Below are 135349 nucleotides of genomic sequence, written 5' to 3'. Positions count from 1 at the left end.
TCTCAGTTATCAAATGATTAGGTCAGATGGTATCTCATTCGACTCATCTGTTTCCAAAATTAGCAAGGTAGTTTCTCATTGTTTAATTTTCTTCCGTTCTAGAAAGACGCAGGTTAATAAACGTGTGTTGTAATGCAACGAATTAATAACACATCAAACGTCCACGCAGCCTGCAAATACGAAAATTAGAAATACATAGTGACGGCGCGCGTCAGAATAGTAGGCTACAGAGTGTCCCAGAAGCTAAAATTATAGGCTGCTAAGTTGATAGTTTTCCAAGTTTTGCTTGCCACTGTAGAACTTGCCTATAATTCGTTACCGTACCTCAAGAGAATTGGGAAAAAAGGAATTAGGCGAACTGACGAATCCATCTGTACTCAGGGGCGCCGGAAGCGGGGGGCAGGGGGGGCGGCCGCCCCCCCTGCCCTCAATTTTTCTGCAGATGGAGGGGCAGGGGGGGCAATGGTGCCCTTTTAAATTCATGTAAGCTACTGTACCTTTTGCAATATAACAATTTCTGCTATTCGCTTTTTGTCTAATTAGGTAATCTTTTATTTTTGCCTCAAAACAATATATACGGCACAAAATTTTGCAACAGTAGGCTACAGGCCTTAAAACTCGTTTTTTTTCGGCAGGGATCGTGGCCTACCGGGAGCTCCTTCTCGGCGGCCAAATCTGCGTGCTTGGAGGCCAAAATACAAAATAAAAATAACGATAGCACAAGTAAATAGAATTAAACTTGAAACAATGCTAAAATGATCACTTAGCGTTGTTGAAGTCTGGGCCTGGGCGACGTCCTACAATAGATTCGTTGCACCACACAATAACTGCTTTATCGGGATTGTAATCCAGTAGTCTACTGCGGGACCATCTAACGACACTCGCACGAGTGTCTCCAATGTGGCTGATTTTAAAGAAGTTCGCCACTGCCCTAGAATTCTGTTTAGCAACGAAAAACAACGTTCGACATGTGTTGACGATGACGGCAAGGTAATAAAATAAGTATTTCAATGATGTGAAGGACATTACTAAAAGAAGCATAATTTTTGCAAATAATGTTTTCCCCTCGGATGTCAACTAACCTAGTTCTCCTTTTTAACAACGATTCAATGTCCGACAACATCGAATCGACGATATTGCCAGCAGATGTAAATTAGCACTTCGGATTAAAACTGTTAAAATAAACGTCGGGAATTACAAAGAAGACTTACAGCGCTGGTGATCGCAGATGGATATATTCCATCAATAACAAATATTCCTGCACAATGCAACAGTGGCGATTATGACGCGCTGACTTAATTTTGCGTCACTCTTTGATATACTACATATTTTCGACAGTTAATCCACGATCATTCTATTGCTAAATTAAATAATTGGCTAGAAGAGACCGGCGGCCAAACTTGGCCGATTGAGGAGGTAGCACCGCCAACCGGCGGTCATTCAAGCACTACTTAGCGGCCATGGCCGCAGGCTGCTTTAAGACTTGACAGTAGGTTACATCAGTATAACATAGCATGATGCCCTTCTTTGTACACCGGACACTTGTAGGCTATCATTACTCAATACATAGTGAGCTGATAGATTAGCATTGTCGCTATATCTTATTTTAAAACTTTCCAAAAAATTGGCCTTTTAGTAAACAAAAGTGCCCTTTTTTCGTAATCTTGCCCCCCCAGTCAAAAATCGTTCCGGCGCCCCTGTCTGTACTACAGTGGAATATTCTTTGAAAACACAAAAGAAGCTTTAAAGCTTCTTTGTGTGCTAGGCAAGGCCTATGAGAGGGGGTACGGAGGGTACGGCGTGCCCTTGAGGGCCCAGGCCTGTGTTTGTTGGGGGGCCCGAAATTGTGGTTTTATAGTTTACGCGCAAAAATATTTGGTTAAAACCATTCTAAACAACTGATTTCAAGCATAAAAGTTGTTATTCTTTAGTCTTGGGGGGGCCCGTAATCTAGCAAAAGAGCCCAGAAAGGTAATCGAGTGCTTTGCGAGCAAACTATGGGCCCAAAGTGGTAATTTAATGCTTTACTTGCAAAAATGTTCTGTTAAAAGCTAGGGATTGTAGATCATAGGGATGCGAAGCTTCATCCGCTTTTGGCTTATCCGCAACACTAGAAGGGTTACGTTTTTTTGTAATTTACAAAATATTTTACTTTTTATAGGTTATATAAGAAGAGTGAAGTTGGTTTTAAAGTAATTTAAGGTTTTTAGTTGAAAGCAAGCCAGCAGTAAAGCGTAAAAAAAATGTCAAATTGGCAATTGACCCTTCTAATGTTGAAGGAACCAGGGGCGCCGGAACGATTTTTGACTGGGGGGGCAAGATTGCGAAAAAAGGGCACTTTTGTTTACTAAAAGGCCTTTTTTTCAAGTTTTAAGATAGGATATGGCGATAATGCTAATCTATCAGCTCGCTATGTAGGCCTATTGAGTAATGATAGCCTACAAGTGTCCGGTATACAAAGAAGGGCATCATGCTATGTTATAATGATCTAACCTACTGTCAAGCCTTAAATAAAGCAGCCTGCGGCCATGGCCGCTAAGTAGTGTTTGAATGACCGCCGGTGCTACCCCCTCAATCGGCCAAGTTTGGCCGCCGGTCTCTTCTAGCCAATTATTTATTTTCGCAATAGAATGATCGTGGATTCACTATCGAAAATATGTAGTATCAAAGAGTAACGCAAAATTAGGTCGGCGCGTCATAATCGCCGCTGTTGCATTGTGCGGGAATATTTTTTATTGATGGAATATATCCATCTGCGATCACCAGCGCTGTAAGTCTTGTTTGTAATATGTTTATTTTAACAAAGTCTTAATCCAAAGTGCTAATTTACATCGGCTGGCAATATTGTCGTTTTTATGTCGATTCGATGTTGTCGGACATTGAATCGTTGTTAAAAAGGAGAACTAGGTTAGTTGACATCCGAGGAAAAAACATTTTTTGATCAGATTTTGCAAAAATTATGCTTCTTTTAGTACCGGTAATGTCCTTCACATCATTGAAATACTTATTTTATTACCTTGCCGTCATCGTCAACACATGTCGAACGTTGTTTTTCGTTGCTAAAAAGAATTCTAGGGGAGTGGCGAACTTCTTTATAATCAGCCACATTGGAGACACTCGTGCGAGTGTCGTTAGTATGGTCACGCAGTACTGGATTACAATCCCGATAAAGTAGTTATTGCGTGATGCAACGATTCTATTGTAGGACGTCGCCCAGGCCCAGACTTCAACAACGCTAAGTGATCATTTTAGCATTGTTGCAAGTTTAATTCTATTTACTTGTGCTATCGTTATTTTTATTTTAGCCTCCAAGCACGCAGATTTGGCCGCCGAGAAGGAGCTCCCGGTAGGCCACGATGGCTGCCGAAAAAAAAACGAGTTTTAAGGCCTGTAACCTGTGTTGCAAAATTTTGTGCCGTAAATATTATTTTTAAGGCAAAAATGAAAGATTATAATTAGGCTAAAAGCGAATAGCAGAAATTGTTATATTGCAAAATGTGCAGTAGCTTACATGACTTTAAAAGGGCACCATTGCCCCCCCTGCCCCTCCATCTGCAGAAAAATTGAGGGCAGGGGGCATCCGCCCCCCCTGCCCCCCCGCTTCCGGCGCCCCTGGAAGGAACAACGGAGTTGCGCGTCCCGTAATGTACCGTCCCTATTAAAAGCACCCTAAATTAAATCAAAAAAGTTAGTTATTCTCCTATCCGAGGGGGGGAAGGGGCATAGTGTAGCAAAAGCAGGTTTGAGAAAAACCCGGGCAAAAAGCCCGGAAGTTTTTTTTTTTTAAAAACTATTTGACAAAGGTAGTTTTACGCTTATTTCACTTCAAAATGAATTTCGAAGTTAGAGCAGGAGCCAGAGGGTAGGCACTTTAACGTAGGACAGGTTTCCTCGTGAATCAGCTGTTTGCAGTCATGTGACTCACGCCATTATGATTGTAACCTTATAAACTCAATTGATTACAGTCTTTAAGATCCTTCTTGCACTCAGTTCAGTTGCAGAAGAAAAAAGAACATTAGCAGAGGGTGGGAATCGAACCCACGCAATCGAAATGACTATTCCCTTGCCCTAACCCTAACCCATTAGGCCACGTTGCTGTGGCGATACATTCACTTAATTTTCTTTGTATCAAAAATCTTTGGAGAAGATCGGATCGAGAAGATCGGAATATCACGTGCTGAGTCACATGACTGACATCAGCTGATTCGCACGGAAAACTATCCTATGTTAAAGGGTCTACCGAGCCAGAGAATAGCCTATTTTCGGACCAGGACCGGAGCCGGAGTCAAAAGAAGTGACTTTTCTCATTCATCTCTGCTAGTGCTCGGCATGTGGTGAATGTAAAAGTTAATGAAGAAAGGTTAGAATTGGTCAGATGAACTTGATTATGTTTTAACAAGATGTTATGTTTGAGCCTTAGTAGAGAGCTTGGTTTGTACCAGATACATATAACACTCAGTAACGTTAACGGATTTAACATTAAACACACAAAAAAAACATGAACAAACTACTAAATCCAACGTTTTCGACACCACATAGTGTCCTCTTCAAAAATAATTATAAGCTACATCTAAAAGAAATAAAAAATGAATTTAAAAATTATACTTTAAAGATGTACAAGCGACACCTCTCAACAGCACCATCAACAACTGACACACGAATTCAATGCAGGATACACAAATTGGCGAGGGACAGATCACATGATATGCACAACACAAAATAGCCTAATAGTTTTATTGCAGCCTGATACTATGATTGCGCACAGATGTCCAATTCTGCAGTAAAATGTTGTGTGGTGTGCAATACGCCTAAGCAAACATCACACTTTTTGCCCAAGACAAAAGGGGCCCGAAGTGAGAGGAGGGCCCGGAATGACTCTTCGTACCCCTAGTGAAAATTTCTCTCAGAGGCCCTGGTGCTAGCAATACTGAAGAAAAGTGTGCGTTGACAAAGTAATGAAAAAAGACCTTGCCTAGCCTACAGGTTGCGATTTACGAATCAACTTCTGTATTTCTCTGGTGTTTTTTTCATTTACAGATCTTTATGATTTTTGAAAGGTACGCTCGTCTGTTTGGAACTCCATGTATTCTGACGGCTCTGCCTGAAATGTAGCCTCAAATATGTTTTATCTGTTTGAGGTACGTTTTTACACACAACGGTAGTCAAATAAAACCCAAAACCTTTATAGCAACTCAACATCTTTGAAGTTTGCACGCTTGATGATGCAGCAATGAAATAATGCTGAGCGATTTTTGTTTGAATACAAAATTTTGCTATGACCCGTATCAAAGCTTTTGGATAAACTGATCATTACGATATTTTGTTGTTGCTACCACTCTGCGAACATTTGTAAGTTAAACATAGTCTGATAACAATCTATTTGGACGTACAGCATCAAGGATTGTTCAAAACGACATTTTATTGGTCAAAATTTAAACATAATGCCAAGACAAAAATTTTGCGTCCCAACGAAATGTAGGTCGTCCTGAACAATAAGATCTTTCATGCAGCTTTCTATGCAAGTTTATAGCCAAACAAAATTGCTTCTTATTTGAAGTAAAATCAAGTTGAAAAGTTTGGCGACGAAACGAAATAAAATATTTATACGTTTTTTTCACCAGGCAATTTTTCACCAGACACCAAAGAAACACTGCAGCGTGTAGCCTAACGTTATTAATATTCCGAATGGTTTTCAAATTTGAGGAAATATGTGAGACGCTGTCAGTTCGGCAGAGTTTCTTTCAATAGCTTACCCAGAAAGCTCATGAAATATTCGGTAGCAATCAGCAATGGTTTAGCGATTGCGTAATCTATGCAGCACACATAAGATGCGTAAAAACAGGAAAAGAAAGCTGATGTACATATGATAAAAAAAATGGTATGGATTATGGATATATAGCCTAATACATGCAAAAAGATGTTAGTTATTGTTATTTGTCACTGTGTCAGCCTGCATTGTCGCTCACGGAAAGGCACAATAAGACCCTACTTTTCAAATGCTCGATTGGTATCCAGTCGCCAAATCAGCCTTTTTTACATTACTTCAACGTCTGAAAACATTAATTTATTAACAAAAACTAACATGCTGTCTGGTTAGCCGAAGTAATAAGTCATTCCTAAGGTCACAAAGACCTTTCATTCAAGAACAAAGGACGTTAATCAAATAGGGACGTCGGTTGTTTGATAGTCCATTGTAGGCTATAAAGGAATACTAGATAAAGCTGTTCCCCTCCCCATGGCATAAATGTTGGTTCCTTTTTACGTTGTTCCGGGATACCGCATTTTAAACAATAACTATTTTCAATAAACTGTCGGTACATTCTCCATAATACGCTAATACTGTGTTAGATTTTGTAACAGAAGAGACATCGTAACCTACAGAAAACAGGCATATCTCAGCAACAATATGATATTTAGCATTGTAACACAAAAATAAAACAAAGCGAACGTTTTCGACAAGACATAAAGTTCTTTTCAAGCCTTTAAGAAAAAATATACATTGCATCAGAAAACACTAGAGAAACACAGTAGCTATAACATCAAAAATATTGTTCAATCTATACATTGAAAGACTACCTATCCTGCTTACATACAAAATGACTGCGCAGCACAACGGATCAAGTAGAGAATTAAGTTCAGAGAAGAAGTATTCAGGCAGATTGCGCAAGATGTACTAAAGCACAAAACGAGATAATTGCATAAAACAAAAGCAACAATGGGTGAAACACACACGTGACAATTTAATCAAAGACTGTTAAGAGGAGGCTCCTCCGGCAAACAATTGCTTGTTAAGCCTTGGGTTGTAAGATTTCCTCGTGAAGATTTATGTCGAACTCGGGCATTTATTTTTGTGTTACAATGTTAAATGTTGCTGAGCTATGTCTGTTTATGGTTGAAAAAATAACTTCTCTACCCAAGTAAAGTATACAAAAAGTTTCAAGCCGAATAACTGAAAAAAATCAGTGGTGACATAATTGCCGAGCGTTAACATACTTATGTAAAAAGAGGATTTTACGTATGTCACTGCAACTTGCCATTCACTTGCATTACAGAACTCATTAATACCTTTACAAACTAGTAAATCAATCTTGTCAAACGTATAATACTGAATAGATAAGCATTCCGGTTGTGTGCCTGCCCCAGACCCGATGAGGTTGGTTTAATATCCACTCAATGCAAACGGCTGTTTTTTGACAAAATGCGTGATGAGTTGTATGAAGGTGGACCCTGAATTGATTTTCCTTCTTTCCACTTCATTCCAAATTGCTAACTATAACGACTTTGCATAAGCCTCAAGACGATAAAAGACAACTTGTCACATCACTTATGTAAGCAGCTATGTCACCAGAAGACAGCAACATGAAATCTTTATGGCCGAACAAAGAGTTGAATAAAAGAAGTTTCCAATAAATAATTCTGATTCAGCATACAGCAATCGAGTGTGGATTGTAGACGAAATTCAAAGCGGAAAACAACTATGTCCGCTTTATTTGTTGGTTAACGCAGAGGTTCTCAAACTGTGCGACGCAACGCCCTGGTGTCTTGCGGTAATAAAATGCTTGCAGAAATTATTATCCCCTGACTTGCATTAGAACTCGTTATTACGAAATTGTGGCAATTGATTATATTATGGTTCAACAATCACATTACGCAATTATAATTCACTTCGCCGCGAAACAAATGAAGACTGAAGACACAAACAAATACCGTAACAATTACTTCAACTGTTATTGTTGGGTGCATTGCAAGTTCAGCGAGATTTTGCACAAAACAAGTTTGAGAACCTCTGGTTTAACTCGTTTAGTGCAAACAGGAAACAGCTGATTTGAGCGCAGTATGCAGGAAATGTGTAATATGAGTAGCTTTCTGCGTTGAGCAAACGTTTGGTCTTTATTGCTAGTCAGCTTCTCTATGCTGGTGTCTCAATAATCAGTTCCGCTGTTATTGTGATGTCATCATCAACGAATTGAAAGGTATCCTTTCTGTTGTTGTTTGTTCTGAAACGCATCGTTAAATTTCATATCTTGATGAAAGTTTGAAGTAAATGTTATTTAATTGAAAGTCAATGGCTGATTTGGAAAATTATTTTCATTTTTTACTGAAAAAATTTTAGTTTTATTATTTAAGATAAAAAAAAGTATGGCTTTCATAGCTATGAATGAGTTGCTTGGTAACTTACACCTCGAGGTTGAGTTTTTTATCGCCGTTGTAAACTTCATTTGCTTCTTTGAGTGTTGTGAGCATGCACATATTCTTTGTTTCTGGACACCTCCAAGCCATGATGGAAGTCGCTAAAGATATTGTTCCCAAAATCACCTGAAAATGCGTATTGCAGATGCCTTAAAATAATGTTGTATTATACAAATCTTTTGTTGCTAATGCGTCATCAAAAAGATACCAACTGCGTTGCACAGCGCAACCATTATTATTATTAGTTTTTTCTTTGAGTTTATGTTATAACAATGATGTTATATTATAGTTTACTTGGAGAATTCCGCATTTTTGTCGAATTTTAACACAAAATATTTTTTTTTAATTTAAAAAGACTTAATTTGTTGTGCTGGCATGAGAAGTATTTACCGGAAGGGCCCACGAAACGACGTGTTGCAGCTCAATAAGGAATGGCGCAACGATACTTGCTGTTCTTCCACCGACGGTTGATATTCCCAAAGCTGTATTCCTTTGAAAAGAAATATTAGATTTAAAAAGCTTTATTTTGAAGGAAGTCCATATTTTGAATTTTGAAGTCCATATTTTGACGTCATAACATATTCTAATAATATTATTATAATATATTCTGAAAAGTTTTAAATAAATCAAGCAAGTCAATAAATAAATTTAGTTTCAACTTTTTGCATAATGGAAATAAAACTTTACCCGTGGTTTTGTTTTACCTTATTTCAGTAGGAAAAAGTTCAGCTGTGTACAGAAATAAGAGATTGAAAGTAGCACTGATGGTGAACTTTGCAACGAGAAGAATGCAAACTTCAATAATCCCAACAGCTGGAATTAAAAACAAGTTGTCAGACAAAATTTAAATTCTGATGTTCAGCAAGCAGAAGCGCCATTTTTACATAACTTCAAAGAATGGCAACGAAAGAGTAACGTAAAAAGAACACTTTGGTCCTTAGCGTGGTTGCAATTTCTTCAGCTTTGTGTGTTGTTGATCAAATGCCTCGTGCGCCAGTTTGAGGTTAAAGTTTGCAGCTTAACAACAGCACTTGGCTTCACGCTCTCAATTGAACAGATTTTGTTGGAAAAACGGGTAATTTATTTTCAAAATTATATCCAAAATATTTACGTTAAGGCTAAGCAAGCAATTCAAAAGGTCACATAAGTCAAGGATCGGTCAACTGAGTTTGTGGTCATCTAACCTATTGAACGTCCAAATATAATTTTCAAAAGTTCGGCAAGCAAAATATTGAATCCCGCAATAAGAAGTGATGCCACGATGGTCTTTCGACGTCCAAATTTATTAATGACCGGAACTACTAAAAGGCAAGCTATGGCTTCCACCAAACCACTTAATGCGTTGTTAAGAAAAGGGTCTCCTGACCAATGACCGACATTGAAAGAAAGACAGAAGAATATCAAGCTACAAAAGAAAAGGTTTCGTAATTAATACTTATTTCATGCATAAGTAAAAATTTTCATCACAAAACTTACTTTAAAATTAATCTTATTTGACTCAAAAAACTTGCTTCAATACAAATAAACTGAAATTTGTACAACGAGTGTGTTTTATGAGTGGTAAAGGAATCTAAATTATAAGCTACCCCACTTCGCCATAAAATCTCTTTTTTTAGCAGAAAAGTTTATCTATGAACCACAAACCGTGGAGTCTTTAACAATAAACACAATCGATTATGCTTGAAAAATTAAAGTAAATAAATAATTAAATACTTTTTATTTTCTAATGTGAGCCAACCGTGTTTTGTGCTGGACTCAGAACTAATTCAAGCTGAACTAAACAAAGGGTCAAAGAAGTTCGGCAATCGGTACCATTACTAATCCTGCTACTTGTTTGTTTGTTTATTTATTATCTTTATCCTGCATTGCGGGAAAGCGGACTTGAGCGCTATGCATCGGTGTACGCCTTCCGACGTACACCTGACCCACGCTGCAGCCGACGGCAATGTCTGTTTCCTGTTGTCTACTTTACTTATGACTTAAATTTGGTACTACCCATTACTCGAAATCGATCACTGGGTAGAGGCAGTTATCGTAAAGTTTCTTGCCCAGAGAAACAACAGCAAGTGCGGGTGGCTGGAGTCGAACATGCAGGCTCTCGACTGCGAGCCCAACGCGCTAACCACTCGGCCACTTATTTTAAAATTTTTTTTTTAACTTTTCAAATCTTTTATAAACAAACCAAACATAGACAAATAAATCCTAACAACAACACGGCATTTAACATAATATAATAACATGAAAATAAACTAATATGACAAACGTTTTCGGCCATACTCATGTTAGCCCTTATCAAGTAACCAACTGACTGATGTTCTATGGTACAAGAAAATCACCTCTTTGGCAAAATCGAATTATAAAACCCTAACATACGTGCTCACGGAAACTATATCTACAAAATTGGCATAGAAATAGTGCAAACCATTAAAAATTTTGTTAAGTAGCCTACTAAGATATACAAACCAATGTAGGCCTACAAAGATGTGACTTATGTATAAAAACCCTTTTGAGCTGTGTTTCTTACACGTCTAGAAATTGAACTACAGTGCAGCAAATTTAAGAACAACTATGACAATCACAAACATAGGTTTTTACTTTAAAATAAAAGTTAATTGAAATAAACAAAGGTGAAAACTTACCCGGACACGAAAAATAATACAGTGCTCATGATTAATAAAAGTAGTATCTTTGGGTACTTTAGTATTTTTGTTGGAGAGCATCGTTTTTGCCACTTGAAAAAAATCGAATAGAAATTTATTTATCAAACATTCAATGATGCTGAAAAAGTCTACGCTCTAAAACCAAAAATCAATTTAGAAGCTTTGCCGAAACCATATGGCTCAAAAATAAACGTGCAAAAACACAAAGTTTATATTATATGCATACATGTCATTGTCATATCAATTCAAGTAAGTGCTAATGGTTGATAAGGTGTCATAATAATTAATGTCGGTTGCGTAGCAGAGAAACATTGGTGGTATGACACAAGGAGCTTAGGTTCGACACCTACCAAAAGCACACGACGTGGCAAAACAAATATTTAATGGCATGCGTGAAGGTGGATACGAGCATTAGCTTTTTTGCTTTCCAGTAGTAGCAATCCAGAAGTTACTGCGGTTCAGAAATTACCAGAATTTCGAATTACTTTTATTAATTTTAATGAAAAAGTACCATTTTTTAATTACAGCAAAGGGCCAGATTGACAGGTAGCCACTTTTACATGAAAAAATTCTGCCACAATAACTGAAACCTCGAACTAATCAACCAATTAAAAGTTACGTTTTTCGTGACGTAACAAAGTACGAAAGTAGATTATTCAAAATAAATTAAGTGAATGTTTCGCCGTCGACAGCGTGGCTTAGCGGGTTAGAGGAAGAAAAAAAAAATAGGGAAGTAGTCGTTTTGGTAACGTGGGTTCGATTCCCAGCCTTGCCATAACTTGCTTTTTTGTGTAATTACCAAACAAAGTTCAAAGCCAGGATCAACTCTCTGGCTAAATGCAAGAAGTAGAAGGGTCACAATGACGTAGACACTTTCACGTCACAGACAACGTAGCTTCTGATTAGTTTGAGGTTTCAGTGGCTGTAGCAGAATTTATTCATGTTCAGGTGGCTACCAAATTACGCTCATTTAACAATAAAGTGTAAACGATCACATGAAAGAACCCCATGTTGTTCAGCGCAAGTAGCAGAGTTGCCCAATGTTCAAGTCAACCATCACTTGACTGGAGATTATTATCAAACTGGGCTTGCAAACCTTCACCTCCTCAGATTTATTTTATGTTTATTATTGTTGAATATTTATAATTATAATTGTTCAGTTTACGTTTTACAAACTAATTACATCTGAAAATTGAGAAGTAAATTACTTGGCTACGCAAGTAATTTTTAAACCACGGTAACTTCTGGACTGTTATACAGTTAAACAATAAACAGTAAAAAAGTCGTATTTGTTGAAGCTTTAACATAATCATATTCACCTCTGCATACTTATTGCTTACGCTTGCAGTTTTCCAGATGTTTTCATCGAGTTGCCGTCCATTTCGTTGAGCAATTATTCGGCAATTTTTCTTCGCTTTTTCAACCTTGCCATGAGCAAAAAGCAACCTTCAAATTAAGCTAATGTTACATGTTTCGCCAGTGTCCGAAAAACCAGGTCAATTATATCTTCCGGCTCTAGTGTTTGTTTAAGTTCGACTCCAAGTCAGGCAATTCCAAGCACTTTAAAAACTGCACAGACTGTGTTTTTTTAGTTTTAACGTCTGCAGACGTTGAATCAATGCTAAAAATGGCGAGAAAAAAACTTAGCTGTTGTTGAGCTAAAATAAATAAACCATGATATTATTACGACAAATGTTTGACTGATTTAGTACAAAACAAATTTTTCAGTTAAATTCTGTCACTGCTGATTTTTAAAGAGACAAGTGGTAACAAAAAATAGCGCCATTATAAAAAGACATAAATACCTGAGAAGTTTCTATCAACTATTACAATACTTTGTACTACAAAGTGCTGGAACAGGCCTTTTAATAAACATCCTTCATCATACCTGGGTGATTCTGGCACAAAAGGAGCAATCAGCAGAAATGGAATGTAAATGAGACCAAGGACCAATTGCAATGTTCTCCAGTGACGAAATAAATAGGCAAAAAATGACAAGCACATGTACCCGATTCCAGACACAATTCCGACTAGTAAGCCAATCCACGGCCTGTATTTTCTTCCCACAATCTCAACAGCTATAAAAACATTGATGAATAAATTGATTGCATCACAGATACATATAATTATAAAGTACATACTGTATTTTGTTGAAATAACGTAAAGTTTGCAGCAAAGCTACATAGGCTACCTACCAAAGTACTTTTTTTTATCTTATACTTTGCACAGGCCACCTATTGATTTGTTGCCAACTTGCCATGCAAACTCGCGTATCAAATGTAAAACGTTGGCGTTGCTAAAATTACTAAACATAGAACCACGAATAAATTAGCTTTGGATACAGTGATAGTTCAAACAACTAACTGTCTTTGAATATATAATTTGACCCAAATACTTCTTGAGGCTAAGTTTCATGCAGAAATTTTAGTAAAACATCTGGTTCAAGGAGCTAACTAAACACGGAAGAATTTTTTTGTCTTCGTTGTGTTCTTTTAAACAAAAAGCAATTAAATAATTGATAAAAAACATTTACACTAAAGAAGCATTCAAGAATTTCTTATTAGCTTGTCAGTGTCAAGCAATAAACTCCAAACGACCTACTGTAAGTTGCCATAGAAATTTGTATAGCAACTGCAGCTGCTCCAATCAAGCATCTTAGAATTACAAAGATAGTAAAATTGGGGCTGAAGGAACAGGCCACACCAAGAGCAACATTCAGTGCAGTTCCACATATCATTGTAGGTATCCTCCCGTATCTGAATGAAAATTTCGGTTAGATTAATTGCAAAACCATTCAATCCTAAGTGCAGAAGCGAGAAGAGAGTCGTGGAGGTAGTTTTCAGTCTAAAGTTCGAGATCGTTTTTAAGGTCATAGATTATTTTAGGTTTTCGAATCTTTTCAAGAGTTTCGAGAATGAAAAATACCCTTTTTCTTTGAATTCTATGTGTCCAAGTTTTGAATCTCCTAAACCCAAGTTTTAGATGTTCTATGCCCATACTTTCTATTTCTTATGTCCATGTTTTGGATTCCACATGCACATATTTTGAATCTCCCATAATCAGTTTTTTGTCTCTTATGTCCATTGTCCATGTCTTGGATTTCACATGCACATGTTTTGGACCTCATATGATCAGGTTTAGATGCTTTTATGCCCATTGCCCATGTGGGATGGCGCATCGGATGCGCTCTCTTTCAAATCATGCAATGCTGGTTCGAATCTCCATTTAATCTGGTTGTTGAAAAACATTGCTCACCTCTTACCCACTACCCAGTACCCAGGGTGACGATGACTTGGTATCATGAAAACAAGCATTGGATCTCTTATGCCTACACTTTTTATGACTCATGCACATGTTTTATGCACATGCAACATATTTTGGATCTTCGTTGGCCAGGTTTGGAAGTCCATGTTTTGGATGTCCATGTTTTGGATCTCTTATTCCATATTTTGGATCTTTTATGCCCATGTTGTAGATCTCCTATGCCTAAGTTTTGGATCTCTTATACCCATACTCTGTATCTCTTTTGCACATGCTTGGATCTCTTATGACCAAGTTTTAAATCTCCATTGAACATATTTTGGATTTTCTATGCTCAATTTTTGGATTTTTTATTTCCGTGGTTTTGGATTTGTTATGCCCATGTTTTGGATCTTTTATTTCTATGTTTTGAAGAACATATTCTACAATATACCAATATGAGCCATCTCGAGTTAGACACGACGACGATGAACGACGAAAAGGACTTCACGATTTTATGACGTTGACTGTGATTTGTTTTTGGTAAAGCTAATAGCACATGAGAAATCTCTTCAGCTTAAACTTTATGGCTTCGTCATGACTTATTCATTTCAAGGAGCAACCGCTGAGGTTGCCAGCTCAATGGCCGAGTGGTTTCGCCTTCGGCTCTAGTGCTGGTAAATCTGAAATCGATTTCAGGTTGGGTCAAACCGAAGACTTTAAGAATGATACTGATTGTGTTCTTTCTTTCATTACGCATTGAGAATAAGTCGAGTAATAATATGATGACATCGTAAACCTGATATAAAATTAAAAATGAGTGCTGTCGCTAAAACACCTAACAATTGTAGAGCGACAATAAATAAAACCATAACCTTGTCATTAACCGCTGAATTTTTGTGCGTGCTGCTGATTTCAGTTTGTGAAGATCTCTAATTTGTCTCTTCACATTTAATCTGATTGATTTCACTACGTTTATCAGAAACATTTTGCTGCAAGCCTGGGTCTACATTACATTGGTATATCAATACCTACAGAAACATTAATGAAATTCCAAAGCCAAATCACATTTCAAACATAAGCATATACTTTAACGTAGTATAAACCTAACAGTTTTCAAAGTAACCTTGCAGCTCACCGATCGGCAATGCTACCTCCAATTAAAGAGCCGAGAAGCATTCCCAAGCAAAACAAAGCGGTCGCAAGAGATCTCAGACCACTTCTGTCGCAAACCAAGTCCCACTGTAACGAAAGGCAAAAAATATTTATTGTATTTGCTTGGAAGATCAGGTGGCCATCCACCAGATTAGTGGACTAGGGGTTTTGTCTTCGGCTCTAAAAGACCTTAGTAGCTATAGAGCGACAATAAATAAAACCATAGCATTGTATTATTAATTGAGATTAGTTACGATGAGAATTAGTATCATATTGTTGGCATTAAATGAAGCATTGTCTTTTTAATCAGGATTATGAAATTTAGTATGTTTCTGACCTTCCCAGTCTAACTGGCAAAAGAAAAAAGCAAAATAAATAAATTGAGGCGGATGATATTTTTTGGCAATAGTCTTAAACATGCCTTTTCCACTATAGGCTATTACAAGTGCCCGACAGCCAGGGCCTCTGAGAGAAGTCAGCACTGGTCGTGAAACAATACGAAAAATGGGCCCCAAAGTCATTTTTTAGCAAAAATACAACTAATTTGTATCTTGCGTTGCATGTTCGTGTTAAGCTGAAGTTAGCCTACTTTCTTCAGCATTAAAAAATCTTCGTTCAAAGAAAAAATCAACAAAATCACTGGATTACACTTGCAGCAAAAATGAAATTGTGGCCAACTATTTTGTCTGGAAAGCTTTGTAAATACACAATACAGGCAACGAAAATAGTTCAACCAAGCGTTTAATTCAGGGGGGTCCAAACTTTTCCCCAGGCGAGCCAGATTTGATAATACTGTACTCGTGGGCGCAGGTCAACAGCTAGTAAGACAGTGTTTGCGGGACAACAGCCTCTGACAATTTTGCTTTGAGTAAAGGAAAATGCATACATAGCAATATTGTATTATGTAATGTCGTTTTCATGTAACTAAGCAATCGCCTTGCAGATTTAGTTATATTGTTGTATACAAATCACAGGATATGATAGGTTCGGATCTCCTGCTTTATTCATCCGAACTTAAAACATCCAGAAACTTTGTAACATAGGCTACAGCTGCGTTAATGCAGAAGATGAAGCTGACCAGGGGCGTAGCCAGCTTAAAATTTGGGAAGGGGCAAATAAGTATTTTTGCGCATGTAAGTTGTTGTTTCATATGACGTCATAAGTCCAAGCAGTTTTCATTTAGTCGATCCATGAGGACGTTGTTGCATTGGTGGGCTGTGAGGTATCCCCATTGAAGCTTGGTTACTGGCTACTCCAATATGGTCTGTGGACTATTTTGGGCAGTTTTGTTGAGTTGTCATCCCCAACCCAGCAATGAGTCATCGAAAGCAAAGCACCCATTGGGGGGTATGGGAGAGCTCCCCACATTTAAAAAAAAAAAAAATCTTAAAATTGCGCGTTCTGAGACTGCTTTCAGCCTAAATCAACAGTAAAACTTTGCCAAAAGATGCTGTGTCAAAGTGTAAAATTTTTATTGAAAACGTTTCGGGGGGAGGGAGGAATTGATCAAGATTCATTGTTCAGAGCTCAAACAAAAAGAAGTAAATAGCAATAAACCCTTTACATTTGCGACAAAATTTCAAGAGCGATTGTTGAATTTTCTGGCAAGAAAATGAATGAATGCTCGACTGTATCATTCATTATTATCATTCTCTCCAGGCAATAGTTGATTTTGCAAATGAAGCAACAATGATTCTAATTTTCTCGCCTGGCTTTTGTCTGTGAGAAAATACTGTCTTGATTAATTTTCTAGAAAATGCAAGTTGAATTTGTATAATTTCTCTGTGTCTGCAGGCCAAAAATAACACATTATACAACAACAGGCGCGGGCCATACAAAAACGTCTCGCGGGCCAGACTTTGGACACCCCTGAATTAATTCAACCCTTTCCGGACTTTTTGCAATACAAAGTTACAGATGACAGCATCAAATGATAAAATTTTGCGACGTTTGAATTGATGCATAGCATGTATATTGTATACTTTGTATAGTTAGGCTTTTCAATCGGTTTTGAGTAATACTGGAGCGTAAACAATTCTTTACAAATTTTAATGTGCTAAAACCACGTTTTGCACATTATTGTTTAGGACCGTGAATCTTGTTTAGGACCGTGATCCACATAATGCAAAGAAATTACAAATTTAAAACTCATAGTTATAGGCTACTTTAGCATTAACTCAGGAGTAGGCCTAACGTCGTTAGAGCTTCCATTGCAAAAGGGTAATGTAAAGCATTGAGTTTGACTGCACCATACCTTGATTACCTTCTCGAAGTAATTTTTTTTTACAAAGATAATAGGACAGCTTTCTTTAGATTTTTCAGAATTTTCTCTCTGACTGGGCTATAACTCTAAAGATACCACAAGTTTACAGTCGACAAATTACTCCATAAATGATATGACATCTGAACCACGCTGTAGGCAACACTATGAGCTCCAACTAGATTTAAGCAACAGTATTCATAAACAAAAAATAAACAGGAAGGGTTTACTTTCTTTAATCGTGCTTGGACTGACACCTTTCCCTTTCCCAGATATGTTGGATACAACATCACATGCCTGTCCAAAGCAGATTTTGAAGAGGTTCAGTTATTAAGCAAAAAGAGTTCACGCTTAGCTAAAGAAGCACCAGTATTCAGGTTGAAACCAGCAATATAATCGAAACCGTTCAGTGATAGAAAAATCATTTCAGCTTTAGATTTTACGTCTTAAAGTTTTCCAACATGGACTACCTTAACACAACAATTATTTGTTCTTGATGCGAAGCATCTGAAGTGACATCTACAATGATTGAGAAATGCTTGGAACTACGCACTTCATTCAAGAATTTGTTTATTATTGAGTTAGTACATTTTTATTTTAGTAGTAAAAATGGGCCCCTCTCAAAAGTGAAAAAACAAAAAACTACTCGTTTTTCCTTTACAATATTTTGCCAAGGAGAAAATTCGCCGACTCCGCCCCTCTCTCGAAGCCCCTGCCTACAGCATGATCGCTTGCCCTCAAAAATGGGGATGACACTTTCAGGACAAATTGATAGGTTAGAAAGCATTTTAGATTACCTCTGTTGTGATGGTTTCAGTGAAAAGTGTCTTGTTGTAGTGGTAACCATTTGAACATTGGATGACCGTGCGGTTAAAAACTCTGCTTGTGTTTCCAAAGCTAGCTTCTGGCATGCATAGCGTAGCGTTGTTCCCACATGGAGTGATTGAGTCGTTGTATATTGAACACGAACTATAACCCTAAATAGGAACAAACAATCAATTTTGATTAATCGACAAACAACGTCAAACTCCTTTGGTAATACATCAAGGTTCTCATGGACCGCTGCTTCTGGACTTGGTTAACTTGCGGTCGACTTCATTTCAACCGACCAAGTTTACATGTAAAACATTGGCATCAAAACATCAAGATGTCTGATTGCATGCATTGCAGGTTTGCTTTGTTTAGTCAGCAACTGCCTAAGAAAGAGCATGCGATGTCAAAATTCAACCACGTCGATACTTCCGGACGTTTATTCCCATCCTGGAGAAGCTGTCGATTTTACATTGTTTCAACGTCTAGTGTTACCTTGAAACGATGTAAAGTTCAGTTCAATTGGCTGCGTTTTGGTCAAACAATTTTCCGGAAAAAATTGAGTTGTATCAATCATAAAATAACTTGGCAAACTTTTTGATGGTAGTCAGCAAATCACGAAGTAGACAATAAGAATTTAATAACTTATATATTCTGGCTGAACAAATCCTGTTGTTTGTCGGCAGCTGACTGTAGCAAGAATTGACAGTGATAGACATCGTGTTTTGCCCATGAGGCTGGGCTCGTCAGTATCGCACCACTAATTTGGCGGTCGAATACCTTGTGGCAATAATTAGTGGTGCGATACTGACAAGCCTAGCCTCATGGGCAAAACACGGTGTCTATCGCTGTCAATTCTTGCCACAATCGCCTGCCGACAAACATATTGTTGCTTGGATGGTGTAAACCTAAACGACTAGCGTGGAAGCTACACCGTTATGGTTAGCAAATCGCAACTCGCTGGTCGCTGTACTAGTGAGTGCTCAGCCTTGTGCTGATAGCCTGGAAGAACGTTCCTTTCTTTACTAATCCTGTTGGTTACATCTTACTAAACCCGGTCATTTTTCATTAATTGAACACTTTGAGACGTTGCAAATGTAAAAAGAAATGACTTTACTAACAAGGTTAAAGTTGTCATAAGCCTCATGGGATTTCCACCCCGGCTGAAATGTCTGCTCCCTTGATAACGCTTTGCTGTGATCTACAGGTACAGATTTTCTCAATCGCTGGAGGTATAGCAAGGTTATAGTTGGCTTAGGCTGAATCCATTCCAACAAAAGTTAAACACGGTCAGTAAACACTGCTAACAATGTCGATTTTTTTTATGGAATCTTGCAAAGTTTGATCTTCAAATGGTCAAGAAAGTGGTAAAATTTCATAAAAAAAATAAGAGATACTGTTTGTTCGTTTGATGCATGTTTAATTTTCTAGGCTATATATAGGTTATCCCGCATGTGGATGTCACACTATGTTTAAGGTGCTACGCCTAGGGGTTGAACATTCATCACATTTTACTGTATTTTGTTGCAATTGGCTACAAGCTCATTTTTTTCGTATTTTTTGTTGGGGTACTTTAAATAGCAACAACAACAGTGCAATTTCAAAGCCTACTATTTGCAACTTTCCAAACACAGTAGACTACATTGCGAAATAACAGTTGAAATAGCTTTTAATCCAAACAGATGGGATTTCATGTCTTGCCCTGGTAGGCCAACATCTGTATAAGTAAATAAGATATTTAAAGATGTAAAGATGTACCTCATTTTCATTGATCCACGGAACCAGGTGTTTTTGAACTTCATCTTCAGTCACTGTACTGTTCGTCAGAAGCAAATCTATTTCAGGAAGTGCGCATCTTGTTGGCTCTTTGTAACCTTGCAAGGAAATACTATAAAGTTTGTTTTGGTCAAAAACCGAACTGCAACCTCGTTTGCAACTGAATGATTGATCCAACTGTACCTTTTAAAAATTGTTTCTGTTGCAACTTTTGTAGATAGGGGTTTAAAATTGTTTAAATTTAAAAATGAAAAAATTTGTTTTGAACGTCTCTACGAAGTGATTTGTACGAGTTACTATGGTGCATTGGTGCTGTGTTACTTTTAAAAAAATACAAAGATTTTTGTATTGCTTTCACCTTAGGCTGTATTCAGACGCGTTGACAAACTAGAGCGATAAGGAACATACAAAAATGTAATGAGACAAAGGAGTAGGTTAAATTAAGCAACACTTAGACCAAATGGGCGAGGCTGTCAATGATATGAAACTTTATCAATAAATAAAAGACTAAGCTGGACCTACGAAGTGTAAAGTCCAGCTCATCAACTCATGACAATTAGCCTCTTGCGACGTTACAAGGTTTATTGTTTGTCAGCAGATTTCAACACTCTTCGCCTATGTGCATTGGCGAAATATCGTTCTTGTTGAAATAAGATTAAAAACTCTATCGCGAGGATTGAAAGTCAATTACAGAGGCCAACACTTCTTGGATTTATTATTATCAATGCGATACGAGAGCATTGTGAAGTTAATGTAACTTAGAAGAACAACATAATGTTTTGTAATCCGTTTCTAGCTACTATACCGTGGTACATTTTAAATGAAGCGTAAATGGAACATAATGGTATTGTTTGCTTAATTTGTCGTCGTTGCATGCCTAACAGACGATGCAGTCTTTGATGAACTAGTTACATGTAGATGCTGAGCTCGTAAGTCGTGCGAGCGTTCCTGGTGCCTTATTGAAAATTTATCTTGTTGAAAATTGAATGAAACGTTATTCGCTGTCAGTCACGGGTTCGCTTCCCAAGAAAGCAACCGCGTAGACAAGGTTTTCAAGTCCTTCTTTCTGATGGTATGTCCTAGAAGCAGTCTTTGAAATATTGTATTCATAACTTCCATGTCTTGTTACTCAATGCTCTCGGTTGAACACTTTTACATTTGTGATATAGTCTGCGCATGAAAGCGTGGGCTTCGATGTTAGGCCAAGTATCCGCAGTGAAGGTCTTTCAGCCAGACAAAATGGGCCTGTGCAAATATCAAATGCACTTGCTTTCCGTATAGGAAATTTTTCAGGTCGCAGAATCATACCACTTGCAATCTTTTCTAACACTAGCGAAAATAATGACCACTGTTCAAGTGCTAACATACAAGTACAATTACGTCACACAGAAGGACAACGTGACTGGCATTGTTTTCATATGCAATGTATGGCTAGGACTGGGCAGTGTAAACAAGGATCTTCAGAATCACTGAGGAGTGCTTTAGTTCCCTTTAAAAGTCATTGAAGTGCTTTCTTTGTATGTTGTCCCAATCCATATAGTGAGTAAAACAAAAGGTTTGCATCGATTGGCACTCACCATCATATTTGCGCAAAAGCTTACAACGTTCAATATATGATATTAACACGCAACCTGGGAGACCTTACGATTCACGGTACAACAACGATGTATGTTGTTCACTGTTTCTGTCTAACATGCTTTTGAAATGAAATTCTACTTGATGCTGATGTTATTAAGTCTTGATTTGATCCAGGTCTGGTGACAATGAAGCCACGGGCCACAACTCAGCAATGAAAGATACTGAAGGATGCCTTTAAACGTCTGATTCAAAAGATACGTATTTCCTGTTGCAGCAAACAAGGTACCACGGCTAAAACCATAACAGAATAGGCGCAACTCTCAGTTGACCCTCCGAGTGCACATGCCAAATTTTGCGAATAAGTTCAATCCTTCTTTTGCTTTGCGCCCAAAGGATGAACAGTGTTTTTTAATATCAGCTCAAAGTGCTCACGTCACAAATATCTACTTTAATGAATGTAAGAAAGCACACAATAACACTACCATGATTTAAAATGGCTGGTTACAAGCTAGATCATTTTAACAACAATTACAACCACGTTGCAGTCAAACCATAAAGTCAAAACCGAGACCTATGCACTCTTACGTTTAAACGAATGGAGAATCTATATAATCATAACTACGACCCTAATATCGCGTTGTAAGATTATGTGTTCACTCAGCCACCAAATCCGATCTTTTTTATTGATTCAATGTCTACTGGCGTTATATCATTGAAACTTACTGATCCACTGACTGTGTTAGTGCAACATTAGTGTGCCACAAGATGGTGAAAATGACGCTAAACAATGGCAACACTTTTCTTTTTTTGACGAATAACAGATGAATGAATTACATTTTATAGCACAAATGCACAAACAAGACTAATAGGTGACGACATCAACATTTTGAAACAAGTTCTGTATCTTGTGTGTGACTTTTAGTATTTATTAAATCATTTACCATAGCGCCTCAGGCCGCTGAAGAGAACTTTCATCAATTTATTGCGCTTAACACAATGCTGTATCCCAGCTGGAATGATGTGGCATTTTTACATTGATTTAACGTCTGCAATTGTTGAATCAGTGCAAAAGTGACGGATTTTTCTCACCGGAAAGCCTTCTTGGCTACACAGAAGTTCTTCTACAACGCTTGGTTGCTAAGTTGTTATTCCATGTATTTACTGTAGATGCATGCCAGTCTTGAATACGAGTCGTATTTTTCCAGGTCACAAAATCCGTCATTTTACATTGAATTCAACGTCTGCAGACGTTAAATTCAATGTAGAAAGAAAAGAAAAGATTTTGTTGGCCTGCTTATATATAATCTCACAGTACACCGCATGTGCAAATAAAAACATTGCTCATCTTTTTAAAATTTACCTTGAAGAAGCCAACAATGCAAAGATAGTAACCTCTTCCTTGCAATAGAAATGGTAAAAAATAACGCTGCAAATGTGCTGGTATATCGTATCTTGTTATTGGTGCATATTTTTGTCCCATGTACGTTTATAAGCTTGCTTATTATTATTACATTTTTTGAAAGCTCATATGAGTTTTAATCAGCCTCCTATAAAGGCATGTTGTTTATTTTGATCGTTTTTCGATGGACGAGTCCATTCTGTTCTGTCGGTATTGTAATGGCGTTTTAAACGTTTCGGAAGTACTCGCCACGCGTTTGTGATGCATAGTTGAAAGATGGCACTTCATTCAAGGTTTGCCCAAACGCTTACACTCTTCAAAAAGCATGCTTAGAAAAGTAGCAAAATATTTGAATGAAACGTTTTTTTGGCCCTTGCGACTACCAAGGTTAGTACAATGGATTCCGTTTCAGAAAAGAGTTGAAACACTTACTTTCTAAAATAAAATCGAAAATACTTACCTAGAAAGATGACCGCCGCAATATTACAAGCAAAAGGGATCATGGACCATCCGCAGGCAATAACCAGAAATAACTGGTACTTTCCAAACAGCCCAATCTCACTTAGAATCACGTCAAAATCCACCATTGCTTCGTAGTTGCACAACTGCCAAGATCTGTTACTAGTTTGACGATTGAACAATCTCTTGTGGAAACGGATTAAATCTAACTTTTGACCTATCAAAGGCTTAAGTTAGCCTACTTTTAGTGCAAAGTGGTGACTGATTTAATTTGCTAAACACAAAGCGTATGGATAATTTGAGTAACTCATGTGATCTCATCATTATCCTCTGCATACAATTGTTGTGTGGTCTTGAAATGAGTGAGGGAGAGCATTTTGATGACCGGTTATGTCGTAAAAAACAATGTGATAAAGTCGGAGTGGAAAAATGTCGCAAAAATTAAATTTTAAACTACTGCACTTTGAAATCGTTTTTTACGATTATAAGCTTGAGAGTTAAATTATTAAACGAACTTTCAAACTCAAGCTGGTCTACATAAAATCCACAAAGTGTAGAAGCCCAAGTTGGGGCTATTTAAAAAAAATTGAGTTCAAGCTAAAACCAAAACGTCTGTCTGGTCTTACAATTCTGATAGAATACCTCTCAAGCCCATTAAGCCTCTGAAGCCCATTAAGTCAGCTGGCTTAAACAGTTTCGATAATTGCCGCAATAGGAAATCATAAATGCTCGCTCTTACAGCGCTGTATAGAAACACACATTTTTATTATCATCATTATTATAACATAATGTTTAAACTACTCTGCAAAAAAAAACCTAGATCTGCAAAAAAAAACTCATAAACATGATATGGTTGAAACACATTCGTCCCACCAATTTTATACCTTGGTTTACTTCAGCTAAGCCTTCAGATAGGCTACTATATATTTAAATACATAAATTGAGAACCCGTAGTCAACACGCTGAGCACAGAACTAAACTTATTGACTTGTGAATTCCCCCACGAGGAATGTTCTTACGTTCGCTTTGCGTAGTCGTCACACCCTTTTAAGTAAAACTAACCCATTTGTTGATGTTTTTCTCACTGACACTTTCAAGAACAGCGAAACAAACACAGGAAAGCAAGTTGCCCATAACAGGGTAAAAGCAAAAATTGAACCCTTGCTGTTTACACTTTGCGTTAAAAACATAGTGTTTGCATCAAAATTGTGATCAGGTCTATTTTAGTTGCAGTTCTCCGTTCTAGCTCAAACCTTTACTTACCCAACCCATTCAAGCTTCATATTTTTAGAAAGTAATTTGCATAGTTTTGAAATTACTGTGTTTATCTTATGCTGGTTAGAAAAGCTCACGTCATCGCAACGCACTACCTCCACTACCTGCCAGGAAACAGCTTGACAAGTTTTTATTCGGCTGTCATTATTCGCGTGTCCTGGTTTGTTGTATTATTCATGGAACGATTTCGCATTGGTTCCTTTCTTGTGCAAAGCATAGTTACGTCACAAAGCTGGTTGTACTTGTTTACTGTTCGGGAATGAAGCAGCCTTCTTTGCAAGCCATCTACTTTCGATAAAGTTAAACTTATAGTCGGTCTAATGTTTGTTTATATTAAGGCTGTCTGATTGCTTGATGAAAAAACACTTAGTGGTTATCAGCTGGTGAAAACCGGTTTTATTCAACGAAATGCGTTTCGTGCTTGCTCAACTCTTCTGTTTAAGCACCGAAGGCTTCGTGTTTCAACTTTGCACTAGTGCATGCTGAAGCCTTAGTTAACTGTCACATGGTAGCTACCATTGATCTGGGTGAGAAAAGGCAGAAAAAGCAATTAAATTCGTGAGTTCAAAAAGAGCCCAACTCCGTTTTTTTCTTCAAATTTTCCATTTTTTGTACTTTTCTAAACCTTTCAGTGTCTTCTGAATGATACATGAAAAAAAAAACTGTCAATATTTCCAGTGATTTAAGAAAGGGCCCACCTCCAGGAATATGGCTTCAACTTCTTCATAGTTTCTCTACAGAATCTTCAACAAGTTAAAGTTTCAGACATAATATTTCAAAGCGGTATACCTAAACATGTAATTATCATCGCAGTTCCACCACAAAAGTACATGACCAAAATAATTAAAACGCATTTATCTCAAACACAGCTTTGAGGAAATTGGGCTCTTCTTGAATTCTCTTATTCAATTTGCACAAGATGTTGAAAGATCTTAAAACACTAACAAAAAAAAAACAACTTAAAACCCAACAAACTACATGGTTGATTTGCATGTTAAACCTGAAACAAAATTAACATAAAGTCTTGAACTTCAGTGCGTAAAACTTAACAAACAAGGGCAAAGAGGTGAAAACACTGACGATATTGAAGTCTAGTATATTTTGAATCAAAATTCCAACCAGGTTGGTTGACCCAAGATTTGCTTAAAAAAACAAAACTATTTCATTTTTTCCTTTGCGCAAATCTCTAATTACGTCATTAATCATAGCCTTGGAAGTTAATAAAATTCTCAAGCATTTTTTTATGGATTAAACATTTTATAATAAAGGTAAATGACAAAATTTTCAACCTTAATCAACTCACTGATTAAATGCTTTTATATAAAAAAAAAATCATATGGTAATTTGATTTAATTTTTCTTTTTACAGATGAAATTATAATAATATTTGCTGATTTAAGGCGATAAGGCAAAACGTAAACAAATAAATTTGCTTGTGTTCGTATTGTCAACGACTTTTTGCGTAAAGTTTCAAACGCCGCTTTTTGTTTTTTTAAGAATATATATAATCACCATAAAAGTAAAGTGACTATACGTGTACTAGTTAATAATTGGTTATACGCAAAATCAGCCGGTTGTACAAAACGATTTTACAAAATCACCCGCTTTCATATTTTTATCAAATCCTAGCCGGAGAAATGCTTCCTTTTTATATTGATTCAACGTTTGATTTTTCTTGAGATTATAATCTACATATGCAATCGTTTTTTGCGAGGTACCCATACCGGACCAAATGCATCAGCTCACGAAAGGTGACATAACACCCTTAAAAGGATATCGCCACCGATAACTCAACAGTTGAAACAAAAACTGCACGAACTGATTCGGAATTTGCAACATAATTCTCTAAATAATAAAACTATGTAAAATGTACATAATTTTAATCAAAAATGTAAATTCATCGAAGTATCCAATTCCAAACAAAAAACATTCGTTATTCATTGCATGGGCAAGGATGAAATAAATTATCTTGTAAGAAGACGTAATGTCACCAATTAAACCCGACAAGTGGTATGAAACTAAAAAGTTCTTGCAAGTGAAAACACAGCTAAACGTTCTGCACTGGACACATTTTTATGAACATACTTTTTGTTTGAGTTGAAATGGACAGTAACAAATCATTGAATATTTGCATTAATGTCAAACCGAATTGCTTTTTGATGTTGTGTACTCAACACAATATCAACTCAACAGTAATAACATAAGAAATTGATAAGCCTACTGCGTATTGGAAAAAGATTAGAGTAGCTATTGCTAAGGTACTTTTAACTAAAGTAAGTAGTTATAAAATTTAGGCTTTTGCGGCTTCCTTACTGTTGTATACGGCCTCTTCTACTTATCTCCAGTGCTGAAATGTAGACGAATTTAAATTTTCTTTGTTGTGTTTCATTGAGAGAGTTCATATTAATCACCAATTTTCTCATTATTAATTTTTTATAGAATAATTTAAGGAACGGTTCTACCAAGTAACGTTATGGGGGTCGAATTCAACAATCACAATGATGTGTAGGTCTAAATTAGTTTGACCTCGTAAAACCTTTCTACCGGTTCAGCATGCTTTGCTAACTCTCCGTGCTTTCTGGGTAGCAGAATGAAATGTAAACTATCGTAAAAAAAATATTCCCACATTTTGAATATGGACCTTCTGATGATCCTCCTCGTGAAACAGGCTGTCAAGGGTTTAAGAGACTCAAAACTACAGGTATATTTGATTTAATTTGCTATACTTGGTTTTTTGCTTGGCATTGAGCACTTTTTGTCTGACAGACATAAAGTCTGTCTTGTAGTATTAATAGTTTTTATTGTTTATTGTCTCTTCCTATCTATTTTTTTTGAAATTTTCCTATGACAAACGTTAGAAGCTACTGTGAAGCCTACAAATAAGTTAGACGCTTCTTCGTATGGTTGACGCTCTTGATCTTACTATGTTTGTGTTTGCAAAGCTACAAAGAACCCGACTTGCCTTAATGTCCTCGAATGAACTTGGCATGCTCAAACAATACAAGCAATGCTTTGTACACAAAGGTTAAAGAATTTGCTACGGCAAGACACACAATGCTTCAAGTCAGTAAAACAACAGCTGTATTCAAATAGCGATAAATGTAATAATTAACAAGTCCATGCTGGAAGAAATTATTGCTAACATTTTGACTTGGCATTGATAAAACAAGTTTTAGAATAAACACTATCTCCATTTTGTAACGCTGTGATTTCGACAATTGTTTTTAAAAATGCGTGAAAGTAAAAAAAGTATGTGAAAGTTTTAATACAATTTAGCCAGTGCTTATTTATTTCATTTTTTATTTATTTGCAATCAGACACAAAGTCCGTAGATTTCAAATTTTTAACAGTCATCACACAAAATATCAGACTAACACAACAGCAAGCAGGCTACATCAAACAAGTGGTAGTGAACGTAAAATGTAGAATTAAAATAGTAATCAGAAAACAAAATATTGCGCAAAAGTAGATTAATTGATCTTTTGCAGTCTTCTACAAATGCATAGCAATTAATTTTTTTAATAGAGCATCAAAAGTTAAAACGTCGTTCTGTACCTGATACACTCTAGCACTATCGTATTTCGACAAATTGTGAATACTTCTGTACGAGTCGTTGTAAACAACTCGAATGCAATTTAAAGTACAAGTTTGATAATGACGACATAGCTAAGAACCATACATTGGCATACAGTATGATTGGTACATTACATTTTTAACTTCGGTCGAGCAATTTCCAAACTTGGACTTAAGCTGATTGGCAGCGACATAACGAGATCGCACTTGCCTGTTTATATTCGCGTCATCACTGATGATATCATCAATCAGTATACCTAAATATTTCACTTGTCTAACAAATTTAATTTTATGTATTGTACAGCCGTATGCATAGAGAAGTCAAAACTTTAAATTTGCGACAGTGATGAACCAATCCAACAGTTTTGTTACAATTGAAAATAATGTCTTGTCTAGAAGCATAGGATTCACAGACATCAATGAGTTTGTGGGTGCCTTTAGCACTTGGACTAAATACACACAAATTATCTGCAAACATTAGGTGATTCAAGTGAGATGAACCAGTATTACATCCGACATCTAGGGAATTCAATTCAGTCGATAAGTCATCTATATACAAAGAAAACAGGTAAGGACTTAAAACCAATCCCTGCCAACTCCATTGGTGACATGGAAGGGATCAGAAATTTGATTCCCCCTCTTTATTCTCATTATTTATTCTTTATACCAATGCTTCAATAATCGTACAAAACACATAGGGACATTCCATGAAACTAACTTGATAAGGTATTGTGATTAAGTCTATCAAATGCTTTGGATGCATCCAGAAATACACTAAACATAGGACTATTGCTGTGTATGTAATGAGATACTGTTTGTTTATAAAGATAAACACATAAATCTGTGCCATGTTTTGGCTTAAATCCAAACTGATTATCAGATGTATTTAAAAACGGTGAAATATGCTCAAGGATATAATGTTCAAATAATTTGAACACTACAATTGCCACTGCAATGGGTCTGTAATTTCCAGCATCCTGAATATTGCCTTTATTGTTTTTAGTACCGGTATGTTAAATACAATTTGGGTAGAGAGGTAACTTTTTTGAACCATAAACAGCCGTAACCCAGCGACAACAGTACATTTAACATAATAAGAACAAAGAACAATAAGCTAACGTTTCTGAACAATTAATTAATTTCACCTCTCAAATACTTGACCCGTTGTGCTGCGTAATTTTTAGTTGTCAGTTTGTGTGAGCTAGTTAAGCAAGTTTCTCATATGTTTAGATTTATCCATAGTTTGTTTGCGATATTGTATTATTCTTTAGTATTTCTTTTAAAAAATAATTTTCTTATAGGCTTGAAAAGGACCGTATGATTAGCCGAAAACGTCAGCTTATTGTTTTTTGTTTTTATTATGTTAAATGTAGTGTTGTTGCTGGGTTTCGTCTGTTTATGGTATGTTAAATGCCGGACATTTAAAAGTAAAATGGGAAGGAGCACTTGCAATTTCTATTTACTAAAACCCAACTATTTATATCTGTACCTAAATCTGGTAGTTACACATATTTTGATTGTAGGCGTAACACTACGTCTGCTTTGGTCACCTTTCCATCAAAAGTCTATTGTACTCGCTTGGACAAATAATTTGTTGCCTCTATTGACAAATACTTTATATATGATGCCACCTAAACACCAAAAAAAAATACATGAAAAAATACTTGACTATTATCTGAAGTATAAAATCTTACATAAGCAAAACTGAGTTTGTTTAGATGCGTCAATTTTCATGAAGCACATTTTTTATTGGACAATGTCGTTAGCTCACAAAACAAGGGATTTGTCGAGAAATGGATCCATTTCTCCATCAAGCGGATATGTGACCCAATGACAGGCGAACACACGATGGCTACTTGGAAACGCCATGGTCGTTTGCTTGATGTGAAAAACTTGTTATCATCAAAACTATAGAATTTGAAATTATTATCTTGTTAAATTATGAAGTTCGCCGAACCCAGTTATTCTGTTGGAAGAAAGGGGAAGGATGGCACAGGCAATGATGACCTAATTGATTATATCTGCTTCATGGCACAGCGACTGACATACAGCAGAAGGCTTTGTGTTCCAATGTGTCAAACAATTTTAAAGCAGTGGTTCTTAAACATTTTTCGTTGCGACTCCTTTAGAAAAGTTTGCTGGTTTTGTGACGCACCCAGCGATAGGAATTTCAGTAATTTTTGTGTACTTGTTTGTCTCCGATCTTCATTTGTTGCGCGGTGAAGTGAATAGGAAATGCGCAGTGTGATTGACTGTTAAATCATAATCAACTGCTGCAGTTTTGTAATAATAATAATTTCTCATGCACATGTCAAGGGATAATCAAATATAGTTATTACTATATTTGATTTAATTCACTCTGCTTTGCCTTTTTGCTTGGCATTGAGCACTTTTTGTAGTATTAATAGTTTTCATTGTTTTATCAAGGGATAATAATATCTGTAAGGATTTTTGTTATCGCGATTGAGTTCAAATACGAAGCTGGATCATTGTGCAATATCCTTGGAAAATTAAAACGACCCACCGGGGAGTTGCGATGCACAGTTTTAAGAACCTGGGATTTAAACCTTTGATTCTCGTTTCTGGGGCAGCTTAATGTAATCCCCATCTTGTCTCTGAAGTTCACAACCAAGATAGATGGTTGATAAAAAACAACAGAACTAGTTAAATAAAAATTTTGAAAACAAATGTGATGTTTTGGTTTTTGCTAACTAGCGACCTTTTAATATTTTAGTCCCAATCGCGGGGTGGCAGTGCACAGTTAAAAAGTTCCTTGCGTTGGGCCATCCATGAAAAGTAAAAAAAAATGTTAATTTTGATTTCTAAAATGATGTATATTCAATTATTCATGTTAAAAAAAAGAGCATATTTTGTGACAACGTCTACCATGAAAAAGTGAACAGCGTTTGGATTCTAAGACTGCCAAGTAGACAATAATGGCATCTCAATTTTCCACAAAACTGCTCTTTATCGATACGATCTTCAGAGATCTGCTTCGTCTAACTTGTAGCAATAACCGGTTTTATCTTCCCTTAAACCGGTGCGAACTGGTTGGGTATCATTACGGAGAATAAGTTACTAGAGCGTAGAGCTTAATTTAAGCCTGAGCTCGATTCAAAACCTTTAATTTTGTAATCAGCTGTTTGATTGGTGGATTCGTCAGCCACCAGAAGTGCTGCAATTGTTTTGGGAACTTGAATGCAAGATCTGTTTGTTGTACATTTGTGTGAAAAAGTGGCGCCGGCAAACAAAATTTAGCCAAACTTCACATGTTTGAGTATTGTCAAGCCGTGCAAGTACTTCACTTTACAAGTTATAGCAGTGTGGCCTACATTTAGAAGTTAGTTATACACTGATGGCAATGGCAGTTAGACTAGAGTCTGAACTCTAGTAACCATCCTATGTCATAGAGCTATTGTATTCTTACCCTTCATCGATTTTATTACACGATTTTCAAAACCTTTTGTACTATAAAACTAACGCTTCAATGATATCTTAAATGCTTCTTTTACAGCAATATCTCTCCATAGGTCCGACAATGTTCAGTTACTGACATGAAAACTGCAAGCAGCACTATCGTTTACTTAGGAAGAAATTATATGAATTCATTGGCGTTTCTCCCGTCTCACCGTCTCTAACAGAAATCACTCTATTTGAATTACAATAGGTTGCTTGACTTGTTGTCCAACGAGAAGTATTTAATATAGGTATAACCTAAAAGAACATGAAGCTTCTTGGCACTCAATTTAAATTTTTGCGTGTTTAAGCCTCACGTTGTGGCAAGCCATGCACCAACAACACCAGGCCCATCCAGATAATAGACCAGTCTTTCCCAAACTTTGTGCGCAGCACACTGGAATGCCGCGAGAGTTTTGCAGGTGTGCCACGAAACTTTTTGCAATTGTGGAAAATAACTTATTCGTATTATAAACAGGCATGAAGGAAACCTTTCAAGACTTAAATGCACACTACTTACTAGATAACTGATAATGTTATGGTATTCAATGACGGATCCAGGGGGGGCGATTCGTCACCGGGCAATTGCGGGGATCGCTCCGTCACTATAACACAGAAAGTAACATTATTTATAGTGCATTTGCAAGGGTGGGTTAATGTAGATCTACACATCATTGTGCTTTGTTGAAATTGCCCCCTCTCCACTAAGACTGCACACTGGAACCGCCCCTGGTGCTATTTTCCTGTTGGCCTGTCGATACAGTAAGTGTGATTGCACCATTTGCATCAAAATTTGAGCAAAAAGTGTTTTAAAGCAACTTTGTTTGGTAGTAAGTGTGCTGCAATTTTTTTTTGGTGCGTCGTAAGCTGAAAAAGTTTTAGAACCACTGTAATAAACTTACAAGATATCATCAAGAAACTGCAGATTTATTTTCTGTTAATTTGAAAAAAACTTAGACTATTGCCGATGCTTATTTGCAGCGACATTTGCTGTAGCCTGTTTACTCATCAGTCTTCGATAAAGACGTAATTGAAATCTTTCAGTTTTGTTTAAAACAATAAGTAGTAAGTCCAATAACCCATTTATCTTGTTCTTACTAATAAATTTCATTTTCACACGTGTAAGTGTAAAAAGGGTATTCTAAAGTTACTTGTATGTTTTGTGCACCTGCCTTTTAAATCTCGTTTCCCAAGACGAAAACAAGAGGTTTGTTAAGGGTGAAGTAGGTGGTCCAAGGAAATAGAATACACTCCAGTAAACAAAAGTTAAAGAATTATCACAACAAAAGCTCGTGTCAAAAACGTGCGAAGTTTGGACAGGCGACTTCTGCTCCAAGCAAAGCTTTGTCCGTTTGTGTGTTTAATTTCAATCATTGTGATGGCTATTCTCGTGTCGTTTCAATGCCATTAGACAACATTTTAATGTAGATCTGGAATTGTAATAAAAATTCTTGAATGGCGTGGAATCTTTTGTGAGTTTCTCTATTTACCAATCTAAACAAGAGATTCAGTAGAACTTGGCTCTCAATATCAAGCTATCGGTCAATTACAATACAGAGTAAGTCGGAAAACTACTTTTTTTTTGTCGACTATTTTTCAAGTGAAAGGCTGGAAAATGTAGAAACAGAAAAAAGTTCCAAATACACTCAATGAAGATGAATCGTTGTATTTGCTCTTTGTGAATGCCTCATCATCACTGCACTGATGAAACCTAGAAGGTTGAAAGAAGGTTTATCTGCAGCTATTCTTCAAACACAAATTAGTTTTTGAAATAATTCAACTGGAGAAGGGAGGAATATAGCGGAAAAGGACAATAATGCGGTTTGTGTAAATAAGAAGTTAATGTTAGCGGTAGTGATGAGCTCTTGCAGTACAGTCGTATCCAAGCTGACGCCAGGGGGTTAGATTTGGATAAATTAAAGTGAATCGAAAGGGTGTCCTGCCAAAGACACAACCGCACACTCTTGTGTGGTGTTGAACCGGCGCCCTTTCGAGTACCCTTCCAGGGCTCTCATGCAGCCGAGATTCATTGTCGAATTCCCCTCACCTCTGGCCGGTTCCACTTTGTGTTGAAACAAGAAAGAAGCCTGTAGTGAGAAAATGCCATTATCAAAGCTGTTCGAAACGCTTTTTTTTGGTCGAAACGAATCGAAATTTTTCGTGAAGAATTTAATGAGTAACAAATTCAAAACAACGAATTCAAAACGTTAAAAAATTTTGCAATGTTTTGAAATATTTTTCTACGAAGCATAAGCAGGAATAGTCTAAACATCGTTTTGCTGTCGCCACAAGACCTTAGCTGTTGTAGAGCGACAATAAATAAAACCATAACATTTAAACATTATTATTCAAATGACTCGAAGAGTGTCAGTTAAAGTTGTTTCTCCATCGTTGCCTCCAGTTTGATCTCGAAGTGTTCGAACATTAATGAGAGATTTGTTGGAACGCAGAACCCAAGTAAAACTAAAGCTATTATCAACCTCCTGCGGTAGCAGGATGATCTGATAAGATTATATAGTATGATGGGAATGTTTTGTTGCCTGTGCAATATTTGATTTCACAAAAATTGCTACAGACAGAGGGAGAGCGCATACATTTTACGTTTGTTACTTTCTAGAAATATTTCTAGATGGCAAATCAGCCATTTTTAACAGTTTGCGTGAAATCAAAGACTACATACTACAGGCAACAAAGCATTGCCGTCATGTAATCTTGTCCGATCATGAAAATAGCTATAGTTTTATTTCGGACGTTTTGAAACTCAGCGCTATTGACCCAATCAAAGAGCGAGAGCAGGAAATGCAGATCTGCCTGTTGGAGTAGCATAGGAACCAAAGCATTTTGAATTATGGAGTCAAGTAAAAAGCTAATTAGCAAATTGATTGTAAAATAATCGAACTCAATGGAATGCAAGCTAATGCAATAGTTACCACTCAATATGAAAACAATGTCTTTCTTCTTGATCTTAATGGCTTTTCTTTGAAATTCACAACAAATGATTTTTTAAAAGAACAGTTACAGTTTAGCTGTAGGCAGGAAGTGTATATAATGAAAAGTTATTGTTTCCAGTGAATCGATTTTGAATCGATTCTAACAAATGTTCTGTACTGTGCGCCTACAAACGTTGAATCAATGTAAAAAACGCCTGATTTGCTGTCTGGAGCTTTCATCTTGGCATTTATTTGTACGGTTTTTGTTTATTTAATGTTTTGCAGCGTCAAATAAACGTTAGGTGCAGTAAAGTTCAGGAAAGGTGAAGGAATTTAAAAATCAATTTAAAACTTCAACTTGTTAAGCAAACTCAACGTTTGGAGCCTAAAATACATCACGACTTTTCAAAATGCACGAAATATTTGACATGCTTTCAAACTCACATGCCTTGGGGTTCACTTACGTAAGGCACCACTTTTTGGTTTATTACTTTGGTTCAGCGGTTCTTGTTTGAAAGGACCCAGAGCAGATCAGTCTTTTTTACATTGATTCAACGTCTGCAGGTGTTGAATCAATGTAATGAACAACTGATTTGCTGTTTGGGAAAAGCATTCGGTTTCGTTTATCGTGTGTGTTGGCTTTTTGTTATTTTTACGTGGAAAATACTTTGTTCATAGATATCAAGTGCAATTAAGTAGTAAACGGTGACATAGATATAGAGAGACAATGTAACCATAACATTATCACTTCACAAGACACAGTGCCTAAACTAGCAATCAAGTTCAAAAAATCTGAACCACTGTGTTTCCACAAACTTCTGTAATCTTCTCAAGGTAAAGCCAGTTGATAATGTTGATGTCGGTTTATTAATTCTGACAATACGTTTTCTTCGCCGTGAATCAGTAGGTTTATATCAAAGTTTTTAAGTTTTGGTCTCTTTGTCTGACATGGTGTAAAAATTTCTTGGTTTTATTTTTACTATTTTTTCAGAGTCTTGTATGTGCCGTGAACCCAAAAAAGGGTGATTTCGGTAAAAACGTTATGGAAATATAAGCTTTCAATACATTTTTCTCAACACCTTAAAGAGGCTTTGTGGGACTACTTATTTCTCCATCAACAATTTATCACCAAAAACAAACGGTTTTGTTCTAATATTCTCGTCCTTGTCGAGGTGTTGAACTACCGCCCCATGTTCGATCACCGAAGTTTCATGTTAATTGTTTCATGTTTCAACCTTTTTGGTTTTCATCTTCTGCTACTTGCAGACTTCGAACGATTAATTTACCTTCTCAGATTTTTCCAATCGAAATGTGCAGTTTATCATCACTTGCTTTAATAAAGTTACCCCATAAATACATAAAATTTACCCCCAGAAGATAACGTTGTCATCGGTTGGGAATCCCTGCTCCGAACAAACTACAGCAGCTGTATGGAAAATAAGTTTTGAGGTAGCCTACTGCTTGTCTGGATGAGCCCAGTGAACTCAAAAATGCAATGAACATTTCTCGTTTAGTAATTTAGTAACTTTAGGCGGTAACGGCGGTAAGGTTCAGGTAAAGGTAACTGTTCAAGGCGGTAACGACAGTTTACCGCCTTGAACAGTTAAGCTCCGGTAGGCTTATACGCAGGGCATGGCGTACGTAGAAAATTTTCATTGGAAGGGGTAATTAATTTTTTTTGTATATTAAAGTACAGTAGGCTATATCCGGATATATTCAAGCAGGTGATTAGTCCGGGTCCATGATATAGCAGTTTTGCTTCAAGCAGTCCTACTAGGCTTATACAAAACCATACCTTAAGTTAGGCAAAAAAAAATTAGAAACTTTGATACAAACTGCTCAATTTTTTAATGGGAAGAACTGCCTCTTTTAGCAGGCGAAATATCAAAACTGTGCTTCCTAAATTGCTTGCTCAGTATTCTGACGTTATTTACTTAATGAGCTGTAATCATGTTTTGATCAACTTACGTCCAACTAGTTATGAAAGAATTTGAATGAGAAATAATCACATTGTAAAGAAGTTATGTTGAATGTATTGTCAGTCATCTTTCAAGAAGCAGATGAAATTTCACCCACAAAATTTCTTAGCATCTTTTCGAAATCTGCGTTTGTCCAGTGCAATGTTACTTTTTTCTTTCGCTGCCTTCAGTTCATGGGCATAACTTATATGATATCAACCGTAACGAGATCGCATTTTTTCGGGGATCAGTGATGGCGTTTTGGCGACCTTACAACAAACGCCTTGAACTTTATTTTTGGGCGTCTTTCAACGATTTTCTTTCTATGCGGTAAAGTTTTTTTGAATTCGATTTCAGTGAATCGAAGCCATTTTTTTTGCACAACTCTAAAGTGCCGACATGAAATATAGTCGGCTACTTGATCGTTTTTACAAATAAGTGTAGTGATTTTTGTCGTTGAACGAAGTCGATTTGTACAGTACTAGTCTTTACCAAAAGCCAATTTGATTGACAATTGGACCGTAGTGCTGGATGACATGCAGAATGTGTATAAGACAAAAAATACTTTTGAGTCTTAAATTTGCAGAAGGCTACGTTTAAACATTGTGAAGAAAAATTAGCTGTGTTGGAAAAAAGACAGATCACCTCGAAAGATTGATTTCTGAAAACAAATATTTAGGTCAAGTTTGTAACTGTGTCCAAAGAAAACAACATTTTCAGAATGCGTATGCGTTTCAAAGTAAATACAATGCAGTGTGTAGGTTTTCCGGTGATCAATCATACGTGTAATTGTAGTCTAAGCCAGTATCCGCAATAGCTTAATGCTTAGCAAGTTGTCAGTCAGTCAGCATTATCAAGTGCTAGGAGTTTGACACGAAGAGGAAGAGTTACAAACTTTTGGAATTTTTTACGATAGTCGGAAAGAGAGTACAGTCTAATCTGCCAAACAAACCAGTTCAGGTAAATTAGTGAATAGAGAGCTCGTTTCTGGCTCGTTAGTTGTGGGTTCGATACCTTGTCGTGTCATGCAAACAAAGTGGCGTGAAGTTTAGTATACTGCCATGTGAAGAGTGCCATGTGCCATGCCAGAGCCATGTGAAAAACACATTATAAAACTAGACTCATACTCAAGAAAGTGCTTTTGCAGGTTGCTGCTGTTATGTTGTTATTGCATTTTCAAAGCCTAATGTTTTCATTCATTTGAAGTCATCCCTGCAGTTTTCGTCCTCAAATCGCTGGAGGTTTCTTGCATCTTGTTTTTTATCTTGTAGAATCACGAGGAAACGATTTAAAACATTTTCTCCAATATTTTAGCCAGTTTTAATATATTGTAGAATGTAGATGACTACTTAGCTCGCTACTAAGTTCTAATTCCGTACTTTTGTCACTTCTTCATTATCTCAGTCTTATTATTTAACTTATTGGTTTGAAACGATGAGCGTCGCTATAATAGCATCTGGACTGGAAGCCAAACGCTGCCGTGCAAGATGAGACCTGAAAGAATTGCCATATTGGCAGTTTTAATGCAAAATTTAAGAAATTTGGGGTTAAAATTCTCAATATGGCAATCCTTTCAGGCCTTATCTTGCACGCAGGCAGCGTTTGGCTTCCAGTTCAGATACTATAGCGACGTCCACTGTTTGAAACATAGTTTTGCTTTTTACACGTCAGTTTTGATAACCGAGTTTTGTTGGGTGAGTCTACTTATCTCATACTTCGAAAAGGCTGACAGCGACAAATTTGTGCATTTTTTAGATTGTAGTGCAAACTTTCTTGTATCTTGAACTTGAAGCTTTGAACCAATAAACATTTTTGCTAAAAACGCAAGTCCTAGTGAAGTATGTTTTCTTGTCTGGATGATAATGGAATCATTTCGTTTGACCTTAAGTTTTATTGTCAGTGAGATATACAGTTTTTGGCAAATTGCTATAAAAATATACAAAAATGGTGCTGCACTTTAATGGCTGGTTGCAATGATTTTGCTTAAATGTCATTGAACGTCGATGCAACGTTTAAACAGAGGTGATTTTTGGAAATCACTTAAATTTTACAAAGGTTTTGCTGTAACCCATCAAAGTAAACCGGTTTTCAAAGAATAGTAAATTTCGATGTAAAAGTGGAGCATGTGAATGAGAGTGGCCATTAAGTTTCAAATGTTGCATTGTTTGAGAAAATATTGTAAAACAACTACAGTAACAATTTCATGCCTCGGTTAGCGCACAGGTTATGATTTCTTACCTCTAAGTCTTGCTGATGCATTAACGCACGTCACGTGGGACATGCGCTTCTATGTCACCTTATGAAAAATGTTCAAGTCAATGTGGACTTGGAGCTTTAAGAGTTTTACGACAGCATAAAAAAAAATTCGATCTGAATAAACTTTGCGCTTCATCAAAGTCAAAAATGCTTAAAAATCAACTCACAGCTTTATATCAGAATTATTGTGCATTTACTGTATGATATACTGTTTTGTAGGAATAGCTAAAACACAAAGTTTCATGCAAAAAAAGGCAAAGTCACACGACCGTGGTTCAATTCTCAGCGTGTGCGGCGAGGTGGGTCGCTTTGTCTATCCAGCGACACCTAGTGCATCTCAGCTTGCAAACCACTCATGAGCAGAGTTGATTTGCTGACAGTAGTAATTATGAGCAACAATACTTCAACTAAAGTGGCAACTTTACATCAATGTTGATCTCGTTGATGCAGTTCAAACATTTTGCAACAGCCATTCATGTTAACTTCCAGAACTAAGCCTTTGAAGGAACTTTCTTCTTTCTTGACTTGGCGCGAAAATAAGCATTTTCTCTAACCATTAATCTATGACCCCGTCCCCAAAACTCAAAGTACTCTCCACTAGACAAACACCTCCTGGGTGCCGTCTTCCTTCTACAAAATGAAACCGTAAAAATTTATTTTAGTTTGTTATTTTCATTGTTTGTTTTTGATTTCTTGTTGGTTCTGACTGACGCTCAAAACGTCATCTGTTTGAAACTTGACAAGAACATGTTTTTTTTTGTTTCGTTCCGAAAGAAAAGCAATTTCTTTTTGTTGTGAATTTTAAATAAAACGGTTTGTCGATTATCCAGCTTCAGTCTTATGAGTGTTCAATATAAAACCAATTTAGAATAGGCTGTTTTTGTTTTCGATTAAATTATTTGAGAATAATCTTCCACTGAAAAGAGTTTTTTGAACTACCCTAGGCCTAAGACATTTCGAGTTTCGAATTATTTTCGAAATACTTTGAAACAATCAAAATTGTCTTATCCTCCAAAACGGTAGCCTACTCAACACATAAAAACTTTATGTTTTTAAGTTGTTGTTAATTTTTGTGATTATTTCTAACTCGAGAAATTTTTGCTCAACTATCGTAATGTGTAAACGAATGCTACTGTTTGTATTTAATATGTGGCTTTTCCGGTTGTACTGTACAAACAGCACTTTGTGCGGTAAACCATTACACCAAGAGAGAACAGCAACTTTCAACTCCGCTGCTCTGGATTATTTGACTTGATTTTCATTTTTATTCAATTGACATACGAAAATATAATGTGGTTACTAATTTTAAAAAAACGAATAAACAAGTCAACATCATGAATAGTTAGTTACCAAGGCTATTTGAAGCTATTATTTCTTGGTCAAAACGATTTCTCTACAAAGGATGTAACTCGAAACGAAATCAAGACAATTCCGAATTTTGTGTCGCAACAAAGTGTTTCGAGGTATTTCTGAAATATTCTTGCGCTGAGCACTTGCAGACTTAATATAATTGACAAATCTTTTCTTTTTTAATTTACAAAAGAAAAAATCGACACCAAGGTTAACAGTTTTATATTGAAATGAAGGGATTTTTTGTTTTTTGTTTCAAACAGTTTTATAGTTAATCTTCCAAAGAGTGGCTCATTGTTTTGTATTGAACCTGTAACATACAAACGTACAAGCTTCATACTTTTTTCATAGATGGCACATGCTAGGATCAGTTTTTGAAATTTAGCCTGGAGTTACAGCTTCTCAAGTAAAATAGGAGGCCTGTTAAGAGTATAAACAAAAGATATATTCATGTTTTATACAAAAGTTGTGTACACATCATATGAAAGTTTGTTTTGATGTTGACAAAACAATGCTATTTATGATTGAACTATTCTAAATAAGAGTTTGTTGCAAACTTAGTTGTTGTTTTTGTATAAAATAAGTTAAAATATGTGTCCTCTGTTGTCTATGGTTTCGAAGTTTATTGTTAAATTGCGAACGAAAGAAGCGAATCATCTTTTTAGCAAGTGGAACGTTTTAATTAAGTATGTTAGATACCATAATTTCAATGTTGGACCTTAAGTGCAAGTCGAATCACTCATATTTAGAGGTATGGTGTTAGATTGCCCAAACTATTTCAAACATAATATACTTTCTGCTTTATCATTATTTCAACATCGTTTTGCATGGTCTGAAGCCCAAGAGAACTCTCTAACGCATATCAAGTTGCAAAAACTTTCGCTGCTCACGTCAGTTTTTTTAAGGTCAAATACCCGAGTTGGTTTATTTTTGCATTTCGGAGCTTGTACTTAGCGTTCTAAAGCGTTTGTTTGTTGCTGTCACGCTAAATTTTCAACCTAACAAGTTACAGGAACCTTAAAAATGTCTTTCGCTGTACCGACAATGCGATTGTGTAGACACAATGTCTTCTTTCTCGTGCACGTCAAATTCAACTACAAAAATGGCGCAAATTTTATCTTTGCCGTAGCTGGTACTCTCATGCATCAATTTTGTTTGTATTGCAAATGTTTTCAGGAGGGATTTGGTTTTATGTTGCCAAAGTAAGATTTTCACTTGGCAACAAAGCAAAAAAAAATAATTGAAAAAAAGGTTTTTAAATCTTGTTCTGTAGCCACGGGTTTTAGTCGAGTTAAAAATAGCTTCTTTTTTTTATATTTGGTGGAAACGTGCAATCTTTAAAGTAAGTATATCGTATTAAGACTAGAGCATGGTGGTGAATGATTTGACCCAAGTGAGCGAGGAAAGCAACTAAGTTTGTCTCTCCGCCCACCACTGCCATCTGCAAAGTTAAATAAAATCTACAGCAAGTTTAATGTGTTTAGTGATTTTTGTATAGACGCGGGATTTAATAAAAAAAAATTTGAGAACATCTGCTTTTCGTGTTTTTCTATTATAAAGACTTTTAACCTTCTCATTCTCACTATAGTCTTCTCATTCTCACACTAGCTGTGTGAATTGGTTCATGAGTGATTTAACGTCTAACAATTTTTGAAGCATAACACCATGATAAATGTCATCGAAATTCTTTTGTAGGTTCCATAAAAGCTAACCTCACTATTCTCTGTAAATGGAATAGCTGAATGAGCAGTGGTGATGCAGCAGCAACAATTATCGTTTATATATTTTTCATTGTCTAATAAAGTTAAAACAATATAAAAATGGCAACTGTTACTGGCCGGGGTTGTCTTTGCATAGTCCTCCCCATTTATTCCTATCAGCTATATAGAAAGAGAGTAAGTGAACTGGTGATATTGTCTATCAATCCAGATGCATCAGATCCGTGGCCTACGAAAATAGATGGCCTGGACACCGTGCACAAGCCTTCAGAACTGAAGGCTGAAGTCTGTTATTAATGAAAAGCGTACTTTGGTTGCATATTCGTCAAGAATGTTTATTCAAGCACATTAGTGTTTTTTTCTGATCACAAGCAGCTTTAAATATGAGAAAAAAAAATATCATAGCATTTATCAAGCAACATAGAAACACAATTCAATAGTTTAAACATTAAATGGAATGCTTAAGATGCACTGGTATTTCCTTAGTTTTACTGATATAATTATTGCATTATCAAATGCTCACATACAGATTCCAAAAAAATCGACTGTGTGAAAGCCCATTCTCCAAAAAGGGCTTGCAGATTAAATACGTGCTAAGTAAGGGCATCTTCAAATAATACGCTTAAACATTAGATGTCAAACGAAAAGAAAACTGAAAAATACAGGAAATGGATAATTAGAGCAAACTTTTTGAATGGTTTAATTATGTATAATTACAGTCTGCTAACTCCGATATACAACTGTTGTCTACACATAAATGTATATTTTCAAAATGGAAAGTGAGATTGATCATACTTTTCAATTTAAATGATAAAACCTAACCTAACGTATTCCTATCCCAGCTTTATCACTTTCAGTTCAGTTTCTTTTGAATTCCTCGGGGTATTCATTAAGGCATAGTTTTTAATGAATATATTAGGCAATATCCGAAAATGTTTCGTTGTTATACCATTGAACTTGTAGCCTACTGTTTTGCAATTAGCATGAAATTGTTTAGAATGACCTACAGAACGACCCTGTTAATCTTTGAAAAAAAAATCATACAAAATACAGACCATTGGACAAGGGTGTCAACAGGGACAGTCAGTGCACCTCTATCAATGGTGGTAAAATAGTGTTTATATTTCTCAAAATAATAATAAGTGTTATCATCATTTAATATTGGAATCTTTCGTTGAATATATCCAGCAATATAAATCATAGCATTGTTTGTACTAGTGGTAACACATTCTTCCAGTGAAATAATATTGTCAATAGTTTCCTTTTCGGCGTCAGATAAGTCTCTGTTGCAGAATTCACACTGGTGTCCATCAATACCTTCAACTTCCATAGGCTATCGAGCTGAAGTGTCAACTTTGCTCGTTGTAGCCTATGTTCACTTTCTCAATGACGGATTTTGCTGTTATGAAAAAGCTCCCCCAGATCCTTGGCGAAGCTTTGAGAAGCATTTTTCCAAATCATCAGTGGTAAACCAACCAAGCAAGACATATTTGGCTCCTGTTTGTAATAAAAACTTCGCAAGATCGATGAGTCCATTGCATGTTTGATGTAGTGCCTTGCTGGTGTCTCTAGTTAGCTGCTTTACTGTCTTCTTCTTTATTTGCAAGAAAAGTAATGGCTGCGGATAAAGCTGATTTTGTCTTTATTTTGGATATCCGATTGTGTAACAAACGTGCAATGGAACATGAGGAGTCCTCATTGAGGACCCATTGTGATAAGCAGCAAACGTGTAGTCTTCATGTAATTTCAGTGCAAACAATGGCATTCCGACTTCCATAATTTTTCATTGGATTGTAGTATAAATTTCTGTTTTGTAAACTACGACATTTTCATTTCTCAAAACATTACACAAATCATCCAAAAGTAAAGTATCTTGCTTTACAAACTCACCAATTTCATCAGGAATAATATCTCGCTTTTCACTAGAAGCTAAAGTTTTCCTTCTTTTTTTTGTTGGAGGTGTGAGAACACAACTTGTTGGAATGTCAGGAAATAGCGGAGGAGGATTTGTCGGCCGCAGTTTCCCATTGTATGGAGATAATGGTTCATCTTCAGGCCAGTGACGAGCACAAACTGCTCTATGTTTAGTTACAACCCACTTGGCTCTCGGAATGCTATCTTTCCACTTTTGTTTCTCCACAATACATCATCTTTTGGAAATTTATGCACAGTACAGTGATCTCGGAAGAATCATAATTTGAATTGCAGTGAGGCACACATCATTTAAGAGGCACTATTTGTTTATTGGGTAATCTGTAAAAATACTTGTCTATTAGCAAAAAAGGCTACACTGATGCAGGCCAATCATACAATGTTTACTTGATGTTATCTTTAAACAGACACTGTGAATTGCCTTAATTTAACTACAAGTCTTGTTTGTTAGTTTACTACCTCACTTAAGTTTTTACTGTGTTCAGCTAAAAACTTTTCAAGAATAATCAGGACACTGAACACATTTTCGGTAGGCAAAAAATAGCGATTGTACAAAATAAAAATATCTGGCCAACTAGGGCTTTCCGAATAATTTCATTGCCACTACCTGAGTGCATGTTATGATAACCCTTCCTACTCTGAAACAACTACTAGTTCCTTGTAAACCTTCTCAGGACTACAAAATAACCTCTAAATCATAAATCCTGCTTCCAGATACCAACACATTACATAGGTATTCTTTATCATTTAAACTCTACTTTGTATCTGTAGGCTACATGCATCTTTGAGCTTCTGTTAATACTAGTGAATTCAGTAAAAAGCTGTACTTGACTGTACCCAGCAGGCGCTAGCTAGCAAAGCTATTTTATATCGTTTCAACGTCTACCGATGTTGAAACAACGTGAAGGAAAAACAAATTTTATCAACTCTAGAATGTGACTCGACAATCGCAAGGAAAACCTCCCTTGGGAGTGACGTTTTTCTTTATCATAAACTTGGGAGTCAGCCTTCAGTTCTGAAGGCTTGTGCACAGTGTCCAGGCCATCTATTTTCGTAGGCCACGATCAGATCCAATTCCTTGATTGATACATGGCCACCTGGAGATACGATCTGATTTGTCACATTTTGTAACATTTTTTAGATTTGGCCAACTTTTGGTAACTGTTAGAATAAAATTTTCTAAAAATTATATTTTTAACGTCTTCTTTATTGTCTTCTCCAAGTGACAAAATGGGTTTTAACATCATCAGACGTTGAAAAACAAAGACAGTTTGATTCATGAAATTTCATTCAGACTGTTAACCAGTTAATACCAGTCTGATTGAACGTTTTTCAACTTACCTTTTCTCTTTTCCTCCAGGCATAGTCATGATTAATGTAATAGTTAAACTCTGGGAAGTCAATGTGTTCCTTATGGAAAACTCCTGTTGCATTGACAAAACTTGATTAAAATAAATTGTATCACATTTCTCACAAAAGTTGAATTTATTGTTGAATTTCTGTCAATGCTTTTTTGTTTACATTTTTTTAAAACTTTATAAGAACCGTATTCTATATAGTTGAGGCACGGAAACATAACGTTGCTGTACTGTGTTGTGATTTTAACTATTTTTTTTTATGCTTGAAAGCACGTATTTAGCCTACAACGTAAATAAACACAAAACGTTGTTTGTATTTTAGTCTTCTTCCGGAAAAAATCAGCAAAGACGTGTTCTTAATTTTATTCTACTCGGGTAATTCCAAAAAGTTATTTTATTGTCTTTTTGGCTTAAAACAACAAAAGCTTATGCAATATTTTCTAAATCAAATATAGTAATAACTATATTTGATTTAATTCGCTCTGCTTTGCTTTTTTGCTTAGCATTAAGCACTTTTTGTAGTACTAATAGCTTTCATTGTGCAATATTTTCCATATATCACATTCCATAAATTGATCAGAAGCGTCGGTCATTCACAGTTAACCCTCAAAAACGTCAACACCAAAGATGAAACAAATACGATGCTTGCAACGTCAAAAAACGTTATATTGATGCAGAATTCCAACTTTAATGCAGAAAGTTTACTCCTCAACAAATAATGTTTGAGATATTGTTTGTCTTAACCTTAACTGTTGTGATTTCAAAGCCGCACGAAGTTATTGCATATAAAATTAAAATTCCACCACCGTTTAACGGCTGTTGACTTAAGGCTTTCACACTGCTTAAAAATGCCAGTGGGATTTATTATCTACGGTTTTTATCTGACAAGTTATTCAATGCCAAAGTACTGCAGCTGATAGTGGAGTTATATTTATACGTTTGCAATGAATGTGATTTTTAGTGAAAATGAAGCAGACAGTTTGGTGATATGAAGACCCTTTATAGCTAGCAAAATCCGTCCATTGTAAAAATTGACGGGTTTTGCTAATCAGAAAAGAAAGAGCGGTCAGCATTTTCGTAAAACATGGAAGGCCTACAAAAATACTGACTTGTGCCACAAGAAGCAAACTCCTTACCAGGCGTTGGTTAAATTAAAAAAAAACACAGGACTTTCAAAAAAAATTGTTGTATATCTTTTGTGAGCTTTTAATAATTTCCTGTGCATTTTTTGTCCGAAAGTATCTATTTCGGTACTTTCTTTGTGGCTTGACTTACAAAAAGCCGTGCAGCGAGAGAGAATGCCAAAAGTTCAATGAATCAGTTTCTTATCGTCTTTTGCTACACACTCTTATCTAACTTCATAGTGCCAGTTATGCATTCCTGTGGATTAAACAACTTGAAAGCTTCTTTTCTCGTTGGACGTATATTTCTTCTTCGTTGACTGTTGTGGTTCGAACATTACATGGGCTTATATTCGTAATCGCGCGTAATACTAACCGTAAAACCGGCTCATTAGTGATTTCTATTTCTTGCCATGTGAAAATAACTTTTCATCCCACCAAACCCACCAACAATTTATTTTGTTTATGATAGCAGGCTTCATCTCAGACAGCAAATCAACTATTTTCTTTGTCATGATTCAACGTTTGCAGACGTTGAATCAATGTAAAAAAACGGTTGATTTGCTATCTGGGATGCTTCAACATTAATCTAAGGAATACTCCCGAACTTTACTACTTTTTTGCTACACTTTTGAGTGTAGCAAAAGGTTACGCATGGTGATATTTACATTGCTCGTTCTGTGAATTGGTTCATGAGTGATTTAACGTCTAACAATTTTTGAAGCATAACACCATGATAAATGGCATCGAAATTCTTTTGTAGGCTCCATAAAAGCTAACCTCACTATTCTCTGTAAATGGAATAGCTGGATGAGCAGTGGTGATGCATCAGCACATACGTGGTTATTACTGCCAGTTATCCAGATGCAATCCGTTTGCCTCGTTCTTTTAACACATTCATCTATGCTTGAGGCAACAGTGCATCTCAAATGTTTGAAAAAACAAGTATTATGTTGAAAAGGTGTTATTATTATTTAAGGCAAAACGAAAAGCAATTCTTGCAAATCGCGAAAAATGCTGTAAAGAATGTCCTCACATGCAAAATATCAAAGAATGTAGTGGGTTTCTCGGCAGTCGAGTGTAGCAAGAATTGACAGCGATAGACATGTGTTTCGCCCATGAGGCAGGGCTGATCAGTATCGCACCACTAATTTATGCCACCAGCCACAGTCAAGTAGTGCTAACGTCAGGAAGATCGCTCCTTCTCAATTAAGAATTTAGTTCTGCATAAGCGAGATAATGGGCCACAACTTTTTGTGTCACTTTGATTTTCAGTAGTATGCTTGTTAAGTGTTCAAAGAAATGTAATTTCACCTTCGTTTTGAGTATTTGTTCACGTTTGAAGATATTTAGGAAACGTTCTTGTGTAATTAATTGCTTGTGATGAGCGTTTCAGCGCACCACGAATACCACTGAGTTCGTAATCTAGAAGGTAATCACCAATTCCTATAGCTACATAATATTATACTGTATACATCCATTAGAATTAATTTGTCAAAAAATGTAGCAACAAAAAGCGGTGTTGTTGTAAGGTGTAAAAGTTCTTGGTGAACCACAAAACCATTACGCTGTCGAACTGTCAGCTATCGTGGGCTTTGACATTTTCTGCATAAGCTGAAATAACGATGTGCGTTCTTGCTTATTCTCCTACATTTGAGGCTAAGTGCGCTGTCTTATTGAGGCGCCTGGGGCACTGTAAACAGCTTTAACGGAAGCCTCGCATTATAGAAAGAATTCGTGTTGAAATAAGAGTATTACATTTTCTGTGCTACTCGCTTAATTGCTTATCTGTATTCTAGAGATTTTTTTAGCAGCTGTTTTATGTTCATTTAATCTTTTGTACCCATTGAGCAACAATAAAAAAATCTACTTGATTTTTTAAAAGCGATGGCCTACTTTTTGTGAAGTTGCAAAAGTTTAATTTTTTAAGAATGAGTTTTGAGCGAGGGAAGTAAAAATGATGAGCTATGTCAAGGTTTCGTATGTTGTTGGATCAATTAGGTTACACAAAACGGAAGAGGAGGCTAAATGAAGAAGGTGCTAGGCTTCCAGATGTACGAGCCTATTTTAACACCCTGCAAAGCTAGATGTTGAAAAATCCACTCACTTCTTCCCATGATGCAATAAACTATGTCAACATAATTACTAAAGAAAAATGGCTAAAAAGGGATTAGGTCATCCAAGTTTTATTATTATCTCTAGAATCTAGGCCAAGCACAACGAAAACATTTCTTTCTTTAGCCAGAGTGACTCTCCATAGCATTGCTTGAGACCACCATTGCTTAATTATGTTGCTAGTCCATTTGTACGCGACGGAGTAGAGCTTGTACCAGAAGCACGGAATTGAAAACTTTTTTGATTGATATTTAAGATCATGACAGGAAGGCCTTCAAGAAATAAATTTCTAACGGTTGTTGGTACCTAATTTTGCTTTTAGCATAACTTGCATATTTCAGTTCAATCTCCTTCAACAGTGACATAAATCATTGCTTGCAACACCAGTTTTGTGTAGATTGGCTACAGCATTCAGCAAACCAGGTGATTTCATGATAAAAACGCAGACACTTGTCGATATTGGTCGAACAAAAGTCGTCCTGTCTGGATAAGATTTCTGCTTGAGTTTGTTTATCCAACTTAAGTGCAAGTATGACTGTCCGGATCAAGTTACTAAAAATATGTGGTTTGTCGTACATAATGCGGTTAGCGGTTTGGGGTAAATTGCTTTCAATATTTATATTTTTTTGTCCTAGACAGATTGTATGCCAGTCCATCAGAAAAAGTAATTTAAACTTGAACTATTACCTTTTTTCAAACCAGTCGATAATAGTTCAAATATCACTTTTGTTTTAAATGCCCATGAACTAAAATTATTTTTATACTCTTTAATCTTCTATTATATTTTTCGCGTCCGTTTAGCAGTCAGCATTGAGGGAATGGATGTAATGTATAATACTCTGTTTTTTTTATTTATACTTTAAATTTCATTTTTTTATTACTTTTTTTTTACGTAACAATAACAACACAAATAACACACACAAAACGATAACAATACAGACCTTGTACTCATTAGCACATCGGTAGTAAACTCGAATTTTCTTGCATCTTAACGGTGTGCTGATGAGTACAAAGTTTGCATTGTTATCGCTTTGTGTGTGTTATCTGTGTTGTTATTGTTGTCATGTGTTGCGTTGAAACTATATATTGAGAGCAACACACATCCACGATAGATGTAGCGTTATATAAAAACATAAATTCTTATTACTATTTATTTTAATCAGATAGAAATTTATTTTAATATTTAAAAAAAGAGTAAGTGTAAGATATGAAAACCTGAATCAAGATTGTTCTGTTTACTTTGAGATGAGCGTCGCAACTTCTGCAAGGAACTGGAAATTATTTGATGAAAATCGCTTAAAGAATAATCAGATTTCAAAATCGAACCGTAAATCTCGATCAAGATCTCTTGAAATGACGACCCAGTACGATTCCGACACAATGAGAGACGGTTGCATGCTATACCGACATTCGGCAGATTTTTCAGACAAGACTTTGGCTTTAGTCGTCTTAAGTTTCAAGCAATCAAAGAAAATCATTTCTAGGCGGTCGACAAAGGCCAGAAAAAATGCTTGCAAAAGAGTGAATGGAATTATTATTCGCCCTCTTACCTGGGGTCCTACAGGAAACAAATGTTTTGAAGGTCTAGAGATTTTTACTGACCAACAATACGATTTCATGGACGAAATTAAGTCACATGTACCTTCTCCAGATTCATCAAAGACTTCGGAGAGTTTGGTTAATAGTGATGTGAAAAGCCTTTCAGAAAAAGGTAGAATGTCACCAAAATGTGAAGTGTCTGGCATTCCTGTTGTAAATATTCAAAACACAAATTCAACTCTTGTGGTGGCTAATGAGCAAACGGAAGTAACCATGGACAACAAAAGTACAGCCCTGTTCAATGATGACATCGTTGCCCATATCGAAATACGTTCGAATTCTGCAAGTAGCAGTTTGCTTTCAGTCAATAACAAACTTCACAAGATCGATAGATACAGTACGGAATTATGTGAAGAGGACTTAGCAGTTAAAGACGTGGTTATGAAAATGATAAACAAAGTAACATGGGAAGAAGCCCGGCACAAATCTGATACTATCTTTAAAGAAAACGAAAAAAAGTTAAAACTGGATCTTCACCAAAAATTGAAAGAAGATTCTGAAGATGTTAAAAATGTTCTTCTTGCGATAATAGACAATGTGGAGCAAACGGAGATTTTTTCCGCCAACCAAAATGCACTTGACGATGAAAATTTGCAACACATCACCCAAGCTGAAATTAATGAAAGTGTTGCTGAAGTATTGGAAGATGTTATTGAAAAAGTTTCTACTTTCTTCGATCATTTAAATTTATCTCAAGAAATGCTGATACCCGAATGGGACACTAACTTTAAAAACCACAAAACATCTGATGAATCGAATATGCCAAATGACATTGTGCCAAGTGACCCAAGTGAAAGCGCGCAAAGCTACCAAACTTCTGTCTTTTTGAATCCTGTTGGCGCTTGTAACACAAATCAGAATGACAACGATTTCTCTATTCCATTACAAGTTAACAGGCAAAGAAGTTCCGAGAAACTGAATGGTGATGAACTGGTCTTGAAAATTAATACTTCCATCTTGCCCAACAGGCAAATTGCCACTGATGCTTTTTTAGATAAAGATCACGACCAAGAATCTTCTTCTCTGTCTCTTTCGTCTTATACTGATGCCGATTTTGGAAGCGAGGGAAGTTTTGGTGACGATGAATCGCTACAAGGAAGCAGTTCTAAAGGATCCTTTTCTATTCCAGAAGATTCCGTACCTGATGAAGATGAAAAAAATGAACTTGGGTTTGTCGCTACCAATGTTGTGGCTGTAAATGATAGTGATACGGCAACAACCGCACACAAATTTGATGGCGCTTCTCAACCCTCAGAGTATTCGTTTTGTAAAGATGATACCAGCCCAATCCCTCCTCAAATTGTAAATGTAACTGATGACACCGAACAGGCCTATTTGCCTGCCAATAAATCTGGCTCTGCAGCCAGTGTCCCAACAAATTCTCCAAGTCATTCGGATTCGTCTTTTAAACTTTTACACAGCTCGGCACCACGACCCAGTATTAGCGATTTATTTGATGAAACATTTACTCATCAATTTAAATATGCGTCTTCGCCTGATGGTGACAATGAAGCTGACGTGACAATTCTTGATGATAATCGAGGTGAAAACCACATTATCAAACCAGACTCTTTCCATTGGAGTTCTTACAACTCTTTTAAAGAAAATCCTGATCGTGACACAGAAAACCTCGAAAGAAATCGTGTTTCGACGGAATCGAATTCCAAACAAACAAAAGAAACATTACCAGCATGTATTGTAGTGCCCCACTCACTACAAGGTTCTATTCAAACCTCTTCCTCAAACAGGGATTCATCCAGCAGTATTTGTTTTGTATTCAGAAGCTATAGTATGCCACAGACGTCTGCAACGTTCAAACAGAAGGTTGTGAAATCCAATTCCTACGCGCAACTTTACAACAACACTAGAGGAGGTGTGGACAAAAATAAAGATCAGTTGCAAAAGCCAAGACCAAAATCAACTCCAGGTGATATGCTTTACCACTCACCACTTGACAAAACAAAGAGTGTAACATTTACCGTTGCCAAGAAAGCAGACAGCTGTCCCAGGAACACGCAATCTAAAATCAGTGACGCTGATATTGCCGAAGCATGTAGCGGTGTCAATGCAATTGAGTCACCGGTGAAGAAAAAAACATCTGAACCACCTGCTCTCAATAAAAAAGAAAACGTCATTACTCCAAAGGTAGGCTGCATATGCGATAATTTACTGCAACATAATTATATTTAACACAACTGTTTCATTTGTTGCTGTTCTTTTTGTTTGCATTTTGTTATCACACGGGTTTGCAAAGTTGTATTCGAAGGTTCGAGTTTAGGATGGAAGGGTTGCTGTGGGTTGTGTTTTGGTTGGAAAGATAATTGTGGGTTGGGTTTGAGTTGGTACTTGGTATGGTTGCTGTGGGTTGTGTTTTGGTTGGAAGGTTATTGTGGATTGTGTGTTTACGATGGAAAAGTTGCTGTGGGTTGTGTTTTAAATTGGTAGGGTTGTTGTAAATTACGTTCAAGACACATGGATATGCACCACTGATGATCCCAAACAAGGGTGAAACTCGAGTATGGTATTAGGAAGGTTGTTGTAGGTTGTGTTTAGGTTAGAAGGGTTGTTGTGGATAGTGTGAGAAATGAAAGATTATTGGAACCTGCGTGAGAATGCAAAGTTTGCTGGAGATTTCTTTGCAATGTATATTTTAACGACCTGTTTTAGCCTGATGCTGCGAGTTCGCTGTGGTAATAGCGAATTGCACTAGCTTTCGGAACACAGTTCCCTGGTCATGTGCTATGACGAATGTCAACTACATTGTGAAGTAAGCAACCATCATGCTGCTAAAAGCGAAACTCAATCATTTGCTGGAGATGTTCAATTTACCTTCAGCAAGTGAATATGATTTGGACACGAAGATAGAAGGGTATTTTTTAAGATCATGTGTTTTGATTGCCTGGGCAACGCTAAAACAAGAGCGCCATAAACGTTGTCCTTCCAACACATCAACGCTTAAAGAAAATATAAAAACATTTAAGCTCAACGTACAACTTTTCACTTTTTACTTAAACCGCTCGCCTGCTTCTTTTAATATAATATTTCCGTATTCACATTTTCATTCACAAATTCGTTTGTGTACGCTTGTTAACAGCATATTTTAACTGACCGCGATTGAAATCAATACTCATTTGACATGCGCCTCAGGGTGACAGACAATGTCAAAGAAAACCAACGAGAATACACATCAACTTTAACTTTGTGTAACATGCTTCGGCATGGAATTCAGAGTCTTTCTTGTAGACCTGGATCTTTTCTATTTTGGAATGGCTTTATCATTAATTTTACAGTATTTCCTATACTGTAATTGCCTGCCATACGTTGGCATAGTTAGACTTAAAACTTGATTGCTTTACGAATAGGCTACTGGGAATTGGTCCACAATTTTCTGGTTGGTTGTGTTGTACGTTTAACGTTTGAGTTTAAATTTCAGTGCAAGTATTGTAGTTTAAGTTTTTATTCATTTTTATTTATTGGTTTATATATACTTGATTGTATTTATATTTGATTTATATGGGTAGTTTTTTATTCCTTTAAGACTAGAGGGTTTGCCTGCATGTTTTTGTCCAACCATCAATCAACTAGTTAATTTGATGGCATTCTTTACTTTTAAATAAATTAACGGTAGAGTAAGTTAACTAAAGTATACAGAAACAGAAACATGGTAATTTCCGACATGGCTGCAAAGAGTCTGCCTAGTTTAAATAAATCGATTTTCAATATTTATGGATGTCAAATTAACTAAATAGTGTAAATATAAATGTTGATTTCTTTCACAAATTTGTGCCTTGGGAAATAGAAATCTATTTAGCCTGGAATTCTTTTGTCTAACAAATCGTTAAAATGACTACGGTTTGGTCCGATAATGTTACATTAACACAACGTTTTGCTACATCTTCGTCAAAAAATTGCATATATTCACAACTGGTGATTAATTATCGTATTGCCCACTGCTCCAGAGTGACATATGTAGAGTAATGGTCAGCAAAGAAATGTATTGATGAAAAGGAGCGATCTTCCTGGCGTCAGCACTACCTGACTACTCACTATAGAACAGCGAGCGTTGTGTTTCGCTAACCATACCGGTGTAGCCTCCACACTAGCCATCAAGACTCTGCTACACTCGACTGCCGAGAAACACAAAGAAATGTATTGATGAAAAAAAATCAACCATTGCTTAAACGCCTGATCAAATTACCTCTTTTTCTTTGAAGTAAGATTTAACATCCATGTAAACAAAATGGTACTTGTACTTATGGAAATACCCCAAAAGTTCATGTTATTAAATTGGGAATCTTAATGTTATCTTTGTGTCAACGAATTGAGAATAGAAAAGCTTGCTTAATTATATTTAATTGATGGCTTATCATAAAAGCAATCATCGGCGTATGAGCAGATCTTTCCAGGCTAGATTGGAGGGCAGGAAATCATCAGCCACTCAACAGTCTCGTCGTCCAGGACCCTTAGACCATGCGCATTGCGCACCGTGTGGTGGCCGTGGGTTAGGCAGTGGTGGATGGCATGGTTTGTGGTCTGTTCAGTGGCACCACACTCGCATTCTGATGAAGGAGCCAGGCCTCACTAACAATACTGTACTATTTACTTTTCTGTCAGCTTAAAACACAAGTTGAAGCACTGTTACTGGCATTACACATTACGTCATTATTTGAATGCAGTTGTTTTTGCATAAACAAGTGGCGAGTTGTAATTAAGAAACGCTTATCTCATCACAAAAGCAGACTAAAGTAAAAACCGCAGAGCGTGACGTTTCGGGAGTGGTGTAATAATTTTTTGGTATGTCAGTCAACACTTACTTCATACAATGTCTAGTATGGAATTATATATTTTGCAACTTGTCTTCGTGTACGTTCAATATTTTCTGCTCCTTCTAAACTGAGCTTTTACTGCCATACCTGCCATTTCGTATAGTCTTCTCACTGATGGTCTATTGCGGTTGCAACTTTGCTGGTGAACATTGATAGCATGTGAACGATGCTAGAAGGGTTATAGGTTCCACATCCAACTGTTACCCGTGGTTATGTTTCGCATGACATCAGATAAGGTTGACATACGATTGCATTCCTGCACTCTCGTTCATTTGATCTAAATCTAGCATGAAAAAATAGCATCGACACTCAGTTATTCGTAGTTGATGGACGGATGGTGTAAGTCTTCATTTTTTGCTTTCTCACTTCATTTTGATTAACTGTTTCACTGTTTATTCCATTGTACTTGCAGCATGTTTGACAAATTGATAACCTCTTGAAAATGATAGATTAAACCTTTCACGCTCTTGACGGATGTTGTGTTATTTTACAGCGTCCCACATCATTGCTGTTCTACAAAAAATGGCCAGACCAATTCCGAAATTCGAAAATCTTTGATTTTCTCAAAGACTTGTCCCCGAGCAATCTCACTCCAGCGAGAGACCACTCCCCAGCTGGCGATATCTTCTCGGAGGTAACGGAACGTGTGCTGGAGGAAAATAAATCAATCCGACGACAGGCATCCTTTACAAGACGGCCTCCTCCAGTTAAATATCGTCGCCAAAAAAATCTCGGAGACGTTGCTGAGCAGCCGAAGCAAAATGAAGAAGATGAAGACACCAGCAAAGATAAAAACGACAATGCTTTGAGCAAGAACTCAATTTCTCAAAAAGTCGAACTACGTTCTAGGGTTCCTGGCCCAACGTGCCATTGCTACGAGCAATCTGCCTCAAAGAATAACAAGCTTTCTTATAAATCCAGATCTTTACCATTAAACTTGAAACCAGATTACAGCAGCTTTAAAAGTTTTGTTCCTGCCAATGGAATATTGGAGGAAGCGTGGCGGAGTGACGTCAGAAATGCCACACCGACAGCGGGTTCGTTCCCGATCGATTTTTTGCGCGTTGACGAAGATCGGCGTCGACGAGATTCTGCTTTGTCGCGCGAAAGTGCCGCGTCAAGCAGCACTGTCGTAGCAAGTGATGACGAAGCCATAGAGATGAATCAGGAAAATAAAGACACTGTTGGTTACTTACGTACCAGTCCCTTAAAAATTCCGAAATCTTCACCTTCTGCTGAAGCCGTCTTATTTAAAACCGACGCCCATGATAGATTACCATCTTCCAGGAAGCCGCCCCAGATGGAACGCTCCCAATCGCTGGACCGCCAAGCTCATTTGAGAAGAAACAACTTGGTAAGTTAAAGTCGCTCAAGCTTTATGATTTTTCACTCACAAATGTTGTGAAATAGTGTCTGCAATTGCAAAGGCAGTCAAAATGTAACCATGCCGCTTCATGTTAACAAATCGACTGTTTGATACCTCAAACTTTGCTTGTAAGTTTTTGAGCAAAACCAGTAAAGCGACGAGTACCGCCCAGCCACCTCGTAAGTGTGTGTGAGCCTGCTCTACAAACTCCGCTGTTCTTCGTAAGGTCCTCATTTGTTTGAACGCAATTTCATTGATATATTTTATAAAATTCTCTGCAAAGAGCAGAGGTGCTGTTGTCCTTTTGTGCTGCTGTGAAATTGTATGAACGAAAACGTGCGTGTTTTTCTCCACTTGGTGTTGCAAAGAAAAATATTGTTTTACTAAGTGCACCATGATTCCTGTTTTTGAACTCCCCTGGTTGGGTTTCGAACTAGTGTTTTTAGAGTTCAGCACTCAGCTTCGCTAAGCAGCTGAACCATTCAATGAGCCAAGCTGGTAGTTTTTTCAGGATGCAAACTTAAATTGTAAGAAATGGAATTTATCCATTGATTCGTTCTGCTAAAAGTGAAAGTTAACAAAAGTTTCTGTGTTTGACAAATGTGGTTAATGAGATTAGGCAAGTTCTTTGGGAGTACAAAAGAGTTATGATGTACTGGGCTAACTTTTGAAAGTGCGTACTTGCTATTTTGCTGTAGGCCTATGTGGTAGGCTACTATTGTTGAGAACGTTTTTAAGGGTTTGGGAATGTTGCTTTAACGTGGTAATGTCACACTTTGATGAAAAGGAGTGAATCCAACTGACTTAAACTTGTGAAGAAATTCCTCATTATCTTTTACCCTTGAAGAAAACCACATTAACATTTTGTGCATACTTGTATATAAATGCACGGAGAGAAAACAAAGAAACGAAAACTTTTCCTTCTCATAGCTTCTCTTGTTTCTTTTATATATGACCAATTAGAAGTGGAAATGACAGTTAGTTGTGAAGGAATTAAGACTTAAATTAATTACCCTGATTCATCGCGTTGCTAAAAGCAGTCGCATTGTTAAGGTTCTACAGAACTGAACTGACAAGGTCAATTCAGAATCTCATGCAGTGATAGCGAAAGTTTATGGTTCATGAAATCAATTACATTCCAATGGTAAAACATTATAGCGCTTTGAAAATTTATGAATAAATTTTATGGTAATCTGCTTGTGAAAAGAGGCGATGCATCATTTTAGTGTAGCAGCCATATGTTGGGCATAACCAGTGATGGTATGGGTAACACTATTAGTACTAATAAGCTGTCGTAGCAAGGTCTTAGCCACATTTACACTGAAAGAGTTATCCCGGCAAAACTTCTCTCTACATCTTAGTGCAGAAAAAGTGAGTTTTAAATGTCGTTAATTTTCCTACTTCAAACTCGTCGTCACCTGTTGCGTTTTGCATGAAAGGGCGCACAACAGTCAGTAGTTGAACTTCTGTGTTGCGCAGAGAGTTGGTAGCCTACAAACTCTGTCCAGGTTGTATGCAATACTTGATAGTGGGTTTGTCTTTCTGTGCAGATGCTTGACTTTCTTGTCTTTTGATTTCGAATTACGTAACGATAAGACTTTGTGTCGCTTTTTACTCTGTCGTTCGATAAATTTAAGTTACCAGCGTATCTTAATCAAATTACAAAATAATGCAGAGTATTGTGACACCAAACGGGATAAATCGTATATGTTGTTGCCTTGCATTGATATTTTCCTTTTTTGCTGTTATTTCTGAAAAAGTTGTGCAGTCTACTGTTGTAGCGCTTTAATACTTTTTGCTTTGCATCAAGTGTAGATTCTGAAACTGATGGGCGCAACTACTTATCGCAAAGGGCCACATCGTACAATTACTGTATTATGGTATTTAGAGCCAGAAAGTGAAATAACATATACAAGAGTCTCCCAAAAATTAACAAAATGTTAAAATGTTGCACCCCTCTGTTTTAAAGGCTGGTATTTTAGTTCTTAAGTGCTTTTTAACTTTTTTAAAATATTGCACACTATTCTATGCATCTTTTGCCATTCCTATTGGATGGACTACTAACTGGACTTTTACAAACTCTTTGGTGTAATTACTCTTATTTATTATGACCAAAAAAGACTGAATCAATATAAATATCGCCTCGAAAATACTACAGTAGTTGTGCAAAATGTTACAACTCTGTGAAAAATGTGCATTGCATGCACCAATAAGTTTAAGGTTTCTTTTAACGGACGAAAAGTATCATGTCCAGTCGCATATCTTAACCTCATAGCGGACACTCTACGCATTATTCTGTACACAACTTGCAATGCATGTCACAAAACAGTGACTGTATGTTTACATTGATTCAACGTTGTCAGGGACTTGCTTGTAAATTAGGTTTTTTATTTGTGAATCGTCACGCTTTTCTATCCCTGGATTCCTGAATGGCACAGTTACAATAATTAGGGTGATGTAAATAGGATATAGCTAAGGGCATGCTGTTAGAAGCAGCAGACCATGTCGCAGTTACAAGATTACGTTCATTAAAAACTTGAACGTCTCAATGGACTTCAAAGAGATTTGAGAACTTTCCGTGAAGTTGTTGAATAAGCATGAGCTTAGTGTTTTTGCTAATAACTTGGCTCCAGGCCTGTGCGGTTTCAAGGATGTCAGAGAAAAGTCGTCTAAAAGGGCTTTAGTAGAATGGTTCCAGCATACAAATTTTCAATCGCCAAATGCGTACTGTACCCATGCAGTTTCAATTTGGAAAAAAAGATTAGCACATGGTTTTTGCTTTTAAATATTTACAAAGGTGCTGCGACTGTGCTAAATATATTTCTTCAACATGTTATTTCGCTCTCAAGCATATACAGTAGAAACGCTCGCATTTTATTTTTTCAACCCCTTTACACCTTTCTGATATGGTGATAATACAATTAGGGCCGTTGCGAGGATAATTTGGGTCCGGTATCTATGAGGTCTTCCAACCCCAAATCAAGATTTTTCAAAGAAAAACGCACTATATCCAAAAAGCACGCAATAGTTTCCTCAAGTTCCCGATTCCCGTGAAAAGGTTATGGGCTTTAAAATCATCCTGGAACCAAATCTAAAAGTACCCATGGACCCGGTGTCAACGCTACTGGACATAATTGTAGTTTAAGCTTTCATGGTCAAAAATGGAATCCAACTGAACCGAGCGTCAACTTCGACGTGCTTTCACTTATCAGTAGATTTACGTACATTCACGATATTCGCGATGTTCATTGTCCCAACGTCGTGGTGTCACGTCACCATTCATCTGTGATTAAAAACAGGCTGAGCGTTTTATGTCGCTTTCTTACATTTGCAAACTGACCGATCTTAAAGTGACAGTAAAAGGCATCATGGGTCAATGCGACAAATGTTTTCAGGTACACCCCCTTTTTTTCTCAACAATGACTGATATTGCAAATAAATTTACTGAAGATCGTTAAACAAAAAGAAGGTGAGGCTTTTCGCTTGTGATTTTCGACCAAATTCAAAAACGGTACAAATTCCTTTCTAATTACTTGCGTTGTGTTATTTTGTTTATTGGAAACGTCACTTCCCAAACAGAAATAATTACTCGTCAACGCATCGTTAGCTTATGACCTTTTGTGTTTGTTGATGTTCAAACGCGTGAAGAAGCTACTCAAACCATTTGCCAGTAATGGCTTTTCGACATAGTTTATGAAGTCCCATTCTGTTAAAAAAGACATATGAAATGTGTGTATGGCTTGACACGCCCTCAACTGTTGTGTTTGAAAGGATAACGCACTGTTGTGTAAAAACTGGCCTTGGCTCATTGAAGGTAAAACATTTCTATTGTTATAAACAACTGACTGTATAGTTGCTGTACTGTAGGGCCTACGTTCTTTTGTTGTGTTGTAGTATTTATCCCACAGAGGCGAGAAAAATAAACTATCGGGCTTTAGGTGATTTGGCTTCTAACATATTTGTCTTTTTTTTTACTCCAATTTGTTTAGCGTAAATCGATCAGACTACACAGCCAGTGAAATCATATTTGCAAACACGCGAGAGTGTATTCGCTGTGACAATATTGCAAAGTAGCCTAGAGTTTCAATGGCTGCTGCTTCATGTGTCTTACATTGCCAAGCATGGGAATAATTTCATTGTTAAGCAAAGTTGAATTACAGCATTACCCGATACACGGCTTGGATTTCGTGTCACTATAAATTGTGAGTTTTCGGTGAGTTCTAACGTTTTGTTGACACAGATCTCGTTTCCAAAATCTTCAGATAACGTTCGTTGTGGCTACAAAAATAGCGAAATATGTTTAGAATTCATCTGGCCAGTAGCTTCGATCGATTTATTTGCAAGGTTGCTTAGACAGTGACAACCCGCATCGCATTGTTACAATGACAACGTGTTTGTGTTTGATTATGGACGCGCTCTGAATACGTTTATTCAGCTTACTGTGACTTAGCCTACTGCAGAGCGAAGATGAGTGCGCTCACAGCAGGATGTGCGTGTCCCATTGCCTCATCTTGAGAATATTCTTCCTGGGCCGGTTGATGGTCGTCTACGTTGACACTCAATGTCTGAATTAGCTATCTTCTTTTTCTTTGACTTATTTGTCCTGGCCTTATAATGATTGAAGTTTGTGCAATGAAGTACTGTAGATCTCTTGCAATGACGCTAAAGTGAAAATCTGTGTGAAATTTGTATGGGTGTGATACCTAGCAGGACAAACGCCACCTTACGGCTAGTAAGTAATCGCTTTGCCAGAAATCGTTTATCTCGCACAAGCATCTGCCAGTATTTGTGACACAGCACAATCTCCTTTGCTAAATTCGATTCAAGAAAAACATTGTGAAAATCCTGAACAGTCAAAAATTGGGATAAATCTGGGTAGTTTATATACCTAGCTCATTTCGATAAGTAATTCTGAGTATTCAAATGTACGATTTCTCTTGCAAAAAATTTGTTGGATATTCAAAAACGATTTTTTGAATAATAAATAGTTAGGCTACATTTTATCTTTAGCGTTTATGAAAAAAACTGTCGTACAAAACATTTCTGTTGCCACGAAACATTTTTTGATGAAAAAGTACAATTTTGTTGGAAAAAAATTTAAAGGTTAAAAATGCCAACTGATGAAGCAAAACCTGAAAATATTTTAAATTTTTTGGTTGTTATGAAAATAACATTGGATTTTCGTGGTGCTTACAGTCTACCTTGTCACTGAAGCAACAAGATTATCGATTTTTAAGATTCAATTCAGAGCAAAACCATACAAATACAACCTTCTGATCTGCAGTCGGAATGTCACATTGTAATATGTAGACGTAAAAGCGATAGATATGCTCACCACAGAGAAAGAATTAGGGTTCATTTGTGTTGCAATATTTGAAACAATGAAAGAAGTATGTTACTATTTCGCTTGTGAAAGTTTAACTGAAAAAATCTAAGAACATCTAATGTTCAGTGAATGAATTTAAAAGTGATACTTCTAATTTTGAGATAGTTTTGACGCCTTCAGTGTTAATTAAGCGACTTCGTTCCTATTTTCAGTGTAGGAATAGCAGAAACTCGTTTGTTTTCTATTTCTTTTCGTAAAAAAATTAGCAAAAGAAGTTTCTTTTTGCTATCTCAACATGAGCAAGGTTGGGGTGCCTCGTGGATGAAGGTAAATTTAAAGAGGTAGTCAACCTCAATTTGAAGTTAAACTTTAATTTCAACTGCAGTTCGAAGCTGACTGCACAAGGAAGGTACACTTGCAGACTAAAGCTGCTTTCAAGCGTTTTTGCATGTTGATTTATGCCTGTGCTGGTTGAAGGTTTGGAGAACATAGCGAGAAGGGGAGTTCAATTGTCTTATTCGTTTTTAAAAATGTTGTTGTTTAGCGTTGTTAGACACTACCTCTGCTCCTGTTAGGAAATGAACAAACGTCCTTAGGCGGTTCACGACTCACAATTCGAACACACAACCCGATACGTTTAGTGGTTGTCGAAAAAATACAGTTATAAATTCCTAAGATTATATCCAAATTTGTTAACGTTTTATTTGTATCTTGGACTGATGTATTGATGTCGCTAAACACTACATTTGCAAAATGTTACGCAGTTGGATTTTCTGAATGAAACAAATTGGGAAGGCCAACTTTTCCTAAATGAGAATTTGCTTGAATCAGAGACGAATCGGAAACGAATTATTTGAAAGCGTAACTGCGTAGCCGAACCGACAAAGTCTGCGACTTACAACTGCAACTTATATCAACGTCGTTTTCGTTAGTTTAATATGCTGTTTATTCTACTCATAAACCGTTTTTCTTTGTGTTTCAGCAACGTTTTCCAAGGTTTAATTCACCTGCAGTTATCCACCAATCAAATTGTGGCATGATGATAAGCGCTCCAACGATTACCGTTACGCATGACTGCAACGGAGAATACCGTCAAAATATCGTCACAAATCCAATGTTTGACACCATAATGTCCTCATCACAGAGCCTTGCTTCCTCTTCGTACATGGTGAGACAGCTGCGCGAATAACACCAAGAACAAACCACAATACTGTAGTGCTCAGCATTCTTTTCAGGAGCCTGTGCCTTGCATATTCAAATAGATTGCAAGAGTTTTGCACTTTTAGTTAGAATTTCCACACCTAATTGCTCCATAACCAAAGTGAAACTGGCAACAAAAGTGGTGTGTGAAAAATTTATACATCACTAAATTCTTCATTGAAAAAATGTCTCATTTCTTCAAATGTCATTAATATTCGAAGCTGGCTGGTGGACTCTGTAACTAAAAGGTATCTTAGTGTAACTCTGGTTACAACAGTTATTCCATTTCTATTTCAAATGTTGTAACTATCATAATATGCTTCAATAACGAAAGCTACGACTCGTCCGGGGATTTGTATTTTTAACCTTCAGAGGTAAATCCTCAAGTTCATAATTGTGGGATACATCATGGCTTGACCTGAGATTTAGTTTATCTCTGCTGTACTTTACGATGACAAAGATGCGGAAACAACATTTCAGGAGACTTACCCACCAACAAAAATGTCCTTTTCACATCTAACGACGTTGAAACGATGTAAAACGAGCAACTTTTTTTTTGCAGGGTAACCATATTATTTTCTGACAGGGAGACGAATCAGACGCGGTGGGGAGCAGTTCTAGAGGGTCTTCTGCCCCGTCAAGCCCCTTAGGTTCCCCACGTCCTGCTCGGTTTACGAAAGCAAAGTTTCAGTCGAAGGTAAGTACAAACGTTCGTGACTATCTTATTCCTCGTTTTTACTGTTTCCTCTGCACCGTTTGTGCTAAATTGTAGTTTATTTGCTTCTGTTGTGATTGAATCAAACATGAAGGACTCAGATCCATTGGCTTATCTAGGCGTTTAATTCAAAGCGGCAAACGTGGCTAAAATAACTCCACTGGATGGATTCTTAAACCATATTTTAGCTTTTTGATGCATAGCACAAGCTGAAGAGTGTCCAGTGTAAGTACCAAAGTGTTAGGTTGAATATAGACTTGTGTGCCTGTATTGTTAAGAAAGAATATATCAACTCAACACGCTTCAGCTGATCAAAGTTGTTAATCTTTACATCGTTTCAAGTTCTGGGGGTCCCTTTCGGATAGATTGTAATTAATTACGTTTATTAATTGGGAAGGGAGGGGAAGCGGTCGGCTACCCGGCCAAAATAAGTTTTTTTTTGAAACTTTAAGACGATGTAAAACTGCAACTTTTTGTTGACTGAAACTGAGGGAGATAAACGTGTTTGAGATAAACAGATGAACAAGTTTTTACCGAAGCCAATCGCGGATTCTCGTGCATCAAAATTCAGAATTTAAAGAAAAACTGTGTATAATTCTGATTTTGCATGCGCCTTTTGACAACGTTTCAACACCCGAAAACACAGTACCGACAAATCAACATTCCAATGATCTTCTTCCAAAAACCTATAGCGCTTTATTTGAAAATAAGTTAACCCTAGACGAGCACGTGCATGGAAGGAATTCAATGCATAATTTCTTTCGATAGTTGTCTCGACGTAACCAGATTACTTTGATAATAATCGCTATAGCCTATATTCATGACTTTATGACTAACTCATGAGTCGGGTAGCATATCAAACAGACTACGATTCATGTGTTAAGCCAAAGTGATGAAATTTTCGTTTTAGTCTCCTACACTGTATCCATATAGTTCAAAATTCGACCACTTTTGCTGCGGGTCCCAATGGCACGGTTGATTGGTTTTACAGTGGATCATAAAGTGAAGCAGACAACACCTTTTTTAGAACATACCTTGAATTCTTTTCTAGAAATATACGTATATGCATTTGCCTATTCCAAAAAATTTCTGCATATTCACGCAGCTTGCCTCTCCGGAATTCAAAAAAAGTATATTGAAGCCTACAGATGTCTGTCTTTTATGCCTTAGGCTGAGGTTTATGTTATGTAAACACACTCTGGCGGATTTAGGTAACACATATACGCTGATGTACTATTTTATCTATTTATACATGACCTTGCGCGCAGATAACTGTAATTTTTGGGTTGAAACTGCCTTGCTAAGTGAATCATTCTTTAAAATATAGAGTGAATTGGTAAAATACAAGTTTTAGAAATTTTAGCAAGTTACAAAAGAACTTAATTTATTGTTAACAACATATTTTGTGAGATGGATATGTCTGTTATTAAAATGATAACCTTTTGGTCTCCAATCTTTTATAAAATCCGTTGCCAGATGGAGCCAATTTTCTACTTCACGATTATAATAAACCACAGTTTTTGATTCATTTTAACGCACCATTACAGACCTACTTTATCATGTTTCTGTGCAAGGTTAAGTTGTTAAACAAATAAGTTTCTAACGTTATTTCATATCTTGTTGTTGTTGCACGAGACATGGCAGCCCTGGCCACCTTAAAGTCGATATCGATCATATTCATATTAACCAAATCGGGCTAGAAACCGCTTCCATTTATCGACGTGTCGTCCCAAACACAATTATCAAATCTATTAATTGATATTTTCTTCGCTTTGATCAATTTGGAAACCATAAATAAACTTTAAAAAAAATGTCTTCCAGTTTGCAGAACTTACGTTTTTTTTCCGTTTTATGACCGACCTGCGTCATTAAACAATGTTAAATCAACGTAAAAAGGAAATGATGTGCTGACTGGGTAGTTTAAATTTTAAATTATCTCTTCTAAAAATTAAATTGTTCTGAAGTAGCGATATTTTTCTTAAATTTTCTTGTAGTAAAAATACAAACAAGATTATGTGGCGAACCACTTCAAAAAGAGATTTAATGGCTTTCTAACACTAATCAACAAGTTTGTTTAAGCTAATGTTGCCTTGTCACAATTTAACATCTTGAAACAGCATATCGAGGAAAAAATGCCAAGCGTTTTAATCCGTTTTGTGAAGATAACTACAGTAGATTAGTGTGGTTGCATATGTCACGTGACGAGACACTTTCGTCACATTAAAATTTGAATAACGTTAAAAGACATCAGTGCAACTGATTGAAACTGTGTGGGTGTGACCATACCACATTGACGGGGATCTGTTTTCGTATTGCCATAATTCGATGAGATTTAAGTGATACTAAAAAAAGATTTGATTGAATGGAGTTCATAAGCTAAAGAACGGTTAAGTTTACAGTACTTAAAGCGGTTTTAACCGCGGAGAAAATAAAACAGGATTTGCCATTTGTAACAGCGCTGTGTACATAAAGTGGTAATATTTTTTGCAGTCACTTTTATGTTTATAACCTCTGGAAAGAGTTTTCTTTCTTACATCAAAGGAAGAAAGAGAAAACAACACAACCGGATTAAGCATCACATGCGTGTAATATGTATTACGTATACTATACAGTATTTGCAAATAAATTAAATAATTAATTGATTGATTGAACGTTTTCGGCTTATTGTTAGCCGTCATCAGAAATCTGATAATTTGCATCGAATATAACGTTTTTTAATTTTCTTAATGGTAGCGACTAGCTGACTAACTAAATGAATAACAAATAGAAGCACGTACGTAGTGGTGGAACACCAGCATAGCATAAAAAACAAAAGTTTGCCTATGTCTTTGTTTTCTAAACTGTTGCTTTCCTGCCATGACTATTTGACCAATGAACACTGTGTACTCTCGTTGGTGTTTTTTGTCAGCTAGCTAGTCACTATTATTAAAGAAATTAGAATTTATTATATTTGTTATAAACTTTCAAATTCATGATGAAGGTTTAGGATAATCGAAAACGTTCGACTATTCAATTTATTTGTAAATATCTGAAATATATTATTTGCGAAATAACTGCAGACAGTGGCACACCGTTTCGGCCTTCTGGTCTCCTCAGTGCAGTAGGTACACTGGGTATGGCCACGGAGATATATATTAATTGTAAGCTTAATCTTATTGCGTTGCTTTGCCTTGCTTGCTTTCCTATGTTTGTCAAAAGATTATTTTCTTGTGCTGCGTTTTTCCAATTAGGTGGTGTTGGTTTTTCACATCTCTTACCAGTGAAATGAAGTATGTAAAATGATGCATGTTCATCTGATTGTTGATGCAATTCCGGAAGAAATTAAAGAGTTCAGAACAACGTGATGAAGACAGAGCTATATAAAACACAGTTTATCATTACAGCCAAGTAAAAGCATTAAGATCTCTGTCGGATTGTTCATGCATCTATCGAATGTCTGGTTCTCAAATGGACTACATTACTGTAGATGGAAATTAACATAAGCCAGAACTGTGTTTAACTCTAATAACTATGTTGAATTTTGTCAAATTCAGGCACGTGGGGCGAAGAGGAAAAATTGTACAAAACATAAGTTTACTCAACGTAGACTATTTTCTGAAAACATGTTTAGGATAAAAGTTAAGTTTAAACTATCCCTTTTCCCTAATTGACAGGTTGTGTTTTCATAAATCTTAAACGGGTGAATAACCTTGAACTATTTTTGAACATTTTCTTAACCCAAGTTTGACTTGCCAAGACCTTGCAAATCTTGCTCATGATTAAGTTGCTTACATCAAAGGAATCTAAACGACGGAGAAAGAAAACAAAAATCCCGTTTTTGAAGTTTGAAAACAGTTTCTTTCGTGAACTTTTATGTGTGTTTTTTTCTTCCTCGAATGGGTGTGATCGAGAACCTTCGACGTTTCAGTTCTAAACTACCGCTTTGAACTTCTTCTTCGCGGATTTAGATTAGCCATAGATAGAGAAATAATTGCAAGCACCTTGTAGAATAGCAAGCGTGACTGTAATTCTCTCTGCACACGACTTTCTTGCGCATTTAATCATCTCTTGACTTATCTCCATCCAGGCGGATAAATAGAGAACAAAATTCAACTAAAACGTGAGCTCTGCTTCTTGATTTTTCAAGCAAGATGTAAAAAAAAAAAGAAGATTTAACTTCAACATTTCGTAAAATGTTGTTCGATCTACAGCCATGAACAGTCTCATTAGGTTTCAAATTGTCACAAGTGTACAAGTTTTTATTTTTATGCATTTAAGTAACCTTTCCACTTGGTTAACCAACTTGCGTTCTTTTTCAGGCTCTTCGTGACAGCAAGCACGTGGGTAAGTGGTGTTTGTAATTGCTTAACAAATTACAATATAGATAAAATTTCACTTTAAAAAACTCAGAGAAAATGGATGCCCATGAAAAGTCATACCATCTAAACATGAAAAACGTAAAAAGTGTAAAAAGTTGTTCTTTTAATTCGTTTTTCAGTTTTGTACCCTGCAACCAGTGTTTTTTCTATGATGCTCAATTGCTCAGTGATACTGGGTGATTTGCGCAGCGAAATTTTATTCTTGCGCACTTGGAACGCTATAAATTTAAAATAAAAAAAATTATCAGAACTCTGCAAACGCAGCCTTAAAATCATGGTGTAATACGCACAAAAAATTATTTTGCGCTGTGTAAATTTTGTTAGAAGAAACACTGCTTGCACCTTGACGCAGAGAAATGAAAAATAAAATAACACACAAGTGACGTATTGGTTTAAGTATCGTTCGAGATCTGGCATTGTGAGGGCTACTAGAGCGGCTACGACTAATTGTATACAAGTTTTACAATTTTGAATTTTCTTTCGTTTGTTCTACCGCTTGTTAAACAAATATCTTCCTTCCATCTTGTTCAAACTTGAAAGCAATTTTTACTTTGCAAAGTTTGATAGCATCGTCACAACAGATTAAAAAAAAATTATATGCTACCTTCCGGTAATATCAATAAATATTTCTGCCGTTTGGTGGCGCTCAGAAGGTGCTTTAGAAATGGTTGCTGGTTTGAATGAAGCGTGGCCACTGGCCACAGTCGTTAAGTTTATCTCTGACCTCTGACGTTCTCTTCGCAGCTGTGTTTCATACTGTTTCTATTATTTTAGTTAGCGGATGCTTATGTACTGATGCCTTTGCATAGCTTGTATGGAAAATTCAAAACATGATAGATAGATTGATAATGCGAGTACGATAGAGATAGTTCAAGAGTTCAAATATTTTTTATTAATTATTATTTCTGTTGCTTGTTTGTTAAACAGTAATGAATTTCATTATGTGCAGCATTCATGATGCAAAAGATATTTGTTCTGTATTTTTTAAACCATTAGGCTACTTTGTTGCAACTAGCTTGCTGTGATGTAACTCACAAACAATGCACCCTCCTTACTCCAGTCCAGACTTCATCCGTTTTGTTACAGTTGTGTGTCAGTCATTCCTTTTATGTAAAACCATAAATCCAAAAATATTTTTCTGCCAAAATTGCAAAATCTGCTGCGTCTTTTAGGAATCGTTCGATTTAGCAAACCTGGTGATTTGAAGGAAGTTCTCTCACCCTGTAATTATTCAACTCGAATTTTCAAACAAATAGCGCAAATTACCACTCTCGTGAAAACAGTATAAATAAAGCTTTGTTTTGATAATGATTTCAGGAACATTCAGCTGCATTTTTGTCACTTTATTAACATTACATTTTTCTTTTATCAGAATTCTTTAAAATGGTTTTGAGCTGAGAACTTTTTTCCGTTCGGAAGCAGATACCAAGTCTCACAGTTGTAAGAACAAAGATTAGTACCAAGTCTAAACAAAAGAACCATTCATTGTATGTACCTTAACGGTCACTCTGCTAATCATAATAATAAAAGTATGAATACCCTAACAACAACAACAACATCAAGCCACCTGGAGAACGCTTGCTTTGTTAAATGTTGTTGCTTTCAGCTTCCTCTTACTGTTCAGTATCTCGGTTAAACAAACACGTCGGCAATGGTTTTGTTCTTTCATCGACTTTCAGTGTAAATATCTGTGTTGTCACAAAAAAATTCACAATATTATTTAATGCTTGTTTCTTCTTTTTTTTTTTCATTCAAAACCCGTCAACTTATGTTGCTTGTAAGAAAGTACATTAGAGTCAATTAGTGATAACTTGTCATAGGTTTGGCTTCTTCTACAAGGACTTCGTGATTCAGACACATTATAGAGCAGTTAATTGGCTGTAATTGGAATCTGTGGCTTCAAAAATGCCACTTTGATTTTGATACACTCTACACTTACAAACAAACTTTTTTGCCTTTAATAACTATGGTTATTTTTTTTAAGTTTCGGACTGAACCACAAGCGCTGCTTGTTCCTGTCACAACATTTCAGGTTTTGCACATTTGTTGACACAATGAGGTGGCCCCTTGGGGATGACATCACTATGGGCAGGTAGCGCCAGTGACGTCACCATGGCTAACGGATACGAGCTGCATATAAGTGTTGTGCAAACTGTTGCATCGTTTATAATTTCCTCTTTGACAAAAGCTTAAAACCGGCTCATTGCGACCTATCAAAGCCGCTGAGTCGCTGAGCCCATTCTTTCACTATGAAAACCGATGCTAGAGCAGACTTTCGTAGCGTTGGAAAGAGACTGCAACATAGGTTCAGTTTCCAGTTTCTACAATCAAAAGTGATTGCGTAGCTAGCTTACAAAGGTGTGAAGCAGTTGCAAGAGATTTAAAATGAAAATCATTGCACTTTTTTCATCACAATTTTAAAATTAGGCATCTAACGCTTTAACGTTGCTCACGCTATTTTGTTTTGAACTATTTCTACAAGTAAAACGTGGTCACTGTTAATCTGACTTTGTTCAGTTGCAAGTTACAGCTATATAATCAAATCAGGCTGTGTATTGCAAAGATAATTGTAGAGAGAGTTGAAAAGGGTAAAGGTTTGAATCTGCAGTAGTTCCGCAACTGAAGCATTCTCAACTATCAGCGTAAGTGCTATCCATTGATACTCAACATTTTTGCCAAACAAAAGGGGCGTTTTGGTAACCAACAAGTTGAAAGTGAAAGTCAGTGGGTAAGCAGTAGATTATAAAAAAAATAAATAAATAAACAATATCTGCCTTGCATTACTTTCTGTACCGTATGTAAGCTATTCTTATCTCAAACAAGATTCTTGAAATGCATTGGAAAAACGTGTGATTGTAGCAGGCAGGTCTACGTTTGGTGTAGGCTATTGATGGAGATTAGACAAAAATAAGTGTTTGGTGCAACCGCATGACAGTCACAACACGTATATGCTCACTAAACAAACTGACACACTCAATAACTCATTTTTAACAAGGCTTGACCTGTTTTAAACCAGCAGCTGCAGTTAACTTTTAAGCTTTGTAAATCCCCAATCAGTAGTTTCGTGGTTGGAAGTGGCATACGCTATGAACTAGGAAACTAAGATGAGGAACTTATTTAAGCATAGCAACACAATTTCTTGTCTACTCAAATCTTAAAAAATAGTTTATTCACCCCTACTGGGTTGACATCAGGGCTGTTTGAACCGAGCCAGAAAATCACTTTTTACGTTGATTTAACTTTTTCAGACGTTGAATCAATGTAAAAAGGGATTGATTTGTTTGGCGGGAATGAATATTTACTTGGCGTTTGACAGCAACGACTTGTCGTTCGAGGATTCCATCCTTCCCTTGGGAAGCAGACCTGTTTTCTGTAGCTGTTGAACAGGCTGTTTACATGAAACCGACGCATGTTTGTGTCTTGTGAGTAGTTTCAGCACATCAGGCCGAGCAAAGGGTACGATTAGCTTGAATTTAGCTGGTAGTTGAGCCAACATAAATTCCATGCTTTAATGGGTTTGAGGTGATTATAATTAGTGTGTGAAGTAAAACCACACCAGATAGAAACGCTTGGAAAGACCTTGTGTCGAAAGCTTCGGAACCACGTTCTTGCGGTATGGGAATGGACTAGAATAGCAAGTTAATTGCTACTGATCGCGTCTGGTCGATGGGATATCCAAGAAAAAAAGATTTCTACTCCACAGGGAACTAGCTAATCAGGGCTAAAGATGGGCATGGTAATAAATTAACAATTTGTCAAAGTCACGAACAAATATGAGCAAGTATTACAGCAAATGGCCTGCCTGGTGGCATGCGCAGTATGCCGAAGTACAATGGCTATTAACAGAACACATTAGCGGTGCTGTGTCATTTGTCTGTAATTAGAGTCAAACGTTAGACAAGTTCCAGTGTTGACGAAGATCTAGAAACTACTGTAGAAAAGCTCTAAATCTGTATTTTTTGCAGACTTTTAAGAGTACTAGGTGTCGCATATCAAGTCACGCTCCCAGAGCATTAAGGAATGCGCTAAAGGAAGATTAACAACACAAATATGATTAGATCAGTAGCGGTAGCCTATCAACTTTTATGTGATCATCACACCAGCATAGCCTACATGGTTGTATAAAAAAACAATAATATAGTACAGCACTAAATCAAGTACTTCTACAACGTTAGGTTGTTGTCAAGCCAGAAGGGGCTAACATAATTTGAATTTGCACGGCTTTTTTTGGAATCAATCCATACATAAAATAAGATTCTTGTATCAAAAACACAAAACGCTTTTATTTCACTAATTAAATCATAAAAAAAAAACTTTATAGAATACCTACACATACGTACGTAATCTGATGTAAAAGAGACATAATCAGCTTTGTGATGGCTGCTTATTATCTTTTCATTGGAGTTGAGAAGTTATTTGAAGGCTATCAAAGTACAGCACAAAGTAGCCTAGCCTAATGAGTTGTAGCGGACGGGAAAGGAATGTAAACTTTTTGAAAAATTATAAAAATATTTTACAATTGTTGTTGCTACTATGATCATACGTTTCAATTTTGTCAGGAACTAGAAGTCAGCACTTTAGGTGCAAATTAGCAGCTGGAAAAGCTACGTCCTATTATGGTTGTAACAACTGATTGGCTTTGAAAATTGGAAGTAAATATTGAAACAAGAATTTGCAATAGCTTATTAGCTTTTTAAGGTGCAAGCAATTCGCTGAGATGCCTGGAAGTCCGTTGAGAAAAACTGCAAGTGTGTCCCCTGAGAAAATATTTGATAGTAAACCTCATAAGAAACTTATTCGGAGAACGCTATCGCACAGAACACCCAAAAAAGGTGATTTACCAGAGTCAGACTTCATCAAGAACTTGAAAATGAAGAAAAATCTTTCCACTTCAACAGGTGAACTTACCAATGAAAATGATTCCAACGTCATAAATACGTCAAAAGTTACCACTGGCCACCACACTAGGCCAATGTCGCTAGATCTTGGCGCATTGAAACTTATCGCAAATGCTAATTTACGAGAGGAATTCAAGATGGCTGTTCTTCACTCCAGTCAAGAAGACCTTCCTGCGTTAAAGGAGAGAGATCGTCCAAGTGATCTTCCACTTGGATTTAAGGAAGGACTTGTTGGACTTCGTAAAAGCAAACGAAAGAGTAAAGAGTTTAGAAGAAGACTTGTACAAAGCGCTATCGGAACAGGAGAAGGATTTAAATCACCATCTTTTGGAGGATACTTGAAGGAATCATGGGATTCGTTCATGACAAAAATAACCGAAAGCCAGTCGTATTTACGTAAGTTTCAACTTACATTGATAAAAGTAGTATCGGCCAAGGCTTATAAATGTTCATCTCATCTTCGCCTTGATAGCCAGGTAGAACTGTTTTGGTATAGGCTATCTGTTTATATTTAAAGTAGGCTACTGTAGTTTCTGAGCTTGATTTGAACTGTTTTTTTGTTTGTTTGTTTGTTTGTTTTGGTGCACTAGTTAATCACAAAAAAAATCAAAATTATCGTAAGTTATTTAAGCTTACAGTAATCTACTCCCTTGGTTTTGAGAAGGTTTTAATTAGCAAAACTATAACTTTAAACGTTCGCGTTTTGTCGCTTCTACCTTTTTTCGACCTTTGCTATGTTGACGTTGACGTGTATTGTTTTCGCTGTGATGGTCAGAAATAATAACAACTAAAGTATATTAGATATGTTCCGAATCAGCCTACATTGAATGTAACTCGTTGAACGTACTTGTTGGCTTGAAAGTTTAACAAATGCTTCATGAAAATGTTTTGCTGGAAATTATTGCTTTGTTTTAACAATAATATTAGCAAACGAGTTATTGTTAAAGAATATGTTGTTAGATTGTAACTGTATAGATTGGTAACTCTATTGATTGGTAACTTTATTGATTGGTAACATGCATTTGTTTTACTGGTTCAGGAATAACAGCCAATAGCTAACATTTGATGGATCGAACAAAATAAATTAATTTTGGTTTACCTGAGTTAAGAAAATATCTTCTGATAAGTTTATGTTTTTTTACCCCTTTATACAGTATATTTGTTGTTTTGGAAGTCCCAGGGGGTACATGTTTGACCTGTCCACACATGCCTATTCCTCGATGTCACTGCACATCCATCGAAGAGATTCACTGACAGGAGTAACTTCCCCCACGGATGGGAGATGCGTTTTGTAAATAAAACCTCAGAGATATTTCGTTAAGAAAACTTGCTTGGCTGAAACACCATTGTTATCGACGAAAGCATTTCCTGTTTTTACTCTCTGCCATCGAGGTGATGACAAATTTCCCGAAAGGTTTGCTTGATTGCACTCTACCAGCAATATCACCACTACGTGACGTGATGGTGTGTTGGCATGGCAATCTAAGTTGCAATGTCAACGTCAAGTTGCAGTCAGGGATGGATTCAGCAAGTAGCCTGGGGGGGGAGGGGGGCGATTTCAACAAAACACAATCATGTGTAAGTTTATAATAATCAAAATTACACCGTGAGTAAAATTACTTTCTGGTGTTTAAGAGCGGAGAGTGGGCGATCGCCCCTCCCCCTGGTACCGCCACTGGCTGCAGTTTGATGCAACTCTTAGTTTTGGACGGTAACTTGTTCAAATTGTTTGATCAACTCAGCGTTAGTTTGTTGGATGTGTCATGATGTTTGTCATACATCACGCATCAATTTACAGAAGCACACAGGTTTTGGTTAAGTGGCTAGATGCCGCTAGAGCATTTTCCTGCTCTACAGTAAAGTACATTCCACGCCGTTCAGAAGCATGTGCCCTTGTCTCCACAGTACTCATATATGACATGTTTGCTGATTGTTGTGAAAATTGACTTCTTTGCTTTCTCATCCTTTTAATTCAAACCTCAGCCACCATTCATCAGTTTACATACGAACAAAATGAAATGCTCTAGAATTTTTAAAAGCTAGAACAGTTGTGTAATATTAAAAGAAAAACCCTACAGCTGTGTGTTCTCTCTCGTGTCTGTAATAAACATCGCACTCTTCGATGCGTCAGGCGGGTAAGTTTTTGTAGGCCACCAACGTACTAAATCATGATGCTTAACACGCTTTCAAAAGTTGTTTTTTGAGCTTTCGCAGTTTTATCACAATTTTATGAAGGGCGATGTACGCTCGCTCAACTTTGCATGAAACGTGCGACGTGTCGTATGTTCCATAACGCAGCCTATTGTTTCGCACGACGTGACCGATACATTACATAGACTCGCATTGCAAGAATGCAGGCATGATAGGGTACAACATTTTTCCATAATCCAGTTCCAACATGTAAAATTGTCTCGTTTTAATAATGTATTATAGAAACACTATATAAGTTATTGCTTTCTGAAAGATGATGTTTGACAGAGGAGTTATTATACTTTCCAAAGCAGAAAAGTGATACATGTATTAAAATCGTAGGCCTGCACTGCTCCCGTGATGACATACGGGAGTGTCTTTCGAATGCTGAATATAATTTTGATTCATAAGAGAGAGAAATCGAATGTTTTTTAAAAGAAACGTGGTGTCGGCTTTACACTTCAACCTGTTAATGCAGCAATCAATTACAATTATAGTTGTTTTAGTAACAATCTTGTTTGTTTAGTGCGGCATTATTATGTAGGCTTCTCAAATGTACAGACCACCCAATGCAATAATATTGCAAGAGCATTAAAATTTATTTTTTTAAATTTTAAGCAACGTTGTTTATTGGTTTGTTAGCCAACTATGATTGCTGGTTCACGTCACCGATATTTTATCACGTCAATAACTATACATTGAAAAACCGTAAAGCTGCACTTGCATTCATTAAAATAAAGTCATTCTTAACTTTGTTTCTTGCGTGGTCATGCTGCCGAAAGGCTGTTGCTGTGTTAGACAAACGTGCAATGGCTAACATACTTCAGCTCTGCACTTATGTCACTTTTACGTAGATTCATTGTCTTGGTACGTTGAAGCAATGACGAATCGTTATGCTGATTTTGCGCTTCTGTGATCAAGGCAGATAGCTTTTGATACGCAATGAGACGCCAAAGAAAACCCAAATAGTTCGTGATCTAAATTTATAATAGCATTTACAAATTTACACATTTGATCCCGATTGGGACTGTGATGACACATGAGTGTCGGATTTACTCATAACCCAAATAAACCATCGTTTACCGCAATTAAACATGAGTCTCAAATTCCAATCTCGATGGTCGCAATGTCAGAAAAGATGTCAGTATGAAAGTTTTTACAATGAAAAGTTTTACATCTCTCCACATGTCTTCTTCTTCTTAATATCCCTCTGTATGTTGCAGCAAGTAGGGCAACAAAACGTGTTATTGCTCTTTGTCTTCTGCTGTTTTCTTTAAATATGACCAATTTATATCTCTAGCTTCTCCGCTATAGAGTTGCAGAGTGGCATGCTTCCTCGATCGTTGTTTCTCCTCGTTTGGTCGCCCCTGCTTCTTCCCAATCGAACTTTTAAAGAGTAGTTTCTTACACTTTTCTTCTCTTGTGTATGAAATTGCTATATTGAGTTTTCTTTCGGATCCAGTAACCTCTCGATTTGGTGTGTGGAACCTATGATCTTCGAATAGGATTATTGCCGCCGGCAAAGATGTGCGGACTAAATGCCGTCTTTGCAATTTGTTCAGTCAGGCTGGTTGTGTCGACTTTCAAGCAATGCACATCTCTTTCATTTTCAGCTTTTCACACAAACCAGGACATTGTGTATCCAGCGGAGGCCAATGCATGAGATGTGCGCTCCTTCTCTTGGCATGTTGATTTGCTATGTTTTTACGTTGCAATACTTTTTGTTGATTATGTTGTTGCCTCAACATGTAGCATGCAGAAGCATTGCAGAGCAGTTGATGACAGTTAAATGTTTGCACTTGGTAGGTACGTTACATAAAATTTAAGATTATTCAACAGTTAGATGTACAGTTTATAGGCCTCGTTGCTCATAAAAAAATGTCATCACACTATTTTCAAACGGTTTTATCAAAACTAAATCCTTGCTACTATGTGTTGAATACCTTTTCAGTGTATCTGTCATTAACAAATTGAATACCGTTGTAAGTGTAAACAATAAACAGTATGCAAACCTTTGTTTCAAAGGGGATATGTTTGTTTACTATTTTGCTACTGGCACAGTATGTGCTGATGTTTACGAAATGGACGGAAACATGCTCCAGACAGCAAAATCTGTCAATTTTACATTGATTCAACGTCTGCTGATGTTGCTGTCTGGGGCGCCACTTATCGGGACCAGCTTGCCATTTTTTTGGCTCACAGATACTGTGGTTTTTAAACAGATAGTCCCAGAGCGGATGATGATGAAAAAATATCAGTATCACACTGCTATTTAGATAACTTATTGTATTCCAACAAGCCAATGCAATAACAAATTACGATTTAGTTCCCGACAAGAATGCATTGAGCATCAGTAGCCTACACTTTGTATTCATGCAAAAAAAAAAAGAAAAGCTATTTGCAACAAGTACTTAGCGGTGCCCACCAAACGAATATTTTATAAGTTAACTTTGTAGCTTTATTGAAGCATTAACCTGGTCTGTGTGTTTTCTTGTTTGTCCAATTTATTCTTTTAGTTTAACTTAATAATATTTTCTTAATGTTACTTCCTTCTTACAAGTTGAATTTACAGCAAATTGCACTGAACCGACCCACACAAAGTTCTACGCCGTACTTCCAGTTAGCAAAATTCGTCCTTTTTACGTAGATTTGACTTCTACACATGTTGCACCAATGTAAAGAAAGACGAAACGGCTATTGATGTATCAGTAGGTCATGAAGTTGGCCATGTCATGACATGAAACAATGGCTTTGTTTTAACAGAACATTTAAAGGTTTATTATGACTTTGCATATTCATGTTAATAACTCGAAGTACTCTTCAATATTTTGCTTAGAAAACGTTAGCTTGATTGAAAATAAAAGATAATTTTCGTGAGTGAATCATTGACAGTTGCTGGTTTTTATGCAAGTTGGGTGTCTGCAAGCACGCGAGTTTCCTGACGTTGAATAAACATAAAAATATGGTTTCTTGCATCTGAACCATAAGCTTGTGGCTGCGTTATCCTCAGATTTACAAAACGTTTGAAAGATCCGCTCAGCCAGCAATCCCAGCATATCAGTTCTTTTTTATTGCTTCAACGTATGCAGACGTTGAATCATGGTAAAAAGAGCTGATTTGCTGGCTAAGTGACAAGTTTTGTTCCTAACCTAAGAATATCAATGCTGTGCACAAGCATTCTTCAAGACTCCACTTTCATTCATTTTGTAAGGCATAATTGCCACCTTTCTGGCTCCATCAACTTAGCATAGACGGTTTCATGTGAGTTCATGTCGGTTTATTTTTGTCAAGGTTGCTTACCACTCTATAATGTTTACATCTTTGCATCCATGCCTTGCATTTCTTGTATACCATCCTTGTTAGTCACAGTATTCTTTTTCTTTACTCGACGAATTCCAATTGATCATCTTGGTTGTTCAACTGAGTTATTCAATTTGTGACAATGGTTTCAAATCTGGGATTGTTCGATCCAAAAATGATCTCTAGAATAGATCACCAAAAGGTTTGTGGAATGTTTCATGAAATTTATGAATCGATTGGTTTTAAAATGAACAACTAAAATTTGAGCAGCGAGGGATACTTTTATAAACGTTAGACTCAGGTTCTCTCCTAAAGATTTTATTGTCCGCAGGAGAGATACCACTTTGAATGAGGTTTGTGATCACAAAAGGGCTAGGCACGAATGCTCAGGTGGGCTCTTCCTCGGATTGTAAAATCACATTTTCGTTAATTCATTTAAAAAATATAAAACATCTTAAACGTTTAAAAAATTGACTGTGTCTATTTATGTTTTATCTATTTCTCGAGAAGATGCGTGAACACAACCTGGCTTACCTCATAAAAAACTTGTGATGAGATCTTAAATCGCCTCATTCAATTACCAACGTCCCAGTCAATAAATTAGTTCTTTTTTTTGCGTTCATTGAACGTCTACAAACCTTGCATCAAAGCAAAATAGGCTTATCTGCTGGGATACGCATTTACTATTTTAGCACGTGATGCTTGGAGCAGCAAAAGCTTAAGCGTTCATTGTCACGTGGTTAGAAAACACGTCACGTGACGACATGAAGTAAAACAATAAAAGAAAATATGTTGAACAACGCAAAGGTCCAGCATGACATGGTATGCTTTTAGATTGCACCATAACCTCGTGAGCTCTTGGGTCATCTCTTTGAGGCTTGTTTTTGTGTTTTGGATTTAAAAACTGATCAATCTTGTTAGTTCAGGTTCAGAAGTTGAAAAAAAAATGCTGATTGAAAGGAAATTTACACTTCATATGAAGAAAAATATTGGTAGTCTGGCGAGCTTCGCGCCTTATGTAATGGCCACTGGAGGTGCTGTTAAGCTGTATTTGAACTAAACCAGCGTCGTCTGATGGTGCCTTCTTCTGGCTTGCTAGAGCTGCATTTGAAAAATTGTCATGATCAAAAGAAACTGCTTTTTTTTAAATACCTATTTATGTTAGTTTTGAAATGTGTGGCTTTCGATAAATATCAAGAAAAGCTGCAATAAGTTACACGGTCACACATAACACAGTTTCTCAATAGCCTACCCGTAATTAAATGGATACAACAAATGCCAAGTTAAACACTGTGGTCATGACGACTTATGTTTTCATGTTTTTAATTGAACAAACTCCGTTGTTTCTTCTGATGTGCATGCTGTTGTTTGCTATTGCTCATGGTGCTATTGGCTATTTTTAGCTAAATAAGCACAGGGTTTTTTTCATTGAGAAGGTGTTTATACGCTCTGTCTTTATTATTGTTATTAATTTATATCTGTTGACATTGATAATAATTTAGCCAGGGAGCAGTTGTAAACATATTGCCCTACCTAAAAATCGTGGATTTTCTTCCAACCTGTGTTGCGTTTTTGATATCTTAGTCGAAGTGAAAAAATATTTTTGTTCAATCAATTTTGTTTGTAATTCAGATTTATCTGCATTTGCTGAAGTGTGGGTCTGGTCAGCAAACAAAGATTACATCTAGAGTTTAATCTTTCCGACTCCTGGGCTTGTTTGTATGCTTGATTGAATATCAGACGTTTTCATAATTAAGAACCTTCTGATGATCCTAATAAAGGTGAAACAGCTTGTTGAGGTGTTCAGTGAACAACTGTATTTGATGTAACTCGTTTTGCTTGGCATTGAACACTTTTTTTATATTTTTTATAGTATTAATAGTATTCATTGATGTAAGTTAACTTTCGGAATAACCTCAACATGGCCAGTCTGTAAAGTCTATTTTTCCACTGATTTAACGTCAGCGGATGCTTAAAAAGAAACTTATTTGCTGGCAGGGAAGCAAACGGTTACCCTTTGCATTATTTCTAAGTTTTAATCTTTTTAAGAAACACTTTGACAGCTTTTCCACTGTGTTCCGACGATTCGAGTTGGGGCATATCACATGCTTAGCTGGTGTTTATTTTTCTTCCCAAACACACAAATAGCAAAGAAATAAAATGTGATGTACGCAATAAATTAATCTTTTTTTTGTTGAGGTAGCCGTTTTCACTGGCACGATTCTATTTGCATTTTTTACTAAAGCAGCAAAAAGCCAACCCAAGAGAATAAGGAATCGATCAAGGCGGAGTTTTTGCAATGACGGGAGAAAATCTTCGTGGTATTACCACTTAAAAGTCTTAAGTTTATGCTTATCCCAGCTTTCAAAATCAATCTTATGTACATGGATTCTACGTCTGCAGACCTTGAATCCATGTAAAAAATCAAGAGGTTTGTTGCAATGGATCTGCATTAAATTTCCAAAGGAGAAGCTCCCTCAGTGAATTAATCTTCAATGGCATGTCTGCTTGTTTTTGTCTGAGTTGGCGTTTTGTCGAAAGACAGATATTCCTAAGCAGAACCGCAAAATACCATTGAAAGTTGCCAATTTTTTGTTCAAGCCTTTTTTCTCATGATTTTTCTTTTCACTCATATAATAATTTTTCTTTTCTCTGATAAAATGTGTCAGTTTCATTGTTGCATTTTTTTTCATGTTGCCGCTAATGCACACTGAAAGGTCATTGTCAATGTAGAACAACACTGATTTAACCGTCAGATATGATTAGCAGTAGCTCAAGTATAAAGGTTACACCACAGTACGATTGTACTAATTTTTATCTCGTGCATTTTTATCAGCCAGGAATGATTCATAATTTGAATGACAATCTTGTACTTTTGATGCTCTCATTTCCACGCACGGCCTTTCTTTTAAACTTTTGAGCTTCCCTTGTAAAAGTTGCTGTTCTTAATCTTTGGTAATTTCTGAATAAGAAAACAATAGCTGTTATCATGGTTATCCCTCTCTAACCAGCATTATCTCTGAGGCAAGTGTATGGAATTCTCTTAATGATCTAATTTTGAGATTTCGACCATTTTTAGACCAAAGCCGTTTAAATCTGAAATATGACTGTTTTGGAAAGATTTGATTGAGCTAGGAGGCGCCCGCTTGACTGTGTGGAAAAGAATTCAAAAACACTTGTATATCTCAAAGCCGACCTTGTTCTGTGGCATCTGTGTTTACAAAAGAGCTAATCACCGACAAATAAGAAGTGTTTAGCAATATCTATCACGCAGATCCGCTAATTAAACTCTGATCATGTTGCCCCTGTTGGGGAGTGCCTCACTTTTTCCAACTCTCCTGACGCTTCAGTTAAAAATCTAAAGCAGCTTATGATGACGAAGTATCATCGAATAAAACAAAAAAATGTGAAAAACAATCCATAAACTTCTAATTATAATTTTTTTAGATGTGGAATATTTTCCGATTTCATCAACAGGATTTTTTAAAGTATTTTTCTCACTTTTGTGCGCAGCAATATCAGCAGATTTCGTTTCTGTCTCTTTTGTTGTTAATTGTGTGGCTAAGGAGAAAAGGAGATTCGTTTACGTTTCGAATGATTCAAAATGACATTTGCGTAATGCATTTTATGGTTCAATTATGAAAATGTGGCAATTATATTTAATAGCCTGGTCTTTTTCATGGTAGTGCAACTACTGTTGTTCAGAAGTCATTTTCTTCTTTGTCATGAAAATGGTGTTATGGCGTACGTGATGCAGATTAAACTATTTTTCTGGCTCACGTCGAATGGATGTCTGTTGACATTGAATCGGTAAACTGTTAGCTCAATCGGGATGGAGTTTTGTATAGATTTGCAGGTTCGGAAACATCCCTTTAAATTTAAAACTACTTTAAGTAACCTTGTGTGATCGCAAAGGACATTTTCCTTTGTAGTGAAGCATTTGTATGAGTGTCAAGCGAGGGATGTTGGTAATTCGTACAAAGTGGAAATGTCAAGAACAAGAAGTGAACGTTGTATCCAAACTACAGCAGTCACCAAAAAAAAAACCAAGATCATATTTTTTTCATTTTGAAACAAAATCCCAGACAGAACACATTGTATTTCTGGCGATGTTAAATCGATGTAAAAATAACTACTATTGTTAGAAGGGCATTTCTGCTATGGCCTACTTTTCTTGCAAGGCCCAACACCTCCGTCTTCCAAGGCCTCTCACATCTGCATCTCATCGTTTCGAAAAGACATAAAAATGGGCATTGGAATTTGGTATTTTTATGAGCAAGTGCTACCCCACGCTGTTCCACTTTCCGGCAAACAAATCTATTCGTGTCTACCAATTAAACGTCTAGAAACATTGTTGCAACGTAAAAAGGTTGCAAAAAGCAAGCTTTTCTAACCTCGGTCTGATCTTAAACGTTTATTCATTCATCACAATACGGCAATAAATTGTTGTTGGAAGCAATGAATGAAAAGCGAAGTTAAACTGTCGACAGCTATTTTGGCGTTTCTTGCTGAAGAAAAAAATTAATTGAATTTCAGCCTGACAGGGGAGTCTGTCAACATGATCATAAATCAACGCACTTGAAAGCCAATACTTTTTATTTTTGTCGATGTACATCTGTTAACGTTGAATACATGAACGCACAAACAAGTTGTAAACCGCATGTTGAAAGCATCATATCTGCAACAACCTCCCAGCATGTGCACTTTAATTAGCAATTCCAAATCGATTGGTTGCAATGAATGATTTCAAACTTCAGTTGATTTCGATGATCAAAGCTCTTCATCATAATATGTGCAACTTGCATTTGAAGACGTTGCATTAACATGTAGGCTGCAGTCCTTCTTGAGTTGAAATGGTACACTATGGCTGAATGAAAAACGAATGACTTCATAATTACAGTGAACAACATCACAACAGTACAAAATTATTCCAAGTATGAAGGATTGATTTCTTCAATTACCGGCAGTTAGAGGATGTGGTATTTTCCCACGCTTACATTTTTGCTTGAAATGCTCATGTAAAGTTCTTGTGCGAAATTGTGTTTCATGCCTTTGCAGCTCGCTTGAAAACTCCGTTGCTTACACAGCAGAAAAGTTTTTTTGTTATGTAGATTTTGTATTAAAATCAAAGAAATGAGGCATGTTGTTGGAAGATACTTTACTGCTGAGTGGTCAAAAGACATAACTTTTAACCAAGAGTTGCTGGTTCGACACCAGGCTTAGCTCAAACTAGAATCCACACTGGTCGTTTTAGGGTGAAGTAACTTTTGTAGAAGCACACTATTTTAGAAGAAAAGGTGTTTGGGAGACAGAAACATGTCGCTGAATGTCCTAGGCCTAGTGTAGCGAAAACCTTCATTCCAGGGCACTCAGTAATGCCTGCAAATCAATTTTGCTTGATCAATCTGGTAATCAATCTCTCATTGTTTGCATACGTTGAATCAATGCAAAAATATAGCATATGTACAATAAATATACTCGATGTAAAATGAATATTCCTTTTGATCATATTTTTTCTTTTTTTCCAGAAAGACAAGCCACGGATGCAATGGAATGGTTGAAAGCGGCTGGGTTCCCACAGTATGCGCATTTATACGAAGGTGTGTAAGCTCCGCTTAAATGCCGCATGCAACATCACATTACTTTGTTCTGTGTAGTAAATTCCCAGTGTTAATGATGTGTGATGGTGGCTCAAGGCTGCAATACGCTTTAATTTTTAACTTTGCCAACCAGTCAAACAGATGATTAAAAAGCTTCCTGCTCTCGAGTTATTTCAAATGAACTGATTTCAGAACTTTTGACCTAGTTGTCTCTGCAATTTTAATTTGCGCAAGTACAATGTACATTCAGCTTACAAACGGGACCGCGAAAAAATTCGTGTCCAACAGCAAACGTTTTCTACAACTCGGTGGCGCTCCACGACTATTTTTCTGCAGCGATCCTATTCAACTCAAGTTTTGAATTTCTCTGGTGACGGCGGATTTTCACATGCAGAAACACAATCACGTTTATGCGCAATAGGCTACAACTGGAAAACATAAAATCACACCAAATGTATTTCAATCAAGAACACTTTGATAAGACGATTGAACACATGTGAGGGTATTTCCCCTCTTTGCAACCTCAATAAAAGCATTTCATTAAAAGCTGGCACATATCATTTTTTTTAGTTAACTTGATTATTATTTTTTTGCCATTCAATTTTTGGTACATACTATTGACTACTTATGTTTACCTTCATAAATTGCATTACTGCAGAAATTTGACAGACACTTTATGTACCCTAATGTTAAGCATTTAAAAACTTCACACGTTGTAATGGTTAGGATGTGGTGCTTAATTCGGTTGTGTTTGTTGTGTAAGTATTGGCAACCACAATGAAAACAAACAACTTTTTATATAATTAGAATTAATCAATTTCGTTTATTTTCAGTTGGAAGTTTTCCAGTTGATATCGCCAGTGTCAGCAACGACCATGATTTTCTTGGTCAAGAACACATCGCCGCGTTGGTTAGGTGGGTGACTGGCTTGTTTTCGTATCTAGCCCTTGCTGGCTTGATGGGTTAGTTATTAAAACGCGATAAATATTTTGCGTCGATAATTATATCAGCGCTTGATGTATAACGGACGAAAAGTTTGTTAAATATATAGGGAAGATCCTTGAGAGGGTGATTTGGGCCCTTAACCAATGAAATCCTCGGGTCCCAAATCAAATCAAGGCAGTCCCAAGAAGAACGCGCTAAATAGATGGTTTATTCGTTCCCTGCCCCTTTGGAAAGGTTATTGGCCCCTAAAATTATCGTGGGCCCGAGTCAAAAAGTACCCCTTAAACCATTCTGTCAACGCTTCTGCATATAAGGGAATGTTTATGTCTGAACAAAGAAGTAAAAATACTAAAAATTTCAAGTTCATTTTTATACAGTAACCACAAGCAGTGAAACGAGTTTGGAAATAAGCGTTTTGTTATTGTCAGTAGTCTACCTCCCCGTACGGAAAGCTTGCCAGTTAACAAAATCAATTTCGCATTGATTCAATGTCTAAATACGTTAGCAAGTGAATGTTTTAGCAATGCTAAGCACATATCAAGTCAGTCTGTATGTTTAGTAACACTTTGGAGTGTCACGTAGTTGCAAATTGGCAGTAATTTTTCAGTACCAATCTGCTGAAAGCTGTATAACTGACATGCGTTTACAACATCAAAGCTATGAAAAAGTGTTGATAATTATTACTTTAAAAAATCTGGGAATTCATGCAAACAAAATTGTTGTTGTTTGTTTGTTATAAAATGTAACCCTCTTTTGATGTTAATGCGAAAATCCTTTTAGTCTGTGGTTACATTTAGTGGAAAATCGAGCAAATATGTCTTTAAAATCTGTTTGTGAGCCGTGGCACACCTCATGCTACAATTTTAAGACTTAAAAAATTTAAAGTTTTTAAAAATGGTGAAAAAATTGAAATGAGTATGAGCTTTGGCATTTGAAACGTCACTTTCCAACTAACTGTTTTTTAGTTTTCAATGCATGGGTACATTTTGGCTGCAATGTTCTGTCAATATCGCCCAACCTGCAGAAACTACTTATTTTTATAGTTTGTGGACGCGGCGGCATACTACATTTCTTCACGTGTTAGCAATTCAGTTCAAGCTGTTTATTTTTACAGGGTTTTGCAATATAACCAAATTTTTTATCATGTTTATCTATTGAGTTTGGAGAAAGTTGTTTAAGCTTTGTGCAATAAAGATATAGCCTACAGAATCTAAAAATCTTCTTAGAAGTTCCCGCATTAAATTTGTATTTTTATGAAATACCTCAAGAATCTTCTAAATCATTTAACAATGGCACGGTTGTTGCCAGAGAAAAACAAAGTTGTCTTAACTTATGTGCTGAGAAAGCGAAGTATTAATCTTTTTGTACTAACAACTAAGATTATCTCAAAACTATTTTCTAAAGGTAACGTGTACATAATTTGTACTTGAAGATGGTTATTGGTCTTAAAGAATCTTTGAGGTTAATGTTTATTCATTCCAGGTATTAATTTACGAGTTTTTACAACAACAATGGCTATTTAAAACTGGTGCGATGGTTTAGTTTTTATGTGATCAGGCGTTTCATATGTGATCATATATAGCGACGAAAACGTGAAACACTTAGCAAAACCCGTTGCGTTTATATTTTAAATTAAGCACTCTCTATTAAGTTTTCAGATTACACTTTTCTTTTATTAAGCTTATATACACCAACTTTCACATGGGAGATCACAGCAGCTGATCAAACATGATCAATCTGTTGAAGAAGAACACCAACTTGCCTAATTTATCGGACTACTATCTTAACGTTTATGTATGGTGTTCCTGTTCGCCACGTAATGCTATATGACGTTGTTTCAAATTTTCATCTTCATTTATCAATTTTCATTTTCATAAATGGGTTAACTAGTTAACAAAACAAAAAGTGACCTTGCAACTTTAAAAGTGTAAACTCTTCCAGACACTGGTCACATTACTGTTGAATGCAGTGATCGAATTTCTACTTCATATCATTCACAACAAATTTCTTGATAGCGCCGAACAAATAACCAAGTCAGGCTAGGTCATCTTTTAGTTTTGACTTCACCCAATCATTCTGTTGTTTCATTTGCGCTGCGTGCAAGGTGGACAAGATGTTGATGGCTTCTGTAACTGAGACCCAAAACTTGAGCAAGAAGTGTTCTGTTTTTAGTTTCAGTTACGTTATTTAACAACAAAATTACGTTCCAGGGGTAACAGCTGCAAGTCTTGGCGACTTTGACGCACTTGGGATTAAACTAATAAAGACTTTGCTTCAAAAACCTTCATGAGTCATGTTGGTTACAACAAAAACATTTTCAAATCGACAACTCGACAACTCGGCAACGCAATCTCAACCAAGTCATGTTTTAGTTCATAAAAAGTAAATTAGGTAACCCAAGCCCAATTAGAATTAAACTCCTGAAATAGATGATAACAACAGTTACATAATAAAGACGCGTTTAATACTAAGTATAAATAAAAACAATACATAATAGCGAGTGATAAAGTCCGTGTAAAGTGAAAGCTTTGTCACAGTTCAGACACCTTGCAAAGCGAGAAATGCCTTGTTGCAATCCTCACAGAAAGATTACGAACTGCAATGTTTTTTAGATTTGTAATATTTTAAATTGGTACAAAATTGCTGATTGTACGCTGCACAATTATAAGCTCAGTTATTAATATATTTGATTGGGAGTGTTGGAATGAAGTTTTAAAATAACTCTTAAGTGTGTCTTATTATTACCATTAATTTGCTATGTGTCACTTGTTGAAGGTATTAATAGATTGTATCTTGTCTGTGTAAAACTCTATTTTCCAGTTTATGCTTAATTTATAAGTTAACTTTGAGAAGCTTTTAAGGCAAGTTATAAAAAAACACATCAACCTTTTTTTAATTCTTTGCCAATTGACTTTGCCCACTAGACAAAGTTTGAAATAAATTTATAATTTAATGCAGAAGTGCAAGTAAAAATAAACGCATTTGTTAGCTGTGTCAAAATCCTGCGTTACACCTCATCCAAGGCTTGGTGGTAATCACTGCATGCCATAGATCTCACACACCTTTTTCCAATTAATAAACAGTTTACTATTTAAAACAATTAGAAACAAATTGAGTTTCTCCTGCTGAATTGTTTCAAGTTTGGGGTTATTGCCGCTTACGTAGTTGGCTATAGTTGGTTCGAATTTGGCACGTGTGTTGATCTGAGGAGTGTTTATACAACAGCAATCTACTCTTCATCCTCAGTAGCCTGTTTAAAAAATTGTTCCACAACATCAGTGGCCTACACACCAACAGCGAGACAAGAAGAAAACTCTTTTTTCTCGGAACAAAACATTTTTTTACTTCTCTTCGATATGCATGAGTAAGTTCATGAACGATAAACATCAGTTACGTATCACAAATCCAGTTTGATCACATAACATTGATTTAACACAAATTTGCACTTACAGAACCACGATCATTATCATTAACTTTCGTGAGATAAGATCAAAAATGTGTATTTTTTTTATCAGCAAGTTTTCTTTTAATCTGAAATAAAAGCATTAAGTCGTTGGCTTTTTTGAAACTATGCTTTGTTGTATTATTTCAGTGATGGTGTCATTGTCATAGTTGATGGCTATCGTTTTGATTTGTTGAAGGTTTGCACACGTCAAGTTAAGCAAATTAAAGTTGAATGTACCGCGTCAAACACTAACACCAAAATCAATTCATGGCAGCCAGGATCTAAATCATTGTATTTAAAGCACGTGTTTTCAGTCACAGGTCCGTATCTATATTATTGTGTCAATATTTGCTCTCGCTTTTATGACTATTTCTGGCCTAGAATGGCCTGATGTAATATTTTAATCTATGTTTAGTTTTGAAAGATTGAACTCTTTGCTGTAGATACCGATACATGTTTTGGGAAGTGTACCGCGCTTAAATGTTATTTGCCGCATGCTGGTCAAACATGTCTCCAAAGCAAACGTTTGTTACAATCACGCTACACACAGCTTGTCCGTGTCAAAAATTTCTACAGAGTTTTGTCGCCCAAAGTGATTTCTCTAACTGCTACAAATGACGTCACACAATGTTGTCTCGTTTATGCGCTATCTTTAATAATAAATTAAAGTAAGCAAAGAAGCGAAATTCAACTGTGGTTGTGGAAATCGTTCTTTTGAAGGTTCGTTTTTCAGTTTTAAGTTTAATACTGGTCATACCTCTACTTGTCTAAATCGACATATACTGGTCATATCTATAAGTTGATCAACATCAAATCAAAGAAATTGTAGTTTGAGTAGGCTAACGATGTACGCTGTGTCTAGTGTAAGTTTGCGGCAACGCACGAAATGCTACAATTAATTCTTCTTGCGTTTGAGGCCGCCGCAGATTACGTTGTTACATCCGGGCTGCCAGGCTACAATTAACTGCAATGGTTGCACTAAAGTTGAATTGTAAAATAACCTTGTTAGTTGTTACTACTGCAAGAGAAAAAGCAACAACTTGCCAGCAGATTGCCCTGAAGAAGAAATGTCAAAATATATTTTCAGTACCTAACATATCAACTACAGAAGAACAGGGCCGTGCTAAACTAAATAGTTGTTTAGAGCAATCTGTTCCTGATGGTTGCACAAAAATATTTCAAGTGTAGCACTTTTGTCAAGGCGTAAATATTATCTAAAAATATTTTTGAAATCTAAATTTCTAAATATAGCCCCTCCTTCATGCACTTTTAAGCAATTCCGTCTATTTATGCTTCAAATCAACGTATTAGCCGTGGTAGGCCATGACATACCTTTCTGCTTGGTAGAAAGGTTAACCCATAAATTTGTTTTGTCATTGCACTTGCTTTATGACAATCTGCAATATTGTACGAACATCATTTTTATGTTATTTTTTGTTTGTGTGCAGTGACTATGCACAAAAGTTTAATATCAGGCTCAGCAGCGAGTTGAACCTGAAGCGTTCTGTTCACTGAACCGTGAAATATTCAGCTTGATTAAAAGGTCTTCCAAATTTTTTTACCTTATTTGCTGCGATCTTTGCTCACGTTTGTATTTCACATCGAGCAACTATTTCGCCCGTCTGCTGCTTCATTGCACCAGGTACGGAAAATATTACACTGGACGTTGCGACAACATGTTTCAACATTTGAACAAAAGAACAATTTCCTTTTGAAAAAGATGAAGATATGTCTTGTGTGTGATTTTTTCATATTCTGTTGTAAAATTACAAAGGCCACGTTAAAAATAATCTCTGCAGGCCCACATTTGTGCATATGACCTCATATAACCTTGCCTTGTCCTGTTGACACATCTATGTTGTAGCATATGACACGCGGCGTTCATTATGCTTTGACGTTGTATAATTCAGTTCCCGATAGACTTCGATCTTGCGTTCCAAATCTGTCGTATTATTCCATCTTCTTCGGTCATGTTTGAGCAGTTGTTTAATGTCCTGCTGGACTGTTAAGGGAATTCTGTTTAGTCTTTGTCAGTTGTACCAACACTCGCCACTAGGCAAGATGCGGACGATGGTTTTTATAATTTTAAGTGTAAAATCTCTTCAAATTAGTTAGTTCTTTTTTAAAGAGTAGCAGTTTGAATGCTGTGAAAGGAATTCAGATTTTCAGTATATGAAGTGCTTTATTTTCTTTCTAGATTTTTTTCTTGCTGATGAAACTGCTATTTAGGCAACATTCGAAACTCAATAGCACAGGGATGCTTTAAAGTTCACGTCGGTTATTTTTTTCAAAGCGTTTGACATAAGACAATATTGCAGAAAACCAGTATGCATCACCAGTGCCACCACATGCTTTGAATAACCTATCAGGTCTAATTGTGACCATAGACATAGACTATTGCAGCATCTAACAGTATGTCCTATCCAAAAGGATCGTATTAATTTCCTTATTCAAATAGAATCTATTTGATCATTCATCTTTTTAGTCTAATCTGAAATAAACGTGTTACTTTAGATGCAGGATGGTTTAGTTAGATGATAGATGCTTAGTTCTGCAAATGTGTGTATGCTTTGTTTTGCTATAGGGCCGTCTTGGCGTTGGGTATTTTTGTTTCACGCAATAACGTACTTACGACATATGTACCAAATAACGTCATTTATTACAAGCAACAGTTGCATCATCATCGTTTTTAAGTAGGGCAACATAAGTTTTGTTAGTCATCATACGAAAAGTACGCAATCGTGAGGTCATTTTGCAACGTAAGGTTAACAATAACCAATTCTTTAACAAAGGTCCAAGTTTGGCTGACATCAGCGTTCCAATTTACAACATCTTGGGCTTTTCTTAGCCATGCAAAAGAAATAATTATGCAAGTTAGTTCGATTTGCTGAATCTGTTTACTCAGCCATTGTATTCTCTTATGAAAGAAACTTTTCCATTTGTTCAAACTTCGTTTCGTGCTAACATCACAAAGCTTCCTTGCCTTCACAATAAAACCGTTGTTTTAATATCGTTTGTAGCCACTTGATATCCGTTGGGTTTCGTGTTAATGCGACAAAGTGAAAAACCCATTGCCTGTCATGACATCAAAAATTTTCTCACATATTTACATTGGTTTTCAAATCTGCTGTTGACAGCCTAAATCCAATGTGAGATAAGTCTTTGTGAAACGATTTCACGGGACAGGTTGATCTCTTACGTCATTTGCTATTTCATTGTGGTTTTATCCCAGCCAGTAAATGCCTCCCTTTTTACATTGATTCAACGTCTGCAAACAATTTGACATCTAAATTTGTTGAAACTCGAATCCATGTAGAAAGGTCTGATTTGCAAACTGGGATGAAGTGCGGATGAGAAGACACGTCAGAAGAGCGTTAAAATATTTGGAGAAACTGCAACAAAATAATGTATAAATATTGCAAATTTCAGTCATGAGTGATGTTTACAACTGGAACTGCACAAAGTCGGTGAAACGTAGTTCTCTGAAATTGCGTTTAAAAGATAAATGACGAATTGCAGCCGCCAACGTCGTTTGATTAAAACATACCTTTTCTGAAACATTGCGTCATGTTTTTGTCATTTCTTTGCAATTGTAACGTCAATCGACGTCAAATCTAAGTGAATAAACAACATCATTTCTCAGGTCGTATTTTTTCATTTCAGAGCCAATTAGATTGGTTTGAAGGTCCATTCATCGATCGCCTTGCTTAGTGGATAAATGGTTGTTCTGCCTCCGTAACATATCTAGCGGCTTTCTATTGCTTCTCGGTCGTCAAAAGTTGTAGTTTTCTGATGTTTGTACTTAGAGGTTCAGTTCTTGAAGATATGCACTACTCACCACTTATCGTGCTGTGATTATAATTAAACAGTTCTGTAGAAGTTTTGAAATTGCTTAACTATAATGATGTCTTAGACCACGGATCTGTAATGCGCACCTCTTCATTTTAAATTGATGTATTGAGGCAGTTAATTATCTAACTGGTTTTGTCAAGTTAGCTTGGTTAATTCTGTAGGTACTTAGTGTAGTTTCAGTATGATCTAGGGCGGTTGTTCAATTTCCTTCATACAGTGAGCTAGCCTTTGCAGAAGATGAACTTCAAGGGTTTATTACGAGAGACAAAACTTAAGCAAAGGAGACTGTTCTAGAATCTATATAGACAAGTAGTCTAACAACATGCCTTGCACAAGTTGAATTTAGAAGCTTCAAAAGTTTAGATAATTCCATCGTCAGCAGTAGCCTATACCCAAAATTATAGGAAATGCGATTTTTTAATTAAAACTGCACTCATAACAATACTGAATATGATATCATATTAGAATAAAGATAGGCCGGAAAATTTTGTGTTTTTTATAGGAATTTAGTAATTTCCAATAGGCCCACAACAGGGCTATATTCCATTAATGTGTTGCACAGTAGATTGTTGAGGCTCAGCAAGTCGAAAAAGTAAGCTCTTCTTTAAGCATACCTAGTTTGATTGCACATGCGTTGGACAAAATAGTAATAGCAGACAGCTGTTTGTTTTTGTTTACTTACAGTAGTTGTGTTTTGACTCAAATTTGCATTGATAAACATGTTTGCTGATATTTTCGAATCTCAAATCTCTGAATTTATAAAACTCTGTTGAATTATTTGACGATGCGGAACAAGCGTTGAGTGTGACGTCGGTGATGACGTCATGTAGTGAATGCTTACGCGGAGCGACCAAGAAACTGCGGTAATTGATTTTTAGTTATCGTTCAATAGTTTCAGAAACAGTTTGATCTAACGCTTTGTGACAGTGACGTGTTAAAGGCAGGAGATTGGTGACATGCTGTATGGCGTTTGTCGTGATTGAAGATTTAGATTAAGTGTACGGGAAGGCAAGGAAGCCAATCTTCGTGACCACCTTCAGGCATGCCTTTAAGTGTCTTACCAAAGACACAGCTGCATGCTCTTGAGCGGTGTCGAACCGGCGCCCTTTCGAACGTCGTTGCAGGGCTCTTACCACTCGGCAACGCAGGCGTCATATTTGGTCTTTATTCTATAAGTTGTATTACGTCATCGTTTTATCGAAAATCAAGAACGAAAAAAGAAGCATACAATTGATCCGTATTTTTCTTTGACAAGAAAAAAGAATTCCATATCATTTACTATTTTAAACAATAGTTACAGTGCATTACTTATATCTGGCTTATTTTTTTTTTAGTTTATACAATAAAAGAAGTATTAGTATTTTCTGCCTTACTTTTGCTTTGAAGAAGGCTTACAGCTGTACTGTGTAATACATAAACTCAAAATTGCAGTTAGCAAACATCTTTCATTGCTGTCTGAAAATGTGTAATGAAGTATTTACGGCGAAAACGGACAAGAAAAATCATATACTGAAGTTACAAACAATCGTCAATGCAAGCGTACTTATGCAAATGAATAATATGGATTGTGGACCATCTGTACAATGTTTTTGTGAAACTGGATTTTCGAGCTAATGCAACGTTGTTTTTTTGTTTGTTTTTTTTGTTTTTTTTTTATGTGGTCAACATGGCATATTCATTTAAGTGCGGATATGCAGGTGAAAACGCTTACCGAATGCTAATGTCAAAGCTGCTGGCACCCTTTTCACCCCGGCTGATCGTGTCGCGTTGTTTACATCGAAATATTTGGCGAATGTTCAAATTGCTTCGACGACGTTTGAAATTGGTTTTAAGTTGATTTTTATCGATTTTAAAGATTTTTCGCCATCTCCCACCGCTTGCCAAATCGACGTAAATTGAATTTGTTCGTTATATCTTTTTTGTGATAAAATTCCAACGCTTTTTAGCGCGTCACAGATGTTCTGTTATTCTTAATGTGGTATCCATGAAAATTGTATTGAACTCGAATTAACATTGGCTTTACGTAAAATTTAAAAAAACCAACAATTTTTTGCGCTTTGTTTTTGCAGTGACCTCTTTTTCATGTCACACGCTATGGTCTTCATTTGAACTTGAATGCAAGTTTAATAATTAAATTGAGTTTTAATATCTATTGCTAAAGAAAACAATTTAAACTGTTTTTTAATGTCAACAATTTTCTTTAGATTTTCATCGATAGACACGCTCAAATACTGTATACTGAAGATATAAGAGTTGTATAAGAAATACAATCCCCCAAAAATTTTATCAACTTTACCACAAAGTTGCTTAGTGACATTTTTTTTAAATTTATGGGTCATTGTTTAAAAAGGTTTAAAATCAGAAACGCTTTTGAACCAAATGTACAATAAATAACTCGTTGTTTGAAGTTTCAAAAAAATTGTATTTGAAAAGTATGTAGTTGGTAACAAATGTCATACATTGTTACAGTATTTTAAGATCATCGCCATATAGGCTACACTGTACCTTCCCAGCTTCAATTGAAATGTCTGGTAATCTGTTTGCTCACGGCCAAATGCTTTCCCTGGAAATTGTTTCATAGACAGATCTCTAACTTCAATATTGAACACTTTTTCAATGCGTTATGCTTTTTAAGTTTTGTAATTCTTCATAACGTTTGCACAAAAAATATTACCAACCATTTTTTTACATATCATTGTATGTTTTTCAGGCGGCTGAACGTCCTTAACAAATGCGCTAACCTGAAATTGGACAGAACAACGGTGAGTGATTTGCACATTGCACGGTATGAGAATTTGTAAATCGTAGGTTGTTGTGAGCCACAGAATAATGAGTAAAGTTTAGTGACTTACAACAACTTATGGTATTCATATGTTTATGATCTTTGTGGGTTTTCTCAACTAGCTTCAATTGACAAAACTATGGTCATTGATCTTGAATCTTTACCATTTGGTAACACTATGCAGTTTAATGGATTGTTGTTTTGCGTTGTTTGTTATACTTTATAGTATTAGTGGATTTTCTCATCTTGTTTCAATTTGAAAAGTTTTTGTAGTACCATGGCTTCCTGCCTGATTACATAGGTCCTACCAAAGACACATGTTCTTTAGCGGTGGCAAATTGGTGCTCTTTCAAATGTCCCTACCACGGCTCTCACCTCCTCGGTCATCCATCCGAGAATTGGATATCGTTAATGGCGGATGTTTGAGTGGTGCCAATTTTAAGTTGCATTTTTAGTGTGATCTTCTGCTGGTGACTGAAACGTAGTTATTGGATGCAAAAGCTTATATCTGGTTGTTATTATGTAGTGTTCAGTCATAGAAATATGTATATGCCCCGATATTAGCCAGTGGAATTTTATTATAAGTACTGTTTACCCATTTGCATTTCTGCGGTGTTTAAGTGATTACTGAAACCAGAATTTTAAGAAGGATTTCAGGAGGGTGTTGTGTACTATTCCGATCATTACATGCCGTCAATCTATAAAGTTAGTTGGAAAGAAAGATAAGCTATCAACTAATTAGCTGTTGGTCGCCCTAAGTTGAGACTAGCGTTGATAAGAATAGGTGGAAAAATGAGCATTATGTTAAATATTTAAAACTTTGATTAATCTTTGCGTCTAAACACGTTACTTTCTTGCAAGTCAGCAAAGCCTTTATCTGCAATGTTAGAGCATATGATAGTGTGTGAATTGCATGGTTCTTGTCAGCACAAGGAGACCCAAGATAAATGCATTGCTCGGAGAGCATCTTCTTGTTTTGGCTAATTCTTTCATTTGTGTTTTCCACTTCATCCTCTTCAACCATTGACGTAATCGCCTCTCTGCAACATTCTTTGTTTGAGGAGGTTGATGCTGACATGCGCGTTTCCAGGGGCGTAGCCAGCACAAAATTCCTGGGAGAGGGCAAATCAGTATTATTGCACATATGAGTTGGCCAGCAACGAGTCGGCGAAGGCGAAGCATCCGGAGGGTGTCTGGGGGGTCTTCCCAAGAAAATTTTGAAAAAAAATCTTAAAATTGTGCATTCTGAAAGTACTTTCAGCCAATAGTAAACCAATAATAAAACTCTATCAAAAGATGCTGTAACACAGGTTGAAATATTTATTTAAAATATTTCGGGCAAGGCAATTGCCCCTTTTACCCCCCCTGCGTGCTTCATACTGTACATCTTTGCCTTGCAAAATAGCGTGAAAGATTTATTGGCTATTACTTGTCTTCGATAGTGATCATCAGATTGTATGATATTTTGTCACAAAATCCTGTGAACGTTTATAGCAACAACTGCGAGCTGAAGAAAGTTTACTAGCAGTATTTTTGACTCAAAGTACGAGAAAAAGTAAAAAAGTATTGTTCTCCATTTGATTTTTCAAGGAAAGTGTCGTCAAGCGTTTGGCCCTGATAAAGACCTTTTCTGTTTTCTGTTTTGTGTGTCAAACAAGAATTAATTAAAGCTCGCTTCGGTAAGCGTTCACTTTTAACAAAGCTGTGGTTCATAGAGCTACAATTTATGTTTATTTGTAAGTGTTTTATAACTGTTTTAGTTTATGCTTTGAACATTTCCACCACGGCTACGAAACGCTTTTACCAAGCAATATTTTGTATAAGGATTAAGATTGATTTATTTATTATTTTGGGGAATTTTTTATTTTTCCTAATTGAGTGTAGTTCTGGTTACTGTGTTTTTGCGGCAGCTCATTAATTCGTCGAGAAAATACTATTAACGTTTTGCGATAACCGGGAAGATAGAACTCACGTTAGATTTAAATTTTCTTAAATCAAGTCGATCACAAAGATGCTGAGATATAAATTCTATTTTAGTTTGAAACAAGCGATTGCCATCAGTCGTTAGGTTAAAAAGAACTCGCTTGCACGAAACTAATTTCCGTTCTAGAGACATCAAGTTAGTTTATTTGTGAACTGATTTTGCAGCAGCTGGCGTTGACATTTTGTGAAAAAATTAATATTTTTTCAACAAGAGTCAATTAGGCACCGAACATCACTTTGTGTGAGTCACTTTAGCTTAATTTCGTAAGATAGTGGGAATTTTGCAATTTGCGAGCTATTATGATTGACACCGGATTACCTGGCCATGCCTATCTGACCTCAATCTCTTTGGTAAGACAGGACAGGGCGGAATTAGTGATAAAGCAAAAGACAGCTTAATACTTAATATTAATACTTATCCTTAATACTTTTAAAGGCTTACCCGCCTTTCTAAAAGCAAAAAAAAAAAATCTTCAGGGTTTGCAACGGCTGAGCATCCAAGCTATCCTACAAAACAATAGATGAAGCCGCAAGCTTGAAAGCATGCTTAGGGAAAACGAAAACATTTCTATTTATTTACATTTTAGTTATAAATCAAGAGCTGATTTCATAATGAACAACTGCTCTGTAATTTTTTAAGATCTTTGCAATATGTCTTTAAATAACATCGATCAATTATCCCACTTTGCCACATTCATTAAAACTACTGTTAGTTTTTTCAACGGAAACACTGGTTACTAGTTGTTGCTTCTCACCAGTTCACTTGTGACAAAGCAACGTTCTTTGCACAGTGTCTTGAAATGTCATCAGATCCTTGCTTGGTGTATGTTCTCAGACAGCACAATTTGTCATTTTTACATTAATTAAACGTCTGCAGAAGTTGAATCAATGTAAAAATGAGGGGTTTTGCTGTCTGGGTAATTAGTTTCTATTGATTGGATTTTGACTACCAAGGGATATGGATACAAATAGAATCGGTATTGGAGTTTCAATAAGTCCAATTTTGGTTGAACTTTAAAAATGACATCTCGAACTGTTTCGTTCACCACTAAGAATTGTTTTCTACCAATCATTCAAACACATTGGCAGTTAAAGATGCATTCAACTGATTGCTTTGACGTCTCTTTGTTATATACTGTATATCAGGGCTACTCAGCTGGCGGACCGCGGTCCGAATCCGGACCTTCTGGGTGTTGATGGTGGACCTTGAGCTTTTGGAAGAATAACCTCATTGCCACGTTTCTGGGCTTCTTTAAACAGATTTCTACTGGGAGGAAGCAATTTTTACTGAGATTATCCTAGTTGCTGGGGGGCTTAGACTCCCAGACTCCCAATTAGAGTTACATTCTACCTAAAAAAGTGGTTTGGTACAGATAATTTAACTTGCGTGAGAAATAACTTATTTACCGGACCGCTAAAAACATTCAACTTGTTAAACTGGACGTTTGTTAACATTAGCTGAGTAACCCTGCTGTATATGATAAAGTTTAGTGAAACGAAATACAACAAAACTTGAGAGATGTTGTGGTGGACAACAGAAAACTGTCTGATTCAACAACGTGTTACATCAGAAATTGAATCAATGTAGAATGACGGACTTCGCTGCAGGGTTGCCAGATAGCCAAAATAGAAAAAGCCAAACTTACCTAAAAAAAAAGCCAAAAAAAGCCAAATATACTACAAACTCTAACAAGCCTATGTTTTTCCTTAAAAGAGCAAACAATGCAATAAAAGTGTTATGCTGGTAGTGGTACATTGAGGCGTAATCATTTCCTAAAATACATCACAAAGTTATCTATAAACTAGTTTAAATGAAACAAACTCAGTCGCGACAAGAAACTAAACTTAGACAAAAATAACAGTTTAACAATATCCAAAAGCGACTGGGTCTGTAGCGAATAGACAGACATAGCAGTCATCGAGTCAAAGAATTTAAATGGGATCATCGTCTTTTTGCAGCAGCCACAAAAGACCTTCGTTTACGTTTTACTGAAACTTTGTCAACTTTGTCAGTTTGATACATGTTCTTTGATGTAAACAAAAATAGCATCCTTGGTGTTACGGTACTTTGAAGTGTTTACAGCATTGCTTTGAGGAATGCAAATGCGTTTTTATTCTCAGCAATGAATCCAACATTTGCAACCGCATTCTATTTCTCCTCTTTGTTTTGGTCAAAGTGACGGTGGAAATAATCTGTTCTACAACTGCATTGAAAATTGGCATGGTTAACCTTTTTCTAGACCTCTGCTATGTTTAGCATAGGCCTATAATTGTTTTTTTCGTTCTAATGGTCAGAAATAAAAACAAACTGAACTGTTAAACAAGACAAAGCATATGTGGCCAATTTTGCAAACCCATGTGTTTCTGCAGAATTTGTATATATGTTTTGACACCAATCTAAAAATCAGCTGTATCTTTTGTGATTTTTCCAGCAAATACCTTGGAGAAATCTCATTGGCAACTGATCAAAAACTCGAGCAGTTTGGGAAAGGACTTTAGATGGGTGCAAAGCATTTAAGCCTTGAAAAATCATCGTCATTGCATCACAACATGTTACACTGTTTATTGAGTTAACACTTTAAGGTTTTCGAGGCATTTTTTCTCTTTTTGTGATAGTTGGATCTCTTCTTAACATAACACTCACAAATTTTTTGAATGAAACAAAAAAAAGCCTAAAAAAGCCAAATTTTATGTGGATTTTTTTTTACACAAAAAAAATCCAAAGAGGTTTAAAAAAAGCCTAAATTTTCAAATTTGGCTTTAAAAAATCCAAACTGGCAACCATGCTTCGCTGTCAGGAAAATTTCAAAAGTGTTTTGATTTTGCTTTTGTTGCTGGTTTGAGATATTAATTCGTGCTAGAAGCAATGATAGTAAATAGGATTTTGTTGCAGTTTTTTCCGGATGATCAGATTTGTATACTGCTTATACTTCACAGCGTAGCTTTATTTGGATATCGCAGGGGATATCGTTCTTACACTTATATGAAGTTGGCAGATATTAACGTCACAGCTTTTCAGCAGGTAATTTTTTTTGTCCGGATGAGAAAAGTTCTGCTGTTCTATTGGCAATCCTACTACTTTGAGTGCTTGATTTTTTTTTTACGTAAAATCTTACATCTGGCCTGCATGTCTCTTTTATTTTCAGTTACTTTTTGGATTTTTTACTGTATTTCAAACTCTTTTCGGATCGAATTTTCTCTTTAGAACGATCATAAAATTGTGCTTACACTAAGACTTCATTGAAAACGGGAAGTTCAGTTCTTCTATCAGTTTTTAAATCAATTGAACGATGCCCCCAATAAAGATTATTAACGACTAGATCTTTTATGAATTAACTCGGATCTAGAAACGAAAGCACAACTTTAACGTCTAGATTTGTTAAAATCTACGTTTTCATACTGAATCCGCCAACATACCAAACTAACGTGTTTGCATATCGTAAAAGGCTTTTTTATTCATTTCAAGCCGATGTAAAAGGTTTTTAGGAAACCAGCGATGCATTCCACGCAAATCTGTAGCCTGGCTTTATCTTCCACTAATCTATACGCAGTTTCCAATCTTTAAGCAATGCTTTTATCTATCTATAATCCACGGTCAGCATCTGTATTTTGGTTTTGTGGCTGGTTTATGAGCGACCTTCATCAGAAAAACTAAATCTGATTTCACCACGGTGAGAGGTTGCAAATATGACGTTTTGTCTCGCTTAAATGTTCAATTAAAATCATTAAAATTTTATCAAAATTGGTTTCTAGAAAAAGGAGTAAAAGTTTAATTGTTTTCAATCTATTTTTTTTTCAAAGTAAATTGTTCGGTGCAGGCAAACGTCTGCAGGATAAGTAGGTCGGTATTTATGTAACGTTAACGTGGCAACTCTGAAAAGTACACATAAAAATTCTCAGAATATTTTGTTTTACGAGGAAAGGGCATTCGGTCAAGTCATAAAAGTACCTAGCCCAGCCAGCACATCAGTTCTTTTCGTTAATTCAACATCTGAAGACGTTGAATCAATGTAAAAAAAAACAGACTGATTTTGTTGACAGGGTGACACTATCCATGTCTTCGGTTCCTGAAAGAATTGTGGAAATTTTTCATTAAATTTTCTTTTTTTTTGCTGTGGATAGTAATCACAATCATATTCTGCACTGATTGCTTTCCTTAAACAATTGATTGATGGAACACTAGATAGAGTGTGGAATGTCTATACAAGTTTTAACATGGTAAATAATTTTCTCTGTTGTACTTTAATTGCCTTACATTCTTCTGTTTGTTTTCGCTGCCAGCAAATATTGTTACAAAGTGGTAAGCTTGTTTATGTTAGACTTTTGATCTTTGTGGTTGTGTTTCCATTAACATAGCTGGAGATTTTTGCACTGATAGGTAAAACCATATGGCATTGATCTGCTGCAAAATATCAATATTTTCACGTTGATTTTAACGGTTTTAGTTGATGAATCAACGTAATTGTTTGTATGGTAATTGCATGATGCTGGACGTATTTGTTTACACAATGTTGTCCCTTTATCTGATACACTTTTGAGAAAAGACGTTTGGAAACACGTATTGAACTTTAACTATGCAATAAATTATGAACAGAAACATCAACAATAGGTTCTCTGGACTTGAACCCGAGATAAAATCTTTAAATTTGTCATGTGATTGACATTCAACCAATTTCATCTCTTTTTCGTTCGTTATCAGCAATGTCATGAAGCATTTCTCAAACCTCTTAAAATGTGCGGCAAGAGACAAAAAAATAAGCATTTACTTCTCTGAGAGATTATAATAAAATACTTTATCCCGGATATCATTGAAATGCATGAAGTATAAGCAGCTGTGGGCCGGTTTTTATTTTCCGTTTATTGCTTTCCGGCCAAATTCCAAGTGCAAACGGTGCGTGAACAGATCAAGTTGCCACCACAATTTGCGGTCGCCTATTCAGCAACACAAATGCCATTTTTGACAGACCTTGATTTAAAGAATAGTTTAAAAAGAAAGAATATATATGCTCAGTAAGCAAATTAGGTCAGTTTTATTTAGTTTTAACGTCTACGTACGTTGACTCAATGTAAAAATAAGAAGAACGAGTCTTCCGCATTGTGGGCATAATTGGTTTCACTTTTTCACCTTTTTTCACTTGAAAACTTTCCACTTGAAAAAATTAGTTATTTTTCTGAGTTTTTTTTGCAACGAACGACATAATGCCAAATCAAGAAAAGAATGATTTTGGTCAATGCCAATAACGGGTCTATTTACGGAAAACAAGAAATAATACTTTAAAAAAAATTCCAAACAAAAATTTTATTGCTTATCGTTTTGTATCCAGCCGGAGTCGGCCTTTTTTAACGACTTCGACTCCGGACACGCCAAATCCTTCCGACTCCGACGCCGACTCCACAGCCCTGCAAATATGGAGCAACAACAACTTTTTACATATAATTTCTTCTGCTTTAACGGACTGATGCAAGATCTGGCATTTCTTGATTCAAACTGATATGTCTGGGAAAAATAACGATGAAGTACAGTTTCGACAGCACTTGGTGCCAGATTAGTGGAGTAATCTTTTGTTCAGTATTCAGTGGTGAGAATGTGTAGAATACAGTCGATCAAACTTTCAAGTAGCCTAATTACAAAGTTATCTTTGCACACAACTCCAAAAAAATGTGAATGTTTCTGAGATTTTGCGCTCAAACATCAGTTTTGGTTTTACAGCGATCTTTATTTGATGACAAGTAGGCCATGGTAGAAAAAATATAACTTTTTTACAATAACAAAGCGACCCAAAACGGTTCTTGAAGATGCGCATTTTCATACTGAACATAGCGTGAAAAAGGATAACTTTTCAATTGACAGGCAAGCTTTGCTAAAATATTAAATATCCTGTATAACCAAAGCTGTTCAGTATTTCATACTAATGCATATAGTTACGAATAGGCAAATCTAAACCATAAATAATAATGCTTCTGAGAACTGGAACACCAGAAATAAAGTAGGAACTGTTGTATTGCTCAACTTTTGAAAAGTATTCAAACCTCTTTCAAAAGACGTTTGAAAAACATTTTAACAAAAACAAGTATTTCTGTTGTTGTTTTCAATTCAGAAATTTCAGTTTACACTTTCGCATTTAGCTTGAACATATGCCAATCTATTATAGGTTCGTCAAGCGTTAACTACAACCATGGTATTTCAATAGACACCTTAATCCCCAAATAAGCCAGCAGGTTATTTTAGGCGTGCCATAAAACGGGATATTAGATATTCCTTGTGATGACTTTGACAACTTTGTGATTTGTTTTTTATCAGTTTGAAATATTTGCATTAGTTTAATGTTTTTAAACGTTGGTTTGATGAAAAACTTGTCTCAAATATATCATGAATACTTTTCTTTTCATCAACAGTTTGAAAAAAATAGCTAGTTTTTATTGGGTTTGGGTGTCGTAAAATCTCAGTTGTTTTGAAAAATATTTACTCTCTTTCTGATCTTCCAAATGACCAGAAACAACAAACTTGAAACCCAAGATCATATCACACACCGGCCCACCTGACTGCCAAGCTATATAACTCCCAAGTACTCAAACTGAAATTGACAATGGTCACAGTCATTGCCAAAACGTCACCTGCTAGGTTTACAATGATGGACATGAGCTCTTGTTTTGTTTATTTTCCCCACTATGTTATGTATCAATGGCTGGATACGCAAAGGTGGTTAAAACTGGGCGTGGTGTCTGGTTCTTGTCATTTATAGTTGTCAGGTGTTAACATCCGTTAAAGATGCAGTAATCCACCGCTGGTAACCACTTGTTTGATGTTGATTTCAAGATTTTAACGTTTGTCTGTGCTCGCTGTTCTATAGTGAGTAGTCAGGTAGTTCTGACGCCAGGAAGATCGCTCCTTTTCAATTTTGTCTGTGTTGTTAGTAAAGTTTTGCACATTTGTTGTTCTTGGTTTTTTGAACTTTAAATATTGCAACTTGAAGCGCAAACAACCAATCAATCCAGGAAATCAGTTTTGCATTGATAGATGTTGAATCAACGTAAAAAAGACTGATTTGTTAAATTGATTTGCTTGCCTGAGTAGGTCAATGAGAAGCCTGATTTGCCGGACTCTTGAGTTAACATTTTCAAGATTATACTACGGAAAGCGACCTCACGAGTTCAATTTCCATCTTTGCAATAAATACTTTAAAAAGCGTCACATTTTCAGTTCCAAAAATTGCAGTAACGTAAAAAAAGATTTTTTGTTGGTTGAGCATTTTTATTTATTTTGTAACTCATATTTTTATTTACAATTTGTTATTGTGGTATTGGATTAGTTTTATAGCTTTTCGCATGACGTTAGGAATTTATTAACTTGTCAAGTCTATTGGAAGATGCTTAAGATTACCAAGAATGCGTGTGAAAAGGCAGGAAAAGGCATTAAAAAGTTGTGTTGCGTAAAATAAAAATAAAATTTCGTGTGCAAAAGTGGCACTGTTATTTCATTAGTCAATTTCATTTTCTTAGTAGAAAGTGTTAGTGTGTGGATATCACTCGAGAAAGATGTGTTGTCTGTGAAACAACAAACGGTTTAAAACCAAATCACTACAAACTGCAAATGCTTTTTTACATATAACACTGAAGATTATGTGCGTGCCCCGTCATCGATATTGTGTGATTGGGTCTTGGAAAAATGGCTGAAAAACAATTGCTAAGGATTGTAAAGCTTTTGATTTCCAGAACTTACCGTTCCACAGCCGAGGTTTGAAGTTTAGTCACGGATCACCTTAAGATTTTGCTTTTATTTCTTTTTTATCAACTCAAACCGAAAACATACTCTGGCATGTAGACCATTCCTACGGTTTCTATTACGCTTTTTCTAATCAGATGTTATTTTCAACCAAAGTAAACTTAATTTGTGTGGCAAAGACTTTGAGCATTCTATGCAAGCAAATTGTTTGAACATCGGGTATAATGTTATTGGTGCAATCAATCACGCTCAAACAAAAAATCGAAATAATTTAATTCATTTCCCAAAAGAATTTTCCTGCCGTTTTTTTTTGCAATGAGCTTGTTTTCTGCTGTTGTATCAACAAGTGGTTTGCATGACCAAACTTGCATCTTAACGGCGTTTGCCATCGATTGGCAGCGTCTATTTAACCCCTTTGACGTCACCAGTGCACCTGTTGGACACTTGTTGAGAAACAAATCGATGACAATGGAACGTCGCGGCAAATCTGCCATTTGTCAAATTATCGCATTAACAGCCCACACACTGCCGAGTGAGCACGTTTCACATTGAATAAAATAAACATTTCCTGAGAAAAAGGCAACTCTGTCTTACAGCAACCAATTTTGCATTTTTATTCCTGTGTTTTAAGTTTTCTTTTTTCTTTTTCTTGAGTCAAGAAATGGTTTTCCCAATTCACATGAAGCGCCATCTTACATTGTGCATTTATGGATTGCAAAGAATTAAAGTTCGGCTCAAAACCACAGCCGGATGATCCCGGAAACAAAAGAAATTCAACAATGAGATGTTCCGGTGCTTCAGCGAGATTCTTGTGCTGGCAATCATTGATGCATCACTGTATTGTGTTTGTCTTCGCCTTTTTAGCAATTTCAGTTGTGACGAGAATTTTTCACAATAAAAAATAAATACAAGATTTTCTACAGTGAGTCTTTTTGCGTAACGACGTAAAAAAAAGTACACATTTTGTTAGCTGGCTGTAGACGCATGGATATCCTTCTTGATCGAGGGAGTGTTCTTAGCCTCACCCCCATTTTACGTCCAATCAATGTCACATTGATACTGCCTCATCACATTAAGTTTTCCCCCACATTAAAAGCTTCAGTTTCCTTCTTGGGAATTTTCAATTCAACTTTTGACTCATAATAATAATGCTATGGTGATATGTATTGTCGCTCTACAACAACTAAGATTTTTAGCGACAGGGCTCACTTTTTACATTTTATATCAGGTTTATGATGTCATCACATTATTACCCGACTTATTCTCACCGCGTTATGCAAAAAAGAACACAATCGGTACCGTTTTTAAGTCTTTGGTTTGACCTGACCTGGAATCAATCTCAGATCAACCAGCACTAAAGCTGAAGGCAAAACCACCCGGCCACTGAGCTGGTCTTTTGACTCTTGATAAAAAGGTGAACTGGAGTTCACAAACTTTCAAAAACTCTTTGAAATTTTTACGTCCATTTTGATTGTACTTACATTGTGCAACACCACATAGTTATAATTATTGCCTGGAATGCAATCGTCGTTTCCTCCGCAGGGATTCTTACGCTGAATTGGCATCTTTGCAGAAAAGCTTATTTAATTATTAAAAAAATGGAAACCCTGCTGGGATTTCGATGCAAGAACGACTTTTAAATTTATCAATCGCTTTTTTGACAACATGATCGCTCCCTATTATTGTATCTCATGCATGCAAGCAGTTTAGATTGTTACCCTTGGACTTAACTGGAATGGAATGCTGGCATTTGCAATGAGCACCGTAGCTCGCAAAATGAGTCATTTCTACGTTGGTTCAACGTCTACACACGTTGAATCAATGTAAAAGCGGATAATTTTGCTAGCTAATAAGTTAGAAGTGCAATTATTTGTATCGGTCCAACATTGCTGACAGGTTATTCTGTTTTCATCATGTCACGATGATAACAATTTAACTTTAGGCCACTTGTATATTGGTTTTACGTGTAAAAACGTTGATTCTATGCAAAAAATTGTGGAATGACGAGTTGGAGCTTAGCTTGAATGATTTTCTGATTAGTTTCCATTCGGTCATATGAGTTCACGACTATGACCGAATGACTTTGCCTGCAATAATTGGGAACATGAGTCCTCAGAAGACAGGTAACCTCATCGATCCAGTGGCAATGTTTCATTTTTGTACTTTAACCAGACTTCAATCATTTTTTTACTTGGGTTATTCTTGCAGAAACCAATCTTCAATAATGTTTTTTTCACTTTCATATCAGTTCAATTCACGGAAAAGTCGGCAAGTTTCTACAGTACTTGTCTCGATTATTACTGATTTTGTTCTTTATAAAAACATCTGAAAATGAGCAGTATCTGTCAAATGCGCTGCAAGGTTTTTCTCAGCTTATTCTGGAAAAATGCTGTTGCTTTTAAATTCAGTAAAACTAGCCAATAAAAATCTCTGATATTTCAGGAGGGATAATTAAAACTTCACTTCATTTGATTGTGAACATTTAATATCGATTGGTTGTATGGCAGGGTGGGGAAACCAAGGACGATATCGTCACGGTCAGCACTTTGTTCAATTCAAATTAAGTACAGAAGCGTAAATAATCGTTAGCGAAAACTTTTAATTTCTAACTCTTCCAGAACCTTCGCCTTTCATACAACCAGCTTTGTATTATTTCTTCACTTTTTCGTTGTTTAACCAATTTTTCAGAAAGCTTTTAGAAATAGCAAGTAAACAGTCTTTATTCATCGGCTTACCAACTTTTGTTTTTAGACTTGAACTAGATAAAAAACACCAGCTTTCTATCAAATCTTAAACAACTTTAATCACTTCTTTCGCAGCTTATCCTTTACTCAGAAACAGCAAAGGTCCAGGCAATGTTCTTTGTTTTATGCAGTCTTAGGGATTTCAGGGCTAGACTTTGACTGTCACTGCCAGTGGAATGTGGCTTTTGTTTTGTTTGGCACCAAGTCTTTATGAAATATGTGTAAGCTTAGTAGAAATGAAAAAAAGTCTTTGTGTTTATCTATCAGTAGATAAAATAGCAGTCAATCGGCCTTTGTTCTCATTATGGAAACCTTTTCTTCTTTACATCTGTTTAACGTCCGGCATCGTCGAAGTAATGCGGGCAGATATGTTTTTATTTTCTGGGTTAGTAGAATTCATTTTCAAAATCATAGTTTGTATATTTTTGATAATAAAAATACAACCAGCCGTTCTCCCTTCACTTGGCGACGACACACACCATACATACGTCACAGTGATGGTGATGTCATTATAGTTTTTATTTCTCCAAGAACATTTCTTTTCAAATCCTCTTGATGTCAATTCAACTAGGTTTTCTATTTTATTTTTAATTTTCAATATCGATTTCCTACAAATATTTGTTGGATTTTATGACGTTTTTATGGCACAGTATTGGCCTTTTGAAAACCTGGACAAATGTCATTTCAAGTATTTGCGCAGGTTTTCTTTGACAATCGTACGTTGATGGTTCTCAGACATAATAATAATCATCATGTGATTGTTCTTACTGTCAATACTTCAATGGCTTACCTATATCAAGCGCTTCACGACAGTTTTGCACCAGCCAAAATTTGTTTCGTAACTTCTCATGACATTTGTAACACAGTATTGGCATTTTCCTAGTTTGCAAAGTCTTATTGCTTTTCTGTCTATTAGCAACTGAAACAATGCCAGATTGTCTGTAATCTACTGTAACATGACAGCCTATTATAAGTGCGTTGTCTGATCACCTTCAAGCTGCTAACATTTGTCTGTTAAAATTTATTCTTTTGTTCTATTTTGCATCTTTCCGCATTTGGCAATAGAAACATCACGCTTTTGGACGCTTTCATCCATGTTTTTCAAAAGTTCAGAAACAATTGAGTTTTTGTCCTGGCCCAGGATGATTTTAGGTCCCTGAAATCTTTTACAGGGGTCCGGTGTAACGGTCCAAGAGTGACCGAAGTCCAAGAGTTACCAGGGTTGCCAAATAAAATAAATTATTTTTTTTTATAAAAATTATTGAAATTCTTACTGCTCAAAAAGTTACATTGACAATTTTAAGCATTGATTAATCTTAAATGAAAAGGTGTCCATTAGTTTGAGAGCAACTACTCAATTAAACTTAGTTGCAAAGTTTTTGTTTTTGTATTGCTTTCGGATGCGCCATGCAGCTTTGGTCATTTGTGGTCTGACGTCATTTCTAGACTGCCACACTGCAGCATCGCGGTAACTTTTCGACCGCAGTAACTCCTGGACCATTACACCGGCAACAGAAGAAACACAACGTAAGCTTTTTAATCTTATTGTGATAAATTTTGTTTGCGTCTATTCCTTGTCTTTTTTAGAATCAATCTCTTTTTTGTAGTAAACTAGACTATCACTTTCCTTGATAAAATTGAACTAAATTGAAAACTTACTAGTGATTGTTTTCTTTTTTAGATGTTGTCTGGTCTTTTTAGACGTATCTTGCTTGTCGGGCTCGTCCCTCTTATTGGTTTCAAGCCAAAATAATTCTTTCAACAGCGCTGCTCAGAGATCACCATCTGCGCACATTGCTGTTGTCCCTCCCCAAATAACAAAATTCGTCATTTTTACGTTGCTTTAACGTCTACAAACATTGCATCAACATAAAAATGACTGATTTTACTGTCTGGATTTGTCCAACCATGGCATAGTTCAACTTAACAAACTGTAGCCAATTGTATGTTTTTCTCTTCAGTTTTTTATTAATCTTCTGTAGCTTGTTTTTCTTGCTTTATAATATGAACGAAGTATCACACATATGATAAAAACATCAAACTGTATACCACTTCGTTAGGTTTTGAGTATCAAATTGAAGTCAACAAGAACAACACGTCACTAAAATCGCGTAATCAACAGCCAGCATTTGCACCGATGTCTGAACATTGTGCTCACGAAAAAATATTAGAAACTAAAAGCCGACTAAAAAATATTTGAAGTTTTCAAGATGAAGAATAATAGTTTGGGATTGATCAACTTTTTATTTCAATATTGAGGCCATCTTTAATCAACGCTTTTTGAGAAGAGTAGCCTACGTCTGACATGTTTGCTTGTTTTGCGTACGTTGCTCGACTTCGTCGCCATTGGTCAACTACCCATCACGTGACATATGACCGAGTGTTTTTCTTGCACAGGCCATTGACTCATTGAGTGGCTTGATGTCAAACTCAAATCTTCCCTGTATGTTTCTTTTGGAAACTTAGTTCCTAGCTGATGTAAGTTTTGGGTGGCCAAATTACATGTAAACTCTTCAAGCTTTTTTCACAATTCTCTAGTAGGCCATGATTCTGATAATATTGCATCCAACAACATGCTTTACGAAATGCCGTTTAAAAAATTCCAAATTTGCTTCAGCTTTTACTTGGCTACGATTGAAGATAATTTCTAATCACTAAAAATTTGAATTTTATCAATTACTCAACGAGTTGCGATGTACATCACCCTTTAGCACTGAATGAGTGTTGCTTAGGTGAGAATGCTGCTACGATTTAATGCAAAGCACAAAAAGATTTGCTGCTTAAATCTTCAACGTTTAGTAATCAAATGGTTACGGTCGTGCCCTGATTATTTGATTTTGGAGAAAAGCCATGACTTATGTTTGTGGTCGGCATTTACACTGACCCGGTGCGATTGAAGTCAGACGTTCGATTGACACTTGTTTGTACTCGGCTCTGTGTTTTTCTGTAAGTTTTGACACTGACATAGATTGTCAAAGTCCCATCACTTGTCACGGTCACTCCAATTCAACAGTCCATGGCAATTTGGGACGATGTCAAGTTGAATTTGCTACATTTTCTTTTAATTTTATGTTAAGCAATGTTTTTCTTCTAAAAAATAGCAATTTTTGTCACTTAAAGTGACCCGTGATCATGCCATATTTACTTATGACAAGCGATCGGCTACTCTACTAGCCATTACATTAGTGCGGCTCTGTACTTTTTAACTGACATTGTTTAGCAAACAAGTATCGTTGTGTGTGCTCTTGCACAGAAAATCCATTAAAAATTGGCTTTGTACACTTCTTAGTCGCCCTAAATCGAATCAGCTCCTATCTTTTTGCGGTTGCTTGATCTTCAAAACAAGTGACCCCAGATAGGGGAAAACGTTGAAGTAATCTTGTGTTGTAAAGCGCGATTTCTTTGGAGTGCTTACGTACAATCGTGTAAACTAAACGAATTAGCACGTGAATCATTGACAATGAGATTAGCTCACTGGTGTATCAGCGCATTGTTTATAAAAACATTGCAACTGACCAAAAACGTGCATCTTTGGGGTTACAATTGATTAGAAAATAGATACTGGCTCAAGAAATGCCAACTCCCTTTCGTTAAGTTTGCATGTTTACCTCACTGTGAACTTACGTAGATATTGCGAGAACAACACGCTGTAATAACACGAGAAATATAGTTTTCATTTTTTGCCTGAATGTCGGTTTGGCTTGACCTATCACTGTTTGCTGCAAAAACAGCGAAATTGAATAAGAGATAGAACCGGCCAACATACACGCAAATCACGTTTTTATTTATTTTTTATCATTTTTGATCATTCAACAACTTTTTGGTTGGTTTATGTAAGACGCCTATTGACAGACCCTGTTCATGCACTGCAGGCGTATCACAACGTGAAAGACAAAAGGGAGTGTTTAAGCATTTGCTTTTGATACAAATGGGGAACTAGTTACTATTTACTAAACTAAACCAAACCATAAAGAAAGTAATTTTGAATTTGAAATAACAAAATAAACATGATATCTGTGCATGATGGTTGGTGGTTAGTACATTGCACTGAGCACTACATGCGGATGAGGTATGATGTCATTGCATTTGATTTATCCGATAAAATAGGTTATCTGAATACACACAGTCCCAGTTTGTTCGGATGATCGTCGCTCCATTGTGTATGTTTATGTCTTACTTTTTAAAAGTTAGACGCGTTAAGATTTGTCAATTTTCAAATTTATTCTACATTTGGTTGTGGCAAAACCGACGCTGTTGATCGCATATGGTAAGATATACATGTATCACATAATGGAAATGTTACAACTGCATGCACTGGTGCTTCTAGCATTGCTTTTCGGCAATCGAATTTCTGTTTGTCCATTCTTTGTACTCAATCAGGTAAATATATGAATCTTGTAAAGTTGTTTTACGGATTTTCATGTGGCAACTCGGATCCTCTGTTCAGATGAAGACCGAAATCAAACAGGCATAAAATACAACATTTGCGATTGCGTAGCACATAGGCTTCGAGGCATCCCCGGTTTTATGACAACCGCTCTATGACGTGCAAGGAGGTCTCTCCAACAATGTTTTATTTGACTTCGTGATTTTTTCTAATTTTTTTGTTGACTTTCACGTGCTCGTGTTTTTCGGTGCTCCCCAGACAGCAGAATCCGTCAGTTTTATATCGATTCAACGTCTGCAGACGTTGGGATCGACGCGTAGGTCAAATCAAAATAAACCTTAACTTTTTTTTGCATAGTTACGACGTTGGTTAGCAGGCATAATAACCTGTATTTGTGTAGAGAAAAAGGTAAATGTTTAAGGCTTCTAACAAACGTTGTTCATCTTTTGAGAACGCTTTACTTTTAAATATTTCAATTCTTGGTGAGTTTAAATTTTTTTTAACCGAAACATTTTTTTAATCTTTTGTCACAAAGAAAGCTTAGCGTTGTGCATTTAATTTTTTCCCAAGCTTTTTGTGGATTCGTGAGAAAATTATAAACTTTTTTCGAAACTTTTTTTTGATCGTAACAAATTATGCACAATTATCGACATCAATGGACCAAACCAAAACAACAAATTTATGACCAAGCGAAAGGAAATATTTCGAAATCTGTTTGCTCTCAATTCTCACAAGCCTAAAGAATTAGGAAATGAGTTCGTCTGAATTTCATCTATAAATAAAAACTGATTTTATTTCAAAACAAAACGAAGCCAAAAGTGCATGGAAAATTTTGTGTTGAAACAGCCCTTTAGTCAGTGCCAAAAAAAAGTTATTGTATTAGGGGTTCCTAACATATTCCTAACCATTTTACTGTCGTTTACCTCATGATATATGACTGAGATATAATTTTATCACAACCAGCTTATTTCCGGTTTAAATGTGGGATTTATCGTGTGCAATCTATGTTTCTTGCTTTAGTAAACTTCACCTGATTGAGAATCTCTGATGTAGGCTCAGCATCGCAGACCAACACTGCAATGTTGCATTAAGGAAAATGGATCAACACCTTTCCTGCAATTAAGTTTAGTAGCATAAGCAGGGTCAGTTGCAGATCATTTTGATTGAATCCTTTCTTACTAAATGGAAAAAATGCTGGAAGCAGCTCAAACATAGTTTCAACGAAGAACTACGAAAGGCGTTTAGGAAAAAGATAACAAACAGTAGGCTACTGTGGGAAATTGCAAAGCTTTCCCTGCCAGGATAGTTTTCATTTTACATCATTCCAACGTTACTACACGTTGAAATGATAAGACCTTCTCAAAGTGTTTAGGGGTGGGGGTGTATTCTTGTCATGGACTTTAATTAATGTAAATTGAAGTCAATATTATGTTGATGATTGAACAATTGCCTTGTTTGAAACGTATTAATAATGGGCAAAAAGACTTTTTGTAGTAATTTGATTAAATATGTCACATACTGCAGTGTATGGGTTACCGTAAAGTAGCCTAGACTTTACTAACTGCTTCAAGTTTTGTTACTTGGCAAATAGGCTTTAATAATTTATGCGTTTGCAAAGCAATAAAATTTATTTTTAGCTTCCATTAAACGCCAGTAAATTTGAAATTGAACTCTGTGTTGCAAGGATATGTATGATTTATTTATTGAGGTATGCTGATTTATTTAAGCAAGTAAAACAATCCCGGCAAGTTTCCTGGTAAAAATCAATTCTTTTTTCGTTGATTTAACGTTCGCAGATGTTGAAAAAGGATAGATTTTGCTAACAGGGTTTACGTCCTTTTGCTATCATAACATTATAGAATTTGTTGTGGAGGATACTTTATTACTTTGTGTCGCAACTGGCATTGTTTGTTTGTAACAGATTTTTTTGCGTACTGAGCGTTAAACGGCGATATAAAAAGCAAGGAGTATCCGTTCCCTGTGAGCCTTAAACATTTACATGGCCAACTGCGGTAACTATTCGCATAATTACAAATCACAGTTTTTACCTCAAAACTTGAATCGATGTTGGCAATGTCATCGGAAACCGTCCCTTAGTTTTGGCCGGAATGGAGAAATCCATAAACAACTATAAAAATATTCCAATTCAAAGTCGCTCGATTTTGTCTGTTTTTTTTTGCACTAATTAAAAAGTGAATTTCTGACATAGACCAAGAAAAACGTCATCATAAGAGGTGCAACACTTCCTATTTTGGTGCATTTTTGTGAAAACAATACAAGTTGTTTTTCGTTTTCACAATGACGGAATTAACTTCTCAACAAATACATTTTTGATTAAAACTGGAATTATTACGTCCTGTTTTGTCGACACTGTGCCGCCAAACGTCATAAAACTAAGTTAATTGTTTGACAGATGTGGAATAAAGAGATGAATGAACTGTTGATGCAACTCAACTAATTTTATTCTATACTGTAACTTTAAAATCCCAGGTGTCCATAAACAGAGGCGAAGCAGTAAATCTCTTTGATTTTCTCTTTTCATCTTCAAACGAACTTTTGGGTTCTTCTGGAATTCTCTGCCGTTTGGCCCCAGTGAAGTCAAATCCGCAATAAAGATTCTTTGAAACCAGACATGTCGCCTTTTTGTGGTTGTTGTTGTTTTTTGTTAAAGTGTGCAGTAAATCGAGTCTTTCTGATGTCTTTGAAGTCATTGTAATGAACTATTGTGATTTTGCTAAGCAGATTTGACGCACAAACTTACAGACCTGTCAAGTACTGACCGAGTGTCCGTTGTATCTAACTTGAAAAATCTCATTGACTGTTATGATCTTCATACATTGAGATCTCTTTATTGATTACATTATTACATATATTTGTGCTGTTGGACCAACTTTGAAACACGCAGAATGGTTTGAGATTTCAAGATTGAAAAAGCAAAAGCAGATAAAACAAATGTAAATAATCTATTATTTTTTTGAGTAAACAGAATCAGTCAGGTTCGAAAACTTGTATAATTTATTGATAAAGTTTTCGCTATCATAAAGGCTTCAGTATCTTATTCATTCATTGATTGTCGTATTGGTTTTCTTAGAGAGTTAGATTCATTTTTCGAATTTTTTCGCTTTATTTACTTCACAAAGTACAGCAATTTTTTCGAGGTTTTGAAGCAAGATACAGGTGTTTATTTTCAAGAAAATACTTTTTTGTTTTTCACATCCGTAGTAATGGCAGCATTGGTCGTAATTATAGCCAGCACATCGTTTGTGATGTCGTTGTTTCGAGAATAAATGAAAACTTAAAACCCACATTTTTAGATAAGTGTCACAACCATGGCGATAATGCTAAACCCGACAAACATCTTATTTTCATTCTTCACATAACACACTGCTCAACACACAAAAACGAAAGCATCGCTTTTTAATACCAGTAATGTGTGTTTTCTAATAGGACAGCATCTTTACCACAGACATGAGTTCCACTGATGGTGCTGACTGCCGAGATAGGGAAAACTCCTTCTTTTTAAATTGTCATGTAACGATTCAGAGTTTTGAACCGTTTTTTGATTGCAATGAATAATGATTATCATCAGCGCAGACGCAAAGGGCCGTAGCCAACTACGTTATTACCTCAAATCCATTCCTTGAAGGCTGAGTGCTAGTCAGGAAAAGTCATTGGTATGACCTGATAGGGTAACGAAACCACATCTTTCAATTCAGAAGCAAGCATTCAACTTGAATGCATGATTCAACCAGTACTGTAAGTTACCGAGCCGGTAATATGTTCACGACTAACGCTGTCTCATATCGAGCTGCTTTCAACTAGGTCATCGGGAAGTTTAACTTTTGTTTATTTTAAAATCAGTTTGATTTCATGTTTTCCCAGTTATTTGGAAGTGATAATTTTTCAAACATTTTGCTTTGGGATATTACTGATTACTCAGCCAAGGTTTGACTTTTTTCACAAGCTTTGGCTTTACCCAGTGAGCAAAATTTTTATTTGACTTAGTTTCTGGTTGAATGGTGGCAGACTGCATGATCTTGCCTGTCAGCAAAATTCTTGACAGGAATTGTCTGGCCGCAAATTGATTCACAGTGTCTCGAAAGCGAGTTTTGACTTAGTCGAAATCTTGCTGTGTGATGTTGTTTCAACATTGAATTCTTAAAAAAAACGACTGAAAACTAAACTTGAAAAATAACATTCAATATGCAAATGGCTGAACGTTAAGTCACTGAGAACTGTCTTCTTTTTGTCGTTGAACAAACTGGGGCTGTATCAACTTTTGTTGCATGATTGATGTGTCTCAGTTATATCGGAAACGTTGCTTTCGCGTTGAATCTATGTGTTTGAACATCAATGCAACATTGAGGAGTAAACTTTTTTGTCAAGATAGTTTATTGTCAAATGCTACATTTCTGGATTCCAGACAGTAGGATATTCCTCCACAGATATGCATTGGACCGTGACGGTCGTCTAACATTTGGTTTGACCTTTATCTTTTCCTATGTTTACGTTCGGCGAGGTTTCGCCGTAACTGTCCACGATTCATTTTTGAAAAATTTTAATGGATATTTGTGTTTTTGTTTTACTTTATCTGTTATCTAAAAACTAACATGCTTTTGTAAGACTTAGCTACAACAAAGTGGAGTTCTTATCTTTGCCCGATTTAATGCGATGCCATGGCAAACGTCAAAATCCTTGTCGAAATTTTGCTTGATTGACATTTAAATTGCGTGATAATAGCTATAAACTTAAAAGCCATGCTCGATAAATTTTTTTAACCAGAATCAAAATTTTAATGATACGTTACCTGAAACGAGTTATTTTTGTCATGCATTTGATTACAAATGTTGCTAAAATTATTATGCCTGATGCTTTCTGGGTAAGTCAATGCACGAAGGAGGACTTTAGAAATATAGTAAACATGGATTTTCCAACACATGTCAGCCTTCGTATTTATTGATATTCTAAAGAGCACATGTTTGAAAGTGAAGCGTCACAACTGAAGAAGATCTAAAAAGCTCTTATTTGCTGTGTTTTCTGTTTTTTTCACAGCCACAATACAGTACCATGGGGTTTCGTGTCGAAACAGAGGAATTCCAAACAAATTTGAAATAATTATATGTTAGATGGAGTCAACAATAGACTAGAGCTCTTTTATGGCATCTTTTCACAGGTTGACATGAGCTGGTCATCTAGTTTTCGAGATGTAACTACAGGCTCTCGACTGTGTATGTTCATGACACAATATTTGCTGTTTGCTTGTGTTTATTTTTTTTTCGATTTAATCTGACAAAGCTAAAGCAAAAGCTGCAAATGCGTTTTTGGAGCAAGATATTCCGTTGGACAGCTGCTGGTTAAATGAAGCATTGTCCGTTGTTTTGTTTCTATTTTCACACTTAACTCTTGATGATGTAATCCAAAATTGTCGTAAATAAACTTAAAAAATGACGAATTACGTACAATATTAAAAATACATTAATTGTCCAAGCTTACAGCATGTGAGACATGCTTCATTGAGGCGTATATTTAATTGCGTTTTCCTCCGCTAATCTTAATTAAAAGCCTTGATTTTTCCGTGACCACAATTTTTATATCAGCGGTGGATTGTTTTATCCGATAGGATACGGAAATCGCTCCGATTTTGTTTTTCTGACTGAAGCGTGCAGCAAACCGATTGGATTAACGTGACGCAGAGAATGACTTCCCATTGTTACGTCCATATAGGCCTACCATATGTCCTTCTTGCAAATTCGTAATTTTCGTATCGACTAATGCATCATCCAGTTGTTTGTTTTAAAAATGACTATCGAAAACATTAACTGTTTACAAACGTACATTTTAATAAAACGCAGTGTTTCCATGTGGCATTCCGGTTTATACGTGACTAACAAAAAGGCAGAGACACGTGTCCATCATTCATTTGGTTGCTTCAGCTTGTAAAATTCCATGTCGTGAAATATATTTTATGCTTGGCAACACTCTTGTTGTTTCTTGTGCCTCACGAACATACAAATAACATCGATCATGGCTTCGCATTGACGTGAGAGCAGCGATATCGCCTTGTCCTAATGGGCAGTTGTTTATTGGCTTCTGCATTAAGCTTTTGACGTATTGTTTTTGGCATTGACTGCGTAGTTTATTTTTTTAAATTGCTGCATGTCGTTTTCTTTCTGTCGAGTAAATTTTTCAATTTCGTGTGGGTTCATGCACTCAAGCAACGTCAAGATTTCGTGCATGCTCCAAGCATTGTGGAATGTTTATCACGTGACCGAAGCCCAGAAATGGACAATTGGACATGCCAGTAGCCGGTCACGAGAGTGTGAAGTGATGTTTTTGCATGTTTTGGTTTGCATTAACCTAATCTTTCATTACGTTATATCAATGTAGAAACTTTGAATTTGGTACGTTTTGGTTGTTTGAACAGAGAACGCTTGCGGAGTCTAAAAACTGCGGTCATTCGGGTTTCCACACGCGCATTGACCAGCAAACAAAATATGATCTTTTGCTTTCTTTTAACGTCAGAAGACGTTCACCTGATAACATGGGATGACATCTTGCTTGCTGACATTTTCCACGTTCGATTTTTAGGCGGTGCTGCATGATTTTTCAAGTTAGTTATGCATGCATGACGTCACAGTCCAGCAAACTCTTGGTCGTCAATAGATTCTTACTTGTTACAGAAAAGTTGTCCCAAAAACAACTTATTTTGGAAACACATTGTTTCTCACGCCCCAGCCATGTTGTATTGTAGGTACCGATAAAAATGGTGCTTGGGTAAAAACGTCTGCTTGTTATTATGGTTAAGATATTTCAAATTCCTTTCAAACAAGTCAATTTTGCTCTGATGAATATCGATTGTTGTCCAGTCATGGAAAGCAGTTGTTGATTCTGATTGATGTAAGCATACAAGTTTTCATGCAATGAAATTCTTTGTAAAGTTTACGTTTAAAAACCATCAAAATTCCATTCCATCATAGACTCGACAGCATGTAAAAATATCCACTTATTTTATCAAATGGCTCAAAGCCTTGTTTTCGATCTGTCGCTGACACAGTCGAAGCGTCGGCTCCAGCAATAATTGTTCTTAACGACAGAACGCGTTATATTTTCCCACTCTTTCAATTTGTAAAGTGTTTTCCTTTTCAAATTACTGAAAAGTATGCTGTCTGCAATAAATCACCGCTTTCATAAAGAGTGCGCCATTGTTTCTCTCAGCAACAAGATGAATGGTTTTTCGCTGCTGGTTTCGACAAATCAAATCTGTCGTGTTATTGCGGACGACTTCTGTCTGTCTCAAGAAATTTATGGCTTTTCCACAAATTGATTGTCGGCAAAGTTGATGGGTTTTTCTGTGCAAAAATGCGATCAGATCTTCCATGTTGTGAAACTCGTAAAATAATGCGAAACAGTTTCCCAGAAGAAAACCGATTTTACATAGACATGTTTTAAAGTGCTGTCGTGGAGTGGATTTTCTAAATTGCAGTTAGAGCTTTCAAGCCTTTTCATTTCTTACCAAGTCAATAGACATTAGCGTGTTTTGGCTTTTGAATACTTTACCATGCACAAATACGAATCGATTCTTACAACCAAATTGCAGTCGGGGATACGTTACGAAACAGGTTTCTAACTGCTCTCTTGTGCATTTTCATTCCATCTACGAGAAGTCTATTTTATTTCTCGCATGTAAAGCAGGAATTTTTGCTAATCGCGAACTACTTTGTGTCTATCACCTGAAGAAATCGAGACATTAGCGATCTCGTTATGTGGACCTTCACATCCGCAACCATTTTTGGTTATGATGTAAAACTGTACATGACGATGCAGATGATAGTGAGTGCGAAAGCAGTAATTGTATATAACATAGATGTGACTTTTTGACGAGACAATCCATTTTTTTTACCCAATTTGACGTCGCTGTTGTAAGGTTGTCTAAACACACAAGACAAAATTATAAATAAGTGATTCAATTAGGTGGGTGATATTGCAGTTTGTTTGAGTTTGATTCTATAATTTTAATGGAAGCCTGCTCTTTTAGACTGTGTCTGTGTCTTTAATTACCAAAATTAAGAATTGTTTGTTTCCAGTGTCGTCTGTTATTTTATGACAGTCACACATTGTCAGTGTTCAAAAAAGCAAAAATGCCCTTGTGAGGTGGAAACTAGTCAGAATTTCATGGAATATTTCAGAGTAAAAAGCTGGGACAGATGTTGATGAGAAGAGTGACTTAAAGTGTTGTGTGACGCAATGACGGGATCGGTTTATGTTAGAGAAGTGATTCAAGTCTGTTTTGAACTACTTTCGAGAGTTGTTAGCGTGTGATGCACTCCAATCTAACATGAAAGATTTCACACGGCTCCATATGCACCGCGTATAGTTGTATTTAGTTTTCTAAACATTTTCTTATTTTTTTTTGTTCAGGGTTTCCAAGTTACAAAATTTATTTTGTAGTACTTTGAGTTTTCTAAGATTTAGGTTATGTTTGTCTTGCGCATCGTCTACATTCTGTCACTCAATAATTGGTCAGTGTCTTCACATGAACAATCAATAAACATCATAACTAAGAGTTGAAGTAGTGCCTGTGCTATTTTGAAGCTGACCACAAAATTCACTTTGAATTTTTAATGAAGTTGATTTAACGTTGTCAAGCATGAAAGTAATGAAAAATGATAGACGTTTGAATGATAAAGAACCTAGCTCAAATAAGACTGCTACTTGAACATGATTCTTCAAGATAAGAATTTGTCAAAAACACTCTGTGGTCATGAAAGATGTATCTGCAAGTTTGTTGATAACTGTCTAGTCAGCCAAAACATCATCAGCATTTTATATGCAATAACATTGCGTCAATGTAAAAAAGACAGGCTTTAGCAATTCAGTTTCATAAAGCACCACAAAGAATTCTCAGCTTCCAACTTATCCAGAGGAATTGATAAAAACTAGCATCGTCATTTGCCTGTTTTCTGTTCTTGTCAAATTAAAGCGTTTTCAAAGCATGAAATTGTTTCATTAGTACATACTGTTTGTGTAGCTATATCTAGTTGGCTGTTGATTTCATGCTAAAACAATAGAATGCCTTTGAACAACGTCGTTTTTAGCAAGATGCTTTTTCGGTGTCGCAACATTGACAATTTTCTAGATGGAGAAATTTATTTTCATTTGCAATAAGTTACCCGGTACCTTGGGGTGTAAATTATCTTTCCAGATAGATGAATAACTAGGCTTGACGTTACCCAAGTTTTGCATCACAAAGTATTCTTGAAATTTGATAAACAACTATTTTGTTTTCTTAGAAATAACATTACTCAATGTACATATGAGAATCAGAAAACCGCTCAGACAACTTCAATGAAGTCATTTCCGATTGCGCTGGTTCAATATTCACGTGGTGCTACTCCAGCCGACAAACCGTTCTTTTTTGTATTGGTTCAACATCTGCAAACGTTGATTACACGTCGAAATGGAATAATTTGTCTGCTTAGATCTGATTTTGTTGCTGATACCTTCCTTCACTCATACTTTCGCCGATACGTCTGGCAAGATCTTTTGTCGATTTGGAATTGAGAAATTTTTATGAAAACCATCAAGTTTTAAAGAAGGGGAAACGTAGTAATGATATATTGTGTACTGTTTGTCGCACTGCAGAAATAGATTATATGCTCTTTGCTACCCAGCTAAGAAAACCTGCCTTTTTACATTTACAAACGTTGAATCAATGTAAAAAGGCGGACTTTGGAAACTAACAGTGGCCCGACGCAAGTTTTGAGTTTAGGAGAAAGTCTCGTAGTGATGAACTTAGTAGTTTTATTGATCAATTTTGGGTGATTTCATTCCGAATCGAAAATACGATATCGTTTTCAGTTGAACCTCTTTCAACAGCTAGACGGGGTGCTGCTTTGCTTACGGCTCCGTGTTTGATCAGTCTTCAAAGTCGCTTGTGCTGTAAAACACTTCGTCATGTATTGATTCAGTGTTTTCTGGGTTGAGAGGGTTGATACAATATTTTGTACGTCTTTCCATTTCTGTTGAGGACGACTTTTGTTCTTAATTTCGTGTTTTTACACAGCGAAACACTGTGGTTTCCTCGTCCATGCGTGGGATTGTTGGAAAACAGCTCTTACGAAACTTCTCAGCCTTCTGAGTGGAGTTTTTGCGTCGTTTTAACATCTAGCAAGACTTGTTTTGTTTCAGAGGTGTCAGAAATCGAAAAACACTCTGCGACTTTTGCAACAAACCAAATTAGTCATTTTTAGATACGTTTTACACCCACAAGCGTTAGATTATTGTGGAAAGCTCTTTTGGATCTTTGCACTCACAAGTTCTGTCTGATATGTTGCAAACTTATGCCAAAGCGCAGCAACTAGGCCAACTACTTAGCAAAAAACTGGCAACATTGAAATTGACAACTTTGTTAAAAACTGAAATTAACATTTGTTGAACAGGATTCCGATCAATTTCACACATTTTTTGCTTGAGTTACATGGAAGCATCATTAGAGAGATTAGAGTAAACAGATCCACGCCTTCTGACTGGTCTAAGTTCTACTTTACACAGTGATTTCATATCTACGTTTAATTGGTTTCATTACTCACCACCAAAAGCAGACTGTTTTGTTTTAATCCCAGCCAGAAAATTAGTCTCTTTTTTACATTGATTCAACGTCTGCAGACGTTGAATCAAAATAAAAAGGGACTAATTTTCTGGCTGGGATATTGCCGACGACGAAAAAATCGAATGAATGTCGTCATTCAATCTAGGCATAAAATTGTAAAGAGGTTCGGGTTAAACTCGTCAAAGTAACAAGGTTATCATTGGTAACACCATAATGTTTTACATTATTGATCCAATTCATTTTACGATTTTTGATTTCACTTGCTTAACGATGAACACTTGATCGTAAAATACTCTTTTCTCATCAGTATCGCACCACTAACTCTATGAGTGATTGCTAAGGATCAGGAAAAGTACTTTGAATTACGTTAAATCATGGTTGAATCAATGTAAAAGAGGATAATATAGTCGCGACCCAGCGAGCAAATCAGTCGTTTTTTTAATCGTCTGCAGACATTAAATCAGTGTAAAAAAACAGTTGATTTGTTGTTTAGAGAGAAGTCACTAGACAATGATTTCAAAATACCACCATGACATTCCCACATCAGTTGCATTGCTTGCAAAACGGTAACATTGTCGAGGTAGCTTATGGTGTTTTTGAAGTCTTGTATTGCAATTTGTATACGCTTTGTAAGCTACTTTAGTGTTAGAAATTTCATATGACCTGATTGCTCAAGTGACGTAATTTGGTTGATAGCATCCATCCCGTCATAACCTAGCGTTGCAAATTAATTGACTGTGCATAACGGTTATTCATTTAAATAGCCCAAGAGCTTTCAAATAATTCTTATATCGTTTGTGATACGGTTAACGTTGTTATGAGGATTAGAAAATTTCCATGTTCTGGCGTCGTTATTGCGTGGCTATTCTAGGTTGGCAAACTATGAAACGGTTTACTGAATTTTTACAAAGTTGGTGTGCTTGTGCCAGGTGTAAGCATCACAATCATCATAAACACTGGCCTTTCTATTTTAGCTTATATTGTATGAGCTTGTTGAAGTAAACAATGCAAGCAAAATCTACTCTCCTCACGTCATCAAATGCAGTGACCTATTTCTTTCAGTAGTTTATTTACGGAGGAAAATCTAGAGTTTCATCTGTCCGCACTTTATCAGTCAATTGCTTTCAAATCTCAATTGCATTCTCGCGCCTTTTGTTTGACGATTGTCATTTCAAACTGATGAAAAGCAGGTTCTCTTCAAATTTCTGCTTGGTTCCACTTGCTCGCTGCGTTCTCTGCACTTGCTTTTTTCCATCGGAAAATGAGAAAAAATATTCAGATCAATGGCATTGGCTCTCTCGTTCTGTTCCATCGCAGTATGAGCGTCGGCAGTGAACAGCAGGCACGAGAAGCAGCAGGGTTTAGCCGACGAAACTTGAGGGATTTGCAGACTGAAGTGATTTTGTAAAAATGGTTAAGAGATTTTATTAGGGCTAACACGCTTTCTGCATATCGTTATTGAACTGGAGAACTTTACATGTTTTTTGTTGTTGTTGTATATCTAGTCGTTGTAATGTGAAGACAAGTTGGGATGTTGTGCAGAGAAGTTATGTTTAGTATCAACCTAACAAAAGTATGACATGATATCATCACGAAAATAAGTAAAAATAGACGATCTCAAGATCATATTTCCATTTTCGTTTTGATTTTATTTGCTTAACTAGGCAAGTTAGAAAATGCACTTGAAAGAATTTTCAGAAAGCTTTCATCCATTCTTTTCTTGTGTTTATTTAGCGTATTGTTGTAATAATCTTTTCAAAGTGACGACCTATATATGCCTTAAAGTATTCTCTCTGTTGATCAGAGTTTCTTGTTTTGTGACTTATGCACGGATTATGCCTCTCTCGGCCACAGCTATTCCTTCCCGATTTTTAGCAAATCGTCGAAGCTGCGAAGGCGCTGTTTGCCGCAATGAAGCCACTAAAGCAGATTTCGACATCAACCATCGAAGCATTCAGAGTGATCCTGGAGTTTGTTTTGATTTTATTAGCAGAAGACCTGACAGCGCTTTGATCAGTTACAGTGTCATGAAGAAGCTCGAAGCCGCTAAAGCTGACCTACAAACAGCAGTTCTGCTCCGACGGCAAACGAAAGATCGAGATTTTTATTTCAATTCTTCGGTAATTGAGAAGTCTCAGTCTCGCGGAGTAGGTCTTATTCCACCGATGTATCAGTGTTATACAACACAGCAATGTTTGCATGGATTAGAAACAATAAATAATACTCTTCCCGTTGAACGAAGAAGATATCGCAGCAACAGGAGAGTTTATTGTCTGGACTCGCAACTACTTGACCACAAGTTAACAAACCAAGGTCGGGTCATCAGTACATCCTTGTCATCTTCAGCGACAAGTCTTTATTCCGAAGATGCTGCTCTTCGCTCATCAATGAATCCGTCTCCTGCCCCATCACTTTCATCCGATTGTCCATCCGTTATGTCTGAGTCCTGCCGAAACTCTTTTTGTTTCGAAGAAAAAAAAGATGAGGAAAACCAGGACATCCTTGATAAAGAAATGAACAACAATCAAATACCAGAGCAAGGAATAGTTAAAATTGATGGAAACGTTGTTCTTGTTAACTTGAAGCAATTTGCGATTTCTGACCATGATTTGTCTCTAGAAAACTGTGATGCGGAAGAATCTATTTCTACCTCTTTTTTACCTTTAATTCCTGAGCAATGTGAAGCTCAAAGTAGCTCCGGTACTCCAAAGGTGAGTAAGAAGTGGAGCTTGTTTACAATGTACAACTGTACAGTGATCGATATAGTGTTACAACACGTGAAATTGTCAATGCTTCGGGGAGATGTATGGTCGTTGCAAACATTGCTTTTTTTAAATATTTTGATTATTTGGAATTTAAAGCTGAATCATTGCTCGACGTATGAGACAGACTATAATTTTATCGAGATCAGTTGATTTACTTGCACATTGGTAGATAGAGCGTGTAATTAATCTATCGTCAGACTATAAATTGAGAGCTTGAATTTGTCTTAATAACCTTCATTGTAAGAGAGCTGTTTATGTCTTGTGGCTTATCTGAAAAGGTAATGTTGCATGGCCAACTGGAGTCGTGTTAGCAGTTCAGTAATTAGTTTAATTGAAGGGGTAAATTAGCTTGACTCACATTTCGTTGGAGTTTTGAGGTGGAACTTAAAAATGCGAAGTTATTTCGCAAAGCGTTTTCTTCATTGGTTTGCGGTGTCGCTTCGTTGCGCTATTGTGTTTGTTTCAAATAACCTGCAAAAACTTTCCGATTTTGTTATCGCCAGGCACGAAACTAGTGTGAAAACGAAAAACTCTCGCAGTTGGGAAAGAAGGAACTGACGGAATAATTGGCGTCAGGCGTCCACCACGCATTTGTTTCGTCTCCTGCTCGTCTGTTGCGAAATTAAAACAAAACAATTTACAACCACGATTAATGTTTATGTACTTTACGACTTGCAACGAAAGCTTTTACAAGAGACACTGCGTGGAACGATATGAAAGGATTACACGACGTGCCCTTAAGACGTCGTAAAAGGTTTACAGACATTTGCTCTCACTGTTGTTGAATTGGTAGCATAGCTTTTTAGCTGGATGGCTTCTCGTTCAAAATTGCCGTGTACTTGTCTTAAAATGATGCACTAGACGAGATCGTGCTAAAATTTGTGAAAAGGCAAACCTTTGCAAGAATGTGTGTGGCCATGAGATGGTGTGTTTGCTATACGATGTAGGCTATATTTTAGAAATTACATTATCATTAAATTGCTTCATATGTCACTATTTCTCATCATTATTCATTCATGCGATATCATAAACCGTACATCTTTATCTGCGGTTTTGTTGGGTCATTGTTGCGAAAGGTTTGCAGGAGTTTTTGCAACTTGTCGTGATTGTCAAAAAGCGCATTTTTTCTACGTGCATTAACGTTATAATAATGTTAGTTCCAGTGTTATGGTACCTCAAGGATCTTATTTCACGCAATTTATCTTCATTATTTGCCAACATGGTCGTTGTTCAGTGGCACACACAGACGTGACCTGTTATTGTTACCGGGTCTTGAAGGTCAACATTTGCGTTAAGGTTTCATTGCGTCATTGGTCTGTTTATCTACGAGTGTTTAGAAGTGCTAGTGGCTGGCATCATGTCGTGGTGTAATTTACAAACGACACTCACGAGTGATTGCACAAAATATTTCCAGGTTTATTTTCTTCAATTTGTCGTTTCTAGAATTTCGTTTTGTATGCAATATTGCAAGTCTCATATATTTCACAAAATGCACATTTGTGCCTTTTTTGTGGATTCATTCTCCACCCCTACTGGTCAGCTGTTGTTAAGACACCAAGGTGATAGATTGCACAAATTCATCATAATTTTGCTTTTTTTTTAGTCGCGCGAACCCTTGACTGACAACGAGGAAGAGGAGTATGAACAATGCGCCATTAGCGAGTTTTGGCATCTTGAAGAAGATGGTCACCGATGGTCAAGGATGGACAGCAAAGCGTCCTCTGTCGGCACTCCAACTTCAAGGCTTTCATCTTCTGCCGGACTGCCAAGAGACGGTATCCGTGAGGTAAAAGGACCTTGTCTTTTTCATTTGATATTTCAAACTCTTTGCTGGCAAAACCTACCCTTGTTACGTAGATTCAACGTTACATTACTGTACAATAGGCAGATTTTGCAATTGGATATATCAATGATATAAAAAAGTTGAACTGTATACTATTATAAACCACTCACAAAAACTAACAGCAACTCAAATGCACAGTACACAACAAACTGTTCCATAAAAGAAGATTAGATGTTTTCATAGAATGTTGAAGAGCTAGTATTTTTCCATAAGCTGCATGCCAACCCATTCAATAACAACATACTAATGTATTTTATGTCTTTTGCTTGCGCTTTGCCTTCAGCAGTTGTTAGTCCCCTTTCCAGCAACTGATAGCAGCTGCCTGTCTGACGTCATCACTCGTCTTGCATAGAAATAGCCACAGACCGATGCTTGTTTCCAATGTAATTCAATAACCCTTTCCATGGAATTCAGCCATTGCTCACGCTGTTTTAATCGTCTGTGAATTTATTCCTATCTTCAATTTAACGATGTCCAACATGATTATATTATACATAGTGCCATGGCTATATGAAATATGTTGCGAAATATATTGAATGCAATTGCGTATACAAATACAGTTGCACAATTAGAAATATATTGCAAATGTGTTCTATCAACTGCACATATTATGTTAAATACAAATTGAGACTATTCATCAGACCTTTAATCATAAAATATTTATTTAGGATTTTTTTTCTTACGTTTCTGTGCCATTTTGCTGTTGAACTAAATAAACTAGTAGTTTTTATCAGTCTACCCTTTGATAAAGTCGGTCGTGCTGACTGACGAAACGTTGGACATGAACCTGGTTATTATTTTCAACAGTGGTAGCTTGCAGTCGCCAGAAGAATGCAAGAAAATATTTTATAACCTCGTATATTGTTGGTTTAATTTCTATGTCATGTTTTTTTAACTGTGTGTAATTGTTTTTCTAGGATACAAATGGAGATGTTTTCTCAAACGATGGATCAATGCGCCCCGCAAGCGAAGACAGTGGTTCCGACCCAAAGAACAACCAACAGTTTGTTCCGAAACAATGGGCGGTTCAGGGAAGTGATGATGGCGGCAAATTGTCTCACAAAGTCTTCAAGCCGAAAGGAAATAGCTTCTTCAAGCGAGTAGGCGATTTGAAGAAGTTGGGTTCTTTCCGCAAGAAGGAACACATGCACAGAACCACATCAATTGAGGCAAACATCGACAGCGAATCCATCCGCAGTTCAAAGTCAGTCCGGAGTGATGGCCGGCTCAAAGGATGGCGGAAAGGTCGCAAACCGGTTATTGGGGAACCGGTTCTTCAAAGCGGTCAAGACCGTTTTGATCAAATGAAATGTGTGCCCTTGGATGGGTCGATATCTGCAACGAAAGAGCTGCAAAACCAACACAGAGGTCGTAAAAATTCTTCTCATTCTCTAATCAGTTCCTCGTCGTCTTCCGGAGGAGCCAGCATAGCATCCACTCCCGCTTTCAGAACACGAGCATCGACTGATGATTTCTATTCGGACATGGGAGAAATATCTCCTGGCATCCATGGACGAAACAGGGCCGTTTTGGAAATGAACATTTCTGGCGGAAACGTCACAATGAGAAATCGCGAAGCTCAAGTGGACAAAGAAAATTCTTTTTATGTAGTCCCCCGTGGGTACAAACCGGGTACGTTTCCACCGGCTCTTCGCGAGCAATCGGAACAAGACGAAACATTTGGATCTTTTTCGTTCCAGTCTGCTTCTTCTACGCGGAGTCTTTCAACGTCAGATTCAAACCAGTCAGCTCCTTTGCAAGAAGCTCCAAAGAAACTGTCTAGGCCCATGAGCATCTATGACAACCTTCCTGACACTGCATTGAACGGCAACGCTTCCGCCAGAGATATAATTAACATCTTGGATCCTGGAAGTCCATACGGAGGCGTGGAAGATTCCGGAGTGTATGAGGGAAGCATGGAGTCCTTAGAACCTGTGGCATCGGGGTTGGATGCTGCGTTCTGGAGTGTGGATGATATAGTTGAGCACACTCAGTGTCTTCAACAGATGGTAGGAAGTTGGGATGAGGAAGAAAGTGCTGATGACAGAGTTGACTCAATAGAATCAAACCAGACCGACTGCTTATTTCCTGCATGTACTGATGTCTTACCATCATATAGTTCAGAGGTGAGCTGAAATAAGGTTTAAGGAATGCACTTGATTCTTTTCTTTTCATGTTGCGCGTAGTTGAGTAATCGCTGTCTGTCGACATCGTTGAAAGTTCAAAGTATTTTCTTTGATTTACTTTTGTTTTCTTTGCGCATTCTTGCGCTCACTTTGCTAACCGACCGCCTTTTTTGGCAGAATATTTCAACCACTGAAGATGATGCTGAAGTGAATACCTTACCTCACAGCGAACATCGAACTCAGTAAGTCCACTTGGCACCTTCGTCCTAATTATAGCTCGCAGTAGCAGCTGTTGTTTGTTGTTTGATAAAGCTCGTTGCTTACTTAAGCATACTTGCATTTTTTATAGTTGTTGTGGTGAGTGGCTTTCCATTCTTATTGTATGATTGGTCATTGGGAGATTTCACTTTACTGTCGGAAAAATGTCTTTCTTCTTTTCATTAAAACTCTAGATTTTTTTGCAAATGGTGCGATGTCTGTTTTGCTGGTATGTGTCACTGAACACAAAATAAATTGACATCATTTTCAACTGAACAACAAATCGTTTTCCAGCCGTACGTGTCGCTGCGTTTTTAAAACCCTCAAGTCTTGTGGGTGTAGTTTGTGCCGTTAAAACAGCTGGGTTCCAGTTTAAAAAGTTGATTTTTGTTCTATTAAACGTGACGTCTACGGGATAAAATATTGTGAAAACAATCCACCACGATAAGTTGCGTCCCAACAATTAGCTGTCATGATCAGAAAGTGCAAAGATCACAACTTTTTTACCAATTGCAACAGAGTGAGCTCAATGTTGCCAGAACAAGCCAACTCCTTTCCCGTGATAAAGTTCACTCCCATGACGGGAGTTGTAGAATAAGTTCTAAATACTAACAATTGCTGCGACCCATATTAGCTGCGTTTGAATACGCGAAGTTCAAAGGTTACATAGTTTTACTTGTCCACCTTCTAACTTTACAAACTATTTGGTGGTGTCATTGACAAACTATTTTTGAATGATCAATCATATGCTAAACTTAATTGCTTGATGTTGATCCACAATAATGACCAGTTAGCCAATAATCAGACACGCGAGTAAATTGCCTATTGATTTCATATTCTTGATATTATGTGTGGTGGTGTAGTTTGGTCAAACTTTTTATTCGTAGCTTATTTCTGCAGTGATGTGGCTAGAAAGAAAAGTTTGATCGGGCAAAAGCAATTGTTTGGGGGGCAAACGTCATTTAACATGAGTAGAAATAGTATTCAAACGCAGTAATAGTATTCAAACGCAGTAATAGTATAAAAACAACAAGATAAAATTTTTGGGGAAGGTTGCCCCCACAAGCCAAAGCTATCCTTAACCCTTAGCTACGTACCTGTATTTCTGTCATGATAATGTCTGAAAATCAAGTTTAAATAATGGTTTCTATCTGCAGTTGTCGAGTGAGATGGGAGGTTTCACACAAGGAAGGCACCAATAACATCAAACACTGCGAAGAATGTTTGCAACTGCATACGCTTTCAGTCGGCCAGTTAATGATTTTAAGAAGACTTTCGATGCTTAAACTCACTGCCTTGATGGAAAGTTACGCTTTCAGCAACAACAAAGGGGCATTAAGCTGGTAAGCCATTTTTGCTGCTTTGATTGACATCTTGACCAATAACAAATCATTGGCAATTATAAAATTTTTAAACCTTTTCATTAACATCACTCCATGTTCTTCAAACTTTAAGTGTAAACAAATGGCTTTGTAATCCGCAATCGGAGCTTTATTAAATTAATTTTCTGTTTGTAGGTCTGTCCCTCGCTTTATTCGACGAATGAAAGTGCCAGACTACAAAGACAAGGCTGTTTTTGGTGTTCCGCTGCTGCAGAATGTTCAGCGATATGGACAACCGCTACCTCAGTGCATTCAGCACGCTGTCGACTATCTGCGGAGGACAGCTCTTGATCAAGTTGGACTCTTCCGAAAGCCTGGAGTCCGCTCCCGCATCCAGAAATTAAGAGGACGATGCGAGAGCAACCCTGATTTAAAGAACTTTGATGAATGTAGTGCGTATGATGTTGCTGACATGGTCAAACAATACTTCCGTGAACTCCCTGATCCACTGATGACAATGAAGATGTCTGAAACGTTTATGGGAATATTTCTTTACGTCCCTCAAGATCTAAGACTACAAGTCCTCCAAGCTGCCACCATGTTGCTTCCCGATGAGACAAGGGAGACGTTGAAGACTCTGCTTCTGTTTCTCGCTGAAGTCGCATCCAAGGCCGATGACAACCATATGACCGCAAGTAACCTTTCAACTTGCTTCTCTCCCTCACTCTTCTACCAACAATTGAACAATCCTCGCCTGATGGGCTCTGTCCCTCCTCACAAGTAAGTAGCAAACGTTGAAAAGACGAACAAAAAGTGTTTTTAACTGTTCCATTGGTAATTCAGAAAATGTTCAAAGTTTGATTTTAAGTGTTTGTAATCCAATCTTTGTAACAGTTTGTTTCCCCACAGAGGACGCAAGGGACCGGCTGGTAAGATGCCTGGAATCTCGCTTGCCAAACATGATATGAATGAAAACAAGGCAGCCAATCAGTGCCTGGGGTTTATGATCCGCCATGTTAGAGATCTTTTTAAGGTAAGTGAAAGTAAACTTTATACTTTATATGGAATGTATGTGGAATAAAATTAAAAATAAAGTAAAACGGAAGGGCTATAAGTTGGTGGGAAGAACGTGGTCGTGACAGGTGGACTTGACAAGTTCTCTTCACGAAAGACCTGCATGGGAAAGCATCACTATTTAGAGATGAAACAATATTTATTGAACCGACATCTTTTCAGATATCAGAAGATGCAATGACCCAATGCAGGATGTCAGTGATGCAACAAACAGAAGATGTTCTTGCCACGGAGATTGGCTACACGTCTGATCATCATGATGAATCGGATTATTACACTGATTTTCATTCTTATGTTGACCGTGTGGTGGCGCAAACAGTCCGCGAGGAACAACGTATCTCCCAAAACAAGGGAGGATGGCAAAGTGTGTCCAGCACACCCGGAAGTGAATTGATGTGTAAAAAGGTGAATTTACGTTAAGAATAACCTTTTGTAAATTGTTTATTAACAGTGTCATATTCATATGCGCTGACAATAGTAACGTACTGCATTTATCGCTTAGTTTACAAACACGCGTGATGATATCAGCAAAGTAATTGCGAAGTGTCAAAGGAAAAGAGAAGTTTTTTTGTAGTTTAAAATTTCTTCGCACGTGTGGTCGTATAATGCACACAATGAACAAAGTTTTCCAGTGAAAGAATTTACATTGAACTGTTTTTGCAGATTAATGATGGTAATCCTCTCCGGATGTGGAGGAGCCAAGTCGAAGTCACTGGCGCTGATTCGAACCAATTAATGGATCGTATCCTCAATGAACGGCATTTATGGGATGAAGACCTTCTTCAATGGAAAGTCCTTCAACAACCAGATGAAAGAACACAGCTTTTTCAAATGGTCCAAGCAGAAATGAGCCCCCACCCAACAAGGGATTATTGTGTTTTGAGGTAAATCACAGAATATGTTTACATTGCGTCACATTAACTTAGCTGTTTGGTGTAATTTACAGTAAACTTTGATCAAGGAACTGATTTTAATGATTTTCTTTTCTTTTAGGTCATGGAGAAATGGTGCAAATTCCCGCGGTGCTGTTGTGGTTGTGGAAACTTCCACAGGAATGCAAGCGTTGCTAGGTGACGTTCGAGGTGTCATTCTGACGTCACGCTACATTATCGAACCTGCTGATGTGCCAAACAAGTGCACACTCACCCACGTGTGCCGCGTAGACACGAAAGGGCGGAACCCTGAATGGTATAACAAGGCTTATGGACACATTGTGACACAGCGACTTTTGAAGATCAGAGACTCGATCCAAGTCATTCCCCCGAAGGCATCCGTCGGTTGAAGCTTTCCTTTTTCCTGAGTTTTGACTGATTTTTGCTTGATTCTCGAAAAGGTGTCTTCATCTGAAAACCTCCTGACCACAAACTCCTCACGTAGCTTATACCTTGTGCTAAATTATCCCAGCTGGTAAAAGTTGCCATTTTTACATCACTTTAGCGTTTCCGGTTGTAGAAATGATAACTTTGCTTATATTAGATTAGTAACAGTAGGACTCAACATACCATGCCTCATTACTTCAAAAATTCACTGCCAATCTCACCAGCATTTGTGCTCTCCAGCTTTAAAGTGTTGTTGAAATTTCTGTTGTAGATTTATCAAATATTGCAATTTGTAGTAGGCCTACTCTCATATGACGTCACATTGAGCTACTTTCTTTGGGATCGTTTTACTCGCAATGTCGTTGAAGTGACGTAAACTATGACTTGTAGTAGTGCATCACTTTAAGCGTGGCTCGAAGCTTGCTGTTTAACCGAGATTGATTTTATTTCATTTATTTTATTTTTTATCAATATTGTTGTTGTTTTGTTTTCACTTCGTCTCGTTTAGTTGCGTTTTCAGAGATCTATAATAAAATATTTAAATCTTGCCTCTCGTTCTCAAGCTTTTCAAAACCAGACTACTTTTGAGGAACAAAAATTTTTTTCACTGTCTAATCGCAAGTTTCACTTCCTGGCAATTTAGATATACGAAACCACAAACAAGGTCTGAAAAACTGCATATTCGTGGGGCAATGCAAAATGGCATACCTAGGTTAGACAGACATAATTATGTGTAAATAACTCGCATGTCTAAATCTAGGTGAAATTAGAACTTGGTCGTTGGATAAACCGCCGCTCAACCGCCATGGCAAGCAGTTCGAGAAAAAGCACTACCGCCTTGCATTCGTAAAGTGGTCATTTTCCAAATATATCGTATCGAAATTTCAATATACAAAGATCAAGAAAACTAAGCCAATATTAACTTCACAAAAGACCTTCCTAGCCGCCATTGTTGAAACTGTCACGACGTGGAGACGTTGGCTTAAAAAAAGAAATAGGTTTGCACAATTGGACAGAAACAAAGCGCAGAAACAAAATCTGAAATTAAATTTCAATCGTAACTTCACGGGACATAATGTCGGAACCGAAACGACGAAACGTCATTAATGTGTAGTGCGTGTACGTACAGACTCTTAGCCCATAAACCCGGGCAATGTGGCGCGGCAGATCATGTAAAAAAAATCTTTAGGTAGGCCTGATCCTCCACACAGAAAAGGTTGTCACAAACCGTTTTATCTATAACATAAAAATGCAGCGTAGCAGAGTTTTGATCATTTGCTCAAAGTAAATTACCATAAAAACAATCTGCTGCAAAGCCGAGTGGTGAGAACCCTGGTACGGCAATCGAAAGGGCGCCGGTTCGACACCGCTCAAGAGTATGCTGCTGTGGCAGGACACTTAAAGGCATGCCTGAAGGTGGACACGAAGATTGGCTTCCTTGCCTTCTCGTCCACTTAACCTAAATCTTCGACCACCGGGTGTAAGCCTGGATACGACAAACCAAAAAAACATAAAAACAGCACTCCGATTACGCAGCTAAACATGGTGACTTGGACGGACTTACAGTTTCACCATCAGGAGGTGCCAAGTTGTAAACTTCGAACACAGGAGTCATGGCGCCCACTGGTAACTTTGGTGCGGAGGAATTGTCATCTTGAGCATTCACGTCTGATTGGTCATAAAAAACATTAAATAATGTTATTATAAGACACGACTTTGAAAGTAGCACAAATCACAATCTTTGCTTCCACTACAGTATGGTTGGTTGGTTTGGCTTTTGAATTTTTATTCTCGGACTAACATAGCCTCGATAGGTTATTCCTTGTAGTTTTGCATAGGCCTACTTGTAAAGGTTTTTGACGCAGGGCCGGTTTCCGAGATTGACAGAGTAAAGTTTCCTATTGCTGAAGTGTTGTGGCCGAAGAATTATTCCATCCATTAAGTGTCGCTGAATGGAGAGCAGTCCTTAGAATGCGTTGCTCAAGCGTACACCCCGAGTGTCAAACCAGCGCCACTTGATCTTAAAGCTTCTTCGTTCACGAAGTCACGCGCTAACCAACTGAGCTATTGGGGCGGATTGATTGATTGAATCTTTATCCTCGGACTGGAAAAGCTTCTTGCAGAGCCTAATCCTGGCAGTTTCGCATACTTGTAGTTTTTGTAGACTAGAGGCTTTGAATCACTGACGCAGGCCCGGTCGAGAATTTTTTTTCCCACAAACTTTCT

At 36.6% G+C, this 135349-nt stretch overlaps 2 protein-coding genes across 2 annotated transcripts; one reads left to right on the top strand and one right to left on the bottom strand.

The window, feature by feature from the left end:
• Positions 1-5405: 5405 nt before the first annotated feature.
• Positions 5406-23776, bottom strand: LOC145779502 (solute carrier family 22 member 16-like). The gene is made up of 13 exons (XM_082591105.1): positions 23529-23776; positions 20074-20189; positions 18303-18482; positions 15229-15332; positions 13452-13606; positions 12739-12928; positions 12170-12296; positions 10830-10921; positions 9375-9595; positions 8895-9003; positions 8581-8680; positions 8180-8316; positions 5406-7997 (listed from the first exon to the last, which is right to left on the bottom strand). Exons 1-13 carry the CDS (start codon positions 23653-23655, stop codon positions 7910-7912), a joined length of 1746 nt encoding a protein of 581 aa, XP_082447231.1. The 5' UTR covers positions 23656-23776; the 3' UTR covers positions 5406-7909.
• A 26037-nt stretch (positions 23777-49813) lies between these two features.
• On the top strand, positions 49814-133671 carry LOC145779773 (uncharacterized). Its single transcript, XM_082591415.1, has 17 exons — positions 49814-52312; positions 55487-56347; positions 62668-62853; positions 63472-63582; positions 67899-67923; positions 83875-83946; positions 84780-84861; positions 94899-94950; positions 126785-126967; positions 127942-129150; positions 129328-129392; positions 130566-130751; positions 130926-131510; positions 131640-131763; positions 131967-132209; positions 132468-132688; positions 132798-133671. The coding sequence occupies exons 1-17, from the start codon at positions 49814-49816 to the stop codon at positions 133084-133086; spliced, it is 6993 nt and encodes a 2330-aa protein (XP_082447541.1). The 3' UTR covers positions 133087-133671.
• The last annotated feature ends 1678 nt before the right edge of the window (positions 133672-135349 follow it).

Source organism: Aplidium turbinatum, chromosome 11 (genome assembly GCF_918807975.1).
Source record: "Aplidium turbinatum chromosome 11, kaAplTurb1.1, whole genome shotgun sequence".
NCBI lineage: Eukaryota > Metazoa > Chordata > Ascidiacea > Aplousobranchia > Polyclinidae > Aplidium > Aplidium turbinatum.
Note: the sequence above shows the minus strand (reverse complement) of the source record. Positions and strands in the feature narration are given on the sequence as shown.

Coding starts and splice junctions, on each gene's coding strand:
- LOC145779502 (XM_082591105.1), bottom strand. CDS start 23,655: ATGGTGGATTTTGACGTGATTCTAAGTGAGATTGGGCTGTTTGGAAAG. Junction 12,929..13,451: donor AATTTCTATGGCAACTTACA/GTAGGTCGTTTG, acceptor ATGTTTTTATAG/CTGTTGAGATTGTGGGAAGA. Junction 12,297..12,738: donor TTTGTGCCAGAATCACCCAG/GTATGATGAAGG, acceptor CTTAATTTGAAG/GTTGCTTTTTGCTCATGGCA.
- LOC145779773 (XM_082591415.1), top strand. CDS start 49,814: ATGAGCGTCGCAACTTCTGCAAGGAACTGGAAATTATTTGATGAAAAT. Junction 84,862..94,898: donor CACATCGCCGCGTTGGTTAG/GTGGGTGACTGG, acceptor TATGTTTTTCAG/GCGGCTGAACGTCCTTAACA. Junction 131,764..131,966: donor ATGTTAGAGATCTTTTTAAG/GTAAGTGAAAGT, acceptor ACATCTTTTCAG/ATATCAGAAGATGCAATGAC.